Genomic DNA, 144,179 nt, shown 5'->3' with positions numbered 1-144,179 from the left:
TTCTGTCCCAGTTGCTCCTCTTCCAGTCCTGCTCTCTGCTGTGGCCCGGGAAGGCAGTGGAGGATGGCCTAAGTCCTTGGGCCCTGCACCCGCATGGGAGACCAGGAGGAAGCACCTGGCTCCTGGCTTCTGATCAGCGCAGCGTGCCGGCCATAGCAGCCATTTGGGGGATGAACCAATGGAAGGAAGACCTTTCTCTCTGTCTCTCTCTTTCACTGTCTAACCCTGCCTGTCAAAAAAATAATAATAAAATTAAAAAAAAAAAAGAAACACAAGCTGAAGTTTACTGTGCCAAAAGTATTTTTAAATTTTTTTTTCATATTTTACTTAGAGTTGTATCTCTATTTATAGAGGGAAGGAGAGTCTGGTTTAACTTCATACCATGTTAAAATAAGTGGACTGCATATGGGTTAAATACATCTACTGAAAATTACATGTATGGGCCTTATCAGCTCCATGGTTGTTTTGTGAAAACTGCCCTCCTGAGAGATGAGGCCCCCAGCTATTCTCAGTGTAAGCCTGACCATAATCTGTGTTGTGAGCACAAGACCACACTACATTTAGCCTATGTGTTGTTTGTTGTAAAAAGCTCTGGTCTGATTGAGATCAATACAACCATAAGTTTTGTCTCTGGAAATAAAACTGGGAAACACAGAAAAAGCTAAAAGAGTGAGCAGACAAGGAAGAAGAAGGACACAATAAGTTATAGAGTAAATTAGAATTAAGAGTAAACAAAAGCAGAAGGAGTAGATTGGGAAAAGATGTACTGAAAAGCAAATGATATAGTAAGCTAATAGGGGCAGAAGGGAGACTCGTCACAGTGATAAGCTGACTATCATTGGTGGAGTGCTACAGTGAAGTAGCACAATTGCTGACCATGGACATCTTATGAGTATTTTGGATCCACAATAGTTTTCAAACTGTCTTTCAGTTCTGTTTTTGTTCTTTAATATGCTTGTGGTTATAATAGGCCATTCATTACCTGAGTTAGCACATTTTAGTTTTTCTTCTTACAACCAAAGAAACTAATGAACACGGTAATTCTGGCAGGAATAAAGGTTCATGAAATAGTATATCACAAATAATGTGGAGATTTTGTAATTAGCTAATATATTATTTCTATAAAGCATTGAAAATGTTCTCCTTATTTCAAAATTAAGCTCTTTTTCTTGGAAGCCATAAGATATGGTCAAAGAAAAGGAAGTTGTAGGCAATTACTAATTAGAAATATTTTTAAGGGTGTAAAGAACAAATGAGCAATGTAGTCATATGATTCTTACTCAATATATTAGGAAATTTACAGTTAAATCCTGGAATAAAATGCTATTCAAAGCAGCTAAAGAAATCTGCCAGGAATATACTGGGAGGTTTCCGAGACGGTAGAGAAGAGAGAAAGCTTACTGCTCTAGTCTAGGAGAAGATAGTTTAAAAAAAGTGGAGAGGGTGCAGTCTCACAGAAGAGTTAGGGAGAAAACAGAAGAGGAAACTACACAAATTAGAGGAACACAATGGACCTACATGGAGGGTGTGGACACCCCACAACTCAGGACCCCAGCAGCCGAGAGATTCCATACCAGATTGGAATGTGAAATGAGACCAGACTGCAGCAGCCCAAGACACTGGTGATAAAGCTGCAGGAAGAGCCTAGAGGCAACTTGGCTTGGAGCCCTGTGGGGGATAGTGGACCTGCCAAACTAGAGGAGAAAAAAAAAAAAAAAAAAAAAAGGAAGAGCATTTTTCTCTCTCCCTGATAACCTTGCAACAATGTCCTATAAAAGCCAATAGAATGGGCGCCATTTTGGACATACATAACAGCTGTGCCAGCTGTGTCCACAACCAGCAAGCAGCTGAGTCAAGACTCCTGACTCTGGAGAGGAGAACTAACAGGGGTCTGGGTGCTCATGACTGTGGGAGGTTTGTGTGTCAGGATTGTGAAAAAACTGAGGCTGTGTGCCAGGGCTCAAAGTGTGGCTGGGACTTTAGGCAGTCAATGTGGGAGACTCCACAGGATCAGGGCTCCCTGGGAACCTGGTCAAGGACATTGCTGAGTAATCTGAGCTTATACTGAAGACTGCACAGATACTTTGCATAGCCCTTGTGGCAGAGAGGGAGAATGTACACATTAGGGGTAGTAATCAGGTACTGGTCTCCTTTGAGGAGAGAAGCTCAGCTGAATAGAATAAACCTCCTGTTTGATTAAAAAAAAGAGAGAGAGAGAGATTTAGCACGCCAAACCTGGGTGTGTCACCTTAGACATGTCATTCACCCTGGAGAACTGAACAGAGCTCCCTGGACACACCCACCACACACCTTTAAATACTCACTGAAAGCAGACACTCCACTAATCTACAGAAGCATAGTACAAAGATAAAAGCTGCCACAGCAGTCTGTTGAAATCTTAGTATATTCTAAGTTGATCTTCTGTATATAAAGATAATTGAAAATGAATTGTGATGAAGAATGTGATGAGAGAGGGAGTAGGAGATGGGATTGTTGCCAGTGGGAGGGAAGTTATGGGAGGAAAAGCTACTATAATTCAAAAGTTGTACTTTGGAAATTTATATTTATTAAATAAAAGTTGAAAAAAATTAAAAAATAAAAAGAATATATAGAGAGGAGCTGGCGCTGTGGCATAGTAGGTAAAGCTGCCACTTGGCAGTGCCGGCATCCCAGCAGTACCAGCTGCTCCACTTCTGATCCAGCTCTCTGCTATGGCCTGGGAAAGCAGTGGGAGATGGCCCAAGTCCTTGGGCCCCTGTGCCCACATGGGAAGGCTTGGAGGAGGCTCCTGGCTTTGGCACAGCTCCGGCTGTTGGGACTAATTGGGGAGTGAACCAGTGGTGGAAGGCCTCTTTTTCTCTCTTTCTCTGCCTCTTCTTCTCTCTCAGTGTAACTCTGACTTTCAAATAAATAAATCTTAAAAAAAAAAAAAAAGAATATATAGAGAATCTTGCAGTTAGCATCAGGGGCTGACACTAAAAGAATGCGGAGAGTGGCCATGATGTCAACTTTGTATGTGAGCAAATTCTATGAGTAAGGATATGGTCAGAGAACCATTATGTCAGCCATGGTAAGAAAGGCAGCAGAGCACAAAAGTGCACAGAAACAAGGAGAGAGCCAAAGAGGGGCAGCACGGTAGCTATCCAAGATCACCTACACCTCAGTTTTCAGAACTTCATTGCCACATAAAATCCTCAAGAGTAGATAATGGCTCAGTAAAGCATAAATTTATCTCTGTACTTAGATTCTTGTTTCTATCATGTGAATTCTTAATTTGAGTGCTCCATACTTGAGCTAGTCGGACTGGATGTCTACTTCTGGAAGCCAAAAAAACTAATGGTGGTTAGTGAATGGGAAATTCTTGATTGCCTAATGGCAAATTAAATAGTGCATCAGGGACCAGGAACATAATTATCCAGGTATTATTAGACAGTGACTGTCAATGTTTGTAGGCCTCCTACAGGCATGAGAGCAAATAGGACTTGTTCACAGACAGTAGGCTTCATGACCCCTTCACATTCAATTTCAGTCAGAGTAACTTCTGTTAACTTTGCCTCCTCTGAGAAGGAGGACCAGCTCCAAGACACAGTTCATCTGTCTTTGTCTAGGGATACGGCAAAGCTCAGAAACTTCACTATTTAGTTGGCACTTAATAAATGACCCAGGATAGAGAGGTGAACACATAAAAGTTCTTAAATTGGTCAGAAATCAAATAATGGTTTTCTTATAAAACCTAAAATATGGTAAACTCTCTCCTATCAAAGGCTGGCATTGTAGCACATCTACAAGCTGCTGCCTGCAATGCTGGCATCCCATACCAGAGTGCTCATTCAAGTCCCTGCTGCTCTGCTTCCAATACAGCTCCCTATAATGTACCTGGAAAGACCGCAGGAGATGGAGCAAGTATTTTGGTCCTAACTACCCACATGGGAAACCCAGATGGAATTCCTGGCTCCAGGCTTTGGCCCGGCCCAGGTCTGACCACTGTGGTCATTTGGGAAGTGAACCAGAGGATGGAAGACCTTTGTGTATCTTGTGTATCTCTCCGTCTCACTCTACCTTTCAAATAAATAAAAATAAATCTTTTAAAAAATCTTTGACCTCCAAATTTCCCCCCAAAATTATCCAAAACTGCTATGTAACACAATCCAATGAGCACTATGTGGTCCTTATTTTTTAGATTTCTCAAAAAATATTAAATGAAATTATACAATCCCTCCTTAAAATGACCTTCTTCTTGGTTTTCTTGTAGCTCTCTAACCTGTACTGTTTAATAAGGTAGGTACTAGCTAACTATAGTTTTTCAAATTGAAGATGGCTAAAATAAATAAACTTAAAATTCAATTCACTAGTTACACAGCAATATATGAGGTGTTCAGTAGCCACATGTAGGTAGTGGTTAACATTTTGGACAACATAGATGTAGGACATTTTTATCAGGAATTCTAAAAGTACTGTTCTAGACATTCTTTAGCACCTGTTGGTGTGATTGTCTTTGTAGTGGTAGTTTCCTCATAAAGAAGTTATATTTTCTTCCTCAATCCAAAATAAAACTGAGAGTTTCTGTGGTCCATGCCAGATCATTCCCCCTTTCTGTCTCCCTTGTTGAATTCATCCATTCTCCTAGTTTCATAGTGTTGCACATGGTAAAAATGCCCTATCTTGTTTATTATCAAACCAGATCCCAGTGACCTCTATCTTTTCTTCTGAGTCACAAGTCTACACGTATTCTGAAATCTCTACTTGGACATGTCATTACACATCAGCTGCAAGAGATTTCTTTACATCTTTTGCATGTATACAGTTCATTTTTGACTTACAGTCTGTATACAGGCTCATTCCTCAAAAGAATGTATCTTATCTCCACTCTGCAGCTGCCCAAACAGGATTCAGTCTTAAAGTACTACCTAAATGTCATTTCCTCATTTGTTTGTAACTTCATTTACTTAATATTCTCACCCTCAAAAGATTCTAAGCACCAAAAGAAGAACTTTGACTATCTTATTGGATACTTTATACATAGATTCTAGCACAAAGTGATTATTCAGCAAAGACAAAGTGTTCACATGGTTTAAGCTAAATTGACTTGTGACTGGTGAGTTATCATGGGTAAATTTAAAATAAACAGAGAGGGAATTAAATTATCTATAATCAAGTAATTTACAAGTCAGTCTCTAAGATTTATTTGCTTCTTTGAAAGACAGAGTTACAGAGAGGGAGAGAGAGACAGAAGTATCTCCCACCAGCTGGTTCACTTCAAGATGGCCACAACTGCCAGAGCTGGGCCAGGCTAAAGCTGGGAGCCAGGAGCTTCATCTGGGTCTCCCTTTGGGTGGTAGGGGCCCAGGAACTTGGGCCATCTTCTGCTGCTTCCCCAGGCCATTAGCAGGGAGCTGGATCAGAAATGGGGCAGCTGGAACTCAAACTGGCACCCATATGGGATTCCAGCATCACAGGTGGCCCCACATCAGTCTTTCTCAAACATGAGTCTGTTATTGATGCAATGTTATACAGTAGTCAGTAAAATGCTCCAAGTTATTACATTGTTTTTGCTACTTTTTATAAGAAAATAAATTGGTGGTTTATTGTGTCTTTTCCTTAATCTCTAAGCCATTTAACTTTTACACACATACATGCACAAACATACATACACACACACACCATCTACATTTTCTGAAGTCAAAAACACTCATTTAAAATAATTTTCAATTATGATCTGTTTTTATACATCATAGTGACCCTCAAACAACTTGTTCTTAGTGAGCAAGCCAGCTGAGACTTTCCTCATCAAGTCTGGACAAGCCAAAGACTAAATGAGGCTAATATTGGAAAACCCTTGTACTTGAACTCAAAGCCAAAAACGGCCTCTACTTTTTCTGCTAAGCAGACTGTAGAAAATGCTTCAAAATCTCTGCATGGGGAAGCTCTGCTTCAGTGGGTTCTTTAACGTTTATTTCCAGTATTCATCTATTATTTTCACCAAACTTCCTCTTCTGATGTTGACTGGAACCAATACACCCAGTCCTGGAAGAGAAAGAAGTGCTGAAATAACAAAAAATACTTGTTTCTTAATTCTTCCTCAATTCCAAAAGCAGAGTAAGATGTTTAGTCCTACATCAAGTAGCTTAAGAGCATCAGCTGATCACAGAAAAATAAAATTTGCTCTACAAGAACATAGTAGTCAGCGCTGGCTCTGAATAGGCACCCACCTTAGCTTTCCTGATACCATGTGATGGCCACATGGTCACTCATAGTCCAAGCCTTTGCCAAGTAATAGGCATGGCCATGAAGGTATACCCACTCCTTGTTTTTTTTTTTTAATTTAATAAATGCGAATTTACAAAGCACAACTTTTGTATTGTTGTGGCTTCCCCCCTCCAACATGCCTCCCTCCCGTGGCCCTCCCCTCTCCCACTCCCTCTCCTATCCCGCCCTTCATTGAGTTTCATTTTCAATTACCTTCATACACAGAAGATCAACTTAGTATATACTAAGCAAGGTTTTCAACAGACTGCACTCACACAACCACACAAGGTATAAGGTATGTTCGACTAGTAGTGTTATCTTTAACTCTCATAGTAAAACACATTAAGGACAGAGATCCTATGTGGGGAGCATGTACCCAGTGACTCCCGTTGTTGATTTAACAAGTGGCACTCTATTTATGACATCAGCAATCACTCAAGGCTCTTGCCATGAGCTGTCTAGGCTATGGAAGCCCCTTGAGTTCACCGACGCTGAACTTGTTTAGTTAAGGCCATATCACAGTGGAGGTTCCTTCCTCCCTTCAGAAAAAGGTGCCTCCCTCCTTGTGGCCTGTTCCTTCTGCTGGGGTCTTGTTCACCAGGATCTTTCATTTAGGTTGTTTTTGCCACCGTGTCGTGGCTTTCCATGCCTGTGAGACTCTCAGGGGCCTTTTAGCCCGATCCGAATGCCCCAAGGGTTGATTCTGAGGCTGGCCCACTCCTTGTTTTTAACTGTGGACTGAATTGACCACCTAAAAATAAGTAAAGAATTGCTTGCACTTAGAAAGCAATTTTGGATAGTAATTAAGTATGTAACACACATCAAGTTACAAAAGGCAATCTTTGATATGGAAATAATAAAAATTATTCTTCCTTACCTAATTATATTACTATATTAACTGGCTTCATAAAAAGAAAAGAGCATCAAGAAACAATGACTAAAATAATGTTTTTGAAAAAAACTGGAGTAAAATTAGTGAAACATCACACTTTCAGACTTTAGATAACTAAAAAGTAAAATAGAAGACAAAAGAGGAAAGAATAAAAGAAAATCCAGTCAAATATATATATAGACAGGCAGAGCGGACAGTGAGGGAGAGAGACAGAGAGAAAGGTCTTCCTTTGCCCTTGGTTCACCCCACAACGGCCACTGCAGCCGGTGCGCTGTGACTAGTGCACCGCGCTGATCCGAAGCCAGGAGCCAGGTGCTTCTCCTGGTCTCCCATGCAGGTGCAGGGCCCAAGGATTTAGGCCATCCTCCACTGCACTCCTGGGCCACCGCAGAGAGCTGGACTGGAAGAGGAGCAACCAGGACAGAATCCAGCGCCCCAACCGGGACTAGAACCTGGGGTGCCGATGCCGCAGGCAGAGGATTAGCTTATTGAGCTGCGGCGCTGGTCCAGTCAAATATATTTAAGATTCTATTTGTGTCTGACAAATTCTATTATTTTCTTCCTTGAGGAACTTTGAAGTTTTTTTTTTGGATTTCAATGAATTAAATAATAGAGCATGTGAGCATCAAAGGCTAAGGGGGGCAAAATGTAACAAAAACAATTCTAGATGTAGTCATTTGGCCTAGCAGTTGAAAATGTCACTTAGGACATGGCAACACACACTGAGTGCCTGGATTAGAGTCCTGGCTCTGTTCCCGATTCCAGCTTCCTGCTAATGTACAACCTAAGAGGTAGTGGTGATGGCTCAAAGTGTTTAGGTGCCATTCATCTGGGGAAACCCGGATTGAGTTCCTTATTCCCAGCCTTTGCTTGATCCAGTTCTGATCTGTCTCTGTTCCTGCCACTATCTACTTCTCAAATGCACAACAAACAAACAAACAAAAAACAGAAAAGCTGTAGACACTTACTATTGCCTCAGGCAACATTTACTCTCCTCACCACACTTGCTGCAGCCTTTCAGGATCCATCTCAGTTGGTCAACAGCTCATTCAGAGGCACCACTGACAGGTTCTCCAAGATGCTCAGCATGAAACACAGCTGGAAGAAAGGAGACAGACCATTTAGCACTAATCTAAAACAGTGTACAGAGTGACACTGAGCCTGACATATCTTGCTCTTTATTCCCTCTGACAAGGTCTTCACAGGAACCTTAAGCTGCTCATGGATTTGAGAGCTTCTACCAATCCAATCTGTCCAAAAAAATGTAATTATTTGTGAGGTGTATAGCAAAAAATACCTATCTAAAAAAGTAAGGAAAACTTTAAGTCTGATAAATCTGAAAAGACTTAATTTAAGGATCATTAACGCTGGCGCTGTGGCTCAATAGGCTAATCCTCCGCCTGCGGCGCCGGCATCCCAGGTTCTAGTCCCGGTCGGGGCGCCGGATTCTGTTCTGGTTGCCCGTCTTCCCGTCCTGCTCTCTGCTGTGGCCCGGGAGTGCAGAGGAGGATGGCCCAAGTGCTTGGACCCTGCACCTGCATGGGAGACCAGGAGAAGCACCTGGCTCCTGGCTTCGGATCAGCGCGGTGAGTGGTGAGTGCGCTGGCTGCGGCGGCCATTAGAGGGTGAACCAACGGCAAAAAGGAAGACTTTTCTCTCTGTCTCTCTCTCTCACTATCCACTCTGCCTGTCACAAAAAAAAAAAAAAAAAAAGGATCATTAACATTTTCACAAATACCAAATTATAAGCTTTTGTTCTTTTTTTTTTTTTTTTTTTTGAAAGGCAGAATGGACAGTGAGAGAGAGACAGAAAGAAAGGTCTTCCTTTACTGTTGGTTCACCCTCCGATGGCTGTTGCAGCTGGCGCGCTGCTGCCGGCACACCACGCTGATCCAAAGCCAGGAGCCAGGTGCTTCTCCTGGTCTCCCACGCAGGTGCAGGGCCCAAGCCCTTGGGCCATCCTCCACTGCACTCCCGAGCCACAGCAGAGAGCTGGACTGGAAGAGGAACAACTGGGACAGAATCCGGCGCCTTGATCAGGACTAGAAACTGGGGTGCTGGAGCCTATTGAGCCGCGGCGCCAGCCTGTTTTTGTTCTTATTCAGACTTTCAGTCATTTCATTTGTATGAAAATTCTAAGAATTATTTTGTGATCCTCTTTCCATATTAATGAAGAAATTACATATTCCTCTCCTCATTCAGCCACATTTATGTGAGACTTGTATATGCACCAAGAATACTAAGATCAGCATTCTCTTTGTTTTTTCCATTCACAGTTGCAAACAACTCCAGATGTTATTTCATCATAAGTTTGGTCAAATCACAGTGAGTTCTCTTAGGACAGCAACTTGTGCACTTGAGGATGTTGTCTTCCTGTGGCCACACTAGTGCTCTGCTGCCTTGTAATATCATCCACATAGGACAATAGATGTCAGATCCACTTTCAGCTTTTCTTCCAACTACATTCCCACTAAAGGATATACAAGTAAATTTATAGCTGCAATATTTTGAGCATGGAAGATAAATTTTATAATTTATAATTTCCAGGAGTGGGATAGCTAGGTCATATGGTAGATCCATATTCAGATTCCTGAGGTATCTCCATACTGTCTTCCACAATGGCTGCACCAGTTTACATTCCCGCAATCAGTAGATTAGGGTATCTTTTTCCCCACATCCCCACCAGTATTTATTGTTTGTTGATTTCTGTATGAGAGCCATTCTAACTGGGGTGAGGTGAAACCTTACTGTGGTTTTGATTTGCATTTCCCTGATGGCTAGGGATCCTGAGCTTTTCATCATGTCTGTTAGCCATTTGAATTTCCTCTTGTTGAAATCCTTTGCTCATTTATTAACTGGATTATTTATTTCATTGTTGTTCAGTTTCTTAAGCTCTTTATAGATTCTGGATTTTAATTCTTTATCAGTTTCACAGTTTGCAATTATTTACTCCCATTCTGTCAGTTGCCTCTTCACTTTGCTGAGTCTTTCTTCTGCAGTGCAGAAACCTCTCAGCTGGCTGTAATCCCATTTGTCAATTTTGGCTTTGACTGCCTGTGCTTCTAGGGTCTAATCCAAGTCTTTGCCTTTGCCAATGTCTTGCAGAATATTCTCAATGTTCTACAGTAATTTAATCATATCAAGCAGGCCATAGATTAGGTCCTTGATCCATTTTGAGTGGATTTTTGTGTAAAGTATAAGGAAGCGATCTTGTTTCATACCTTCGTACACGGAGATCCAATTTTCCTAGCACCACTTGCTGAAGATTCTGTCCTTGCTCCAGGGATAACTTTTAGTTCCTTAGTCAAAGATTAGTTAGTTGTAGATGCTTCATTGATTTCTGTATTTTCTATTCTGTTCCATTGGTCCACATATATAATTTCTTGCCAGTACCTGGTTGTTTTGATTATAACTGCCCCGTAGTATGTCTTGAAATCTGGCATTTTGATGTCTTTGGCTTTGTTTTTGTTGTACAAGATTGCTTTAGCCTTTTGGAGTGTCTTGTGTTTCCATAGGAATTTTAGCATCATTTTTTCTAGATCTGTGAAGAATGTCATTGGTATTTTGATTGGAATTGCATTGAATCTGTAAATTGCTTTAGGTAGTATGGATATTTTGATGATATTAATTATTCCAATCCATGAATGTGGAAGAATTTTCCATTTTTTTGTGTCTTCTATTTCTTTATTTAATTTTTGGGGATTTTCATCACAGAGATCTTTGACATCCTTGGTTAAATTTATTCCAAGGTATTTAATTTTTGTAGCTATTTTGAATGTGATTGATTTTTTTTTTTTTTTTGACAGGCGAAGTGGACAGTGAGAGAGACAGAGAGAAAGGTCTTCCTTTGCCGTTGGTTCACCCCCCAATGGCCGCCATGGCTGGCACACTGCAGCCAGCACACCGCACTAATCTGAAGGCAGGAGCCAGGCGCTTCTCCTGGTCTCCCTTGCGGGTGCAGGGCCCAAGCACTTGGGCCATCCTCCACTGCACGCCCAGGCCACAGCAGAGAGCTGGCCTGGAAGAGGAGCAACTGGGACAGAATCCGGTACCCTGACCGGGGCTAGAACCCGGTGTGCCGGCGCCGCTAAGCAGAGGATTAACCTGTTGAGCCACGGCACCAGCCTGAATGTGATTGATCTTAAAGTTCTTTCTCAGCCATGGCATTGTCCGTGTATACAAAGGTTATTGATTTTTGTGTGTTAATTTTATATTCTACTTTATTGAGCTCTCTCATGAGATGCAATATTCTCTTAGTGGAGTCTTCTGGATCCCCTATATATAGAATCATGTCATCTGCAAACAGGGATATTTTGACTTCCTCCTTTCAAATTTGTATTCCTTTGATTTCTTTTTCCTGCTTACTGTCTCTGGCTAATAATTCCAATACTACATTGAAAACCAGTTATAACAATGGCATCCTGTCTGGGTCCAGAGCTTAGTGGGAAGCCTCCCAAATTTTTGCTAAAATTAAATAAAATGCTGACTGTGGGTTTGTCATAAATTATCTTGACTGTCTTGAGGAATATTCCTTCTATACCCAGTTTGCTTAAGGTTTTCATCATGAATGGATGTTGTTTTTACCAAATTATTTTTCTACAGCTATTGAGATAATATATTGTTTTACTTCTTCAGTTAGTTATTGTGATATATCACATTGATTGATTTGCAAATGTTGAACCATCTCTGTATACCAGGGATAAATCTCACTTGGTCTGGGTGGATGATCTTTCAGATGTGTGGTGGATAAGATTAGCTCGTATTTTGTTGAGGATTTTTGCATCTATGTTCATCTGGGATATTGATCTATAGTTCTCTTTATCTGTTGTATCTTTTTCTGGTTTAGGAAGTAGGGAGATGCTGGATTCATAGAAGGAGTTTGGGAGTAATCCCTCCCTTTCAATTGTTTTGACTAGCTTGAGAAGAATTGGAATTAGTTCTTCTTTAAATATCTGGTATAATTCAGCAGTGAAGCTATCTAGTCCTGGGCTTTTCTTTGTTGGGAATTTCTTTATTACTGATTCAATTGCCATCTTGCTCACTGATCTGTTTAGGTTTCCTATGTCTTCATGACTCAATTTTGGTAGATTTATGTGTCCAGGAATATATCAATTTCTTCTAGATTTTCCAATTTGTTGGCATACAGCTATTTGTAGTAATATTTGATGGTTGTTTTTATTTCTGTTGTATCTATTTGTATTTCCTTTTTCACCTCTGATTTTATTGATCTGAGTCATCTCCCCCTTTTTTTGGGGGGGGGGGTTAGTAGGACCTGTGTTGTATCAACTATGCTTAGTTTTTCAAAAATCAGCTCTGGGTTCCTCTGATCTTTTGTATTTCTTTTTGTTTCAATTTTGCTTACTTCTTCTCTAATTTTAATTACTTCTTTCCTCCTACTTTCAGTTTGGAAGTTTGACTACAATGTGTCATGGTTCAGATCTTTTCTGATCATGTCTGTAGGGAGTTCTAGGTGCCTCGTGTACTTGGATGTCCCTTTCTTTCTCCAAATTAAGGACATTTTCTTTAATTATTTAACTGAATAGGCCTTGTAGTCCATTCTCTCTTTCCACATCTTCAGGAACTCCTAGACATGTATGTTGGGTTGTTTAATAGTACCCTTAAATCTCCAACTCTGTTTTTAATATCTTCTTCTTCTTCTTTTTTTTTTTTTTTTTTTTTTGCCTGGTTGAAAAATTTCCCAAGATTTGTCTTCTAGCTCAAATAATGTGTCTTTTGCCTCACCAAGTCTGTTGTTAAGGCTTTCCACTGTATTTTTATTTAGCATTTAAATTCTATATTTCTAATATTTCATTTTGATTTATCTTCAAAATCTCAATTTCATGGGAAAGTTTTCATTTCTGTCATGTATGGATTTCTTTAACTTGTGAACTCGCTTTTCATTGCTTCTGAATAATCCTATGAGTAGACTTTTTAATTCTCTTTCAGGCATTTCTTTTTTTTTTATTATTTATTTATTTATTTATTTATTTTTGACAGGCAGAGTGGATAGTGAGAGAGAGAGAGACAGAGAGAAAGGTCTTCCTTTTTGCCGTTGGTTCACCCTCCAATGGCCACTGCGGACGGCGCATCTCGCTGATCCGAAGCCAGGAGCCAGGTGCTTCTCCTGGTCTCCCTTGCGGGTGCAGGGCCCAAGGACTTGGGCCATCCTCCACTGCACTCCCGGGCCATAGCAGAGAGCTGGCCTGGAAGAGGGGCAACCGGGATAGAGTCTGGCGCCCCAACCGGGACTAGAACCCGGTGTGCTGGCACCGCAAGGCGGAGGATTAGCCTGTTAAGCCACAGCGCCGGCCTCTTTCAGGCATTTCAACAATTTCTTCTTCTTCACATTCTAATACTGAAGTGTTTTTGTGTTCCTTTGGGTGGGAGGTCAGGTTGTCTCCTTTATTATTTTTTTTTTTTTTTGAATATCTGCATTTATTTTTAGGTACTTGTGGAGATACTTGTTGGCCTTCTCCTGTGATGGCTTTATTTTTGAACTATGCCTCTTTGGCTTAATGGAGTGTATACTCTTTCAGTGAATATCCAAAGGCATGTGCTGGGTGTTGCCAGCTGGCTCTGGCCCATGCTTTATGTTGGGTGATTATCCCTGGTGACACCCAAGTTGAAGCGGATCTCCTCTTGTTATGATCACCTCTGTTGGGATAATCACACCCCCACCTCCTCTCTTCCAAGGTGATCAGTGCCCAGGTGTTAGCCCTTAGCGAGTGCAATATTCATCTATGTTGCTGCATGAAGTGCATAAGATCCAGCTGCCCTTAGTGAGTGCAATATTCATCTACATTGCTGCATGAAGTGCATAAGATCCCGCTGCAATGGCCTACCCCAGAGAGCTCTAAGCATGTGGAGCCACACACAATTGCCCAGAGAGACCTGGCTATATCCTGCACCCTCTCACACAGTCACAGAATTCCCAGTCTCAGAATACAGGGCTTCCCCTGCCACACTGCTAGCCTGTTCCATCCATGGAGAGCCTGAGACGTTCCAAGAGCAAGCTGCCTATGGGTGCTCTGCCTAAGCAGTTTGAGCCCTGGAACCTATGTTATGTTGAGAGGCTGGGGCATCTCACAGTCCTTCATATATGCCCAAATCCTTATCAATCCTCCCAGCTAGACTCAAAGTCGGAAATGCAGATTTTCCTTCTGGTAAAATTCCTGGATTATATGTGTGCACAAGAGCTGACAGCTGCAGCCCCTACTCATTTCACAATGGTGCTTTCTCCCCTCTGGTTGCAGGGCACTCACAAAGTCTGCAGCTGGTACTGAAGTCAGAATGGCTCTTTATCCCTGTCCATTGCTGTGTGTGGGCACCCTAGCTGCTGCCGCTGCTACCACTGTCAAGATGGCATGTTGTCTCTGCCAGTCGCTGGGCATGTACACAAGAGCTGCTGCAGCTGCTCCTTATGTCCAAAACGGCACCTGCTTTCTCACAGCCAGTTGCCAGGTGCCACTGAGGAAGGGGAAAATGGAGAAAGAGAAGCATGCACCTTTTATTTGCTGGGTTAGCAGCCAACCTGTTCTAAGGGCTCCAGGCCAGGCTCAAAGACAATGTAGTCTGCCAGGCTCTCCCTCCAGCTATAATACCTGTGATGTGAGTCACTGCAGGCTGATCTCACCCTGCTCTCCAAAGCTGGTGCTTTCCATGGCTCTCAGCTGCTGGGGTCATGTGTTGTGTTCGTACTTGTCACTGTGCATCTGGACCTTCCACACAAATCCACAGAAACCCTCTTATTTCTATAGAATCTCCACTGCAGTTCTCTAACTCTCCTCTGAGAATGTACTTCCTCCACTTTTTAAAAACTATTTTCCTCTCACCTAGAGCAATACGATCTTTCCATATCCTGCAAGCTTAGAATTGTTGAAGACTATTGAATTGTACATTTCAGATGCATCAATTGTATGGTACTCAATTTTTTTAATAAAGGTGGTCCACCCAGTGAGTCTGAGACTTCTCTTTTTTCCCCTCCCTTTCTCTGCTAGGTTTTCTTTTGTACTGGAAAAAGATGGCACTTCTTAAAAAAATGCAAACACCTGTTTAGTTTTGCTTTTTTAATGTGCTTTTTGGGTCTTGTCCAAGAAGTTATCCCTTACACCAATGTCCTGCAGTGTTACCCCTATATTTTCTTCCAGCAACTTTATAGTCTCAGTTCTTAAATTTAGGTCTCTGGTCCATCTTGAGTTGATATGGACCTAATTTCATTCTTCTACATATATACACCCAGTTTTGCCAGCAGCATTTGTTAAAGAGATTATCCTTATTGCACTGCATAGCCTGAGCACTTTTGTCAAAAATCAGTTGGCTGTCTGTATGTGGATTAATTTATGGTCTCTCTATTCAGTTCATTTGATCTATGCATTTTTATGCAAACTATTCTTTTTTTATTAAACTTTTATTTAATGAATATAAATTTCCAAAGTACAGCTTATGGGTTACAATGGCTTCCCCCTCCCAAAACTTCCCTCCCACCCACAACCCTCCCCTTTCCCACTCCCTCTCCCCTTCCAATCACATCATGATTCATTTTCAATTCTCTTTATATACAGAAGATCAGTTTAGTATATATTAGGTAACGATTTCAACAGTTTGCCCCCATATAGCAACACAAAGTGAAAAAAAATACTGTTGGAGTACTAGTTATAGCATTAAATAAGAGTGTACAGTACATTAAAGACAGAGATCCTACATATTTTTTAATTAATTTTCTATGCCATTTCCAATTAACACCAGGTTTTTTTTCATTTCCAAATATCTTTATATACAGAAGATCGATTCAGTATATAATTAGTAAAGATCTCATCAGTTTGTACCCACGCAGAAACACAAAGTATAAAAAATACTGTTTCAGTACTAGTTATAGCATCACTTCACATTGGACAACACATTAAGGACAGATCCCACATGGGATGTAAGTACACAGTGACTCCTGTTGCTGACTTAACAATTTGACACTCCTGTTCATGGCGTCAGTAATCTCCCTAGGCTCTAGTCATGAGTTGCCAGGGCTATGGAAGCCTTTAGAGTTTGCTGACTTTGATCTTATTCCGATAGGGTCATGGTCAAAGTGGAAGTTCTCTCCTCCCTTCAGAGAAAGGTACCTCCTTCTTTGATGGCCCCGTTCTTTCCACTGTTGAAGTGAAATGGACACTATAAGAAACAATGACCTGATCAGCTCTTGTCCTGACTCTAGATGTACAATGTAATACTTTATCCTTTTTAGTATTTTTTTTTGTTGTTGTTGTTCTAGTACTAGTGGTTGAACTCTGTAATTAACACACAATTATTCTTAGGTGTTTAAATTGTAACTGAAAAGTGATCTCTGTTAAATTTAAGAGTGGAAAAAGAGAGGGAGAAGATGTACAATTTGGGACATGCACAATCAGACTTGCCCCAAATGATGGAGTTAGAAATGTGCCAGGGGATTACAATACAATCCCATCAAGGTGGCATGTACCAATGCCATCTCACTAGTCCAAGTGATCAATTTCAGTTCACAATCGATGGCTCTGATAGGTCAAAGAGTCATAGGGATCACACAAACAAGACAAGTGTCTGCTAATACTAACTGATAGAATCAAAAAGGGAGAGAAAGATCCAACATGGGAAGTGGGTTACACAGCAGACTCATAGAATGGCAGACGTCCTAAACAACACTCTGGCCTCAGAATCAGCCCTTAAGTACCAAACTATTCTAACTACTATAGCTTTGTAGTATTTTTTTAAAGATTTATTTATTTACTTGAAAGTCAGAGGCACACAGAGAAGGAAAGGTAGAGAGAGACAGAGAGAGGTCTTCCTTTCACTGGTTAACTCCCCAGATGGCCACAATGGCCAGAGCTGTGCTGATCTGAAGCCAGGAGCCAGGAGCTTTCTCTGGGTCTCCTACATGGGTTCTGGGCCCCAAGGACCTTGGCCAACTTCTACTGGTTTCCCAGGCCATAGCAGAGAGCTGAATCAGAAGTGGAGCAGCCAGGATACAAACCGGCACCCATATGGTATGCCAGTACTGCAGGCAACAGCCTTACCCACTATGCCACAGCACCGGCCCCTGTAGTATGTTTTGATATCAGGTATTATGATTCTTCCAGCTTGGTTTTTCTGGCTCAGAAACACTTAGGCTATTTGGGGTCTTTTGTGGGTCCATATGAATTTTAGGATTCTTTTTTCTAACTCTGTAAAGAATGCCACTGGTATTTTGATAGCAACTGCATTGAATCTGTAAATTGCTTTAGGTGGTACAGAAATTTTAATGCTACTGATTATTCTGATCCATTAGCAAGGGATATTTCTTTCTATTTTTCGCGTGTCCTTAGTTATCTTTTTCATCAATGTTTGGTAATTTCATTGTAGAGATCTGTCACTTCTTTTGTTAAATTTATTCCTAAATAATTGATCTTTTGTAGCTATTGTGAATGAGATCTCCTTGTTGGTTTCTCTTCCTGTGAGTTCATCCTTAGCATGCAAAAAAGCTACTGTTTTTGTACTTTTATTTACTCCAACTTTACTGAGTTGGTTAATCAATTCCAATAATTTTTTGGTGGAGTGTTTAGGTTTTTCCACACTTTCATTGCCTTCACCTAATTGCTCTTGCTAAAACTTCCAGTGATATATTAAATAAGAGTGGTGAAAATGGACATCCTTCTCTTGTTCCAGCTCTGAGGGGAAATGCTTTGAGTATTTCTCCATTCAGTATGACATTACCTGCTGGTTTGTGATAGACAGCCTTTATAGTTTTCAGGAATGTTCCTTCTATACCTAATTTGTGGTATAATGTAGAGGTGTTCAGTCTTATCAAATGCTTTCTCTGCATCTATAGAGATGATCATAGGGTTTTTGTTCCTCATTCCACTGAGCTGATCTATGACATTAATTGATTTTCAAATGTTGAACCAACCTTGCATTTCTGGGATAAGTCCCACTGATCATGATGTATGCTATTTTTGACATGTTTTGGGTTTTGATTTGCTAGTATTTTGTTGAGAATCTTCACATCTATGTTCATTAAGGATATAATTCTGTAGTTTGCTTTTTGTGTCATGTGTTTGGTTTTGGTATCAAAGCAATGCTTGTTCAGTATTTTGGAATACTTTGAAGAGTGTTGGAGTTACTTCTCTTTGAATTTTTTTTGTAGAATTCAGTAGTAAAGCCATCAGGTTTCAGACTTTTCCCTGATGGAAGATGGAAGACTTTTTATTACTCCATCAATCCCACTGCTTGTTATGTGCCTTTTTATATTATATGTAACTTCTTGGATTTAATCTCAGTAGGTTAAATGAATCTAGGAATTTATCTATTTCTTTGAGGTTTTCCAGTTTATATAGTAGTTTCTTATGATCCTTTGTATTTGAGTGGTGTCAGTTGTAATGTCTCCTTTTCATCTCTAATTTTATTAATTTTTTTCTCTTCTACTGGGTCTATTCTTGATAGTATGTTTCAACTCATGTATCTTTATTGTTTGGATGAGCTGTCCATTGATGACAGTGGGTGTTGAAGTCCACTATTATTGTATTGGAGTCATCTATTCCTTTAGGTCTAATAGTATTTTCTGTATGTATGTGTGGTTTGTGTTGGGTGCATACATATTTATGATTGTTTTATCACCCTGCTGAATTGAACATTTTATCAAAGTATAGTGCCCTTTACCTGTTTGTACTGTTTTTTATTTAAATGCTGTTTCATTTGATATAAGGATAGCTATGCTGATTCACTTTTGGTTTCCATTTGCCTGGTACATCTTTTCTAAACCTTCCCTTTCAGTCTGTATCTTTGTGGATTTCTTATAGGCAGCATATAGTGGGGTCATGATTTTTTAACCCATTCAGCCAACCTAGTCTTTTGGTTGGTGAATTTAATCCATTTACATTCAAAGTTATTATTCATAGATAAGAATTAAGAACTCTAATTTTGTTGATTGGATAATGATTCTACTTGCTCTGTGAGTGGGTTTGGTGTTGTCACATGTTTCCATGACGTTTATCTCTAATGTAGGATGCCCTTTAAAATTTCTTCTAAGGCTGGTCTGGTAGTGGTGAATTCTCTTGTTTTTGCTTATCTGGAAAATACTCTATTTCTCCTTCACTTTAAAAAAATAGCTTTGCTAAATATAATATTCTTGGATGGAAGTTTTTTCTTCTTCTAATACTTTGAATACATCATCCTACTCTTTTCTGGCCTGTAGGATTTCCATTGAGAAGTCTGTCAATCTAACTAGTTTCCTTTATATGCAACTTGATGATTTTCTCTGTCTTTAGGTTTCTCTCCTTGTCTTTAAATTTTGACAAGTTTTACAACAACATGCCTTAGAGAAGACCTTTATTAGTTGAGTCTGCTTGGGGTTCTTTGAGCTTCTGGATGTCCATGTCTCTTTCAAGACCATGGAGATTTTCAACTATTATTTCATTTAGCAGGTTCTCATAAATTTTCTTTATTTAAGTATCTAATTCTGGAGGATTATTGTGTTCCTTTGAAGGCATCATGCTACCTTCTTCATGTCCTCTTGACCCTGCATGGACATCTGACCATCTGGTGTAATCATCTCTTTATGGAGTAGGTTTATTGTGAATGAGTTCACAGTGTATCTGGTATGCAGGGTATCACTTGGCTAGTAGCTTTGACTTTCGTTCTAGGTAAGCCCAGGAGTGTAGTCTCTGAGTGATTTCTTTTGTCTTAATCAATATCAGCTGTCTCTAACTGACAAGTTAATTAATCTGCAATGTATAGTGACAGAAGCATGGCTTTGAGATGAATAAAGGTTTCCTTGGGTATGTATCTTTGGTCCACAGAGAGTTGTCAGTCTTCCTGGCAAATGTGATAGCTAGGGCCTTCTTCTTGGTACTGAGAGAGGAGAGGAGGCTCAATTGTCCTACTGGCAATCTTGATGCCAAGGCTTATGACACCAACTGCTATGGTTCTAGGACTGTGTGGTATGAATGGACCCTTCCTCAGGTCCTGCTAGGAGAATCCAACTGGTGCTGTGGTTTATAATAACAACATCCCTAATCCTAGGACTAGGGGATATGAACTGAACTCTGTTCTAGTCATACAGAGTGACTATAAGGTATACAAGAGACTTTACTCTGAAGAATGAGTCCAGAGAGGTGGAATGCAGGAAGGTTCTTCCATATTTCCAACAGGTAATTCCAGAGGCACCTAGAAATTTATAATGAATTATTACAGTCCTGGTATTGTAGGGTATCATGCGGTCATTATCCAGATTTCCCAGGGTTGGGGATTTTTGTATGGGCTGCTCCTGGTATTAGTCCCCAAAAGCTAAATTGAATCCCCCTTGCTCACATAGATTGCCTGAGCATAGCTCTGGAGCTAAGGTCCTAAAACTCCCACAGCTGCAGGATGCAGGGGATTTGTTTTTTGCTCCACCCATTGCCCTGACATTATGATGCTGGTAAGAGAACACAGGTGCACTGTGTGACTTTTCACTGCTAAGTATAGCATTCTGCAGGAGTAGAGGAGGGAAAGGAACTAAAGCAGCTTCCCTACTCCTAGCCCAGCAGCTGCTCAGACCACAGTCAGCTCTCCAGGCTCAAGTAAAACTAAGTGGGTGACTGTGGGATTCCTTCTCAGATAAAAATGTGAGCAGCAGGGCACATGGTGATTTCTTCCTACTTTAATGTGGCAAGATGGCTCACAGCCTGAAGCTGGTTGCACCACAAGGTGGCTATAACAGTGTCTGTCTTCTTTCCTCTTGTCCCACAAAGTCTTCATGTTTTTGTTTTTCCCTCACTTCACAGAAAATTTCCATCAGTCACACCCCTGAAAACATACTCCTTCATTTGTTCTTTCCATATCCCAGAGCAGCTTGGATCTCTCCAATTTAGTTACATTTTTAAAAATTAGGACAAATGCTTAAGCGCCTTCTTAATAATTTTCTATATTGTAACATTAATAGAAAAACTTTGTATTTTAAAAAAATACTGTTTTCTTCCTGATCTAGCATCAGGCTTCTTGTATTTTTTTTTCTTCTTTTCTTTCTTTCTAAAGATTTATTTATTTGAAAGAGTTACAGAGGAGGAAAGACAAAAGGGGAGAGGGAGAAAGAAGGATATCCTTCATCTGCTGGTTCACTCCCCAGATGGCCACAACGGTCAGGTCTGGGCCAGGTCAAAGCCAGGAGCCAGGAGCTTCATCTGGTTCTCCCATATGAATGCAAGTGCCCAAGCACTTGGGCCATCCTCCACTGCCTTCCCAAGTGCATTAGTAGGCAGCTGGATTGGAAGTGGAGCAGAAGGAACTTGAACTGGTGCTCATATGGGATACTAACACTGAAAGTGATGGCTTTATGTGTTACACCACAGTGCCAGTCCCATTCCTTGTCATTTGACATTGGACATGATTTTGAAGGAAAAATGACTTTTCTGCTGACATGTGAAGAACTTTTTATTATTATATGTTAACCAAGATATATAAAAGATTTGTAAGAATGGTAATTTATCCCCTTCATAGTCTTACGTTTAGAGAATAAGGAAAATTGTAACAAAAAGAACACTCATCTAAAACTGTGACATAGAAGGCAGCATTTTTACTTGTTACCTTTTTCTTTCTTGTTGGAGAGCAACTTTTCTCTATGTTCCTTGCATAAACAGCTTGCCATTATGACTTGTTTCTTAAAAATAGGACAAAGCATGATTTTCCTCTTAAATTTTCAATAATATATAAAGTCATGTTTCATATTTCATTTCCTAGGCTGTGAATTTAAAAAGATTTTGTTCTAAAGAGAATAACCCTCTTCTTTAAAAAGTAAAATCTCTAAATATATTTTCATGAATAAAGGCTTAACAACTATTTATGAACTTTAGTCCTAATCAAATACATTTCCTTCACATTATTAGCATCTACCCTTTTCTTTCAACTAATTTCAACCTAATTCACTCCTTATTGATTTTCATGCAATATTAGTGAATTTTCTCTTCACATGTACTACTTACTGTTAATAATATTACAGTTCCAACATAATGCAACATAAAATTTTGATTCTTGAAAAACATAAATTTTATTAAACTTGATAAAATATTAGAGAATTTCTTTAGTTACACTGATGAGTTAGAATCTGGTAAGCTGAGACTGTCACAAGATAGAAGAAGAGAAAATTAGAAGAATGAGAACACTTTAAAAGACAGTAATTTGACTATGATATAGAAAGGGAAGTATTACAGAAACAAAAACAAGCATTTCATCAACTCTACAAGACAGTTACTTCAGTGTTTCATTAGGGTCTATGAACTTTTTTTCAACTCTTGTAACATTGGAGTAGTGAGTACATTTGCTGTTTTCATGTCAATTTTAGCATCCTCATCTTATGGCTTTTCTGAATTGGGATAAATTTTTCTTCTTGGAGAGATTCAACAGATAAAATAAAACACTGATATTCAGTTCTAGCTTAAAACAACTATCAAGAAAATATATATCAGTATAAGTGAATTATTATCCTCTGCTTTAAAATAATATAAAATTATTTTTTTACATACAAGATTCTCTAGGTGGTAATAATACCCTGAGTAGCCAAGTCCTTTGAAATCTTCCTTGATTATTTCTTCTCTTCAAAACCTTTTATGTCATTCACCAACTTGGACTGTTGCTTTACTGTTTCAAATATATTAAAGCCTGTCACCATTCAGACAACTATCACTTTACATCATAAAACGAACATTAATTTCCTTTTCTTGCCTTTTCAAAACTTTCTATATACTTACATTCAACACAAATTTGTTATCCTGTCTTCTACTCAGGGAACTGTACTCACTATACACAACAGAAAAACAATCTTTAGTGCTTAATTGCTGCTTATATGACAAAAACTTAACCTGCCTCAAATCAGAAAGACCAATGATTTAGGAGCAACATAAAGAATCTTCTAAAAACTCATGAAAAACACATATAAAGAAAAGCTATGCAAGAATTTCTGCATTTTGTACCAAAGCAAACTTAGCATTAAATCTATATTCCATGAAATTTTTTGAGGTACACTATGTCCTAGAATTCAATCTAATTTATTTTTTTCCAAATATTACTGTCTGATCAACCAGACAAAAAATCAACAAAACAGATTTAATTGACACTATAGACCAATTGGATCTAACAGATATCTACAGAACTTTTCATAGTAGCAGAATACACATTCTTCTCAGCAATGCATGGAACTTCCTCTAGGATTCACCACATACTAGGCCATAAAGCAAGTCTCAGCAAATTCAAAAGAATCAAAATCATACCATGCATCTTCTCAGATCACAATGGAATGAAGCTGGAAATCAGCAACTCAGGAATCTCAAGAGCTTACACAAACACATGGAGACTAAACAACATGCTCCTGAATGAGCAGTGGGTCATAGAAGAAATCAAGAAAAATCAAAAACTTTATGGAAGCAAATGAAGATGACAACACAACATATCAAAACTTATGGGATACAGAAAAAGCAGTGTTAAGAGGAGATGTTAATAGCAACAGGTGCCTACATCAAGAAATTGGAGAGGTACCAAATAAATGAGCTATCAAATCATCTCAAGGATCTAGAAGAGCTGCAGCAAACAGGACCCAAAACTAGTAGGAGAAGAGAAATAATTAAAATCAGAGAAGAAATTAACAGGATTGAATAAAAAAAAATACAAAAGATCAGCAAAATGAAGAGCTAATTTTTTGAAAAAATAAACAAAATTGACACACCATTGACCCAACTAACTAAAAAAAGGAGAGAAAAGAACCAAATCAATAAAATCAGAAATGAAAAAGGAAACGTAACAACAGACACCACAGAAACAAAGTGATCAGAAATTACTACAAAGAGTTGTATGGCAGCAAACAGGGAAATCTATCAGAAATGAATAGATTCCTGGACACAACCTTCCTAAATTGAACCATGAGAAAATAGAAAACCTAAACAGACCCATAACAGAGTCAGAAATTGAATCAGTAATATAGGCCCTCCCAACAAAGAAAAGCCCAGGACCGGATGGATTCACTGCTGAATTCTACCAGACATTTAAAGAAAAACTAACTCCAATTCTTCTCAAACTATTCAGAACAATCGAAAGAGGGGAATCCTCCCAAATTCTTTCTACAAAGCCAGGAACACCTTAATTCCTAAACCTGAAAAAAGATGTAGCACCCACACAGACACACAAAGTATAGAGTACTGTTTGAGAAGTAGTTTTACCATTAATTCGCATAGTACAACACATTAAGGATAGAGATCCTACATGGGGAGTAGGTGCACAGTGACTCCCGTTGTTGATTTAATAATTGATACTCTTATTTATGATGTCAGTAATCACCCAAGGCTCTTGTCATGAGCTCCCAAGACTATGGAAGCCTCTTGAGGTTAAAAAACTCCAATCTTAGTTAAACAAGACCACAGTCAAAGTGGAAATTCTCTCCTCCCTTCAGAGAAAGGTACCTCCTTCTTTGATGGCCCGTTCTTTCCGCTAGAGTCTCACTCACAGAAATCTTTCATTTAAGTCATCTTTTTTGCTACAGTGTCTTGGCTTTCCATGCCTGAGAAACTCTCATGGGCTTTTTAGCCAGATCAAATGCCTTAAGGGCTGATTCTGAGGCCAGAGTGCTGTTTAGGACATCTTCCATTCTATGAGTCTGCTGTGTAACCCACTTGCCAAGTTGGATTGTTCTCTGCTTTTTAATTCTATCAGTTATTATTAGCAGACACTGGTCTTTTTTATGTGATCCCTTTTACTCTTAATCCTATCATTAAGATCAATTATGAACTTAGGCTGATTACTCTGACTACTAAGATAGCATTGGTACATGCTACCTTAATGGGATTTGGAATCCCATGGCACGTTTCTAGCTCGACCATTAGGGGTAAGTCTGAGTGAGCATGTGCCGAACTGTACATCTCCTCCCTTATTCCCACTCTGTTTTACAGGGATTTTTCAGTATAATTTAAACACCTAAGAATAATTGTATTTTTTATAGAAGTATGTGCATATGTTTTATTTTTTAATTTAATAAATGTGAATTTACAAAGTGCAACTTTTGTATTATTGTGACTCCCCCCCCAACCTCCCTCCCTCCCATGGCCCTCCCCCCCCACTCCCTCTCCCATCCCGCCCTTCATTGAGTTTCATTTTCAATTACCTTCATACACAGAAGATCAACTTAGTATATACTAAACAAAGATTTCAACAGACTGCACTCACACAACCACACAAGGTATAAGGTATGTTCGACTAGTAGGGTTATCTTTAACTCTCATAATAAAACACATTAAGGACAGAGATCCTACGTGGGGAGCATGTACGCAGTGACTCCCGTTGTTGATTTAACAAGTGGCACTCTATTTATGACATCAGCAATCACTCAAGGCTCTTGCCATGAGCTGTCTAGGCTATGGAAGCCCCTTGAGTTTACCGACTCTGAACTTGTTTAGTTAAGGCCATTTCACAGTGGAGGTTCCTTCCTCCCTTCAGAGAAAGGTGCCTTCCTCCTTGATGGCCCATTCCTTTCGCTGGGGTCTTGTTCACCAGGATCTTTCATTTAGGTTGTTTTTGCCACCGTGTCATGGCTTTCCATGCCTGTGAGACTCTCATGGGCCTTTTAGCCAGATCCGAATGTCCCAAGAGTTGATTCTGAGGCCGGAGTGCTGTTTGGGGCATTTGCCATTCTGAGTCTGCTGTGTGTCCTGCTTCCCCCGCAGGATCATTCTCTCCCTTTTAATTCTATTCTTCATTGAATAATTGTATATTAATTAAAGAGTTCAACCAATGGTATTAAGTAGAATGAGAAAATACTAAAAAGAATAAAATAATAAGCTGTTCATCAACAGTCAGGACAAGGACTAATCAAGTCATTGCTTCTCATGGTGTCAGTTTCAGTTCTCCAGGTTTTCTTTTAGGTGCTCAGTTGTAACAGATCAGGGAGAACATATAATGTTTGTCTCTTTGGGACTGGCTTAATTCATTCAGTATGATATTTTTCCAGATTCCTCCATTTTGTTGCAAATGGCCGGATTTCATTTTTTTAACTGCTGTGTAGTATTCCATAGAGTACATATTCCATAATTTCTTTATCCAGTCTTCCACTGATGGGCATTTAGGTTGATGCCATGTCTGAGCTATTGTGAATTGAAATGCAATAAACACTGAGGTGCAGACAGCTCTTTTATTTGTCGATTTAATTTCCCTTGGTTAAATTCTGAGGAGGGGATGGCTGGGTTGTATTGTAGAACTAAATTCAGGTTTCTGAGGAATCACTAAACTGTGTTCCATAGTGGCTTTACCAGTTTGCATTCCCCCCAACAGTGGATGGAGGTATATTTGTCCCCACATCCTTGCCGGAATTTGGTATTTGTTGATTTCTTTATGTAAGCCATTTTAACCTGGGTGAGGTGAAACCTCATTGTGGTCTTGATTTGCATTTCTCTGATGGCTAGTGACCTTGAACATTTTTTCATGTGTCTGTTGGCCATTTGAATTTCTTCCTTTGAAAAATGTCTGTTTAAGTCTTTGGCCCATCTCTTAAGTGGGTTGTTTTGTTGTGGAGTTTCTTTATCTCTTTGTAGATTCTGGTTATTAATCCTTTACCAGTTGCACAGTTTACAAATAATTTCTCCCATTCTGTCGGTTGCCTCTTCACTTTCCTGTTTCTTTTGCAGTACAGAAACTTCTCAATTTGATGTAATCTCAATTGTTAATTCTGGCTTTGGCTACCTGTGCCTCTGGGGTCTTTTCCAAGAATTCTTTGCCTGTGCCAATATTTTGCAGGGTTTCTCCGAAGTTCTCTAATAATTTGATGGTGTCAGGTTGTAGATTTAGATCTTTAATCCATGTTGAGTGGATTTTTGTGTAAGGTGTAAGGTAGGGGTCTTGGTTCATACTTCTGCATGTGGAAATCCAGTTTTCCCATCATCATTTGTTGCATATTAACTTTTAGTAATTAAAATTATATCCAAGCCCAAAAAGAGATTATAAAGTTAAACAAAGAGGAGGAAAAGATCACACATCTTAAGAATCTGAATAATTTCTATCAGAAAGCTTCATCTAAAACTTAACTGTGTAAGTTAAATGGTTCCTTATGCTGACTTGCTCCTATGTGCTAGCAAGTATACTTAAGGTTTAAAACAAATTCTCCCATTTGATACTCAAAGAAAACCTAGAAGATTAGTAGTGTATTTACTCCCACTTCACAGATTTGAAAGGTAGATATTAAAAGTGAAGTTATTTTGCCTGTGTCATGGTTCACTTGGCTAATCCTCTGCCTGCAGCACCGGCACCCCAGGGTTCTAGTCCCGGCTGGGGTGCTGGATTCTGTCCCGGTTGCTCCTCTTCCAGTCCAACTCTCTGCTGTGGCCCAGGAAGGAATGGAGGATAGCCCAAGTGCCTGGGCCCTGCACCCACATAAGAGACCAGGAGAAAGCACCTGGCTCCTGGCTTTGGATTGGCACAGTGTGATGGCCACAGCGCCCTGGCCATAGTGGCCATTTGGGGGGTGAACCAACGGAAAGGAAGACCTTTCTCTCTGTCTCTAACTCTGCCTGTCCAAAAAAAAAAAAAAAAAAGTGAAGTTATTTGAAGATACTTAAATGAGGATACAACCAATAGGTGAATCCAGAATAGTACTGTGACTCCAAGATCCTCCACTTTTAACTACCACTATGAAAAAAAAAAAAACATGCTAATTAAAACAATATCTAATATTCATTTTAATAGCTTAGGTTATGTGGGCATAACTTTAATGACTGTTACATTTTTTTCAACTACCAACTAAATTGGGTAGTCTCATCATTGTAAATAACCATCTTCTATTAACCCTGAAAATCATATTACTCTATCTTACTTATTTGTTAAGGAACCTTCCTTATTCCATTCTTCCCTCTTCTCTCTCTGAATGAGATCTCATTTACTAGTTCACTTTTCAAATAGCCGCAATGACCAGGACTGGGCCAGGGCAAAGGTAAGGGCCAGGAATTCAACCTAGTTCTCCTACATGAGTGGCAGGAACCCAACTACTTGAGCCATCAACTTCTGCTTCCTATGATGTGCATTAGCAGGAAGCTGGATTTGGAATCAGAGCTAGGACTTGAATCCAGATACTCCAGTATGAAATGTAAGAGTCTCATTATGGCTTAACCATTAGGCCAAATGCTTGCTTGTATATTATTTTAAATATAATCAATAAATTTCTTGGGATGCATAGAAAAGTTAATAACCAGTAAAGTAAAGGAGAAAAGTACTTACATTAGCATTTTCAGTAAGAATATGAAAATATTATATGCTGAGAATATTATTGGTCTTTGGTAAAGAATAACTTCAAAAATTTGTTAAGGGGTCGGCGCCATGGCTCACTTGGCTAGTCCTCTGCCTGCAGTGCCGGCATTCCATGTGGGCATCGGGTTCTAGTCCTGGTTGCTCCTCTTCCAGTCCAGCTCTCTGCTGTGGCCCGGGAAGGCAGTGGTGGATGGCCCAAGTGCTTGGGCCCTGCACCCGCATGGGAGACCAGGAGAAAGCACCTGGCTCCTGGCTTTGAATCAGCGCAGTGCGCCTGCCATAGTGGCCATTTGGAGGGTGAGCCAACGGAAGGAAGACCTTACTCTCTCTCTGTCTAGCTCTGTCAAATAAAAAAACTTTTTAAATTAGTTTTTAACAGATTCAATATAGTTCTTAGATACAATTCTAAAAATATGGTATTCCCTTCCTCCCTCTAGTTTTAAAAAGATTAAACATATCACCTTTATTTTCATTCAATGATTTTTACTTCTATCATTATTTTTCTTCTCTCTTGCTTTTTATTATGAAATATTTCAAACAGAAAATCACAGAGAAATCTAACACAATACTAGGTAGAAACTCCTCAAATTTTAAATGCTAACATTTTATAAACATTGCTTTGGTTACTTTAAGTTAAAATAAAAGAGAGATAAGAAATACACATACATTTAAAGTGTCATCTAAAATCTCTACCCAGGGGCTGGCACTGTTGCACAGCAGGTTAAAGCCCTGGCCTGAAGCTCCAGCATCTCCTATGGACAACAGTTCTAGTCCTGGCTACTCCTCTTCTGATCCAGCTCTCTGCTATGGCCTGGAAAAGCAGTAGAAGACAGCCCAAGTCCTTGGGCCCTTGCACCCACGTGGGAGACCCTGAAGAAGCTCCTGGCTCCTGGCTTCGGATCGGTGCAGCTCCGGCCACTCCGGCCATTGTGGCCATCTGGGGAGTGAATCAGCGGATGGAAGATCTCTCTGTCTCTACCTCTCTCTGTAACTCTTTCAAATAAATAAAAATAAATCTTTAAAAATAAATAAATAAAATCTCTACCCAATCTTGTACTTGTTCGTCCATTCAAAGGCATCTTGTCCTATCATATTTGCTTCATCAATTACATATGAACTCCTATTCAAAATGTAGCATTATGTCATTGTTACAAAATGGCATATATTCAATATATCATTCTTCAACCTGTTTTCACTTATTGTTTGGTTTTTGACATATATCCATGTTATATGTAGAGATCTATTTAACTTCACAAAATATGAATGAAATACAATTTACTGAAAATTTTCCTATTATTGGCCATTAAGGCTACATATAACACTTACAAACAAGTTTCTGTGGACCACCTCACACCCGTTTAATTTTTGTGTGAATTTCTTTGTGGTGCTAACAGGATGCACAGAGTATACCCTAAAGAGTGCATTAGGTGAAGCAAAAAATTTAGAATGATTGTTTGAATTTTTTTTAACCAAAATTATTAAGATTTACTAATACCCAATACAGTGAATGAGAACCCTCTTGTTCAGGACATGTGAAAAACTGGAAATGCCTCATGGAGACAATATAAATTATTTGGAAAATTAGTAGGACTCCTAGAATGCTAAGGAATTGCTGGTTGCACATTTATCTACTCATTTATTAGCCTTTAAAAAAGTTGTTAGAGGTTAGATAGATCTTTACATTGTCTCAATTTGCCCTCAATGTAACTTTACAAGATTTTGGAAAGGAAATGTGTAGCAAAAACAGTTCTAATAATGTATGTACATTGAAAAATAAGAAAATGACAAGTATAAGCTTCTTTTCAGTCTGTTTACAAGATGAAAAAAATATTACCACAGCTTTACCTTATCTGTTATGGTTTGTGAATGCTTTAAAATATATTAATACAGTAATAAATGTACATAAACTGTCTAAAAGTTAATTTACACACATATTTGGAATTCTCAAATTATCAAATTAGTATAAAATTTTGAAATATGGGGTCACTGCCCTGTAAGATTTGTCTTGAGATATGTATTGCTTAAGTTTTATCACAAATAATTAATCAGAGAGAGACACAACTTCCATGCTCTGGTTCCCTCTCAAAATGCCTGCAATTGCTCAAGCCCAGGAGCCAGAAACTCAATCCAGGTCTTCTACATGGACAGCAGGAACCCAATTACTTGAGCCATCACTCCTGCCCCCTGGGGTTCAGCAGAAGACTGGAGTCAGGAGATGGGTATCAAATCCAGGTACTATATTAAATGCAGGCATCTTAACAACTTCATGGAAAATGCACATTTATTTTTTAATATTATTTATCTGAAAGGCAGAGAGGCAAAGAGAAAGAGATAAAGAGCTCTTATTTCCTTGATTCACTCCCAATGAATGCAACATCCTGGGCTGGACCAGGCCAAAGCCAAGAACCAAGAACTCAATCCGAGGGGATAACAGAGACCCAAGTATCTGAGCCACCATCTGCTACGCCTCAAGCTGTGAATTAGCTGGCAGCTGTATAGGAGGGACATCTGGGACTCAAACCAGCACTCAATATGGAATGTGAGTGTCCCCAAGATTAAGAGAGGGAGTAGAGAGAATGGAGGAGGAAAGGTGAGAACATGGGCAGGAGGAATGGTAGGGAGGGAAGCATCACTATGTTCTTAAATCTGTATATATGAAATACATGAAATCAAAGAAGATTTAAAAATAATTTTAAAAATAAGAGCTGCACCAAATGTCTGCCTCCCTCTCCCACAAACACACATTATCTTTAATTCAATTTCCACACTTTTTGAATGCCAGGGCATGTGACTGAATACAGTTCAGTCTGGGGGTTTCTCTCTATATACCAGATTCACTTTTCCAGTATATGCTCACATACCTTCTCAGAACTTAAAGTTATTACCACAAAAAATAAGCTTCTAATTATTGATTCTTCATAAATTTGTGTTTTCTAACATAAATGTTCAATTCCAGAAAAACTTCAAGAAAAGGTGTGAAGTATTCCAAAGTCTTCCTCAAGACCTATTCCATTCCTTAGGCCATTTACCATTTTTGTCCAAATCTCCTAGCCCTCACTGCCTTCTCAAACTAGGCAATTCTGATATCCAGTTCTCTTTGAAAATCACTCCTTGAGTTAATGTCAATTTTCATTTTTCTACACATTGTGCAACAGATCCCTTCAGATGACTTGGCAGATGACTTGGCAGAATGACAAGACAAATAGTGCTCATTCAACCGCCTCTGCCAACACATACCCTTACATGTGCATGCAGGTGAATGCACACTGAGAAAGACCTGTGTATTAAATATGCTACACATGCCATATAACAGGAGTCAGATAATACAACAGACTAAGTAGCACTCTCTCTGAGATATAGCAGTCAAGAATATGGACTATGAAGTCATATTATTTGGATTCAAATTCTAGCTCTGCCACTTAGGAACCTGATATCACTGAGTAAGTCATTTAACCTAATTGGTCTCAGATTCTCCAGGTACAAAGTAAAGGGTGCAAAAATATCATCATTTCTTAGTGTTGCTGTGAAGACTGAATGTGATATTTACACCAGTGGTTCTCAAACTTCAGTATGCACCACAGTCACCTGGAGAATATGCTAAAAACACAGATGGCTTGACCCCATTTTTGGAGTTCCTGGTTTGTTATATCTAGTGTGGTCTGAGGATTTTTACTTCTGACAGATCTCCAGCTGATTTTTAAAAAAGATTTATTTTACTTGAAAGTCAGAATTATAGAGAGAGAAGGAGAGGCAGAGAGAAAGAGAGGCTTTCCATCCGCTGGTTCACTCCCCAGATGGCCACAACAGCTGGAGCTGAGCAGATCCGAAGCCAGGAGCCAGGAGCCTCTTCCAGGTCTCCCATGAAGGTTCAGGGGCCCAAGGACTTGGGCTATCTTCTGCTTTCCCAGGCCATAGCAGAGAGCTGGATAGGAAGTGGTGCAGCCAGGACTTGAACTGGTGCCCATATGGGATGCCGGCACTGCAGGCAGCTTTACCAGCTACACAACAGCACTGGCCCCTCCAGCTGATTTTGATGTGCTGTTCAGTGGCCACTAAGTCTGGAAAATGCCCCACATGGAGTAAACCCTTGATGCTGGTGACTACTATTTTAAAAGCTTAGCTCTTAAAAACCAAGTCTCGGCCAGCGCTGTGGCGCCGTGGCTCAACAGGCTAATCCTCCACCTTGCGGCGCCAGCACACCGGGTTCTAGTCCCGGTCGGGGCGCCGGATTCTGTCCCGGTTGCCCCTCTTCCAGGCCAGCTCTCTGCTGTGGCCCAGGAGTGCAGTGGAGGATGGTCCAAGTGCTTGGGCCCTGCACCCGCATGGGAGACCAGGATAAGCACCTGGCCCCTGTCTTCAGATCAGCGTGGTGCACCGGCCGCAGCGCGCCGGACGCGGCAGCCATTGGAGGGTGAACCAACAGCAAAGGAAGACCTCTCTCTCTGTCTCTCTCACTGTCTACTCTGCCTGTCCAAAAAAAACAAAACAAAAACAAAAGCAAGTCTCTCCAAATAGTGAGGATTATTTTATTTTTAAAACATCCCACTGAAGTAACACTTTTGTTTTGACTCATCTTGACGTTTCGTTCCCAGTGGGATTTACCAAGGAAATTTTTAAGCAATAATTTATGTGGAAAAAAATAAATTTTCTCAAGTATTTGAGTTTTACTAGTTTTAATATTTGAAACAAAGGAAATCAGAGAGGTGAAAAATCAGATTGGAGGTAGTGTATACATTTTATTCACAAAAATAATAGCCCAACACCTTTTACGATCTACCTATTCTCCCAGTTATCCCAGACATCACTGACATTTACTTTAGAAAGAAACATGAAACTTTCATGAATAAGACATGAAAACATTCTCTGTTATTTGGACAGTGCCTAATAAGCTTCAGAGTTTGTGGCTCTTTAAAGGAATCAAAGGAGGTATTTAAAAACTAGTAATTTAGAATTCCAACTTGGGCTCTTGCCCATTACACCACTCCTGTCCTTTCTAACCTCTGGATGTCGTCTTGTTCAGCTTGATATACGGCTGGGACTGTCTTCTGGCTACCTCTCATTTCTTGTACTTTGACAACTTAAACCCTGCTACCTCTTACGTGTTTGCCAAATGAACTAGCACTTGGGTAACTTTAAGCCTCTAGCTTCACAGACTGCTTTGCTGGCTCTGCCACTGCTCAAGCAATCTGATCTCACTCCCTTACCAGGACTCAGAAGGTGCCTCTTCACTGTAGCCCTCTGCTGCTATCTGGTGGTCAACAGGTTTTGCCCATTGGTCTGCCCAGTCTACTAGGCATACTAGACACCTGCAGTTTATATTGTGTTGCTTCCACATGACAGAATTAGAAACTGTATCTCATGGTTACTAACGTAAAACCAACTTGGAAGCAGGTGTTTAGAAGTTAAGACATCTGCATCTCACACTACACTACCTGGGTTTAATGCCTAGCTCCAGCTCCTGATTCCAGCTTCCTGCCAGTGCAACCCCTGGAAGACAACGGTGGCAGCTCAAGTAACTGGCTCCTATGGGAGACCTGGATGCCTTTCTCAGCTTCCACCTTGATTTAGCCCCAGCTGTTGAGCTGTTGAGAGCCCTAGGAATTTAACCAGAGGATGGTTTACCCTCTCTTTCTACCTGTCAAATGTATAAATACAACTTTTTAAAAGATTGACTTTAGTTGTAAAGTTACAGACAAAATGTATTTGACTAAATAACCTTGCCACTGAACATCGCCAGTGTGAGATTCTTTGTCCCCTAGAACAGTTAGAGCTCTAAATTTAAATAATAAATTGTTATTGTAAATTCTATTGACTTTCAACTAGACAAAAAGATCAAAAATTTCTAGTGGCTTTATATAGAATCACTTCGAAATGTTTTCTAGTAGTCTGTTATATCCTCAACTGTGTGGGAATATCCATGAGGGTCAAAGTAAGATTCTGCAATAATAATATATATATTATCATTTTAATGGTCATAAATAAAAACACTACCAGTAGCATTTTTAGAAGGCTCTATTATAGAATTTTTTAAAAGATTTATTTACTTATTTGAAAGTCAGAGTTACACAGAGAGAGAAAGAGAGGCAGAGAGGCAGAGAGAGAGAGAGAGAGAGAGAGAGAAGTGTTTCATCTGCTGGTTTACCCCCTAATTGGTTGCAACGGCGGAGCTGTGCCAATCCCAAGCCAGGAGCCAGGAGCGTCTTCTGGGTCTCCCATATGAGTGTAGGGCCCAAGGAGCTGCACCATCTTCTATGGCTTTCCATAGCAGAGCACTGGATTGGAAGTGGAGCTGCCAGGACTCAAACCGGTGCCCATATAGGATGCTGGCACTGGAGGTGGTGGCTTTATCCGCTATGCCACAGTGCCGGTCCCAAGGATTTTAAAATATAACTAAAGCTACAGACTTGGATCTGCCATATTGTCTTTATGGACAGTTGTGTTCATCTTGGGTACCTACTTCTAATTTCTATAACATAGGTCTAAACGTAGTGACCCTTTCCAAAGTGAATACTTCCAAATTGGGAACCTCATTAAGTAATGACTTACAAATAACAGATGAATAACTTTATATGTAATAAGACCACCAAATATTCAAAAGATAATACAAGATTAATTCAAAACTGTGCTGAATGAAAAGTATTTCAAATATCTCACACAGATCTTCAAAATAGGCTTAAAGATAGTCTACTAAATTCTGATAGAGTACACTTATTAAAAATTAGAATAAAGGGGCCGGTGCTGTGGTGTAGCGGGTAAGCTGCCGCCTGCAGTGCTGGTATCCCATATGGCCGCTGGTTTGAGTCCCAGCTGCTCCATCCACTTCCAATCCAGCTCTCTGCTATGGCCAGGGAAAGCAGTTAAGGGATGGCTCAGGTCCTTGGGCTCCTATGCCCACTTGGGGGACCCAGAAGAGGCTCCTGGCTCCTGACTTCTGATCACAGCTCTGGCTGTTGCAGCCTACTAAGGAGTGAACCAGCGAATGGAAGACCTCTCCTTTTCTCTCTCTTTGCCTCTTCTTCTCTCTCAGTGTAACTCTTTCAAATAAATAAATAAAACTAGAATAAAAAAATTTATATTAGCTCAAGCTGAGTGAACCAAAACTAAGAACTGTACTCTCTTTGAGGAGAGTATGAAACACTACTGTATATGGAAAAACTACAGATAACTGTGAAAGATAACTTTTCCACTGACACCTTTGGGTAAGTGAATTGAATAATTTAAATGCAAATCTTTGCATTGAAATGTTTTTAAAATGTTGGTTTACTTTGACCTTCTCCCCTAGGATATACTTGACAAAGTCTAAAAACATTTTTTGGGGTTGTCACTTGGTAGGAGGTACTACTTGCACCTAGTGGGAAAAGGCTAGGAATTCTATAATTGTTGTATTTATGGACAGTCGTCTTCCCCCGACCAAGAAAGGTATATCCAGTTCAAAGTGTTTATCAAGGTTACTCTTAATCAATCATAAGTTTGGTACAAAATAATTTTCTTAGGATAAATTTAGCATATGTTCAACGATTAAGGATAGATGATTAAAGTGTTATTCTCTAGTAGAACATTATTTGCACTGGATATTTATATAATCCATCTACAGCATGATGTCTTATCAAGGTCATCCAATCCATGATGTCATCAACAGAGTGCACTGGAGTCATGTTCTGTGAAATGTACAGCTGATCCAAGACTCTTGGGAACATACTCAAAGAAAAATCTTAAATTTAACCACAGGGTAAGACTAAAGTGTATACTTTTGTCTATTCCAGATCAATGGAAAATGTTTCTATTTCTGACGAAAATGAAAATAAGTCATTGGGCAAATCAGTGGTTTAATACCATCTCAAAGAAGCTGTTCTTAATCTGCTCTTTTAAAGATAGGACATCTGGGCCGGTGACGCGGCTCAACAGGCTAATCCTCTGCCTGCAGTGCCGGTCGGGGCGCTGGATTCTGTCCCGGTTGCCCCTCTTCCAGTCCAGCTCTCTGCTGTGGCCCAGGAGTGCAGTGGAGGATGGCCCAAGTGCTTGGGCCCTGCACCCGCATGGGAGACCAGGAGAAGCTCCTGGCTTCGGTTCAGATCAGTGCAGTGCGCCGGCTGCAGCGGCCATTGGAGGGTGAACCAACGGTAAAAGGAAGACCTTCTCCCTGTCTCTCTCTCACTGAAGACAGGACATCTGGTTAACCTCAAGTAGAGGTGCTAGTTGGTAGGTTCTGCAGTAGAGTAATGCCCTCCTCCAGAATCTGCTTTTTGCAGGGGCAAGATTAGTATATTAAAATGGAATATAGGAAATATCCCCTGCCATTGCATATTTAGATCTTTAAGGGTTGCACTTATTACTTTATTCCCTCTTCATCCTCTATCCTAGAATGAAACTTTATTTTCTATCTTGGCTGGGAGGAGGGCCATTTTTCTTAGTAAATGGAGTTGAATAGTGTCTCTACCAAATTCATATCTTTCCTCAAACTTCAGAATCTGATCTCAGTTGGAAATAGGATCTTTGAAGATGTTAACTAGTTAAGATATTGGACTAGGTTGGGCCCCAAATCCAAGATAACTGGCAATTTTAGAAAAAAAGAAACATCGAGACAAACTCACCGGGATGATGACAGTGTGACAAGACTGGAGTTCCTGGATTTCTAGCAAATTCCAGAATCTAGGAAAGAAGCATGGAACTGTTTCTCCCTCTAAGCCCCCAAAAAGGAACCAACCCTAGCAACATCTTGATATTGGACTTCCAGCCCCTAATGCCCTGCCAGCTTTGTTATTTTGTAACATCAGCCCTAAGAAACAAATGCAGCCACTATGATAACTCTTACCCCACAGACTTCAATATTAATAGGAAAATATCTGAGGGGTTGTACAAATTCCAAGTTATTGTTATTCAATCATAAATTCAAAGACTATAGACAACTATACCAGACAGGTCTAGAGATTACTGGACTCACTGTGAACTGGATCTAGTCTTGTGTGTTGGGTAATACTTGGGTCTCAAATGTTTCCATTCTGATGGTGGAGAAATCATGACACTTTGGTCTGTGTCAACTTTGGTCATGTATCCAATAGACTTTGAAATGTTGCAACATTCCCCTTTCTCCAGTATACCTGATAATGGCCACAGATCACTTTGAAGGAAGTCTGGGAGAACAGATACCAGATATACAAAGGGACTTCAAAAAGTTCATGGAAAATATATATTATGAAATAAAAATTATTTCAAACTATTTGTACCAAAATAAATTTACATTTAAATCCCATTCTTCCATAAGCTGTCTGAAGTATCTTCATTCTTGCCAAAATATTACAGGAGAGGCCAGTGCTGTGGTGTAGCAGGTAAAGCTGCTGCCTGTGGTATCAGCAGTCCATATGGGCACTGGTTTGAGTCCTGGCTGCTCCACTTCCAATCCAGTTCCCTGCTAATGGCCTGGGAAAGCAAATGAAGATTTCCCAAGTGTTTGGGCCCCTGTTGCTCACATAGGAGACCTGGAAAAAGCTCCTGACTCCTGGCTTCAGACCAGCCCAGCTCTGGCTATTGCAGCCACTTGGGGAATGAACAAATAGATGGAAATCAATCAATCTCTGTCGGTCTGTCTCTCTGTAACTCTGCTTTTTTTTTTTTTTTTTTTTTGGACAGGCAGAGTTAGACAGTGAGAGAGAGAGAGAGACAAAGAGAAAGGTCTTCCTTTTTTCCGTTGGTTCTTCCCACAAGTGGCCGCTACGGCCGGCATGTTGCAGCTGGCACGCTGCGCCGATCCAAAGCCAGGAGCCAGGTGCTTCCTCCTGTTCTCCCATGCAGGTGCAGGGCCCAAGGACTTGGGCCATCCTCCACTGCACTCCCAGGCCACAGCAGAGAGCTGGACTGAAAGAGGAGCAACGGGGACAGAACTGGCGCCCCAACCGGGACTAGAACCCCGGGTGCCAGCGCCACAGGTGGAGGATTAGCCAAGTGAGCCATGGTGCCGGCCAACTCTACCTTTCTAATAAATAAACATATCTTTTTACAAAATTATAGGATACTTCCTGCTAGGGACCAGTAACTTATCTTTGAACACTTGTGGTTATAAAAAACTGGCTAACATCTAAATCTGGACAAGGGATTAACACCTTTTATGGGGGCAATTCCTTTCAGCTTCCTGAACCCCCTTTGCTGATTTGTTTGTAAAGACTGAGTACTAGCCCTGTAGATGACCCAGTAACTTGGATCCAAGGGATTCAGTATTCTGTTAACTATCTTTATAACTTTATTAGGTGACCTGGCTCCTGTCATGATACATATGGCCTGATATTAAAGCAAGACCTTACTGGTAACTACTGACAGTAGAGGAGAAAACTCTGTTCACTCCTGACTATGTATGTGTATAGGTGATTTGGGAGTTTCAAAGAGAGTATGAGGGAAGGGGGGCTGTAGGGAATCAGTAGAATAAGAGAAGTGAAAAAGTACAAAGGTTGTCAGTGTAATTGTGGTTAGGCCATCTGTGTTTGTCAGCTGGCACTATTGAAGTTAGGATTTTGCCCTTCCACAGAGAATGGCAGACAGTCCTTATTCTTGAAAATTGCATTTAAAAGGAAAGGCTCTCAGGTCTTTGAGAGAGAAGTTTCTGAACTGCAAGAGATAAGGCTCACAATTGTAAGCACCTTCTACTAAATGCTCTTAGAAAAGAAGGTCAGACCTATCAACAGGTCTTGGCTAGGATAGTAAAATTTCCTGGCAGCACTGATTTTTTTTCTTAATCAAGCTATTTAACGTAATGGGAAGGGAGAGGGTGGCTGGGGTTATCTTAAAAGTGGCCTTAGGCTGATAGAAGCCATGTCAGGGTTTGTGCAGGTCTCTCAGAGCAGGGATTTGTAGTTATTGCAAACCTATAGTTCTCAGTGTTTATTAAAATAACTGTGACCATGTGGTTTTTGATTGTTAAGTTCTGCCACCTAGCTTATATTATTCAGGATTAACGACCTTCATTGCTGTCAAGTCCAGATAATGGCATAACTTACCATTTGCTCACAGAATAGTAACCAGTAACTTTAGAATGATGTTGATGTGCCCCTATCTAGCACATTACTTGTTTTGAATTTAGTCATCTCCTATCTTTTCCAGTCTTGGAGAGCACAACACATAGTAATTGTCAACATTCCTTCTATACTTGAAAACTCTCCCCAAATACTTAAAAAATTGCTAGCCATTTTAGTGCTAGGTTTTTGCTCCAATATTAATACAAGCCATTCTTTATTCCATTACCAACACTAAATAACAAAGAATCCATTTCAGTATACAAAGTTGTCTTAAATTTTCAGCTCTTAAAGATTATTATTAACAATCACATTTATTTTTCCTAAAGGGCATCATTGTGAAGTACTTACACATAACATTGTGAATAAAAAATAAATTTTACCTTATATAAGAATAGCAGATATAAAAATTATTCACCTGAGAATAAATTCTTTCATTTTAGGTAATATGCTATTTCAGGAAAGAAAATTAAAAACCAATATTAGCAATATTAAAAATATAATACAGATAAACATACTTATTTAAGACAATTAATGCCTATTTATATGTTACATGAAAATATAGTACTGCATTTTAACAAATTCAGAGCAAAATCAGATGAATGTTGTGTGAATAGAACAGCAATAAAACAATAACAATATTTATCCAAAGAAGAATTAATTGCACTATAAAACAGTTAGGAAAGCATTTGTCACATCATAGCTAGTGACATAATTACCAATCTTCCACTCATTAGATTGCAAGATATTTATAGGGCTAAAATTGACAGTCCTCTTTCTAGCCAAATAATTTTTTTTTTTTTTTTTTTTACAGGCAAAGTGGATAGTGAGAGAGAGAGAGACAGACAGAAAGGTCTTCCTTTTTGCCGTTGGTTCACCCTCCAATGGCCACTGCGGCCAGCGCATCACGCTGATCCGAAGGCAGGAACCAGGTGCCTCTCCTGGTCTCCCATGCGGGTGCAGGGCCCAAGGACTTGGGCCATCCTCCACTGCCTTCCCGGGCCATAGCAGAGAGCTGGCCTGGAAGAGGGGCAACCGGGATAGAATTCGGTGCCCCGACCAGGACTAGAACCCGGTGTGCCAGCGCCGCAAGGCGGAGGATTAGCCTGTTAAGCCACGGCGCCAGCCAATCTAGCCAAATAATTTATCACTGGAAACATGGTCACTAAATTGTCTATTGAATTAAATTATTCTAAAAATATTTAGTGAAAAGCAAAATATTAACTTATGGTAATTTTACTAATTTAAAAGAAAAAAGTATTCTTAAAGGAAACACGCAGACCTTCACTGAGAAAAAAAACTAAAAAAAAAAAAAAAAAACAAAAAAAAAAAACTAAGATCCCACAAAGTTGAATTCAAAGAAAACATTATTTTTTCCATTGTTACCAGCTTCCTAGTTCATAACCTCTACAGACAAAGGTCAGTAACAACAGTCACTCAGTAACACTCATTCTTTTCTCTACTATTAAAATTTGGTCACAGGTAGAAAACAGAAACAGCCGGCGCCGTGGCTCAACAGGCTAATCCTCCGCCTGTGGCGCCGGCACACCGGGTTCTAGTCCCGGTTGGGCCGCTAGATTCTGTCCCGGTTGCCCCTCTTCCAGGCCAGCTCTCTGCTATAGCCCGGGAAGGCAGTGGAGGATGGCCCAAGTGCTTGGGCCCTGCACCCGCATGGGAGACCAGGAGAAGCACCTGGCTCCTGCCTTCTGATCAGCGCAGTGCACCAGCCACAGCGGCCATCGGAGGGTGAACCAACAGCAAAGGAAGACCTTTCTCTCTGTCTCTCTCTCTCTCTCACTGTCCACTCTGCCTGTCAAAAAATAAAAAAAATAAATAAATAAAAACAAACAAAAAAAAGAAAACAGAAACAGATAATGCTTTTTCCAACACTTGCCTAGTATATATATTTATCTGTATTGGTATAAAACAAAGTTTTGAGATATTTTAAAATACATTCAAAAAGATTAAAGATTAACTGTTCATTATAAATAAAGCTCACATTTGACTTTGTCTCCTTTTCTTCCCAGCTCAGATTTGTTTTCCTAAGTATTAAATTACATCTTGCTTCAATCACACAGATTTTGTTACTGAGAAAAAGGAAATAGCATTTCTATTTATAATTTAATTCATGACCAAGATATGTTTATTTTGTATATTTAAAAACTAAAAAAATTCACATATTTTTAAATTATTTATAAAAGCCATGTATTCATATATGATAATAATATTGTGACTAAATGAACATAATAAACATGATTATGCCTGGTCAACATAATCTCAATTTCTACTTTGAAGGAAAAAAACTTGTATTTTTCACATGTTCACAAGTATGAATGGAAAGTGACCAAATCTATCTGCAAAAGCAGGTAGTGTCCTATGCTAGTAATGCTTTATTTTAAAGTAATCTTTCTTAAGATGGTTAGATTCTTAAAAAAAAAAAAAAAAAAAGTCATTTTTTCCATGACTGCCCCAGTAAACTACAGATACAGTTTTATTTCTCATATAGAGCTTAAGTAATCCAGGTCATACACAGTTATAAAAACATACCAAAAGAAATGCCCTGGGTGTTCATATGAATATTAGATATTAAAAGATAGCTCTTTAAATCTGTGGCACCATTTAGCAATGAATTGATTAGAAAATACAATATGCTATTTATTAACTTCTTTACAAAGTCAAAGATTTTCTTCCAAATATGTCTTGATTGTGTTCACTATGCAGTTATCATTAGCTAGACATGCAACTGAAATTCTCAGGTAAAGAATTCAAAATTATAGTTTGATTTCATAAGCCAAGTGACGGCCAATTAAATCATACAAAGAGAAATAACTTCACTGTGGGTTTTAAAATTCAAACATAAACTTGTAAGGTGTATAATTTAGATTTGCTAGAAGATGTTTAAAGAGAGCTGATCATATAGATATCTTTAGAAATGTGCATAGTAGTTGCCAAAGCAATGGAGAGAAATGTCAGCTATGTTCCTTGTACTGAGAAAGGAACTATTTTAAGTAAGCCTCTAGAGCATAAAAACACAGATGTCTTATTACTTAAAAAAGCTAAAAGTTCATTAAGTGCTACATACACTAACCAATTTATAATTTCATTAAAGGGTCTGGCTATTCCAAGTAACTCATTACCAGATCAAACTGTTTTTTTGTCTCTGTAATGCAGTAAGCAAACTTTCAATATATTTTTTCATGTCAACTGGTAGTAATGATATCACATATTATAGCTATCGTCCATACAAGGGCTCTACAAGGAAGTATTTCTAAGATTACATTAACAGTGCCTTATTTTGACTCTATTCATAGAGTGAAATTTTGGTCGTCATTAAAGAGAATAACATATACTCCATTTCTAAACCTTAATTTAACCCTTAGGAAACAGTTTATATAAATTCCACCATTTACCACAGTTAATATGAGAAGAGTTATGAAATAAATCTATATACTGATCTAATTAAAACTCTAGAGGAGACAGAGGTCAAAAAGTAAAGTTTGCCAACAAATTGATTACCCAAATGATTATTTTATCTAAGAATACAATTAAATGTATTCTTTTAAAAAAAGATAAGAAAAAACTTCTATTTTTCATGAAAGGCAAGGCTAAAGGTATGGCTTAATTCTTCCATCTTTATAGATGTCTTCTGTTCTAGCCACAGAGAGTCGAATAATCAGAATATTACGTGACAATACTCTAGGAAGAGTCTTCCTATAATCTGAATCATTAAACAACTCAATTTTTCCAAAAGCAAAAGAAATTTAACTTCAAATATCTAATTATCTACATCTAAAATCATCTACTAGAAGTCTCATTTACTATGACTGATGACTGCCACCTAGTGGATGCCACTTCTCTCAAACCTCTGCATTGAGACTAATGTTTATACTTCAGTTTTTAAGATGCCAATCTCCATTAAGTATCTTTTAGACACTGAAAAGGAGAAGCAAGAATCTTTCTTACTGCTTTATCGCTATTAAATATATTGTTTATCTATCAATTTTTATTTAGTTTAAGATATATACTTAAGTCAGACACCATAAACTTTTAAAAATAATTACTCAAAATTATTCAACCACTAATCCTTCAGATGCATTGTTTCTGAAAGGTAAAAAAGATGACATACAGACTACAGTTCAATATACTACAGATATAAACATGCAGGTTCAATTAATTATATGTAAGTTTTATTTAAAGAAAACAAAAACACACAATCACAAAAGATTAATTAAAATAGCTTAGCAAAGTCCCAAGTGCTTTCATGGTTCGCTAGTTAGCAAATAACAAACTTTTTAAACAAAAGTTGAAATAAAGCAAAGATTAAATAAATAAGTTTGGTAAGCAGACTGAAGAATATAAATTCAAAATACTACTCTGTCTTCCTGTGTTCTTTCCCACCAAAGTGTGCTATTTAAAGTTCCACAACTATTATCTTCTTCCTCTTGTTCTTTAGTAAGTTCTACAAAAACCTAGATGAAAAGAAATAAATTATTAAAGTTATCTCTATCTCTATTATCTCTTAAGAACTTTTAATCACAGCCTGAGTCTATGTTTGATTAAATTAGTAAGTATCCTAAAAGGTCTATAAGCATTAACATTACACAAACAGAATGAGTTATCTTCATTTATTACATGCAAAGATGAATGTTATTATAAAGGCTTAGTAAATTAATACATTAAGTAGCACTGTCATAAAATAATTTATGTTTACATAATGTAATTTCAGATCTTCTAATAAATACTTTAATGACTTACTTTCTTTACCAAATTGGAAATATTAAGCTGTGAAAACTAAGCAAATGGAAATTTGCTTGACTTAATTAATCCACATTGTATTATCTATAAATAGATGTATAGATGTAATATACTTATGTATATTATATATAGATGTATTATATATAAATAGATGTATAGATGTATAGATGTAATATACTTATGTATATTATATATAAATAGATGTATAGATACAAAAACATATTGTACCACATAAACATATATAAAACAACTTGTCAATTAAACGTAACATTGGTAAAAGACTAATGTCAAGCTTGTGGTTATAAAATAAACTGAAAGTATGCCATTGTAAAAATTAAAAGAAAAAATAAGAAAGAAAGAGGGAGGAAGGGTGAGAGCGTGAGGGGAGGCGGAGAGGAGTGCGTAGTATCATGCTCTTAAATCTGTATATATGAAATAAATGATTTTGTTCACCTTTTATAAATAAAAATATTTTAAAGTTTTTTAAAAACTTAAAAGAAATAAGCAATGGAGAACATAAAAAAATTTTAAAATAACACAAAGTTTAAGGTTATTCTATGTTTTGTCTCTGGTTCAAAATCTGTGTCCAATATAGCCTAAATAATTTTACAAAATAATTTTTAAAAATTAAACTTTACAGTACCTGTTCCAGTGTTGCTTGAGAAAAGCTATATTCCTCAACAGCAAAAGTATGTTTAGCTATTAAAATACAAAAATAAAATTTTACTTATTAATATTTTTAGAGAATAAAATGGCAACAACTATTAATATGGCTAACAATCTCTGTACAAAAAAATCTCAAGTTAACTCATTTAATTTGAAGCTACCTCTGTTACTTTCCTGTTGCTTCCTTTCTCTTCACCATGCTGACAATTATTTGACAGCCCTAAGACCTTATTTTATTTCACCTTTTTCTCCTGTATCTTCTTTCTTGTTATTTTTTCATGTTTTCATTTTCTCCCTTTTTAATTTATTTTTTAATTTATTTGACAGGGAGAGTTACAGATAGTGAGACAGAGAGAGACACAAAGGTCTTCCTTCCAGTTGGTTCACCCCCCTTGGCCACTATGGCTGGTGCTGCGCCAATCCAAAGCCAGAAGCCAGCTTCTTCCTCGTCTCCCATGCAGGTGCAGGGCCCAAGCACTTGGGCCACCCTCCACTGCCCTCCCAGGCCACAGCAGAGAGCGGGACTGGAAGAGGAGCAACCAGGACTAGAATCCGGAGCCCACATGGTATGCAGGCACTGCAGGCAGAGGATTTACCAAGTGAGCCATGGCGTCAGCCCTATTTTTATTTTTTTGATATCTGCTCTCTGTCTCCCATTCCTCCACAACTCCATGGAAGCTTGCTCTTAATTACTGACTTGGAATGTGAATTCTGATTATAATTCTATAAAATTTTTTTACAATTCTGTCAGACCTTGCAGTACAACCTAATAACTAATTTCTGGTTCTCCATTCATTCCTTTAATTTAATTCTGTTTAAATAATTCAGATGTTTTTCAATTATAAAGAAGTCATTAAGAAAGCAGAAACTCTGCCAATATATACATTACTGACACAAAAATAACATTTAAAAAAAGAACAAGAGCAATACATAAATTCATAGCTATGACACAAATATGTGCTGTATCAGGTAATTTTTTATATTTAGTATTCACACAATAAAAACAAAAATCCTACAATTATTTTGAAAGGTATAAATCTTACATATAAACACAGGTTGTTCGTAGTTTATATATGTCATAAAATAACTGTACATGAATACTTGCCCCATCAAGGAATTTATCTTTCTCCACTGCCATCACAGGCATGTATTTTTCTTACCCATGACTTATTCTTAAAATGCTAACATTCAATAGGCTTCTTTGAAAACATTGGGGAGTAACCCATTCTACTGCAGTATGAATTCTTTGTTTCTTTCCTGCTATAAGCACAGTTTTGATATTGCTGCTGCTTCTATGGCCTAGTACAAAGTAAGGATTCAAGGAAATCAATGTTCCTGTTGCATGAATGACTGCTAATATAATTAAGCTTTTTCACAGATGCAACAATAATAAACTCTGATGATGTGAACTGAAGAATATAAAAGGCTTACACCTTATACCATAATATAGCTGATTTGCAAAATCCATTCAGAATTAGCATTTATCTATATTTTAAATAAAATGAATAAAATTCTATTTGCCATAGTTTACATTTCAAACTGAGATGACAATTCTGAACTTTTAAAATATAATTATTTTTTAATTTGAGAACTATCTTATAATGTTTTCCAAATACAATGTACCTTCTTCCAGCTTAGAAAAAGATTGTGAAAGAGACTGAACATCTTCCTTAGGAATTTTATAAGCCAAAATAGAAGAAAAACTGAAAAATAAAACATAAGAAAATTTAAACATTACTACTACTCTACTCTTAAGCTAAAATTCAAAAATTCTAGAGTTCAAAATTAAAGTCTAACAATATATATGTATTTGGATAAAAATGTAAAAATTGTAAAATACAAAATAATAAAGTGACTTCTATCATTGTCACTGAATGAGAACTTTAAAAAGTTTAAATACAACCAAATATTTAAAATTCTAATACCAAGTTGATTTAAATTCCACTCATCAGACTTCACTAGTACAGTATTAATACAGTATTTTAATTTAAGATGTGCATATAGATACAAATACAGCCAATGAATGATAAAAGGATTTTTCTTAATCCTGTAACCTATTATTTATATTGTTCTACAGAAAATATAAATAATCCAAATTTTTCTTTACCTTTCCTGACGGCTTGCATTTGGGAAAATATACAGAATTTCTCTTTGAAGGCGGTCTACTTCTAGATTTTCTATCCAGTCCTTTAATTTAATTTCCAAAAAGTAGCCTTTTCCAAATTTACTCTTTAGATGTTGTACTGTCCCAATACATCTGAATTAATTTTTAAAGGAAAGATCACACACAAAATGGCATAACAATTTCAAAAAATGATTTCTCACTTCAATGTCTACCAACTTTTAGAAAAACTTAGGTTGGAATTTATAATACTTTTATACAAAAGTTGCAAAGATAACACAGCATCCTCATAGGCTCCTCATCCAATTTCAGTTTACATAATATTAAGATATTACTATGGCATTTTTCAACACTGAGTAAACCTCCCTGGTGTATCACCATAAACTACAGAATTACTTGGATTTCAATAGTTTCCACTAGTGCCCTTTTTCTGCTCTACTTTGCACTTGGCTGTCATGCCTCCTCCTTAGTCTCCACTGGTAAGGAGCAATTTCTTACTCTTTCCTTCTTTTTTGTGATTTTCACAGTTCTGGAAGTACTTGTCAAGTGTTTTGGTAGAATGCTGTTCAATCACGGTCTGATGTTTTTCACATGATTATTCAAGGGTTAGAGTCTTGAAGGGAATATCACATGGCTGAAGTATCCTTCTTATCACTGCATATCCAGGGGCAATGACAACCACACAACAGTATTTAATTAAGATATTATTTTGGCAGGTTTCTCAACTGTAAAGTTAGTGTTTTCTCTTCTACTACTATATGCTTTAGAACTGGCAAAGTCCAAGCTAAAGCTAGGGGGTTGGAGATTATGTTTCCCCTCTTGGAGGGGATAGTATCTACAAATTTTTACTTAGAATCATTGTGTAAGGAGTATTAGCCTCTTTTCCCAGATTCATTTATTTATTCATTTATTTATGTAAATATGAAAGTGTACATTACATTGTGCTATAACCTAATACAGTACCTAACAATTTTCTAAAATATCAGCTCTGAAATTAACATTCCAAATTTCCAAATAATTAAGCTGATTTCAAATGCAAAGTAACTATATTTTGGAATAAAATCAATACTTCCAAGTAATTCTGTAGAAAGCTGTCACAAAAGTTCAAATACGGAAACACTTTTTTTTTTAATTTTTATTTTTTGACAGGCAGAGTTAGTGAGAGAGAGAGACAGAGAGAAAGGTCTTTCTTTTTCCATTGCTTCACCCCCCAAGTGGCCGCCATGGCCAGAGTGCGCTGCACCGATCCAAAGCCAGGAGCCAGGCGCTTCCTCCTGGTCTCCCATGCGGGTGCAGGGCCCAAGCACTTGCGCCATCCTCCACTGCACTCCTCGGCCACAGCAGAGAGCTGGACTGGAAGAGGAGCAACCAGGACTAGAACCAGGGGTGCCGGCACCGCAGGTGGGGGATTAGCCTAGTGAGCTGCGGCACCAGCCCAGGGAACACTTTTTAACATTTATATTAACATATAGTAAGTTTTGGAAAAGACAACATTCAAAATATACTTCCTACTCTCATTCCCTAAACGCAAATTGTTTAGACAGTACCTTAACTGCCCAGAAACCATGATAGCCACTCGGTCACAGACAGCCTCTGCCTCCTCCATATAATGAGTGGTCAGAATAGCAGCTCGCTTTTTGTTTTTAAATGCAGTTCGAATTGCTCGCCTGAAAAATATAAATAAAATTTTAAAAGAATATATGTTTGTTAATGATATTAGGTTTTTAAATATTCTATTATTTAATTTGGTTAATTAAAACTTACCAAATATAAATTGTTATATCCTGTCCAAATATGATTTTTCTATTCAAATTCACTTTCCTTTAGTTTTAAAAGCTTGTAAAATGTCAAGTAATTTCATGATTTCAAATGTTTATAAGGAATAAAATTATAATTAATGAACTGTAAAAACTGATATCTTTTTATGTTATAAGAAATACAGAATGCAAAAGAAAGCAGGAGTAGCCACACTTAGATAAAATACTTTAATTAAAGACAGTAAAAAAAGACAAGGTTATTATATAATGATAGAGTTCCAAATCCAAGAGGAAATAGCCAATCTGAGTACCCAGATATATAAAGCAAATCTTTTTTAAAGATTTATTTATTTATTTAAAAGTTAGAATTACAAAGAGATAAGGCAAGAAAGAGAGATCTTTCACCTGGTCCATTCCCCAAATGGCCGGTACAAAGGCTAGGGTTGGGCCAGGCCAAAGCCAGGAGCCAGGCTTCATCTGGGTGTCCCATGTGGGTGCAGGGGCCCAAGCATGGCTGCCCTGCCAGGCACATTAGCAGAGAGCTGGATCAGAGGTGCAACAGCTGGGATCCGAACTGGTGCCCATGGGATGCACCACAGTACCAGTTCCATAAAGCAAATCTTAACAATCCTAGATGAAGAGATGGACTCCAATATAATAAAAGTGGAGAACTTCAATATTTCTCTCAGAAATGGATTTATTAACCAGAGAGAAAATCAACAAAGTGGGCTGGAGTTGTAGCACAGCACGTTAAGCTGCCACCTACAATGGCATCTCATCTCATATGAATACCAGTTTAGGTCCCTGCTGCTCCAACTCCAATCCAGTTCCTTGCTAATGTGCCTGAGAAAGCAGAAGATGATCCAAGTACTTGGACCCCTGCCACCCATGTGGGAAACGTAGATGGTACTCCAGGCTCCTGGTGTTGACCTGGCCAAGCCCTGACGATTGTGTCATTTGAGTAGTTAAACCAGCAGACGGAAGATGTGATTCTCCCTCTCTCTCTAATTCTACCTTTCAAATAAATAAATAAATCTTTAAGAAAAGAAAATCAACAACAAAAAAAGCCAAATTAAGTTGCAACCCAGATCAATTGGAACTAACAGACATCTACACAACTTTCTATTCAAAAGCTACAGAATATATATTATTCTTAATAGCACATGAAACATTCTCCAGGACAGATAATATGGTAGCTTATAAAACAAGACTTGGGGCCAGCACCGTGGCACAGTAGGTTAATCCTCCACCTGCGGCACTGGCATCCCACATGGGCGCCGGTTCTAGTCCTGGCTGCTCCTCTTCCAATCCTGCTCTCTGCTATGGCCTGGGAGAACGGTGGTGGATGGCCCAAGTGCTTGAGCCCCTACACCCACATGGGAGACCAGGAGGAGGCTCCTGGCTCCTGGCTTCGGATCAGCATAGCTCCAGCTGCTGCGGCCATTTGGGAAGTGAACCAACAGAGGAAGGGCCTTTCTCTCTGTCTCTCCCTCTCACTGTCTGTAACTCTACCTTTCAAATAAATAAATAAAATCTTTAAAAAAAAATCTCCACAAATTTTAAAAACCAGAAATCATATTAAGTATATTTTATCATAATGCAATAAAATTAGAAATCAACAAGAGTTTTAGACACTACATAAATACATGCAAATTAAACAACTTAGTCTTGCAAAACCAGTAGATCAAAGAAGAAATTAAGGAGGAAATTTTAAAATTTCTTGAAGCTAATGAAAATAAATAAATTCTTTACAACAGATTTGATAATCTAGAAGAAACAGACAAATTCTTTTACACATACACCTTAAGAGAACTGAATTGTGACAAAAGAGAATACCTAAACAAACCAATAACGAGTAGCAATATTCAATCACTTCATTCTATGCAGCTATCATCACCATCATACTCAAACCAGAAAACAACATAACAAAATAAGAAACGTTCAGGCAAATATCCCTGATGAATATGAATGTATGAATCTTTAACAAAATACTAGAAAGTAAAATCAATAAATAGCACATTAAAATATTTATTCACCATGGTCAAATGGGATTCATCCTAGTGATGCAAGGGAGCTTCAAATGCAAATCAATAAACATGATACAGGACATCAACAGAATAATGGACAAAAATCAAAAAATCATCTTAATAGATGCAGATAAGGCAACTGATAAAATTCAACATCCCTTCATAATAAAAATTCTGAACCAAGTAGGTATAGAAGTAATGTACTTCAACATAATAAAGGCTCTATCTATCAAGCAAACAGCTAACATCATATTGAATAGGGAAATGTTATTAAGGCTTTCTAAGATCTGGAATAAGAAAAGGAAACCAGCTTTCACCACCTGCAGTCAACACAGTATTCTAAGTTGTAGCCAGGCAATTAGGCCAGAAAAAGAAATAAAAGGCATCCAAATAAGAAAGAAGTAAATCAAAGTGTCATTATTTTTTTGTTTGTTTTTAAAAGATTTTTCATTTGAAAGGCAGAGAGGTACAAAGAGGCAGAGAGAGAGAGAGGTCTTCTGGTTCAGTCCCTAAATGGCCTCAATGGCCAGAGCTGGGCAGATCTGAAGCCAGGAACCAGAAGCTTCCTCTGGGTCTCCTACATGGGCACAGGGGCCCAAGCACTTCAGCCATCTGCTGCTGCTTTCCCAGGCACATTAGCAGATAGCTGGATTGGAAGTGGAGCAGCCAGGACTCAAACCAGCACCCATATGGGATGACAGCACTGCAGGTGGGCTTTATCCACCATGCCACAGTGCAGGCCCCAAAGTGTCACTATTTGAAAATGACATGATATATATAAATCCCCAAAGACTCAACCAAAAAGCTGTTAGAATAAAGAAATTCAGCCAAGTTGTAGGATACAAAGTCAACATGCAAAAATAAGTAGCACTGTTATACAAAATAGCAAATTATCTGGGAAAAAAAAAAAAACAAGGAAGCAATTTCCAGTAACTACAATAAAATAAAATACCTAAGAGTAAACTTAATTAGCAAGGTGAAAGAGCTCTACAATGAAAGCCATAAACCAATGGTGAAAGGTATTAAAGAGGACAAAAACAAATGAAAAGACATCTCATAGTCACTGAAGAAACTATACAAAGTGATTTACAGATTCAATGCAAACCCTATTAAAATACCAGTATCATTTTAAACAGAATTAGGAAAAAACACTACTAAAATTTGTATAAGATCGCAAAAAGACCCCGGATGGCCAAAGAAATCTTGAGCAAAAAGAACAAAGCAGGAGGTAGACTTTAATAGACTTTACAAGGCTACAGTAATTAAAACAACATTGTATTGGCATAAAACAGATGCATAAGCCAATGGAATAAAAATAGAGATCCTAGAAGTAAACACACATCTACTGCCAATTAATCTTTTACAAAGGTGCAAACAACATGCATTGCCAAAAGGATAGTTTTTTTTCAATCCATGATGCTAGGAAAATAGAATATCTACTTAAAGAGAATGAGGCTAGATTCCTATCCCTCATCATGTACAAAAGCCAACTCAAATCGAATTCAGGAGCTAAGTATAAAAGTATAAGAGCTGAAACTTTTAAATTACTAGAAGAAAACACAGAAGAAATGCTTCAGGACATTGGAATAGGCAATAGTTTTTTTATCAGACCTCAAAACCACAGGAAACAAATGCAAAAACAGATAGATGGGATCTCATCAAACTGAAGAGCTTCTGCACAGTAAAAGTGTGAAAAAAACAGTGAAGAGACAACCTACAGAGGGAAAATAATTTGACAACGGGTTAATACCCAGAATATATATATATATATATATATATATATATATGAACCCAAAAAACTCAACAGCAAAACAAAACAAAACAAAAAACCAAACAATACAATTAAAAATGGGCAATGTTTTTAAACAGCTATTTCTCAGAGGAAGACATACATGTAGCCAACAGGCACACGGAAAATGTTCAACATCACTAATGGTCAGAGAAATACAAATCAAAATCACAAGGTAACATCACTTCAGTACAGACTGACTATCATCAAAAAGACAAAAAATAACAAGTGCTGACAATGATGTTGAGAAAAAGAAATCCTTACAAGTGGCTTACAAATTAGTATAGCAATTGTGGAAAACTATGGAGGTGTCTCAAAAAAAAAAAAAAAAAAGAGAGAGAGAGAGAATTACCAAATGATCCAGCAAGTGCACTAAGGCAAGCCCACTAAGTATATAATCAGAATGTCAAAGAGACAGTTGCATTCCCACGTTTATTATAGCACTATTCATAACAGTCAGAAATGGAAACAACCTAAGCATCCATCCACAATGAATGAATGATGAATACTACTTAGCCATAAAGAAGATTGAAATCTTGTCATCTGTAACAATACAGAAGAAACTGGAGATCATTAAGTGAAATAAGCCAAACACAGAAAGACAAGTACCACATAATCTCAGAATCGGAAAAGGGGATCTCATAGAAATTAAAGGTATAATGGTAGTTTCCAGACACTAGGGAGAGAAGAAAGCAGGGAGGGACTGGGAAAAACTGATTAATGAGTACTAAGTTACAGATGGTAAAAGTAAGAAGTTCTGGGGATTGATTACACAGTAGGATGACTACTGTTAATATACTGTATACTACTGTTAATGTACTGTATATTTCTCTCTAAAGCTGGGGGGGGTAAACATTTTTTTCTACCAAGGGCATTTTGGATATTTATACATCATTTGAGGCCATACAAAATCACCAACTTAAAAATTAGCCTGTTAATTCTATTTATTTATTTATTTATTAATTTATTTTTTTTTTTGACAGGCAGAGTCGACAGTGAGAGAGAGAGACAGAGAGAAAGGTCTTCCTTTTTGCCGTTGGTTCACCCTCCAATGGCCGCCGCGGTAGCGCGCTGCGGCCGGCGCACCGCGCTGATCCGATGGCAGGAGCCAGGTGCTTCTCCTGGTCTCCCATGGGGTGCAGGGCCCAAGCACTTGGGCCATCCTCCACTGCACTCCCTGGCCACACCAGAGAGCTGGCCTGGAAGAGGGGCAACCGGGACAGGATCGGTGCCCTGACCGGGACTAGAACCCGGTGTGCCGGCGCCGCAAGGCGGAGGATTAGCCTAGTGAGCCGCAGCGCCGGCCTATTTATTTATTTTTAATGAGTCTAAAATTTTATTATTTTTATTTTTTTTCTTTAGTTTGCTTTACTTTTTAACAGATTCAATATAGTTCATAGACACAATTTTTTTTTTTTTATTTGACAGGCATAGAGAACAGTGAGAGAGAGAGACAGAGAGAAAGGTCTTCCTTTTCCGTTGGTTCACCCTCCAATGGCCGCTGCGGCCGGCGCACCGCACTGATCCGAAGCCAGGAGCCAGGTGCTTCTCCTGGTCTCCCATGTGGGTGCAGGGCCCAAGGACTTGGGCCATCCTCCACTGCACTCCCAGGCCATAGCAGAGAGCTGGACAGGAAGAGGAGCGACTGGGACAGAATCCGGTCCCCCGACCGGGTCTAGAACCCAGTGTGCTGGCACCACAGGCAGAGGATTAGCCTATTGAGCCGCGGCACCGGCCCAAATTTTTTTTTAAGATTTATTTTTATTCATTTGAAAGCAGAGTTACAGAGAGGTAGAGACAGAGAGAGAGCTCTTCCATCTACTGGTTCACTCCCCAAATGGTTGCAAGAGCAGGAGCTGAGCCAAACCAAAGCCAGGAGCTTCTTCCGGGTCTCCCATGTGGGTTCAGGGGCCCAAGGACTTGGGCCATCCTCTGCTGCTTTCCTCAGGTGTATTAGTAGGGAGCTGGATTAGAAGTGAAGCAGCAGGGACTCGAACTGGTACCCACAGAGGATGCTAGTGCTGCAGGCTGAGGTTTTAACCTGCTGTGCACAGTACCAGCCTTGACACACGGGCCACACAACAGACTAATATAATGATATTCTTTGTCTCCCTCCTTTCCTCTCTCCATTTCGTTTTTGTATTTTTGAGATGACATAGTTTTCATTTACATTACATTCAAGGGCTTAATGCTCCACCAAATAAAAACTTCAACCAATAAAAAGCAAAAATACTCTGGTTTACAATTCCTGGAGCAAGGACAGTCTCTTCAACAAATGGTGCTGGGAAAACTGGATTTCCACATGCAGAAGTATGAACCAAGACCCCTACCTTACACCTTACACCTTACACCTTACACAAAAATCCACTCAACATGGATTAAAGATCTAAATCTACAACCCAACACCATCAAATTATTAGAGAACATCAGAGAAACCCTGCAAGATATTGGCACAGGCAAAGAATTCTTGGAAAAGACCCCAGAGGCACAGGCAGCCAAAGCCAGAATTAACAAATGGGATTACATCAAATTGAGAAGTTTCTGTTCTGCAAAAGAAACAGGAAAGTGAAGAGGCAACCAACAGGAGAAATTCTTTGCAAACTCCACAACTGATAAAAAGATTAATAACCAGAATCTACAAAGAAATCAAGAATCTCCACAAAAACAAAAAAAAAAGCCAGTTAAGTGATGGGCCAAGGACTTAGACATTTTTCAAAAGACGAAATTCAAATGGCCAACAGACATATGAAAAAATGTTCAGGATCACTAGCTGTCAGGGAAACACAAATCAAAACCACAATGAGGTTTCACCTCACCCCAGTCAGAATGGCTTTCATACAGAAATCAACAAACAACAAATGCTGGCGAGGATGTGGGGAAAAGGGCACACTAATCCACTGTTGGTGGGAATGCAAATTGATAAAGTCAATATAGAAGACAGTTTGGAGATACCTCAGAAATCTGAATATAGCCATATCATTGACCCAGCCATCCCACTCCTTGGAATTTACCCAAAGGTAATTAAATCAACAAATAAAAGAGCTATTTGCACCTCCATGTTTATTTTGCCTCAATTCACAATAGCTAAGACATGGAATCAGCCTAAATGCCCATCAACAGAAGACTGGATAAAGAAATTATGGGATATGTACTCTATGGAATACTACACAGCGGTTAAAAAAAAATGAAATCCGGCCATTTGCAACAAAATGGAGGAATCTGGAAAACATCATCGTGAGTGAAATAAGCCAGTTCCAAAGGGACAAACATCATATGTTCTCCCTGATCTGTGACAACTAACTGAGCACCTAAAAGGAAACCTGCTGAAGTGAAATGGACACTATGAGAAGCAATGACTTGATCAGCCCTTGTCCTGACATGTCAAGGAACAGCTTACTATTTTATTCTTTTTAATATTTTCTTTTTCTACTTAATACCATTGGTTGAACTCTTTACTTAACACAGAATTATTCATAGGTATTTAAATCCAATTGAAAATTGATCCCTATTAAATATAAGAGTAGGAATAAGAGAGGGAGGAGATGTACAGTTTGGCATCCGTTCCCACAGACTTACCCCTAAGGGTAAAGCTAAAAATTTGCCATAAGACTCCAAATTCCATTAGGTTGGCAGGTACTAACGCCATCTTACATGTTAAAGTGATCATATGCATATTAAGTGTGTAACTGATCATATAGATAGGATTAATTGCCAAAGGGATCACATAAATAAGTGTCTGGTAATAACAATAGATAGAATTAAAAAGGAGAGAATGATCCAACATGGGAAGCAGGCCACACAACAGACTCATAGAATGACAAATGCCCTAAATAGCACTCTGACCTCAGAATCAGCTCTTAAGGCATTTGGATCTGGCTGAAAAACCCATGAGAGCATTTCAGGCATGGAAAGTCAAGACACTGGGGCAACATATGATCTACACAAAGGATCTCCGTGAGTGAGACCCCAGTGGAAAGAACGGGCCATCAAAGGAGGAGGCACTTTTCTCTGAAGCTAGGAGAGAACTTCCACTTTGCTTATGGCCCTGTATAAATACTGACGGAGTTTGTGGACTCAAAAGGCTTCCATAGCATTGGCAGCTCATGACAAGAGCCTCAGGTGATCACTGACGTCATAAATAAGAGGGTCAATTGTTCAATCAACAACAGGAATCACTGTGCACTTATCCACATGTAGGACCTCTGTCCTTAATGAGTTGTACTTTGAGAATTAACGGTAAAACTTGTCTTTAAACAGTACTTTATACTTTGTGTGTCTATGTGGGTGTAAACTGTTAAAATCTTTACTTAGTAAAGAGTTGATCTTATGTATATAAAGATAATTAAAAATGAATTTTAATGAAGGATGGGATAGTAGAGGGGATAAAAGGTAGGACAGGAGTTGGGGTAGGAAGGTGGGTATGGGAGGAAGAACTGATATATTCCAAAAGTTGTACCTATGAAATTTATATTTATTAAATAAGCTTTCTTAAAAAAAAAGATTGACAAAACTATATTTACAGTAATACTTATACAAATAAGCATTGCTTTCTTTTTACTTTTTTTCTGTTTTTTAATTTTAGCTCCCACATATAAGGGAGAACATGTGATATTTGTCTTTCTGTGTCCAGCTTATTTCACTCTGTCTTGCCTGTGGTTGCCTTGGCAGGAACAGATCAAAGGATTTCACTGGACTTATATGACCTGAAGGATGGATGTCCCCACCCCTCAGAGAAAACCTAGAAGACAGGATTTCAGATGTTTTTACCATATAGAAATATTACAAGTTTGAAGATACAGAGATATTTTCCCTGTTTGGACACTACATGATATATATATGTACTGAAACATCACATGATACTCTGTAAATAATTATAATATTTACATGCCCATCAAATTAATTTAATTAAAATATTTTTAAATTAAAAATAACCATAGAATCATAAGGAAAGCTTAATATTCATATAAAGCAAACCTTATATTTGACAGACCTAGAAATTGAAGTTCAAAGAATTGTTTAATTATTTCATACCTTGAATTATTAGAAAGAGTTCCAAGATAAATTCAAAGCAATATTGTTATGGGAAACATAAAACATATGTTAAATGACTACAAAGAAAACTTTTAAAAACTATTCAGGAAGCAGAATTCTTTATTTTAGTAATAGCCATACATTTACTTCCATTCTGAAATATACTCATAGAAAATATTATAAACATTTCATGAAAATATAAATTTTAAAGAAATATCTAGAAATTAAATATCTAATATTTAATTATTGTATCATTTACTAGGATTCTAAATCAAGATGTGCATATAACTAATATAAAACTATAAATAAAAGAAATATTCCTTTATTCTATGCTTTAAATATTAATATTTAATTAATAATATTTAATAATAGTAATGTTTAATAATAAATAATGCTTTTTTCTACATTATGATATATGTCACAAATTTATTCAGTATCACACTTACCACATGTGCTGTTTGGCTTTAGGATCCATACCTGTAGATGGTTCATCTAGCAAAGTAATCTGAGGATTTCCCAGCATACTTAGAGCAAAGCACAACTAGATGGAAAAAAAAAGAATGGCGGTGGACTAAAATAATTCAGTATATAGAATCCTATCAAGTTAGTAAAAAGTATTAAATTATCAGTAATATATAGATGTACTTGTTGCATAACAAAAAGTACCTTTCGCTTAATTCCTGCGGGTAGTTTCTTAATAGTTTTCTGAAGATGTTCTTTTAAATCAAGTGCATTTGTTATTCTGCAAAATTGACAGCACAAAATTAGTGTACCATTCTAAATATATATATATACTACGTATAATCACTGACATCTTTTTCTCTAGAACAGTTACTAAGTTAACTTACTATAATTAGACAAGAAAAATCACCAATTTAAATTATTTTAAACAAATTAAGCTCTTCATAAAATGATTTACTTCAAGTTTCATACATTTAATGGTATATCCTTAACAATTATAAATGGAAAAATGCCTTTCAGTTGCATAGCTGTTACAATTTTGTAAAGAATATTTGTAAAAGTAATGGCTGTTTTCTATGGAAATCATGAGCTACAGAAATGCTTGTTATGAAAATTTTAATATATGAGCTATAAAACTTCCTCCAGGTAATAAAATAGATCTGAAGAAAATTATATTACCGGCTTATGACTTCTTTCATGTCACTTGAACTCATTCCTTTCACAGCTCCATAAATTTCAAAATGTTCTTGCAATGTAATATCTGGCCACAGTGGGTTTATCTGAGGACAGTAACCCATACACTTAATGGAATCATCATCTTCAGTTGCATCTGAAGAATACTCTCCTAGAAATACCTATAAAGATACAAGCCAATTTTCAGTTAAGTATTTTCACTTGATTTACATTATGAAGAGGCAAGTGGATTAATTCAAATCCCTTCCTATCGCCTGTGTAGTGTCATGTCAGGTTTTAATCCTTTGTGATGATGGAAGGACATAGCTAAGTCACAGTTCAGTGACACAGCTAGAAAGGTTGATTTTAATGTAGCATTGGATAGGAAAGAAAAATACAACTTTCACTAAAAAATTTCACTAGAAAATTGCCTCACTGTACAATGATCTTTGAAACTAGGAATAAGTGAATTTAGTGACTTGAATTTCTAGGACATAAGATACAGCCAATATAGGAAATGGCTCAGGCGAAAAAACAAAGAATGCCTGGCATATTCCAGAAAAGCAGTAAGTCAGTGTGCCTGGTTTTGAAGTTAGTAAGGCAAAAGAAACAGGAAATGCAGACAGGTAAGTATTGTGAAGTTTCTTCAAAGCAGGGAGTGATACACATATAATCAAAGATAAGCTGATAGCAGGATCAAGACTAGCTCCCATATCTCCTGAAGTTAACACAACTGTTTTCCATTAAGTTGGTACACAAATTACCTATGCACGTAATAATTACAAAAGCAGAAATATCATACACATACATATCTGCATGTGTGCATGAAAATCTCACCATGAATATTATTATAATACAGAAAATCTGAGCATCAAAATCCTAATTTAGCATTAATTTATCTAAATTAAAAATGTAAATCTGGAGACATTGCTGTGGCGTAGCAGGTAAAGCCATAGCCTGCAGTGCCGGCATCCCATATGGGCGCTGGTTCAAGTCCTGGCTGCTCCACTTCTGATCCAGCTCTCTGCTAAGGCCTGGGAAAGCAGTGGAAGATGGTCCAAGTGCTTGGGCCCCTGCACTCACAAGGGAGACCAGAAGAAGCTCCTGGCTCCTGGATTTAGATCGCCACAGCTCTGGCTGTTGAATTGGGAAGTGAACCAGCGAATGGAGGACCTCTCTCTCTCTGCCTCTCCTTTTCTCTCTGTGTAACTCTGACTTTCAAGTAAAAATAAATAAATCTTTTTTAAAAAAAAATGTGAATCATATTCAATAAATCCCATACCCTTGTATGACATACCTGGCCTGAAGTTGCTTCAATATCACCAACCAGAATATTAATAACTGTACTTTTGCCTGCACCATTTGGACCCAGCAGTCCCAAAATCTCTCCTAAAGGAATTGAAAGAAATAATTATAATAAAAATAAATACAAAAACTATTCTTCTGGAAAACTATTTAAGAAAAAAATAATTAAACGACAACACCTTTTTTCACAGAGAAAGAGATGTATTTAGTTGCCACTTTCTTAATCTTTCTTGAATGAAGAAAATCTTTCTTGTCTTCATACTCTTTATGTAAACTGCTGACCATAATGGCTGGTTTCTAATTAGGGAAAAAAGATACCTGTCATTTCATGACAAGCTGTTCTTCATATTCACATCACCAGAATACATTTATTAATAACATGATAATTATACAAATGCATTTTCATTGTGACTGAAATGATGGAATATCCCAAGGTAGACAAAATATTTTTGCAAGAGAGATTTTTTCAGATTTATCTGTGCAAAGGAAAATATTTTAAATTTTTAATTACCTCCTCACAACACTGACAACTCATCAGTTCTTTGACTTTTAATCTTTCAGCTTTGACATCTTCATCTTCATCCTCATTGTTTGGTGGTTCTGGAAACTTCTTGGTTTTTGACTTTGTTGAAAGGTTTCTAAACATATGAGGACAGATTTTCAAATAATTAAAATTATAAGAAATGTAGACATTACAAAGAGGAAAATTAGAGAAATATACTAACATCAGATCTAGGGTTATCTCTGAAAAGCAGAATTACAATTGATATTCTTCACTGAAAAATAGCATTTAAATGATATCATCTAACTTCATTTATTCAACAATATCATTTATGACTAGTATGTGTCAGATATAATTCCACAGAAAGATAAAAGGAAGAAAAATATGGACTCTAAAAGAATTTACAGCTTTGGGTATTAATGGAACTGCTTGGAAGCAGTAGATATAGGGGGCAGAAGTCAGAATACATAGGAATACAATTTTTAAGGATAGGCAGAGGAAGAAGGAAATTTTGAATAGGAAGAAAAGTAAAGAGGCAAATAGGAGATGACATTATAGAAAACAAAGGTACAAAAAGACAAGTATAAGGAGAGTAAGTCAATCATGTTAAAGATTACAATTAGTTAAAGGGTCTAGTAGACAAAGACAAAATGAAAGACAAACAACAATATTTAAAACGTGTGAAGGCTTTTAATAGACATTTCTCAAAAGTAGATCTAAAAACAGCTAATGAGGGGACTGGTGCTGTGGTGTAGTAGTTTAGGTCTCCACCTGCAGCACTGGCATCCCATATGGGTACTGGTTTTAGTCCCGGCTGCTCCTCTTCTGATCAGCTCTTTGCTAATGGCCTGGGAAAGCAGAGGATGATGGCCCAAGTGCTTGGGCCCTTGCACCCACATGGGCGACCTGGAAGAAGCTCCTGGCTCCTGGCTTCGGATCGGCCCAGGTCTGGCCCTTGCGGCCATTTGGGGAGCGAACCAGCAGATGGAAGATCTGTCTGAAACTCTGCTCTCGAAAAACAAAACCAAAAAAACAAAAAAAAAAAATGTACAACGAGCACATGAAAAGGTGCTCAACATCATGAATCATCGGGGAAATACAAATTAAAATCACAATAGTATACGACTACACATATACTACAATGGCTAAAATAAAATGACAAGCAATGACGAGGTTGTGGAGAAAACAGAATTCTCAGACATTCCTAAGTGGAAGTAAAATGGTTCTACCATTTTAGAAAGTAGATTGGCAGTTCCACAAAAGGTTAAACACAGAGCTCTGATCTATAAATCCTATTCTAGGAATCCACTGATGAGAAATGAAAAACACATGTCCACAGAAAGACATCTACACAATGTTCTCAGAAACAGTATTCATAAAAGCCAAAAAAACCAAACTCACTGACAAAAACATAAGCGTGGTACAGATATTTAACAATGCAATATTAACACTAAAACACCCTCACAGGTAATGAAGCACTGCTACATGATGCAACATAATGAGCCTTTCAAACATTATAATAAGTGTAAAACTGTATACTAGATACTAATTATATTGGCCAAATTCTAATAATTGTATAGTGTTTTCTAATGAATATGATTTTCTGACATTAAAATAATGTTCCAATAATGATGAAAAGTAAGTATTTCTGAAGTATGTAAGAAAGCCATTGGTCTTTTTTGGCTTAATTTTTTCAGAACATGTTTCTTTTCTTTAAACTATTTTTAAAATGTAGCATATGAATATTTAAAGCACTTAATGTGCAGTAAGCACAATGGGAAGTATCTAAATCTATATATAGTATATATATTCATTGAATACATTAACTTTGCGAAAATACATTTTAAGACAAAAAAAAGTACACTGAGTAAAAGAATTCAGACAAAAAAAGGCAACATATTGTATAATTCCAATTATAATAACTGTTCAGAATAGACATATCTGACAAATACAGAAGGTAGGTTAGAGGTTACCTAGTGCTTGAAGCATGGAAAGTGAGATAGGAGAATCTGACTATTAACAGAAGAAAATTCTATTTCTGGAGTACTGGAAATGTTCTAAAACTGTCATGGGGGGGCTGGCACTGTGACATAGCGCGTAAAGCCGCTGCCTGCAGTGCTGGCATCCCATATGGCCTCCGGTTCAAATCCCGGCTGCTCTACTTCCCATCCAGCTCTCTGCTAAGGTCTGGGAAAGCAGTAAAAGATGGCCCAAGTTCTTGAGCCCCTGCATCGCATGGGAGACCCAGAAGAAGCTCCTGGCTCCTGGCTGCAGATTAGCTCAGCTCCGGCCGCTGTGGTCATTTGGGGAATGAACTAGCAGATGGAAGACTTCTCTCTCTCTCTCTCTCTCTCTCTCTCTCTCTCTCTCTCTCTGCCTCTCTCCTTCTCTCTCAGTGTAACTCTTTTAAATAAATAAATCTTTAAAAAAAAAAAAAACTGTTCTTTCTTTCTCTCTCTCTCTGCCTCTCCTTCTCTCTCCATGTAACTCTTTCAAATAAGTAAATAAATCTTTAAAAAAAAAAAAACTGTTACAGTGATCGTTATATAATTCTGTAAATATGCTAAAACATTAAAATTTTTAAAAGAGCTTACCTGAAAAATGGGTCCTTTCTTATTGTTCTGCCTCCATATTTTTTCTCATAGTATTGTAAGAGGAAAATCCATAGAACACACTGCAGGTAAGGCTAAAAGAACAGATTACAGCTCAACACTGAATCATCATTTTTTACCTTTGCCAGCAGAATCAAGACCACATACATTAGCCTCCTTACCCTCTCCAAAAGCATAATCACAATGCTTTTATGCTTGTGTAGTAAAGATAATTTAAAAAAATTTTAATATAAAGCTAGCTAGAATTATTTTTAGTAAAATAACTTTTAACATATTTTTCTTCCTCTGAAAACTTCGCATGTTGCTTATGCAGCCACCCAGCATTAATACACTTGACTTTTTATGCAGCTTCTTTTTATGCAGCAGGATAAAAACTAAAGAGTTAAAACCATACAACTAAATATTCTAAAAGTAACATGCTAACACAAAAAAGAACTTTTTGTCATTTCTTACCAATATAACAGCCACCAAAAGCCTATCCCATGGATTGTAGGCATCCTCATTTTTTGGTACATTCTTCCAAGAAACCTGAGACAAAAATCCATTTCAGTGTATATGCTGTGATATGTTGAAATATTTGGATTAAAATGGAAAAATACATGTTTTGTTCAGCAAACATCTATATAAGTAAGTTAGCGATTCACATTAATTAAACTATGTTTTATATCTGAATTAAAATCTCCCCTGCCTCCAAATATTTCTGTAAGAATTGCTGTAGATTATTAAACAAAAGCAAAAACTTAACAAAGGTAAGGGTGGGGTAGTTAGAGAATAGAATTAATCAATATTTAGTAATTCCAAATCAATAATTCAAAATTTATTTTTCCCTAATAACACAGAAATTTATTTCAAGTATCCAGTCTTAGTAAAACTACTATGTTTTTCTTTGTTTTTCCTTGTAAAAAGTTCTTACACTTTTAGGCCGGCACCGCGGCTCACTAGGCTAATCCTCTGCCTTGCGGCGCCGACACACCGGGTTCTAGTCCCGGTCGGGGCACCGGTCCTGTCCCGGTTGCCCCTCTTCCAGGCCAGCTCTCTGCTATGGCCAGGGAGTGCAGTGGAGGATGGCCCAAGTGCTTGGGCCCTGCACCCCATGGGAGACCAGGAGAAGCACCTGGCTCCTGCCATCGGATCAGCACGGTGCGCCAGCCGCAGCGCGCCAACCGCGGCAGCCATTGGAGGGTGAACCAACGGCAAAAGGAAGACCTTTCTCTCTGTCTCTCTCTCTCTCTCACTGTCCACTCTGCCTGTCAAAAATAAATAAATAAATAAATAAAATAAAAATAAAAAAATAAAATTCTTACACTTCATTTTGTCTCATCTCTTTATAGTGTAATACATTTCTTAATACCTGAAAAACTCTTAGAAACAAATGACTGAAACCAAATTCTAATTATACTCATTTTGAGCATCAAAAGCATGTAATATACATAGGCTTTTTACCAAGAACATAGTAATACACATAGAATTTAAAGTTTAAACATATGCTAGAAAAGTACCAAGGTAATTTAAATTGCTGGATTAATAAGACTTACCCAAGTAGTAGCAATTAACTTGATGCATTTTTTTTTTCAGCTCCAGAACTAAGACATCAAAGGTTAGGCAGTATTTGTTTATACTTTTAAAACATTAAAATACCAAACAGACCTACCTTTATGAAAGAAATCAGGCAACCTAGCAGTGGATAGATTGGAATGGCTATGCAAAAGGCATAATGAAAAATAGCTGTAACTGTGTATCCCATAAAGAAAGTTATTTCAGTGATTGCAATACAAGCCAATGCTGTCTAAAGAAAAAAAATGAGAAAACAAGTGACAAAGTTTGTACAAATTTCATACAATCTTATTTGTAAATTGGTGCTTCAGAATTAACTACATTTTTAATCCTTTAAACAAAACATGGGAACAGAGACAATACTTAGCTGGGAACTGTAAGTATGCTGATACCAGTTGTTTGTAGCTGGTATCCTTATGAATGCCAGTTGTTAAATGCTTCTAATATCATTCCTTCAAGGAAGAGATGACACAAGAAAAGCATGTCTGCAAAAACATACTACCAGTTTTCTATCTAAATTCTATATTGACAAAAGACATGTAATATTTTTGAGTATTATTATGAAAGAGTTCATGAATTAAATAAACTTATGAAAAACTGAAATATATGACTTACCACAGAATAGATAAATGACCAAAATTCTTTAGTATTTATAATTTTCTTAAAGGTGAAAGAAGCAGTGTAAGTGAACAGAATAACTGATGGAACATAACCAATCAGGCAAAAAACCTGTAAATCAGAAATGTTTATTATTATGCAAAAGTGAGTAGACAGCAATATATATGATATAAAATCCCAGTTATCTTAAAATGTTAAGGAATTTGATTTGATTCTGCAAAATTGTTCTAAAAACTGAAACTGTGATTACTCAAGGGAATATTATCCATATGTCTAATAATCAATAAAAACCACACTTTTAATTTATTGTTAATACAGTCTTGAATAAGTCATTTAAACTTAATACTATTTATATTATAAAATGTTTTATTTTGTTGTAAAAACAAGTATATCTGATTAATAATATCTGGTTAATATCAATTTATTAGCTACTATTTTAATACATAGCATTGAATATATTTTTACAAAGTTTAAAGACATTTGCTATTTCTACAATGTTTATTTATTTTCAAGTATGCAAAAGGAAGAGTGACAGAGATCGGGGTGGGGGGGGGGAGACATAGAGACACAAAAGGAGCAATCTTTCATCCACTGGGTTATTCCCCAAATGCTTGCAACACCTAGGGCAAGACCAGCAAGAAGTTAAGAGCTAGGAACTCAGCCTGGGTCTCCCATGTGGGTGGCTAGGACCCTAGCACATGAGCCATCACCCGGTTCCAGGGTGCATTAGCAGAAAGCCAGATCAAAGAAAGCACAGTGGGGACCCAAATCAGCACTCCAACATGGGATGCAGGCATTCCAAGTGGTAGTTTAACACACTGTGCAACGAGGCTATCCAAACATTTGTTATTTTATATAGAAGAAATTAATGCATAAGGTCAGTAGAACCTTGGAAAAACTAATATTTAATTTTAACACTAACAACATCTATCTCTGTTTTTTACTCATAAAAATTATTCAATGAAAGGGTCTATTATAAGTAATTTATATGTGTAAAAGAATATGAACCAGATGCTTCCTTAATATTTTAAGCCATATTTTAGGTTATGGAATAAAAGAACTACCTCCTCGTGAAAATATGTCCAGGCATAGAAATAGTCATGACTTTTAAGAAAGGAAAATATTTATTTATTCCAGAGTACACAATAGGTCATCTACATGAAAGATAACCTCAATATCATTCTTAAATGCTGTTAGTTATTGCTTTGTAATAAATTGCTCATAATCACATAAACTGAATTGATTAAATGTATTCTACACAATAATTAAATCGACTTTGGTTCTATATTCTTTAAAAAACAAAATAGCCAAATTATCCAACTAGCCAACTGATATGTTTATAAACATTTTACCTATAAATAGGCAAGTAAACTGTTGTTAACTTACCACAGCAAGGAACTTTACAGCATAAAAATATAATCCATAATGAAATGCAAATAAGCTTCCTAACGTCAAAGTAAGAACAACAAAAAATAAGGGTATATCAATAATAGCTTGTCCAATCCAATATGCAGATGGCAAAAGACCTGAAAGTTTAAGTTGAGTATAAGCTTTGATCTAAAAAAAAGAAGGAAAAATATTTAGATTATAATTTTAGATACTTTATGAAACAAAAAATGAGTAAATCAATGTAGAACTCTTAATTGTATGTCGACTAGGCAAAAAAGGTTATATTTTAGGCCTATAGTTAATAAAAGTCATCCTCACACTAAATATAGATTCTCTTAGCCCTTAATTTTTTTTTTTTTTTAATTTTTGACAGGCAGAGTGGACAGTGAGAGAGAGAGAGAGACAGAGAGAAAGGTCTTCCTTTTGCCGTTGGTTCACCCTCCAATGGCCGCCGCGGTAGCGCGCTGCGACTGGCACACCACGCTGATCTGATGGCAGGAGCCAGGTGCTTCTCCTGGTCTCCCATGGGGTGCAGGGCCCAAGGACTTGAGCCATCCTCCACTGCACTCCCTGGCCATAGCAGAGAGCTGGCCTGGAAGAGGGGCAACCGGGACAGGACCGGTGCCCCAACAGGGACTAGAACCTGGTGTGTCGGCGCCGCAAGGCGGAGGATTAGCCTATTGAGCCGCGGCGCCGGCATTGATTATTTCTAAAATATAACATTTTCAACGAAATTTTTAAGAATCAAAATACAGTAGTACTGCTAATAAGCATAAAACTAGAATAAAGTCATGGGGTTATTGATGCACAAAGTAGTCAAAACACAGCAGCTTTTGAAAGTATGTGGAAATGTTTGTAGGTAAAAAGATGTAAGCAGAAAATTCTCATTTTTTTAAAATTAACCTTTCACAATAACATGAATAAACTTCCAGGATCCTTCTAATTTACACAGGGCATTCAGCTTAATTGTGAAACTATATATACAAACAATGCATGTGAAAGCCTTTTAGGTATGCTGACACAGTACATAAATAAAGGTGCTATTTCTTTTTTTTTTTTTTTAAGATAAGGTGCTATTTCTACCACAAGTAAATAGTATTGCCATGTATCTCAGCATCAAACTTAAATGATCATGGCTTCCTTGTCTTGTGCTCTCATTATTTAATTTAAAACTTTACACACCCTTCACAAATCTCAATACCTAACAATGTTATTCAGTTGATTTTTGTCATACTTTAATAATTACAGGTATAATACAAAAAAACTGGCGATAGGGTAAGATAAAGGAGGCATGAAATATAAAGATTAGCTAAGAATAGAAATGAAAGAAAATGGACAAGTTTTGTGGTCAATGAATTATAAGAATATCAGAAATGTAAATTCTAAAAGAAATATAAAAACACAAACCAGGTCAAATACAATTATTTAAAATAATCCAAGCTTTTGTCATGATACATTGCTGGTGGAAATGTCAATATTCTATTTATTCTGGGAATAACTGTCAACTTCTCGTAACACTAAACACGCAACCACCTTAAGACCCAGAAACTGCGTCCTTGGGCATTTAGCCCAAGATAAATGAAAACTTATTTTCATTCAAAAACTTAAATATAAATGTTCATTGAAACTTTATTCATAATAGAGCTGGAAACAATACAGATGTTCTTCAACAGGCAAATGGTTACTGTGGTACAGCCATACCAAGGAATACTACTCAGCAATAAAAGAGAATGGACTACTAATACATACAAATTGGATGAATTTCCAGGGAGTTATTCTGAGTAAAAATGGTCAAGACCCAGAAAAAACATACTGTGATTCCACTTGTACATTCTTGAAATATCAAAATCACAGGAATCAGAATTTATTAGTTACTACCAGAAGCCAGGATGAGCATAGGGGAGAGTGGGGTGTCTAGCAAAGGGCTACAAGAGGGATTTTTGTGGTGGTGGAATTGTTCAGTATCTTGATTGTATCAACGTTAATATCTTTACGACACTGTAATATTTTGCAGGAAGTTATCACTGGGATAAAATAGTAAAGAGTACACAGGATCTCTGTGTCATTTCTTAAAACTGAACATCAATCCCCAATTATCTCAAAATAAAAGGTTAATTTTAAAATATTTAAGGGGCAGGCACTGTGGCCTAGAGGATAATCTGTACCAGTTCATGTCCTGGCTGCTCCACTTCCAATCCAGCTCCTTGCTAATGGCCTGGGCAAAGCAGCAGAAGATGGTCCAAATGTTTGGGCCCCCCTGGCACACACATGGGAGATCTGGAAGAAGCTCCTGGCTCCTGGCTCCTGGTTTTGGCCTGGCCTACCCCTGGCTGTTGCAGCCATCTGGGGAGTGAACTAGCAGATAGAGGATTCCTGTCTCTCTCCCTCTCCCTCTCTCTGTAACTGTAACTTTCAAAATAAATAAATAAATCTTTTCAAAAAATTTTAAATTTGAGTTTAAAAAAAGAATTAAACTCTCCTATAAGTCTTTAGCTTTGGGTGGGTGATAGGGATATAGATTTTTATTTTCTTTAAACTTATCTATAATGATGTATATTTTCCTTATATTTTTCTACTATTTATAAACTACTATAATAAATATGTATAAAGGTACTTCAAAAATGAAATGAAAAGATAATGTGCTGTTTTCATGAACTTTCTGAAGACGATTCACGTATTCATAACAAAGGTTAAACATTATTTTAAGTGTTTTGTGAGACTCATGCTAAGCAAGTTTAACAAAAAATATTTATAAAAATTGGAATTTGTTTTTATTAGTACTTAATACAGTTAAAAAATATGAGCCTAGAGTCATTATTCACCATGCTTATAAATTAATTTAGAGAAATGTGATTCTACTGAATAAAGATAACAGATGAAGAGGATAAGATTTTTTGATTAGAGGGTTAAGATAAAACTTTAGCAGGGTGGAAGAGTGGAAGGAGTTCAACAGCCAAAAGACTCCAAGGTCACTGTTCCTAGAGCACAGCAAAAGAGAAATGTACAAAAAAGTGAAGCAATAGCAAAGACTCAGTATACTTAGCAAGTTTTTCTAGGACCTAGTGATGATAATCATTTTCACCCCAATTTTTAAATTTAACAAAAATGAAGCTCTTTATATATTCAACATTCTCTATAAAAGATTAAAAGAGAGAGGCAAGTTAGTGTGTCAAATTAGCACATAAAGAGGGTAGTCAGCCAGATCCTGGATCTGCCATTCAAAGAAACTGAGTCTACCATGGCAAATTTATATGAAAACTCTCATCTTCAGTTTTCTGATCCATAAAACAGGTAACATAAAACTTAAATCACAATGCTGTAAGAACTAGAGTATGTAATTTTTAAAGCACAAAAGAACTAAGTATTAAATGTTAATTATCACTATTATTACAATTATAATAAATAAATGTATTTCTATTCCATTTACTTACTCCTGAAATAAAAATCATATTTTAAGATTTGGAATCATGCAAATAGGTTATTTTTAAATATTTCCTAATAGCAAACCACACTGCACTTTTTAAACTGAATGATTCATTACCTTATGATTCTCTGCATTGTCCATTGCAAAATAAGGTGGCATTGCAGTAACAATGACTCCAAGCAAAGCTGCTTGAAAATACAGCTCAACTTTAAAAACTATATCAGTAATTTCCTGAAAGACAACCACAGAACAAGAAATGAAACTTGGAATCACTTTATATAACCTTGGTAAATCCTAAAATAATATTACAATTTTCTGAAGGAATACATTAGGAAAACTATCCTAGGCATTGTATATATATGAAAGAATGGGTGGTAGGTAACAGGCAGTGGTGAACTACAGTACCAACTCTGTACCTAATTACAGTTAAATGATTCTGAGCAAATAACTGTAGTTTCATTTTCTTATCTATAACAGAATAATCTGGCATGTAAACTAAACTTCAACATTTAAAAAAATATGGGTGCAAAGAAATTAGCATGATCGCCATTATCTCACACAGTGATAATGAGTATCAGATAATGATTTGGGGGGGTCCAGCATTGTGGCATTGCAGGTAAAACTGTCGCCTGCAATGCCCACATCCCATTGGGTGCTAGTTTGTTAACCCCTGCCCCACTTCCCATCCAGCTCCCTGCTAATGGCCTGGGATAAGCAGCAGAAGATGGCCCAAGTGTTTGGGCCCCTGCCACCCATGTGGAAGATCCCGATAATTTTTGACTTTGGCCTAGCCCAGCACTGGCTGTTGGGGCAACCTGAGGAGTGAACCAGTGGATGGAAGATCTCTCCTCTGTCTCTCCCTCTCTCTCTCTGTAATTAATTCAAATAAATCAATAAATCTTAAAAAAAATATTTTTGTTACTCCTCATTGGCTATGTGGAATCCAGCTAGAATCTTGGGCCTTCCTTTTTTCCACTGAGAAAAGCTATATTACAAGCTTAGTTTACAATGGAAACAAAAATAACTTCTCCCAAACTAATACTTAACAATATTAAGTCCTATAGGCCTCAATGCCCATAGCCAATCTAGAATCCATGTGCAGTCAACTAACTTTCTAAGACAATCTGCTGAACAGTAGGCACCCCAAATGGAGATTATCTAGGACTTAAGGACACAATCTTATCAGCCATCACAACAAGGCCATTATCCTACCCTTGTTCTGTAAAAAGTTATACCCATGAGGCAGTGAAGTTAGTCTGCACTGGGATAGAACTTTCATTGTGTTTAGCAGAAACTCTAGCTCTAACACACCCCTCCATTAGATGAAGTGGAAGCAGAATGCATCACTGTCACGGTACTCTGGACTTCTAAGTTTTCTTGCTTAGCAATAAAGTCAATTCCCTAATTCATTCCATATGGAATTATGCAGTTTGTTCCAATATCTTTGGTATATGTCTCACTGTCTATGGTACATAATAGAAGGTCCAGATATAGTCTATAAATATATAAAAGAAGTTGTAGAAGAAGTAAAGATTAAGGAAGCTATAGTTGCATTCAATCCACAGAATCTGATGAAGGAAACATTTAGAATATTAATAAGACTATACTCATATCTATGAATAGTAAGCTTTAAAAGTCATATTTCTTTCCCTCTGCAAAATAAATGCTATCGTTTTAACAGAAAATGTAAGTTATAAGATCTCTCATAATAGTTACAGATACACACATGTATAGTAACATCATAAAAATATGTGAAAATTATATTTCCACTGTATCTTTAAAATTTTATTAAAGAAAAACAATTATGACAAGATAACATTTGAAACATTTTAGTATATGCATTATTATTTTCTATAGGTTTTAAATATTTCACAATAAAAAAATCATATAGGATGACTTACAACTTCAAAGACCTTAGCATCACATATTTGGTAGTATCTCACAAATATTCCTAACCAGAAATCACTACAGATTCCTATATCCAAAACGTTTACTAAATATCAAGCAAATGCTATACGAAAAATCAATTCAGTAAGTTCAAAATTAAAATAAATATTTCTATTCCACAAAAAAAACAAAAATCTCTTCTCTGTATCATCAAATCTGGTGAACCATATTATTGTACATCACAGTACCTAAACTGCAAGAGATACATGACCCTTTCCTTCTCCTCACTTCACAAATGCAACAGTAATCAAGCTATTTTACTTAATTTTTAACATCCTTTTCTAATTGTTACTGTTGCTGTATTAACTCAGACATGTCATCTCTTCTCATTTGGACTATTAAAATAATCTCCAAAACAGAGAAAAATGGAATCTCCGATCTGATTTCTTGCTGTCCTCTCCTACACCCCAGCTCTCCCACAGAAATCCCTCTAAACTTGGTGAGAGCCATTTTTCAAGGTACAATCTTGATATTTTGTACCCATCTCCAAGTATAAGTGTAACAAGAATTTATCTTCAGTATGATTTCCATTTAAAGTAGGAGAAAGAATACAGCAAACTGAAAACATTTTGGTATAGATCACAAAGCCATGATCTTCTATGAAACTTTTTAATCTTTTGGGTGAGGAATCCTCTACCTCACTGAGTAGAGAAGCTATTACACATATGGCCATTTTTTTTCTTCCCTCATGTAACAGTAAAAGGTGTTTTGCTTCTATCCTCTCCAAAATTCATAGATCTAACTCTTTTGAACCTCCCTTTCTAGGTCGCATGAGCATGCAATTGAACAAAGGGAGAAATGGAAGAAACAAGAGAGAAGAAGCAAGAGTTTATAAATCTCTCCTTTAATGCTCTCTCACCTCTCTCAACCTTCATAGCCAAAATTGTTGAAGTTGAATATCTTTTCTCATCTTACAATTGTATCTCAACCACTATAATCTGGATACCATGCTAATCTCCCCACTGCTACAGCCAAGGACACTAACTATTTCCTTGTTGAGATAACTAATGGATATTTATCTGTCTTTATCTTACACCCACCTCATTTGAAACACACCATTTCATCTTTCCATACTAAGAATCTTGGTGAATAGTACTGGTAGTACAAACTACCCAGCTTCCAAGCCAAAATTATAGCTATCGTTCTCACCTGCCACACCTTAATAACCATCAAGTCTACCTTACAGTATTTCAACTTTATTTGTATCTGACCATAACCACTACGAACTAGTACCTTAATTAAAACAATCACTATCTCAAGTTACTTCAAAAGCCTGCTAAAAATCCTCCTCTTGTCTCTAGTCCTGCCCTCCACTATATTCTAAATGGTCAGGCCATCTTTTAAAGCATTAATCTACTGACCTCGCTTAGTAATTCCCATGATCTGTTCCAGAACAGAATGCAAACTCCAAACTCCTTCAGACAAAATTTTCTTAACCTGGGTCCTGCTGAGATTTTATGTTTCACGTCTGATCATTCTTTCTCTCTTGTATACTTCTTTCATTTCTGGGCTTTTATACTTGCTATTTCCTCTCTCTAGAAAAGCATTCCCACTTGAGCTTTCAGATATCATTTGCTCTTCAAATCGTCCCTAATTGCTTCCCAATCTGATCTGAGCTAATAACATTTACTTTGTACTGGATATTCTTCTAATTTGTTATCGTAATACCCACTACTTGTGATACTGTGAAGTTTATATTTAGCTCTGCCACTGGTTCTTGAGACAGAGTATCTAAACTGTTTGTAGACAGGGGTACTATGAGAATCTTTGCTTTTACAATTTAGTCTTAGCTAGTAGTTCCTGACACAGAGCTGGTAAGACCTTAATCATTTCCTGAGTGATAAGAGGATCTAAGATAGAGCTTCTAATTCCCCTGGAATCTTCTGGGTGACTAATGAGTCTTTTGTTCCAATAGGTGACTCTTTGCATGCTTCTGAATGAGCCTAAAAATGGGGGCTGACTGCCAGGGAACCAATCATTTTATTTGAATGCTGGAACTTGTGACAAAACTGCCATCACTGGGGAGAAGAGAAATGCTGAAGGATTAGTCAATCAACAATGGCCAGTGAGTTAATCAATCATGCCTAAATAATAATGTCTCCATAAAAACACAAAAGTATAGAGTTCAGAGAACTACTGGGTTGACAAACACATATCCAAGACAGGAGGGTAGAGCAATCCAACTCCATAAGGACATCAGCTCATATGTTCAGGGTCCTTCCAGACTTTGCTCTGTGTAGTAATTTCATCTGTATCCATTATTAGGTCTTCTATTAATAAGTCAGTAAACATAAGTAAAGTGTTTCCCCAAGTTCTTTTGAGTCATCCTAGCAAATTAATCAAAACTAAGGAGGTGGTCATGGCAACCTCAGACTTATAGCCAGTTGGTGAGTCACATAAATCAGAGTTTGGGGCTTAAAGGTCACAAACTGGGGTTTGAGATTGACATCTGAAGCAGGGTGCCATCTTGTGGAACTAAGCCCTTAAGACACTGGATCTGGGCCGGCGCTGCGGCTCACTTGGCTAATCCTTCGCCTGCGGCACTGGCACACTGGGTTCTAGTCCCGGTTGGGGCGTCGGATTCTGTCCCGGTTGCTCCTCTTCCAGTCCAGCTCTCTGTTGTGGCCCGGGAGTACAGTGGAGGATGGCCCAAGTGCTTGGGCCCTGCACCCGCATGGGAGACCAGGAGAAGCCAGCTGCAGCGGCCATTGGAGGGTGAACCAACGGCAAAAGGAAGACCTTTCTCTCTGTCTCTCTCTCTCTCTCACTGTCTAACTCTGCCTGTCAAAAAAAAAGACATTGGATCTGACATTATCTCCAGTATAGTATAAGAATTTAACTGAATTACAGGTCTCTTTTCTCCTTCATGCAGTAAGCTTCTTAGTATCTTGCTCATTGATATATCACAAATATTAATAAGTGCCAAGCTATTTTATGCACTAAGTATAATATAAATGAATGAATAAATTAATATTATTGGTAAGGGATTATTGAAGATGATCTGATATATAGTTTTTGAACATATATTAGTAAAGTAGATTGTAAAACAATTGATTATAGCATGGAAAGTATGGTGAACAATGATACAGTATGAATCTGTGATTTTGTAAAAGGTAAAGAGAAGAAAGGGACTACTATTTTAAATATCTTGGGTGCTAGTGATGTGATGTAGGGGGTAAAGCCTCTGCCTGTAGTGCCAGCATCCTATATGGCGCCAGTTCGAGTCCCGGCCACTCTACTTCCAATCCAGCTCTCTGCTATGGCCTGGGAAAGCAGCAGAAGATGGCTCAAGGCCTTGGGCTCCTGTACCCACGTTAGAGACCCAGAAGAAGCCAATCTTGGCTTTGGATGGCGCGGCTCTGGCCGTTGCGGCCAACTGGGAGTGAATTAGCAGATGGAAGGAAGACACACACCCCCCCGCCGCCGCCTCTCCTTCTCTGTGTAACTCTGACTTTCAAATAAATAAATAAATCTTTAAAAAATATTTTGAGAAAAGCAAAAATGGCTTGGGAGAATAAGTTAGGGATCCAACATAACAGAAAAAAGAGTAAGTACATACAATAAAAATACAAGTTTAAATAGAATTCATAAGAATTGATATGTAATTTTTTAAAAAGCAGCATTTTAGTTTGAAGAAAATAACAGACTAAATACACGGAGAAATACTTTTAGTAAATATATTTTTATCAGAATGTATATATTTTTATCAGAAGGATATCCAAATGCTAAAGAATGAAGTTAGACTCTCTTTACACTGTATAAAAAATTAACTGCAAATGGATCACAGGCCTGAATGTAAGTGCTAAAACTAAAAAATTATGAAACAAAAATACTGGAATAGAACTTTGTACATTGAGTTAGGAAAAAACTTCTTATCTATAACACCAAAATTACAAGTAATTAAAAGGTAGATAAATTGTACTTCATCAAGACTGAAAACCTGTGCTTCAAAGAATACCATCAAACAGGGAAATGACATCTCCAGACTGGGACAAAATATCTGCAAATCATTAATCTGAAAAAGAGCTTATATCTAAACTATTACAAATTTCTATAACCTGATGATAAAAAACAAATGGTCTAATTAAAAATGAACAAAATATCTGAACAGACATCTCTTAAAGAAATAAAAAAACATGAAAGATTCTCAACATCGTAAGCCATTAGCCGAAAGGAATGGAAAATGGTATAACCACTTTGAAAACAGTCTGGGAGTTCCTTAAAATGTTGAACATGGAGTTATCATATCACCCAGAAATTCCACTCATAGATATACACACCATCCAAGAAGAATAAAAACATATGCTTCCATAAAAACTTGTACTTTAAAATTCATAGCAGAATTCATAGGAGTCCCATAGTGAAAACAATCCAAATGTCCATTAACAGATAATGGATAAACAGAACTCAGTGTTCTAAGTACACATTCCACACAAGGGAATGCTCTTCATTAGTAAAGGAAATGACGAAATCATACATGTTATTACAAAGATAAGTTTTTAAAACAGCATGCCACATTCAAAAAGGCAGACAAGGAAGATCACATATTATATTATTCCATTTATAAGTAGATTAGTGGTTATCTAGGACTATGGGTAGGAATGGGGAGTGGCTATTAACGGGTGCTCAAGGTTTTTAGAGGGTGATGGAATATCTTAAACTGTGGTGATGGTTGCACAAATCTTTGAACATAAAAAAAATCTTAAGTGTACATATTAAATGGGTCAACTTAATGATGTGTAAATTATATCTCAGTAAAGCTGTAAAAAATATAATAGAAAACCCTATTACAGATATTCATCCTATTTTTAAGTAAATGAAAAACAAAGGATTGAGAGAAAAAATACTGAAGATTCTTCTCGAGACATAAATTATTTTGATTTTACAATCCCAACAGCCCTACCTCAAGAAAAAAATGTTAGTCTAGATGGCTTTTCAAGGTTTTCTCAATACCACAGTAACAGATTTTGCAAAAATAATATTCATTTTTGAAATTAATTTTTCACTGAATTATACAAAAATATTCATGCTTTACAAAAATATCAGTAACAAAACAGGATCACCTTGATCCTGACAGAAATTTATACTGGGATCTCCTAAACTTTTACATAAAACATCTCTCAATTAAATTTTAAGATGACTAGGCAATCTCACAAGATTAATTTCTACACATCTTGTTACCATTGCTTGAATTTTAACTAGGTATGTGTATATGTATATGATATGTATAAGAAATTTTATCTTTGCTTACTTGAAAGAAGGGGGTATTCCATATCTGGATGGTTTCATTCACATTTAAATGATAAAGATAGTAGTTACTAATGATATTCATCAATACAGGTAAAGAATAAACCATAGTACTATTGAAAACAGCTGTAAAAATATGGTCCTACAATAAAAAAGAGAGACTTATTATGCACTGTATGTATGTGGACATATTACTATATACCAAGCTTTTCACACCAACTAACATAATTTTCATTAATTATACAGAAAATCTCCCTCAACAAATCATAAAAATTATTCTCACTACAGATAAAGACAATCTGGTTTGGAATGTGTAGACCTGATTCTTTAAAAAAAATATATATATATAATATAAAAATAAAATAAAGTTCCTTATACCCTTATATACTAGTCATTCATCAGGGCATAAAACATATTATAAATATATGCAGCTAGCTATTTCCAAAAGTAGACAGTAGTGTTCAACTAAAGAGATCAAAACAGCAAATGATTAATTCTGGAGGAAATAGATTAATCTTTTGTAACTTTCAAATTGATATTCATTCAAATGTATTACTCTTACCTTTTCTGAATGTACCACATTTAAAGCCGCACTGTGGGGAGCAGCAGATACATAGTCACTGTCATTAAACATCGTCACCATTATGTTCTGGTATGTGAAAAAACTAATAAGATCACTGATATCTGAGTCTAGTATTAGAAAATAAGCAAATAAAAAAATCAGTTTAAGTTAGAAACATATGCAGGGTTTTAATCATATTGTAAACCATCCTATTTTTATTTATTTATTTACTTATTTATTTTTGGCCTAACAACGTTTTTTTAAACTTTTATTTAGTAAATATAAATTTCCAAAGTACAGCTTATGGATTACAATGGCTCCCCCCCCCCATAATTTCTATCCTATTTTTAAAGAACATTTTATTTTCATTGCTAAAACAGGATTAGGAATACTAGATCTGGAATTAGTTGGCTTGAATTTAAATCTGAGTTGCACCATTCACACTAAACATTCTTCAAGCCAATCACATGTTTTGGGCCTTAGTTTCTTCTTCTGAAAGTCAAGCTAATAAATACATCTAAATAAATCACTAAATATGTAAATATACAAAATATATAAAACATTCAAATAAATAATCAGATCTCTATCTATATTCTCTAAATTGCTTCAAGTCAAGAGAAAGACTTTTGACTCCTTCTGGGATTTAAATCTGTACCCATATGTCTGATGAATAGAGGCAGTTCACGCTATATCATCACAAAATCAGGATTCAAACAAGGACAAATGTGATTTTGACAGGAATACAAATCAAACAAAGCAGAACTATCAGTCACTGAGTAGTATGGCAAGGCAGAACAGATCACACCAACTCAAGTGTTTCAGAGAATGGTGGGTTTAGGTTTATAGTGACATTACATTTACTCCCAATCCATTCAATGCCTTAACTGTTGTTTTATCTTGGGCATGCCAGAGTGACTATGCTCTGTGACTGAAGGATATATGAAGCTCTGCAAGAAGGAAAAGATACCACCACATACTTGTGCGTGTTCATGTACATTCACACCTATATTTGTACACATAGAGCTGTTATCCCTAAAGTAAAAGTAGTTTTATTTTGGTCTGGTAATAGAGATTAGGAAAATATGGGATATACTCATAGCAAGTAACACTAATTAAAAATAATGAACAGGACAAGTTGGAAGTACTTAATTTCCACATATCAGTGAGAATGAACTCAAAGCAAAAAGATCTGAGATGGATTCTCTAGATATACATAAAAATGTCAAATTTATCACAATGGAAGTTTCCATGGAGTAGTATATTCTAGCAGCTTAAAATGTATATTGAAACAAAAAACAAGGATTCTAAATGAAAGAAAAAAATGTAAAGCATAACATTTTCTAGTTAAGGGTAATTTTCTATCACCCAGTACATTTTCCTCAAAAAGAACAGAGGCTAAGTAATAAAGCACTATATTTACAATCATCCCTTACCATGCTTATTATTTTAACACTGGGAAAAATTATTCAGTTTATAGTTACTCAAAAAGGAATTCACAGTGTAGGGAACTGTTAAACCCCCAAAGATTTTCTGATTATAAAAAAGATTATATTAAATTGTACTTTCAAGTGTAGACATATTTCAGCAAGATTAAACAAATGAAGCTTTGAAGTAAACCAATTTTTTTTTTGCTGTAAATGTACTAGGCAGTCATCCCTCATTTCTTCTTCTTAGAGAACCTTGGGACTTAGAGTTACCTACATAGATGGGAGATATTTTAGGAATAATTCATCATGTATGAATAAAGTTGTGTAATAGGTTTTAATATTTTGAAGATCAGAATCCTGTGCTAGTTTCTGTTCATAGTTTTGCTCAAATCTGTATGCTTAAAAACTTATTTTTGTATTTAACAATTTTGTAGTAAGAATACCAGCTACAAATCCAAAAATATTTACTATAAATTTAATATGTTCATTAATATATACTAATATCTAAGGCTAATTTTTCCTTAGTTTTAACTAATTCTTCAGAGAATCCTTGGAGGATTACTTAAAAATATCCACATAGATATTCAACTGCATGAACATTACATATTGCAACTCTTTCTAAGTGGGATGTTTAAGTTCTTAAATTTATTTTGCTCATCATAAACTCTGATATAAAATATTTAGCTAACAATGTTTTTAATTCTACTAAAAACAAAAAAGATAATTTTACAATTATAAATAGTATATAGTACTTTTAAAACTTCTATTTATATTTTTTAGATTTGTTTATTTTATTTGAAAGTCGGAGTCACACAGAGAGAGAAGGAGAGGCAGAGAGAGAGAGAGAGAGGTCTTCCATCCACTGGTTCGTTCCCCAACTGGCCACCACAGCCAGAGCTGCGCCAATCCGAAGCCAGGAGCCACAAGCTTCCTCCTGGTCTTCCCATGCAAGTGCAGGGGCCCAAAGACTCGGGCCATCTTCTACTGCTTTCCCAGGCCATAGAAGAGAGCTGGATTGGAAGAGGAGCAGCTGGGACTTGAACTAGCACCCATATGGGATTCTGGCACTGTAGGCGGTGGCTTTACCTGCTATGCCACAGCGCCAGCCCCTTCTATTTACATTTACACCAAAATTTTACTTCTGTAATATATTGTTCAGCATTAATAAGGTAAATATTTCATTTCATTTCATTTACATTTCATGCAGACAAGTCATACCTTATCTTAAATATATTTCTAAACTCCGTATCTCTGATCTCTAGCTACCCTTCAACCCATACCGTGACCAACACACATTCACAGACCTTCACACAGTCTCACCAGTAGAATTTTGAAGAAGCAGACTTGTTTTGTATTTATGAGGTTTATCTCCAGGTTTTAGGAAATATAAGTCTGGAACAAGTTTGACGGGAACCACAGCATTTTTAAAAGAGTGATGCACCAAAAACATAAAAATCTGAACAGCAAAAAAAATTAAAAGCAGAAGCAACCTGAAATGAAAAAAAAAAAAAAACTTTAAGTCAAGGGACATTAATATATAAACCTATTAAAAGCCTTCCTTTACACCGGTATAGGTTTAAGTCCCAGACAGTTAAAAAGTAATCACTGAAACAACAACCAACAAAATAAAAACCTTAAAAAACAAAAAAATTATAGGAAATTATATCTCTAAAAATGATCTCATGATAGTATTTGAGAAAACGCCAATACTTAACGACAAAATCAAATTCTAATTTTTAGATCACAGCCACCCTTAAATTTTTATAGGATATGTAAATATGTTATAATTGTTAAGCAATCAGACATCATGTCCCACATACTTTTATCTCTGAACTACTGCAGGAACTATTTCCTGCTCTATCTCTATTCCAATCATTTATTTTCTATAAACTAACAAAAATATTTTAGATACAGGGTAGAGAACAAAACTTCAGTGAAACTTTGAATGACTGATACTTTGACATTTCATCTGAAGCACAATTTAATCATGTTCATTGCTATTGCTCTTTTTGGAAGGAAAATAATGTACTTCATACTGCAATGACCTTCTAGCAAGACAGTACTTATTCCACAAAATACATCTATATTGTATGTGATGATGAATGTCATGACAAATTGCTGGAGAGATTAGATCTTCATACTTCACTTTGCAATTTATAATCTTCAGATACCCCACTCTTAAAGACAAATCATTCTTTGGTAAGATTCATCAGGTGGTGATGAATTCTTTCTGTTTTTAATTGTCTTACAAAGCCTTTATTTCACTTTCATTTATGAATGATAACATGGCTGGGTAAAATATTCTGGGTTGGCAGTTTTTTCTTTTTCTTTTTTTTAAAGGTTTATTTGAAAGGTAGAGTTAGAGAGCCAGAGAGAGCAAGAGGAAGATCGAGAAAGAGAGATAAAGAGATCTTCCACCTGCTAGTTCATTCCCCAAATGGTTGCAATAGCTGGAGCTGAGCTCCTCCAAAGCCAGGATGCAGGAGCTTCTTCCAGGTCTCCCATGTGGATGTAGGGACCCAAGCACTTGGCCCATCCACCACTGTTTTCCCAGGAACATCTCAGCAGGGAGCTGGATCAGTAGTGGTGCAGCTGCAAATTGGTGCCCATATGGAATGCTGGCACCATAGGCAAAGGCTTAACCTGCTACACATAACGCCAATCCTAGCAGTTTTTTTCTTTTGGGACTTAGACTCTCTCTCTTTATTCTCTCCTGGTCCATTAAGATTTCTGCTGAGACATCTGCTGTCAATCCATTGGAGTTCCTTTCAAAGTGACCTGGTGCTATTCTCTTGAAAATTTTAGACTTCTCTCTTGTGTTGGACTTTTCTAAGTTTGACTATAATGTATTGTGTTGAGGTTCTTTTCTGAACATGTCTCTTTGAGGTCTCATAAGTTTCCTGTATTTTTATATGCACCTTTTTCAAATTGGGGAAGTTTTCTGCTATTATTTCATTGAATAGGTTTTTATGCTATTCTTTTTTCTTCCATTCCTTCAGAAATTCCCAAAACTTGAATATTGGTTTGCTTGAGTATCCCATGAATCCTCAACACTGTTTTCATTTTTTTTTCTTTTTTCTGTTTGACTGAGGTATTTCTAAAGACTTGTCTTCAAGGTCAGAAGTTTTTCTTCTAATTGATTAGTCTGTTGGCAAGGCTGTCAACTATATTTTTTATTTGACATGTTTGATTTCTTCATTCTAATATTTGTTTGGTTATTTTTCAATATCTTTTATCTCTTGCTGAATTTCCCATTCATGTCACGCAGTGATTTCCTAATTATCTGTGTTCTCTTGTACCTCTGAGTAACCTTAAAATCACTCTTCTGAATTCTTTTTCTAGCATTTCACCAATCTTTCTTTCTTCATGCTCTGAAATTAATGTATATAGCATTTCTCTGGGGGCATAATAGTACCTTGTTTATTCATATTTCTTGGTTCCTATGTTAATTCTTGCAATTATTTGTTTCTATCATTTTTAAAGAATAGATTTTGTTGATTTAAGGCTTTTTCCTTAAGATGTGCCTTTGAGTATTCATTTGGTTGACTATTTTGGCTTCTGTTCTTGTTGGTTCTGTCACATAGTCTTCCTATACCTTTTCTTTCCTTTTTTTCTTTTTTTTTTGGGGGGGGGGCAATAATATATAGTTGATGGTAGCGGTAATGGAGATCTGGGGTATTCATGCGGCTCACTGCAGTCATTGGGATCCCTGCCACCTAAGTCCCCATTCATATCTCAAGGAAGGGACAGGAAGTCAGAAGCTTCTTAGTTGTTGCGAGCAGGCCCAGCACACACCCTCCCAGGCAATATGATTAAATTGTGATAAGCATACCTAAGTTAACAATTACAAAAGCATATTGCATTAAAAATCAAGTTCTATAATAACTTAATAAGTGTTTTAGAAGAATCATGATTTAATAATAATTGGAAACTCTGTGTTAAACAAAGTTGAAGAAATTATTTTTCATTAAACATCAAACATCTAACTTGTTTTATGGCCAATCTGTAAATCTGAAAGACAGAATATGTAATGTAATAGTCCCTCAATATATTTGAATATTGAAGACTTTTTGTTTTGAATTAAATGTTTTTAACCTGTCCCAATTTTATACTTTTAAGTCCTAAACTCCAATCTGTGGTATTTCAAGCCTGGATCTCTGAAAGGAAATTTGACTTAGATAAGGTTAAGTGGTGAAGCCCTTGTGATAGGATCAGAGCTTCTCTCTTCCCCTGCCCCTGACAAAGATGTCATACAAGCATGTAGCAAGATGGCAACCTTCTACAAGCCAACAAGAAAGCTTTCACTATGCTGGCTTTCTGATTCCAGACTTCCAACATCTAGAGCTGTGAGAAAATAAACTTCTGTTATTTAAGCCAACCAGTCTATTGTACTTTGTTATGAAAAGATTAGCTAAAACACATTTATTGTTTTTCAGGGAGTATTTTTTGAGAATATGTTCAACTAAACAAACAGAAACATGCTGACTTAAACATTTTTCTTTCAGTAATGTTCACAGGAATAAATCAGATACTTTACTGTCATTTGACATTAATAAATCTGACCAGAAAAACAAATAAATAGAGAACATTTCAAATCTTTAACAATATTTATTCTTGATTATTAAGTTCTATTGCTTCAACTATTTTGGAGTCAACAAGATAGATGTTCAATATGAAGGTAGTTAACATTTCTGAATAATTAAATGCCCAGCATCCTAAGGGAACCTGAGAGAGGCAAACATAAACTTCAGAAAATGCTACATTTATCCTCCTTTTTAGTCCCATTTCTTCATCTGATAAATAGGAGTAAAAAGTGGTAACACAAGTTAAGAGAGACAAAAATTTTTTCAAAATGTAAATGAAAAATTCAATCGAAGATTCAAAGACAGCAATTCAAAAATCACACAACTGGAGAATTTTAATTGTTACTTTTCCATTTTATAGGTGAGATAATAAATGTTAGTTTAAAAAAAAAAGTAAGGCTCTGAGTATATTTAATGATAGTTCTATATAATTATGATTATATTTTCTGATGAAATTAAAATTTAATATTTCAAAGCTATATATATTATTTACATATCTCTTCATTTAAATAATTAAGATAAAAATCCATCTTTATCCTTAATAGAAAAGTTCTCAGGCAGTAGAGTTATAGTTATACTTACACTGATCTCACTGATTTACTTTCACGTTTCAAAGTAAGTAAATGAAACTTTGCTATTGTATACACCTGCTGTTTCCAAAGGCTCATGGTGCTCACTAGAGAAGCCTTGGTCTCAGAAAGAATAAGTAAGCTCTCTTCCATCTCATCCAAAGATTTTGAATCCATTTCTTCTTCTGGTTGCTGCTGTGTAAATACACTATAATCTATTTGCAAAACAACACAAAATATATTTTGGTATATTCCCTTAAAAAGATGAAGGTCTTTCTAAAGCATACAGAGGTTTAAAAATTTTATTTTACTTATTGAAAGGCAGAGAGACAGAGACAGAGAGACAAACAGAGACTGATCTATTTTCCATCCACTGGTTCATTCCCCAAACGGCTATAACTGCCAGGGCTGAGTAGGCTGAAGCCAGGAGCCTGGAACTCCATCTGGGTCTCCTGTATGGGTGGCAGAGGCCCAAGCACTTAGGCTATTCTCCATGTTTTCCACAGTGCAATATAGGGAGTTGGATCAAAAGTAGAGCAGCTGGGGCTTGAACTGATGCCCATATGGGATGCCAGTGTCATACGGCAGCCACTTAACCTGCTGCACCATGGCAATTTTAAAAGCAGCAAATTGATGAGGTGCAAAAAACAGGACTCTCATATATTTTGGTTGTATCTACTAAAGCTCCACATATGCATACCCTTTGACCCACAAATCCCGTATCAAGTATAAGCCAAATAAACACACACACACACATACATATACTTCATCAAAACACATGTACAAGAATGTTTTTGGTACAGTCCAATATAATAATATATATAATAAAAGTCCAAATACTTATAAACCAACAGAATTCAAATATCTATCAATAAATGCACAGTTGTAAAATATACAAATATTAAAATATATAATAAAATATATACAGATATTTAACAGTATAAGACAATGAAAGTGACCAAAATACTATACAGCTGCAAGTTAACAACACAGTTGGAGCGGGTTCCAAGATGGAGGAGGAGGGAGGGAGCTTACTGCTCTAGTCCAGAAGAGTTTAAAAAAGAGTGGAGATAGTGTGGTCTCAGGGAACAGTTAGGGAAAAAACAGCAGAGGAAACTCTAGCGAAATTAGAGGGACACGGTAGACCTATGTGGAGGGCAAGGGAGCCCACGGCTTGGGACTCCAGCAGCCAAGAGCCTACTTACCAGAGCTGGAAAGTGAGGTGAGACGAGACCACAGTAGACAGAGACACTGGCAAAAAAGTGATAGGAAGAGCCTAGAGGGAACAAGGCTTGAAGCCTCATGAGGGAAAGTGCACCAGCCAAACTAGAGAAGAAAAAAGGAAAAAAGAACAGGACGGACACATTTCTCTCTCTGATCTCTTTAGAAAGGTATACTGTGACAAGCCCATAGAGTGGGCACATTTTGGACATATGTAACAGCTACACCAGATCGTGTCTGCCCAGCAATCTGCAGAGCTGAGACTCCTGACTCTGGTGGGGAGAAATAACAGGGGGCTAGGACCTTGTGACTGTGTGAAGCTTCTGAACCAGGACTGTGAAAAAAACTTGAGGGTGTGTGGGAGAATTCACGGTATGGCTGGGACTTTGAGCAGTCTCAATGGGAGACACCACAAGCTTGGGGGTTTGTGGTTCTGGTCAGAGACATTGCTGGGGAATCTGAACTTACACCGAGGACTGCACAGATCCTTTGTGTGGTCCTTGGGACAGACAAATATTATACCCACTGGGGCTAGCACTCAGGCTCTGGTCTCCATTAAGGAACAGAGCTCAGCTGAGCAGAATATACTTCCCTTCTGATTAAAAAAAAAAAAAAATGAGAGAGAGAGAGATTTACCACGCCAAACCTGGGAGTGTCACCTTAGGTATGCCCTTAACCCTGGAGAATTTACAGAGAGCTCTCTGGCCACACCCAGTACAAGCCTCTAGAGATTCACTGAAAGCAGACAGTCCACTTATCTACCGAGTCATAATACAATGATAAAAGCCGCCACAGTGGAAAAAAAAAGAAGAAAACAATGGGTATCTCCAAAAATGCCGAACAGACACAACAATCAAAAAACAGTAAGAAAGACAACATGATGATGATCCCAAAAGAACATAACACTTCAATACTAGATTATGAAGACAATGAGATAGAATAAATCCAAGAAAAGGAACTCAAAAAATCAATCATAAGATTACATAGAAGTAATCAAAAGCAAACCCACAAACCACTGAAATCCACGTAGGACATGAAAGAAAATCTCTCCCATGAAATTGAGATCTTAAGGAAGAATCAAAATGAAATGAAGAATTCAATAGAACAAATAAAAAATGCAGTGTAGTGCCTTAAAAATAGAATCAGTGAGGCAGAAGAGATGATATTGGCTTAGAAGACAAAGCACAGGAAACTATATAGTCAAACCAAAGATGAGAAGAAATTAGAAATCTAAAAAAATACTATTAGGAATCTACAGGATGGTATAAGAAGAAAAAAAAAAAGAAAAAAAAAAAACAAAACAACATTCGGGTTCTAGGAGTTCCTGAAGGCATGGAGAGAAAGAAAGGATTAGAAATCCTTAGTGAAATACCAGCAGATAATTTCCTGGGTTTGGAGAGAGAAAGAGACATCCAAGTACAGAAAGCACACAACTCCCAATAGACACGATCAGAAAAGATCCTCGCCACAACACATTGTAATCAAACTCACCACAGCGAAACATAAAGAAAAGATTACAAAATGTGCAAGAAAGAAATGTCAGATTACTTTCAGAGGATCTCCAATTAGATACAGAGCAGACTTCTCATCAGAATCCAGGCAGGCTAGGAGTGAATAGTGATATAGCCCAACTTTTAAGAGAAAAAAAAAAAAAAACTATCACCCTGCAAAGCTCTCATTTGTGCATGAAAGTTAAATAAAGACCTTTCATAACAAACATAAATTGAAAGAATTTATCACAACCCGTCCAGCCCTGCAAAAGATGATTAAGGATGTGTTAAACACACAGAAACATGGTCATCAATATGAAAGAAGGTAAAGGATGAAAATAACTCAGTAAAAGATCGAATGAAGTTCAAAGTATAAATTAGGAATATCTTTGGATAAATGGCAGGGCAAAGTCATTACCTATCAATAGTCCACATTGAATGTAAATGGCCACAACTCCCCAGTTTAAAGGCACAGATTGGCTGAAGGATTTAAAAAAACAAAATCCATCTATTTGCATCTTACAGGAAACACATCTTACCAACAAAGATGCACACAGAATGAAAGTGAAAGGTTGGAAAAAGATATTCCATGTCAACAGAAACCAAAAAAGAGCTAGTATAGCCATCTTAATATCAGACAACATAGACTTTAACACAAAAACTGTTAAAAGGAACAAAGAGGGGCACTATATAAAGATTAAGGGGTCAATTCATCAGGAAGATGTAACTATTATAAATGTATATGCACCTAATTACAGGGCACCGGGCTATTTAAAAGATATGTTAAGGGACTTAGACTCCAATACAATAGTATTGGGGGACTTCAATACTTCACTTTCAGCAATGGAATGATCAACCAGACAAAAAATCAACAAAGAAACAGCAGATTTAATTGACACTACAGACCAAATGGATCTAACAGCTATCTACAGAACATTTCATCCTACACTTGAAGAATACACATTCTTCTCAGTAGTACTTGGAACCTACACTAAGATTGACCACATACTAAGCCATAAAGCAAGTCTCAGCAAATTCAAAAGAATTAGAATCATACCATGCACCTTCTCAGATAACAATGGAATGAAGCTGGAAACTAGCAACTCAGGAATCCCTAGAGCAAACACATGGAGACTAAACAACATGCTCCTGAATGAACAGTGGGTCATAGAAGAAATCAAAAGAGAAATCAAAAACTTTCTGGAAGCAAATGAAGATAACAACACAACATATCAAAGCTTATGGGACACAACAAAAGCAGTGTTAAGAGGAAAGTTTATAGTAATAGGTGCCTACATCAAGAGATTGGAAAGGCACCAAATAAATGAACCATAAATGCATCTGAAGAATTTAGTAAAACAGCAGCAAACCAAACTCTAAACTAGTAGGAGAAAAGAAATAATTAAAATTAGAGAAGAAATCAACAAAATTGAATAAAAAAAAAGAAGGTCAGCAAAATAAAGAGCTGATTTTTTGAAAAAATAATATTAATTTTATATATTTGTATTTATGTATTTTGTATTTGTTTATGTATTTTATGTATTTGTTTATGTATTTTATGTATTAAATTATACACATTTATTAGCACAATATTAAACAAATTTTTGAAGGCTTTATTTCATTTTCAGTTAATAGTTCCATTAAGAACTAACACTTTCAAAAAAGTTTTAATTTCTCTACAAATTTTGAGAATGCCAACTTCATCATTTTAAAAATTCAAAAGAAAAAAAACCCATAAAATATATAACATTTCTGATTAATCTTCTTTGATATAAAAGACAAAGAAAAATGGAGTACCCAAAAACGCATTGCTTCTCTAGTAAACACATCTGAAAGGGAGCATCTGGTGTCATATATGTATGTATAATTACAAAAATAATTTTCCAACTGCCAATGCTTCAAATTATCACACCCACACAGTAATGCCAATCTTTTATCTGACAATCAAAACTGTTAGAAAATTCCCATGATAACTTATTTATAAAGTTTCAGATTTAGTTTAGCATGATGATATATTCAGCTTTATTCTTTACTCTTATCTCACAATAATTCTAATCATCAGCCACCCAGCAATCACACAAATTGTGTATTTAAAACACTAAACTTTTTTTTTTTTTTACAGGCAGAGTGGATAGTGAGAGAGAGAGACAGAGAGAAAAGTCTTCCTTTTTGCCGTTGGTTCACCCTCCAATGGCCGCTGCGGCCGGCTCATCGCGCTGATCCGAAGCCAGGAGCCAGGTGCTTCTCCTGGTCTCCCATGTGGGTGCAGGGCCCAAGCACTTGGGCCATCCTTCACTGCCTTCCCGGGCCATAGCAGAGAGCTGGCCTGGAAGAGGGGCAATCGGGATAGAATCCGGTGCCCCAACCGGGACTAGAACCCCATGTGCCAGCGCCGCAAGGCGGAGGATTAGCCTGTTAAGCCATGGCACCGGCCACTAAGCTCTTTTTAACTAACCATTAATATCTCAGTTTTCTTCACTCTCCTGACCCAACACTGCAACCACCTTGTTTCAGTCATTAGAACAGTTTCCTCAGCTTACATCCTCTCCTGAAAATATACAGATCCAGCTTTCTCTTTACCTCACTACTGAAATTGTACTTGTTGAGGTCACCATTATCATCCACACTATCAAATTCCTCACTGTTTTCAATATTATCAAAACAACCAGCCGGCGCCGCGGCTCAATAGGCTAATCCTCCGCCTTGCGGCGCCGGCACACCAGGTTCTAGTCCCAGTCGGGGCACCGATCCTGTCCCGGTTGCCCCTCTTCCAGGCCAGCTCTCTGCTGTGGCCAGGGAGTGCAGTGGAGGATGGCCCAAGTGCTTGGGCCCTGCACCCCATGGGAGACCAGGATAAGTACCTGGCTCCTGCCATCTGATCAGCGCGGCGGCCATTGGAGGGTGAACCAACGGCAAAAAGGAAGACCTTTCTCTCTGTCTCTCTCTCTCTCACTGTCCACTCTGCCTGTCAAAATTTAAAAAAATAAATTAATTAATTAAAAAAAAGAAAATTTACAAAAAAAAAAAAACAATCTTTTCTGTTCTCATCTCATTCATCACAATAATACACAAGTAATTGTTCACTTATTCTTTCTTGGAAACCATTTTGTTTTTCTATACTTTTGCATCTCCATTCTTTCATTCATTCTCTAATAACTGTGCTTTCTCAGTCAATCTTTTTTGGACCCTTCTCCTTTTTTTTTTTTTTTTTTTTTTGGCAAGCAGAGTGGACAGTAAGAGAGAGAGACAGAGAGAAAGGTCTTCCTTTGCCCTTGGTTCACCCTCCAATGGCTGCTGCAGCCGGCGCGCTGTGCCCAGCGCACTGCGCTGATCCAAAGGCAGGAGCCAGGTGCTTCTCCTGGTCTCCCTTGGGGTGCAGGGCCAAAGGACTTGGGCCATCCTCCACTGCACTCCCGGGCCACAGCAGAGAGCTGGACTGGAAGAGGGGCAACCGGGACAGAATCTGGCACCCCAACCAGGACTAGAACCCGGTGTGCCGGCGCTGCAGGCAGAGGATTAGCCTATTGAGCCGTGGTGCCGGCCGGATCCTTCTCCATTTTTAACCTTCAAGACTTGCCCCTCTACTATTATCTATACTCTCGACTTAAGCGATTTCATCCAACATCTTCACTTAGCTCCAGATGCACCTCATAAAATACAGATGTGTCTCAGATAATATAGCCTAAGTTCATGCCTTAATTCCTTCTTTCCACAAACCTATTCCTCTGCTATTCTCAGGAAATGGCAATTCTATTCCTAATTCTTAATCCAAAAGTATTGATTTCTGCCCTTTCCCAAACCCTTAACACTCGATCAATCAGCAAAGCATCACCACTACAACCAATATAACACAAAACTTTTTTTCACCCATATTCACTATCATCTCAGTTCAAGCCGGGATTAATTGTAGTAGTTTCATAAATGATCTTCTTGCTACCATTATTTCTTTATAATACACTCATCATTCAACAGCCATAATGCCTTTTTAAAAATGCCCATCAGATTGCATTAACTCTTTTGCTTTAAATCTCATAGTTTATCATATCACACTAAGACAAAAAACAAAATCCACATGTTCAAAAGTAAAATGTGATCTGGCCTTTGCCCACCCTCTGACAAAACTGTGTATAGTCCTCACCATGGTTCCAGCCATGGTGGCCTTTCTTAATCCCTTAAAAACATCAAATTCAGTTCTCATTTTATGTCATTTCAGTAGAAGTTCTCTTTACCTGGAAATTTCGGTCTTAAAATCTTCCTACCTGGGTTTTTCTTTCATACAGTTCTCAGTTCAAATATATGCTAATTTTAAAAATAATTTTAAAGATTTATTTATTTATTTATTTGAAAGGCAGACTTACGGGGAGAGAGAAAAGAAGAGAGAGAGAGAAATCTTCCATCTGCTGGTTCAGTTCCCAAATGGCTACAACAACCAGGACTGGGCCAGGCTGAAGCCAAGAGCCAGGAGCTTCTTTCGGGTTTCCCATAGGTAGAGTGCCCAAGCATGCCACTACTTTCCTGGGCACATTAGGAGGGAACTGGATCAGAAGTGGAGCAGCCAGGACTCGAACCAGTGCCCATATGGGATCTTGGCACTACATGCAGCAGCTTTAATCCACTGAGCCACAGCACCAGTACCTTAAAGATATTCTCAACAAAGTCCTCCTTAACAATACAATACAATGTAACTTCACTGCATACCAAGACAAACTCATCAATTTCCTTCATAACTCCTATCACTATCAGTAAATATCTCAATTACTTATTTACTTACCTGTTTATTTCTGCCCTCCCGTCATAAAATAATAAAAGTTTCACATGCTTATACAGTTATTTGTCTTATTCACCATCTGTCTGGCTCATTGTCTAAAACATTTTTAGTTGCATTTTTACCTGCTTGGTCAATTTCTGCTTCAACTTCTAGCTTTAAGAATACATCTTCCAAAGTAGTCATGGAAACACCATAAGAAATGACACCCAAATTTGAATGAGTGTCTAGTGCAGAAAACAAACCTAAAATAAAAAATGGAAGAATGATGTATAGTAAGGCATATTATCATGAATTACTCTAAAATATCCTTTAAAAATAGGGTAAGACTAGATTTATTCTGCTAAGGGGTGGGTGTTATGGTACAATAGGTTAAGCTACTACCTGCAATGCCAGCATCCCAAATGGATCTGGTTCAAGTTCCAGCTGTTCCACTTCTAATCCACTTCACTGCTAATGCACCTAGAAAATCAGCAGATGATGGCCTTGGGTCCCTGCCACCCACGTGTGAAACCAGGAAGAAGCTCCTGACTGCTGGCTTTGGCCTGGCCAAGTCCTGGCTGTTGCAGCCATCTGGGGAGTGAACCAGCAGGTAGAAGATCTTTTCCTCTCTCTCCATCTCTTTCTCTCTCTAACTCTTTCACAAAAACAAATAATTCTTTAAGAAGTAAATAAATGTACTCTGCTGAGACAGAGGTTCTAAAGCTTTTGGTAACAAGAGAATTTTAAGGTTTTTTTAAAATTATTATTAAAAGTTTTATTTATTTGCAACACAGAATTACAGAGAGAGAGGGAGAGAAGAATAGAGGGAGGGAGAGAGAGAGAGAAAAGAGATCTTCCATTCTCTGGTTCACTCCCAAAATGGTGGCCATGGCCAGGACTGGGCCAAGCAGAAGCCAGGAGCCAGGGGCTTCCTCATGGTCTTCCACTTGGGTGGCAGGGGCCCAAGTACTTGGGCCATCTTCTACTGCTTTCTCAAGCACATTAGCAGGGAGCTGGAAGAGAAGTGGAGCAGTAGGGACTCAAATCAGTGCCTATATAGTGTCACAGTTGGTGGCTTAACCCACTGCACTACAACTGGTGCCTTAAAATTCTTATCAATGCTCTAGAAACCAAGGAAATTTTGTTTATGGGGCTATATCTAATAGGTATTTATATTATAAATTAAAATTAAGAAATATTTTAAAGTATTTACAACTGAGAATGTTAAAACTGAAACATACTTAAAAACAGAGAAATCAGTTGTTTTTTTAAAAATAATGAGGAAAACCATGTTGAAATAATGTTATTTTAAAAATTATATTTTTCCAGACAAAAAAGTCACTAAGAAGGGGATATCTTTGCAAATTTCCTTAATAGAGGACAAATTGATTCTCCAGTAATTGTTTCTGTTGTAATGGCACATGTCATGTAGTTTCTGAAAGAAACTATATGTGAGAAGCTGAGAATCAAAAAAAGGTAAATAATGTCTGGGTATATTCGAAAAAAGTACTGACCTCATGAATTCCTTAAAGAGGTCTCTTAGGGCCCACCCCTAGGAGTTTCCAAAAACACACTTTAAAATCCAGTGAAATAGGGGCCAGCACTCTGGTGCCGCAGTGGGTTAACAGCTGCTCCACTTCCAATCCAGCTCTCTGCTGTAGCCTGGGAAAGCAGTGGAAGATGGCCCAGGTCCTTGGGCCCCTGCACCCACGTGGGAGACCCGGCTCCTAGCTTTGGATTGGCGCAGCTCCAGCCATTGCGGCCAATTGGGGAGTGGGCCAGCGGATAGGAGATACCTCTCTCTCTCTTTCTCTCTCTGCCTCTCTTCTCTCTGTGTAACTCTTTCAAATAAATAAATTTTTAAAAAATCCAGTGAAATAGTGTGACAATTTATCAAAGAAACATGAGGAGCAATGAAGTATGGTAGTGAAAACATGAGTTCTGGAACCAGCCTTCCTGTGTTCAAAAACCAGCACCACTATTTTCTATCTGTATGACCTCTGGGCAATTTCCCTAAACCTTTTTATAACTGTTTTCTCACTTAAAAACTGGAAACTATAATAGTACTTATCTCACATATTTATTTGTTAAAAAATTGAGATAACTAAGAATACTAATACTTGTAAAGGCATAGACCAGCAGCTGGCACAAGACAAGCATTACATAAATGCTATTAAAGAGTAAGATATAAATTGGATGAGTAATAGGTAAGATGCAATAAACTGGTACATGTCTGTTAATACAATTAATTCATGAGGTTTTTTGAAAATAAACTAATTAATTAATCTACTACAGAAAATATTTTTCTGGTTATGAGATCAATACTATTGGAATTTTGTACAACACAGCCACATCAGTAATACCCTTTTGGCTATTAAACAGACTGAGTTTAAGTTCCCCATTATAAAGTTGAAAAACAGTGCCTCGATAAAAAGAAATAAAAGATTTATCATATAGTTCATTATGAAATTAAAAAAGAACTTGAGAACATACATAAGCAACAATGTATGTATATATACACAAGGGGTCTTCAAAAAGTTCATGAAAACGTGTATTATAAAAATTGTGTATAAATTTCAAATTTTGTCTTCAAAAAACTACCTATATTTTAATTACATTTTTTTTACAAACTTTTTGAAGCATCCTCATATCAATGCATTACTCTCATGAAGCCAACAAGCAAATCTGGAGCAATTTCTTTTTTTCTTTACAGCATATTAAACAAATTCTTTTTATGATTTTCTTACATTTTCTTAAAATATTTAACATATTAGTTTCTTGCATACTGTTTGTAAAGAAAAACAAAAGTTAACATTCAGTATTTCTAGCTTTCAAAAACAAAATAAAGCAAAAATAAAATATTAATCCTGACTACCTGGGAGCATAGGAATAGAAGAAAGAGAAATAAGCAAAAAGGACATCAAAAAAGCCCATTCCCAATAAAAGATCCTTGTTTGACAACCAACATGCCAAGAATAATACCTGAAAATTTGTCCATGTCCTTGAAAGGTAAGCTATACACAACTTGTTGGTCATTCTGTTGTAATAACGTAGCTCCAGGTATGTGCTGTTTAACCAGTGAGGAAAGGGATTCTGTGGCACAGTATCTATCTATGTACATACTAGAGAAGATCAAAGAATTGGAATTTTTTAATATCACTCAACAAGCAATTCAAAATGAATTCTGAATTCTTTAAATTTAGTGTCATAAAATATGGTCAAGAAATACTATGACAAACCATAAAAGCAATAACAGTACATACAGACTATAATAAAAAAAATAAACTCGATAAAGAATGAACAATACCTCAGTCGGTAGCCAATCCCCCATTTGCTTTTGAGAAAAATTGAAGAACCAACACATTTTAATATTCCTTGTGATATGACAGCTTTCCTATCTGCAAGTAGAGATTTATATATCAATCTCTAAGCTAATTACTGTATTAATAATTAGCATTTATGTTTTTTGCATTATTATGAGGTAATCAAGTATTATCTCAATAATCATTCATAATTACGTTATGAGGAAGGTAACAGATTACCTATTTTTCAAATGAGAATAGTGAAGCAATAATAAATTAATTACACATTTCATATACTATTAAATAACAAATCCAGAAACTGGACCCAAACAATATGAATTTATGACCCATTTTCTTCATTTTACTTCAAATATTTCTTCACAAAAAGCTTGTTAAATACAATGGCTTTTACATTTTTTAATAACCAAATGTATAAACAATAGAAATAACAAAATGTTTGTTGTTTTTTAAAATAAAGATACTTTATTGAAGAGATGAATAATTTATCCATTAGGTTGTAACCTTTTGAAAGAAGTTACTCTAGAATTTCTAACTTCTCTATTTTGTCAAGATTATTAAAAATTATTTGTCAGCATAAACTTGTGTTCTTTGTATGTTTATGGGTATAAAAGAGCATAGCAGGTCTGGAAAAATTACCCTGAGAAAGGCCTGCTGCAAGGTTGGCCCATGGCTGGCAACTGGAAACTTGGATTTTGGGAGGGTTCCTAATATTTTCAAAAAAGTTAAGTGTGGCCCATTAGGCCTGTAAAAAACTATAAAGCAGTGTGTTTTATACAAAACATTTGCTTTCTCTCTGGGAGTTTGGACAGTGGGTATGTGCAAGGCAGAAGATACCTATGTAACTAGCATCCAATAAGAACACTGGGCTTCTAATGAGCTTCCATGGTAGACAAGTCACACACGTTACAACCAGTGCTGGAGAAACTAGGTACATGTTTTTCTATTCCTCAAGATGGAGCATTTTCATTCCCATAACCCTTTTAGCCCATGGCAATGTTCCTAAAAAATAAAGCACAAAAAAAAAAATAAATAAAGCAAAAATCTCACCAGCAAGAATGTCAGCTTCATCCATGAAATGAGTACTAAAAACTGTCACCCGATTGGCTTTTCTATATTTTAAAAGATTCCAAACAATATGACGAGAACAGGGGTCCATTCCAGCTGTTGGTTCATCTAGCAGTAATACCTGTGTGAAAATGGTGAGGAAGGGCAAGAAATCCTTAGGAAAACTGCAACATTTAAAATGTATGTGGACACTGAAAAGTTTCTCCATTTCAAGTAAATATTATCAGTCAGAAATATATTAGCTCTGAGTTTTTCACTTTATTTGAACTCACATAAATTGTAAAACTTTTAAGTTTTGCATATAAATATTTTTCTTGGTTTAATGTTAAAAGAATAATGTCTGTAACATATAACACATAACAGTAAGATAAACTACAAAAAACATTAAGTATGCTGCCATTATATTAACAATTAAATTTGTAGATACAATAACTTTTTTAGTGAAACATGTCCTATATTAGTTCAAAGGAAGCAATAAGTTTCAAAACTATTTTTAAATAAAAAATCATGATGGTGAGGATTGGGAGGAAGATTAATTAACGTGAAGCTAGAATAGGAAATCATCCCACGCTATAGCAGCACTGGAGTGTGGCAGGTTCCACACTGCAGTCACACACTGCTTCTGCTTCTGCAGCACAGACAGCAGCACAAAACAGCACACATAAAATCAAAGCAACAGGACAGGACAAACTAAACTATTCCTTTTTTATTTTTTAGATTTTATTATGAGTTATTATAAATATAGTCAAAACTATAGAGAAAAGAACACTGTTTTATTCAAATATTTGGGGCCATATTTTCTTCATTTTTATAATTTTTAAAACTGATTTATTTTCATTTTATTTGAGATAGACAAAGGAGATCTTCTAACAGTTGGTTCACTCTCCAAATTCACACAACAGCCAGGGCTGGGCCAGGCTGAATCCAAGAGCCCAGAATTTGATCAGGGTCTCCCATGTGGGCAACAGGAACACAAGGTCTTCAGTCATCATCAGCTGTCTCCCTGGATGCATATTAGCAAGCATGTAGCCAGATCGAAAGCAGAGGAACTCCAGCTATTAACCTCACACTCAGATATGGAATGTAGGAATCCGAAGCAGTGACTTTAGTGCTGCAATAAATGCCTGCCTCAGATCTTTTTTTAAAGAAATAAAACACTAGACATAACTAAAATCTATACATTCTAGCACCCAATATTATAAAGACGTTATATATTTTTCTGATCTATGATAACACAGAATATCTGTTTAAACTTTCTATAATATGCTATGTGTGTGTATATATATATATATATATATATATCTTTCTATAACCTTTTGTATTCAACATAATTTAAATGATCCCATCAGTGAATTAATATTTATTTACCTTTGGATTCCCAAGAACAGCAATTCCTAAAGACAGCTTTCTTTTTTGACCACCACTTAATTTTTTAGCTTGGTTATCTTTTATAGCCTGCATGTCTAAATCTAGTAAAACTTTCTGCACCTGTAAAAGCAAAATTTGAACACTGTAATTTTAAAAATCACACCAGTTATGTATTTGTTTTTAACTATTTTAAGTTTTAAAGTATTATTTTAAAATACGTGGTTTTAAGTTGAAGATAATTTTTAAAGTGCCTTCAAAATGAAACTTTGACATTTATTCATACATAGCTTTGGAAACAGCACATAACAAGCTTTTTGAAGAAAGGCTCCATTTTACTCTAGTACCTTCCTGGGTACACTTGGAATAAGAAGTGATCAGTGAAGTTTCTTGTCGTATGGGAAAGTAGGGTATGGAAGCAGTACATAGGAGGCAACAAGGGAGATGAGGGAAAGAAGGGAGAGAGGGGGTGAGAATCCTGCAGATGAAACAAGGACTACTTTATATGTAGTAACACATTTGCTCTAAATTGTATTTCTTTGTAATAACTTCCTGTTTACTGGATCAGTAAAAGTCTTATATTTAGAGCACATCTGTATTATAATGAAGTTATTAACTCACAGGGAGAAAAAGTAAAGGTATCAACATACTTCTTGTATTATATTGTTGGCTGGTATTCCTTTGATTGAAGCTAAAATGGATAAATTTTCTTCTACAGTCAAAACATCAAAATGTATATCTAACTGTGGACAAATGCCTATCATTTTTCTTGCTTCAAACATTTCATCTATTTCTGAAACTCTGTGTCCATATATGGATGCAATTCCTAAAAGAAAAATGCATTTTTAAATTTAAACACAGTAAGTATTACAACATATATGCTTTAATGTATTCTAGTAATTTAGTTATTTGATTCTAATAGATATATAAAACAAGAATTAATTTAAATTTGGAAAATAGAAAACATTCTCATTTACATATTATTGGTAATATGCTTCCACTTATATTTCAACTTCATTTTCCTTCATTTCTAGGCCATATTACATAGCAAAATGAGGAATGAACTAGAAATTTAACATTAAACATAAATATCTAATGTTACAATTAACAGTAACAATTTCCCATTGTTTCTAGATATTATGTTTTAGTGGAGAGTTCAAATAAACAGTTGTACTGTCTCGGGCAAATTAGAGAATCTCTAAATTTCAGTTTTTCTATAAACTGAATACTACTACAACTCACTTAACAATGTTAAAATGATAATGGAGAATCATATACAAAATCATGAATTTATATAAATGTCAAGTTACTATGACTACCATCAATGAGTGATACAACATAAGCAACAAAATCAAACTAGTTTTAACAGTAAAACTACATTTAAAATGTTGAAAAATGCAGATTCAATGCAATTTGGCCCTTTTGTAAATTGAAATATGTACTACACTGTCACTCTATTTAGCTAATGTGAACACAGGAGCTGTTGCACTGAATTTTTATCTATGAAATAATTACAGGTCAAAAGTATGTTTTGAGGCACTGCTCTTAAAATTCTATTTAGACAATGGTGTTCACGTTTATCATTGTTTCCTTTTAAAATACTGCTCTAAATTTAGAAATCTGGATTTATTATTTCAACTAGAAATATTCTATCAATGTGATTTAATTTCCAGATAGTAACTGATTTGTTGTTCACTGAAAATGAATAAGCAAACATACACACACATATACCATATACGTATGTATATACATATACACATGCACACACATAAATATGTAACGAAAATAGGCTCAAAAAATGGAATCACTTTTATTTTCTGTGGAAAAATACCCTAATATGTGTAGGCAAAAAAAAAAAAAAAAAGAAAACACTTTCACAAGTACAGAAATGGATCCCAAATCACTGATAAAAATCATTAACTACACATTAAAGGAAAAATAATTATTATATATTATGGTTAATAGCATTAATAAGACAAGTCAGAAATTTCATTTAAGTCAGCAAATTCTCACCATCAGAAGGTGGGCACAGTCCACAAAGTATATTCATCAGTGTACTCTTTCCTGTTCCACTATGGCCAAGTAATGCAGTAATCTGTCCCTCATATATGTCAAATGACAAATCTAGTTCAGGAAAAAAAGAAGCTTCAAATGTAATTTTTATTTCTCTTCAGCTATGAAAGATAATTCATAACACCTGGGTAATTTTAAAGTAAAGCAATACATTTACAGTTATAAAGTTATCAGCATTTTTTAGGGCAGGTTCAGGAGCTTCTTTATCATAGCCAATTGTATAAACAAGGGGCCAGTGCTGTGGCAGGTAAAGCCACCACTTGCAGTGCCGGCATCCCATATGGGTGCCAGTTTGAGTCTCGGCTACTCCACTTCCAATCCAGCTCTCTGCTGTGGTCTGGGAAAGCAGTAGAAGATGGTTCAAGTCCTTGGGCCCCTGTACTGATGTGGGAGCTCTGGAAGAAGCTCCTGGCTCCTGGCTTTAATTGGTGCAGCTCCAGCCATTGGGGCCAACTGAGGAGTAAACCAGCGATGGAAGACCTTTCTCTTTCTCTCTGTATCTCCTTCTCTCTCTGTGTAACTCTTTCAAGTAAATAAATAAATCTTATTTAAAAATAATATAAACAGTATGAAAGGCAAATGAAAATAATTTGTATTTGTTAATATAGTAAGATTTAGAGGGTATACTAAATATTTGAGGATTGGAATTTTCTATCTACTGACTTTTTGTGACTTTCAAGGGAATTAAAACACTGGCAAAAAATAGAAATTAACCAATAGTGCAAGAATGTTTAAGTAAATGCTTAAAACATTTAAATCAATGAAGAAATATCGCTGGATGGATATGTAAATGAATGAAGACAGTAGATGATCTGAAATTATGAAGTAGAAATGAATTAGCCAAGAAACTAGGCAAATGGTGAAATATAAAATAAGAAGTAGTATCATATGCCAGAGCCAATCAGGGAAGTAGCAAGCAAAAATACATAACTAGTAAAAGATACAGTATAGGAACTCAGGACATACCAAGAAACCCAAACCAAGACCACAAACACACTTGTAATTATCTCAGGGGAGCAAAAGTTGACATACTGATAAATCATGTGTGAGTAGGAATATGCATGTGCACACACACACACACTACACACACATACATGCACATGTATATGTTTGTGGAAACTACGTAGTAAAGTATCTTTCTGAGGTATAATAGTTAACTTCACGGAAAATTAAAAAGCAAAGTCACACTGATAACCATGCACATACAAAGTTCTATAATCCAGGCAAACACAAGATTCATTGTCTGACATGTTCACTGTGTAAGAAAAAGGAAAAGTAATTAATCAACAAAAGTATCATGATTTATATATGGTGTCTTCAAAAAGTTCATGAATATATGTGTTATGAAAAAGTATGCATGTATTTCAAAACTGTTTTACATTAAAATAAATTTACCTTTCCATTCTATTTTTCCATGAACTTTCTGAAGTACCCACATATTACAAATCTCTGGATATTATAAACATACTGAGTTAGGGAGAAAGGTATCTATGAACTACTCAAGAGAAATAACTACGATGTATAAAAAGTTAAATATTTTCTTTTGAGAAGGATCCTGTCCTTTCACTCTCTTGTTCACTGTAGTTTTAATCATTTTAAGTAGCACTCTGACCTCAGAATCAGCTCTTTTTTTTAAAAAACTTTTATTTAATGAATATAAATTTCCAAAGCACAGCTTATGGGTTACAATGGCTTTCCACCCCATAACTCCCCTCCCACCCGCAACCCTCCCCTTTCTCACTCCTTCTCCCCTTCCATTCACATCAAGATTCATTTTCATTTCTCTTATTATAGAAGATCAGTTTAGTATATATTAAGTAAAGATTTCAACAGTTTGCACCTACATAGAAACACAAAATGAAAAATACTGTTTGAGTAAGTTATAGCATTAAATCACAATGTACAGCACATTAAGGACCGAGATCCTACATGAGGAGGAAGTGCACAGTGACTCCTGTTGTTGACCCAACAAATTGACACTCTAGTTTATGGGCTCAGTAATCTCCCTAGGCTCCAGTCATGAGTTGCCAAGGCTATGGAAGCCTTTCGAGTTCACTGACTCTTATCATATTTAGACAAGGTCATAGTCAAAGTGGAAGTTCTCTCCTCCCTTCAGAGAAAGGTACCTCCTTCTTTGATGACTGTTCTTTCCACTGGATCTCACTAGCAGAGATCTTTCATTTAGGTTTGTTTGTTTTTTTGGTTTTTTGTTTTTTTTTTTTCAAGAGTGTCTTGACTTTCCATGCCTGAAATACTCTCATGGGCTTTTCAGCCGGATCCGAATGCCCTAAGTGCTGAGAATCAGCTCTTAAGGTATTTGGATCCGGCTGAAAAGCCCATGACAGCATTTCAGGCATGGAAATCCAAGACACTGTGGCAAAAAATGTTCTACATGAAGGATCTCTGTGAGACCCCAGCAGAAAGAAGTCGTCATCAAAGTAGGATGTACTTTTCTCTGAAGGGAGGAGAGAACTTCCACCTTGCTTATGGCCTTTCTAAATACTGATGGAGTTTGTAAATTCAAAAGGCTTCCATAGCTTAAGCAGTTCATGTCAAGAGCCTCAGGTGGTCACTGATCTCTTACATGAGAGTGTTAACTGTTAAATTAACAACAGGAGTCACTGTGCATTAAATTTCCCATGCAGGACCTCTTTCCTCATTGAGTTGTATTATGAGAGTTAACTGTAAAACTAGTTCTCAGTTTTTTGTGTGTGTTTGTATGTGCAAACTGTTGAAATCTTCACTTAGTATGGAGTTGGTCTTCTGTGTATAAAGTTAATTGAAAATGAATCTTAATGGAGAATAGGACTGGTAATGGGAGAGGGAGGAGGAAGAGTGTTGGGAGTATGGGTGGGAGGGTGGGTATGGTGGGCAGAATCATTATATTCCTAAAGTTGTACTTATGAAATTTGTATTTCTGAAATAAAAGTTTTCTTTGGGGGAAAAACGTTTCTTCTGCAGCTCCACGACTTCCACGCACACAAGCTTAGAATCTGTCATTCTGAATACAGAAAATAGCATACCCACTGTATTCTTTTCCCAGGAACTGTAACTCTGCAACTCAGGAAAGAAACTTGACACTCCTTTTAAAGAGACTGGAATGAGGTATCCCAGTTAAGGGTAATGATGAGGAATGTTTTCCCCTTGACATTCTTCAGCTTTGAATAACATATACTGTGAACTCTTACTTAGCTCCAATTCTAGTCTACAAAGATTATTCACCAAGAATGGCAGCAGCCATTCTAGAAACTCTTTGTTTCTCTAAATCTAGCCCTTAGATTAGTCAATACTCTCTTTGTTGTCAACTGAAAAAAGCAATCATATCATATGCTGGGTATCACTGTCAAGTAAATGCCCAGAGGATGATTTGTGAGACAGTATTTCACTTATATGCTGATACACACAGAAAAGTTGTTTGCAATCACTGAAGCCAGCAACTAAAAACTCAGCTCAAAAGCTAAGCATAATCCTATGGCCTTACTTTTCTTAGGGACAGTGACGGAGCTCTGATACAAAGAAGACAAATTAGTGGGGTCCAAATAGTCTACAATTCAAATGCTGTCTGTGACCTATCTTTAGTTAATATATATAATATTATAATCCTCTGGATTACAAGAAATGTAATTCATCATCAAGACAGATAAATTTACTTTCTTTTTTTTAATGATTTATTTGAAAGGCAGAGTTAGAGAGAGAGAGAGAATGAGAATGAATCTTCCTTCTGCTGGTTCACTCCCCAAATGGCTGCAATGGCCCAGGTTGGGCCAAGCCGAAGCCAGGAGCTGCATCTGGGTCTCCCAAGGCGGTGCAAGGGCCCAAGGACTTGGGCTATCTTCCAGTGCTTTCCCACGTACATTAGCAGGGAGCTGGATGGGAAGTGGAGCAACCAGGACTCAGACTGGTACTCAAATGGGATGGCAGCATCTTAGGCAGCAGCTTAACCCATTATATCACAATGCCAGCCCAAGAAATTTATTTTCAAGAAATCTAGAAAGACATCAACTCACATGCTGTGGAGTACCACCTTATCCTACCAGAATAAAGTTAAGTAGACTAATAACATCATAGTGTATTTGTGTATTCTGGTTCTGGAGATCAATGACTAACACACTGATACAATGCTAAACATCCTACAAATGTCAGGACAGCTCCCCACAACAAAGGATCATCAAGCCAAAATGTCAGTAGTGCTGAAGTTGAGAAATCCAATGTTGGTAAAAACGACTTTTTAAAAAAATAACTAAAATGCATACACATGCATAATAGTGAAAACAGACATAGACTTGTTCAAATAGTTGAATATTTTTCATCTTAGTTAAAAGTTACTTTTGCAACTTTGATGTTATTACTTCTACCATAAACGTTAATCACATAATTACATCTATAAACAAGACAGAAAATTAAGGTAGAGAAGTCTGTACTTCCCACTAGCTACACAAATTAATTTTCCATATGTACTTTAATATTATGGACCAAATATGAGGAAAGCTACTTACTTCTCAAAGCTTCTACATTTTCACCTTTCTTTTTGTATGTCTTCTGAATACCACTGATTCTGAAAAACAGTTTTCCATTTTAAGTGTTTAAAGCAACTTATTACAAGTGTATATGTTTGCTTCTATCAAGGGTGCCACTTCTAATATGAATAATAACAAATCTCCATCCTACTAAAATAATTCCAAAGAAAGTTGACATTAATTATAAAATTATTTTAAAGCTACAAAAGTGTGACAGTCATTTCCATTTTAAGTGTTGCTCATTCATTTTTTATGCCAAGCCAATTTCTAAAAAGAATCATTTAATTCAATAATTTATGAATTTTTTCAAAACTGATTAATCAGATACTTATTACATCAGTTAAAAAAGCTAAATACCAGATGCCATTTCATGCCAGCACAAATTTAAAGCTGCAAACTCTCTATAAATGTGAAGATTGTTCTCATTCCATTAAAGATTTTTATACAATTTTTTTAAAAGATTTATTGATTTATCTGAAAGGCAGAGTTACATTGAAAGGAGGCAGAGAAAGAGAGAGAGAGAGAGAGAGAGGTCTTCCATCCACTGGTTCATTCCCCAGATGGCCACAACGGCTGGAGCTGTGCCGATCCAAAGCCAGGATCTTCCAGGTCTCCTATGCAGGTGCAGGTGCCCAAGAATTTGGGCCATCTTCGAGGAGAGCGGCAAGATGGCGGAATAGGAAGGGAGCACATTGAGAGTTCGGCAAGACAGAGGTTAGTAAAAGTAGAGATACTGCAGGGTCAAGGAAGAGTAGGGGAAGAAACAGCAGAGGAAACTCTTCCGGAACTAGTGATTCACAGTGGACCTGCATGGAGAGCGTGGGAGCCCAAGTTCGGGACACCAGCGGCAGACTCAACGCACCAGCGCTGGAACACGAGGTGAGTCGAACCGAACCTCCATAGCCCGAGACACCAGCGGGCAAGTGGAAAGAGGAGAATAGAGAGAACGAGGCTTGAAACTCGGTGGGGAAAAGTTCACCAGGCTGACTAGAAGAGAGAGAGGAAAAATAAAAAAAAAAAGTGACCGATACGGACACGAGTTTCTCTCTCTCCGCTCACCTCTCAAAGGCGAGCAAGACAGAGCAGGCGCCATTTTCGACATACGTCATAAGCAGGGCGACCTCAGGTCTGCACTGGCCCTGAGCCTAGCAGAAAAACCTGACTCTGGGGGGAGGGGTGAAATAACAGGAGATTAGCATCTAACTTGGCAACCCACTGGGAGACTGCAGGAGAATTGGAGCCCACACTGAGGGCAGCAGAGATTCCCTGTGTGGTCCTTGGGAAAGAGCTTCCGATCTCTGGCTCCTGTGGGTATATCATTCGCCTGCTAACTACCTCCAATTACGTTCAGCTGTGCGGAATTACTTCCCTTTTGAATCAAAAAAAAAAAAAAAAAAGAAAGAGATTTACCACGCCTAACCTGGGAGTGTCATCTTTGACACACCCTCAACCCTGAGGAACCAAACACAGCTCTCAGTCCACACTCATCTCAAGCCTCTAAGGTTCCACTGAAAGCACACAGTCCACTTACTATAGAGCCATAGTGTAACAAGAAAAAACACCACAGTGAAGAAACCAAATATCTCCAACATGCCAAACAACAAACGCAAAAACCGAGGTAACAAGAACAAGGAAGACACTATGATGCCTCCAAATGAAAAAGACACCCCAATTCAAGAATATGAAGATGATGACATAGAAGAAATGCAAGAAGCGGATCTCAAAAAAATTGATAAGAACATTAAGAAGTTCTCAAAAACAAATTCTTGAACTACAGAAATCCTTAATGGACAAGATAGAAAATCTCTCTCATGAAAGTGAAATATTAAGGAGGAATCAAAATGAAATGAAACAACTAGTAGAACAAGAAACCGTGGTAGTGACCAGAAATCATAATGAAATGAAGAACTCAATAGATCAAATGACAAACACATTAGAGAGCCTTAAAAACAGAATGGGCAAAGCAGAAGAGAGAATATCAGACTTAGAAGACAGAGAACAGGAAAGGAAACAGGCAAACCAAAGAAAAGAAGAAATTAGAAATCTAAAAAATATTGTCGGGAATCTACAGGATACTATTAAAAAACCCAACATTCAGGTTCTAGGAGTTCCTGAAGGCATGGAGAGGGAGAAAGGATTAGAAAGCATTTTCAGTGAGATACTAGCAGAAAATTTCCCAGGTTTGGAGAAGGACAGAGGCATCTTAGTACAGGAAGCTTATAGAACCCCGAATAAACATGACCAAAAGAGATCCTCACCACGACACATTGTAATCAAACTCACCACAGTGAAACATAAAGAAAAGATCCTAAAAGGTGCAAGAGAGAAACGTCAGATCACTCTTAGAGGATCTCCAATTAGACTCACAGCAGACTTCTCATCAGAAACCCTACAAGCTAGAAGGGAATGGCGAGACATAGCCCAGGTACTAAGAGAGAAAAACTGCCAGCCCAGAATACTATATCCTGCAAAGCTCTCATTTGTGAATGAAGGTGAAAAAAGACTTTTCATAGCAAACAGAAATTGAAAGAATTTGTTGCCACTCATCCTGCCCTGCAAAAGATGCTTAAAGATGTGTTACACACAGAAACACAGAAACATGGTCACCAATATGAAAGAAGGTAAAGGAAGGAAACCTCACAGTGAAAGATCACAGGAAGCTCAATTTCTCTTTGACATAGAATTAAACTCTGATGCTCTGTTAAAGCAATGTGTTAAAGTAATCTATTATGTTCTCTTGATGTCTGTTAAATTCTAATTGTTCAAAAACAGCTGAATTTTTATTAAGAGCTATGGTACTTAAATATGTGCTTATTTTCAAAGATTTGAAGAATCACCTTGTAACAATGATCAAATTTGGTCTATGTTATGTCATGATATTAAGGAATCTTATTTCAAGCAGATATTTTGGATTTTGAGCCTTCTTGGCATTCTTGACAGGCATTCAAAAAATCAAAGTTTCAAACAATCTGGACTCTAAAATTTCCAGTGTGTGACCTGAATCTGTGTATCATATGTTTTAAACTTGTTGGTAGAAAGAAACTAAAAACATTTTATATGGTTGTGCTTAAGTTTACTGGTTAAACAAACTACACCATGTTAGATATTTAAGAGGTGTTTTCAAATACATGATTCTTAAAATTTATAGAAGGCATTGGACCTTCTGGTAAATGTTTTCTTATGTTGTTATCTAATGGTTGAAACTGTTTGCTAAGTATTCATGTAATATTGCTATTGTCAGCAAGCGATCTAAGGTTGAAACTGTTTGCTAAGTATTCATGTAATGTTGCTATTGTTAGCAAGCGATCTAAGACCTGCTCCCTCATTTCTCTATTCTAAGCCCAACTTGTTCTTTCATTTCTCTATTCTCTTCAAGGTAGGAACTAATTCTATTATGAAGGAAACTGTAGGACACACAATTTAATCTTTAGACCTTATAAAAGAGATGGCTAACATTTTTCTGTAATAGCATAGCCAAAATAAGAACGTAAATAATAATCTCACAGCTAGATTCACTTCGCCATCAGCGAAGTATACAGTAAGTAGAAAAAACCTCCCTTTCAGACCAAAGGGAAAGAAAGTTTTAAAGTGAGAATATAATTTTCCTCATGGGCATTGTCTACCTTAGAAAAACTACTACAGAACATGCCTGTGACTATAGACTTGTAGTTCAGGCCACCGAAGATTAGAGATGGGACTTGGGCACTCCCTTGACTTGCATCCTCTGGTCTGCTTGAACACAAACCAGGAGGAAAAGAAAGCTAGGCATCAGAAGCAATGGGTGGCAGGCCTATTAATGGCTGATCTGTACAGTGATCTGCCCTCAAGAAGACCCAACAGGCCAGTCCACTGCAGTGGCTTTCAATGTGGTAAGCCTGGGCTTCAGCAGAAGTCAGCTTGTGAAGAGCCCTGGCAGCTCTGCCAAGAGTTGGATCACTGGAAATGGACCTGCCCTGGAGTCGAAGGATGTCCAGGTCAGAGCCACAGATCTTATTGGCTCTAAGCTGAAAAGCCCTTCACTCAGCCCAACTTCCAAAGTGACCACTGCAGCTGAGGGTATGGCCAAGTAGGGTCAGCAACATTGCAGGCAGAACTGTAAATTTCTTGTTAGAGATGCCCCCTGCCTTTACCTGGCCAGCTCTCCTCCCAGCCCAGCCAAGTAATGAAAGTCAACAGAGTGCCTTCCCCTAGGAGGTTCACACCTCCCTTAGGATGTACCCCATGTGAAGAGATGGATAGGTCTGGGCCTCTTAACTTACAAGGCCTAAAGCCCACCAGATTATTATCAAGCCCCTTCTGTCAGGTTCTATTTGCCTCTCAATCAGAAAACTTAATTGTAGCTTAGACAGCACCTTTCTTAGCTCCTCTAATAATGACTCTGTCCTTTGTTCTAGACCCTGTCTAGCGCACTTGGGCCTCATTCCTTTGTAATCATAACCTCTACTCTACCACCAATGGCTCTACTCCCAACCTGTGTGTACTGATGGTCCTCTTCCCCACTTAATGCTGTATAATTGTTCAAATCTGGTAAAGGCCACTCTTAGGATCATTGGTTACTATCCTCACCCTGTCTTTTATGACCTTGTCTAAATATGATCAGAGTCGGCAAACTTGGAAGGCTTCCATAGCCTTGGCAACTCATGACGAGAGCCTAGGGTGGTTACTGGCAGCATAAACTAGAGTGTCAATTTGTTGGGTCAACAACAGGAGCCACTGTGCACTTGCTCCTCATGTGGGATCTCTGTCCTTAATGTGCTGTACATTTTGATTTAATACTATAACTAGTACTCAAACAGTATGTTTCACTTTGTGTTTCTATGTGGGTGCAAACTGTTGAAATCTTTATACTAAATTGATCTTCTGTATATAAAGAGAATTGAAAATGAATCTTGATGTGAATGGAAGGGGAGAGGGATCGGGAGAGGGGACGGTTGTGGGTGGGAGGGAAGTTGTGGGAGGGGGAAGCCATTGTAATCCATGAGCCGTACACTGGAAATTTATATTCATTAAATAAAAGTTAAAAAAAAAAAGAATTTGGGCCCTCTTCTACTGCTTTCCCAGGCCATAGAAGAGAGCTGGATTGGAAGTGGAGCAGCCAGGACTGGAACCAGCACCCATGTGGGATGTTGGCACCACAGGTGGTGGCTTTATCCACTACCCTACAGTGTTGGCTCCTTTTATACAATTTTGTATAGAATTAATAATTTTTATAAAGAATTTAAATTTTACCCTTGAGTAGGCACAACATATTGGTCTACTGCTTACATATGAAATATTTGAATCTCCCTTGCTGAAATGTTTTTCTTAAATTTATAAAATACAATATAGTTCATTTTTTAACTGTCTTATTTCTTTTCTTTCTCATTTAAAAAAAAAAAACAAAACTCTAGTGTTGCCTGATCAAACCAAGAATAGTAATGAGTTACACTTTCTTAAAAATCAAAGTACTACGCTAGTTCGTGTCCCAGCTACTCCACTTCCAATCTAGCTCCAGGCACTGTTGCTTAGCAAATAAAGCTTGTGTTGCCCACATCCCATATGGGCACCAGTTCATGTCCCAGTTGCTCCACTTCTGTTCCAGTTCCCTGCTAATGTGCCTGGGAAAGCAGTAGAAGATATAGCTCAAGTGGTTGGGCCCCTGTGCCCATGAAGGGAACCTGGAAGAAGCTCTAGGCTTCTGGCTTCAGATCAGCCCCAGCTCCAGCTGCTGTAGCCATCTGGGGAGTGAATCAGCAGATGGAAAAACCTCTCTCTCTCGGCGTCTACCTCTGCCCCTCTCTCTGCCTTACAAAAGAATACATAAATCTTTAAAAAATTAAATAACAGTTTAATTTGTCATAAAGCCTATAAAATTAACAGAGGGCTATTTAATACATTGTATAGGGGCTGGCGCTGTGGTGAGGTGGGTTAACACTCTTGCCTGCAATGCTGGCATCCCATATGGGCACCTGTTAGAGACTCGGCTGCTCCACTTTTGATCCAGCTCTCTGCTATGGCCTGGGAAAGCAGCAGAAGATGGCCCAAGTACTTGGGCCCCTGCAACTGCATGGAAGACCTGAAAGAAGCTCCTGGCTTCGGATCAGCCAGCTCCAGCCATTGCAGCCAACTGGAGAGTGATCCATCAGATGGAAGACACCTCTCTCCTTCCGCCCCCCGCTTCCTCTGTCTCTCTGTTTCTCCTCTGTCTCTCCTCTCTCTGTGTAACTCTGACATTCAAATAAATAAATCTTAAAAAAAAAATACATTGTATAAAACAATGAAGTATGAATTGAATTACAGAATGTTTATTGTTTCATTCTAAAAACTGAGAAAAGCTTTAAACAGCTTAATTATATAAACAATGAATTGTATTCCTTTTACAAATTTCCATTGAAACATAAAATTTCAAACCTACCAGCAACCTTATTCTAAATGGTTGAAAAATAAGAACTTGAAAGAAAAGTAGTTCTTATTAATACTATATACTTTAAAATCATGAATTGTCTACCAGATCTTAGATATCATACTTATATACATATGAGGGTACTTAAAATGTTTGTGGCAAAATGGAATTAAAAGACAAGTTTAGTTTGATTCAAAGAACTTTTGGAAGATGGCAGAATAGCAACAGGGCAGTCCTGATCATGTTCATGGATTGGAAGAATATCATCAAAATATGCATTCTGCGAAAATCAAAATACCAAAGACAATCTTCTCAGACCTAGAAAAAATGTTGAAATTCATATGGAAACACAGGAGACCCGAATAGCTAAAGCAATCTTATATAATAAAAACAGAGCTGGCAACAGGCAACAGGCTAATCCTCCACCTTGCAGCGCCGGCACACCGGGTTCTAGTCCCGGTTGGGGCACCAGATTCTATCCCGGTTGCGGTTGCCCCTCTTCCAGGCCAGCTCTCTGCTATGGCCCGGGAAGGCAGTGGAGGATGGCCCAAGTCCTTGGGCCCTGCACCCACATGGGAGACCAGGAGAAGCACCTGGCTCCTGGCTTCGGAGGGTGAACCAACGGCAAAAGGAAGACCTTTCTCTCTGTCTCTCTCTCTCACTATCCACTCTGCCTGTCAAAAAATAAAAAATAAATAAATAAAAATAAAAACAGAGCTGGAGGCATCATAATACCAGATTTCAAGACATACTACAGGGTAGTTATAATCAAAACAGTCTGGTACTGGTACAAAACAAATGGTTAGACCAATGAAACAGATAGAAATGCCCAAAATCAATCCAAGCATATACAACCAGCTTATCTTTGAGAAAGGAAATAAAAATCAATCCCTGGAGCAAGGACAGTCTCTTCAACAAATGGTGCTGGGAAAACTGGATCTCCACGTGCAAAAGCATGAAGCAAGACCTCTGCCTGACACTTTTCACCAAAATCCTCTTAAAATGGACTAAATACCTAAATCTATGATCTGACATCATCAAATTATTAAAGAACACTGGGGAAACCCTACAACACACTGGCATACACAAAGAGTTCTTGTAAATACCCCAGGCACAGGCAATCAAAGCCAAAATCAACAAATGGGATTACATCAAATTGAGAAGCTTCTGCACTGCAAAATAAACAATCAGCAAGGTCATGAGACAACTGACAAAATGGGAGAAAATATTTGCAAACTATATAACTGATAAAGGATTAATAACCAGAATATATAAAGAAATCAAGAAACTAAACTAAACAAAAAATCTCGTTAAGAATGGGAAAAGGACTTAAACTGACATTTTTCAAAATAGGAAATCCAAATGGCCAACAGACACATGAAAAAATGCTCAAGATCACCATCAATCAGAGAAATGCAGATCAAAACCACATTAGACTGCTTTTCATACAGAAATCAACAAATAACAAAGGCTGGTGAGGATTTGAGGGAAAAGGTACCCTAATCCACTGTGGTGGGAATGTAAACTGGTAAAGCCACTATGGAAGTCAGTGTGGCGATACCTCAGAGGTTTGAATTCAGACTTATCATATGACCCAGTCATCCCACTCCTGGGAATCTATTCAAGGGAAATGAAATCAGCATATGAAAGAGCTATCTGTACCTCCGTGTTTATCATACCTCAATTCACAATAGAAAAGACATGGAATCAATCCAAATGCCCATCAACTGAAGATTGGATAATGAAATAATGGGATACGCACACCATGGAATACTACACAGCAGTAAAAAACAACAACAAAAAAAGTCCAGTCACTTGCAACAAAATGGATGCAACTGGAAAACATCATACTTAGTGAAATAAGCCAGTCCCAAAGGGACAAATTCTGTATGTTCTCCCTGACCTGTGATAACTACTACTGCACCTAAAAGGCAACATGTAGAAATGGACACTTTGAGAAGCAATGACTTTGAACAACCCTTCTCTTGACTGTTGAGGAATGGCTTTTTATTCTACATTTTTGTTTTTCTTTTCTTTTCCTTTAATATTTTCCTTATCTTTTTTCTTTCATACTAATCATTGAACTCTTTACTTAACATAGAGTTAACCATATATGTAGAAAGTTATTGAAAATAGATTTTAGTAAACAATAAAAGTGAGAATAAGAAAGGGAAGAGGAAGGGGGTTGAGAATATAGATGGGAAGGCAGGCACAGTGGGAACAATTACCAAGATAATGAAGTTGTAATTGTGAAAGCGTACGAAGTTTGTAACTGCAAAGCAGTATAGTCTTGCATAAATTCCTACAGACTTAACTTTTAAGGGTACAGCTTGACAACTTGACATGAGACCCCAAATTCCCATAAGCTGGCAGGTAAAAAGAGCAGCTTAAGTGTTACAGAGATCAAATGGATAGGATTAAATGGTAAAGTGATCATATAGACAGGATCAAGTGTTAAAGTGATCATATAAATAGGACATACTGTTTGAAAATAATAATAATAAACAGAATTAAAAAGGAGTTAAGGCTCCAACATGGAGCTGCTGCATGGGAAGCAGTCCATGCAGCAGACTCCTAGAATAATTGCTTTAAATAGCACTCTGACCTCAGAATCAGCCCTTAAGGCATTCTGGTCTAGCTGAAAAGCCCAGGGGAGCATTTCAGGGATGGAAAGCCAAGATACTCTGGCAAAAAATGTTCTACAAAAAGGACCTCTGTGGTGAGACACCGGTGGAAAGAAGTAGCCTCCCTTTCTCTGAAGGGAGGAGAGAACTTTCATTTTGCCTACAGCCTTGTTGAGCTAGTGGATCCAAAAGGCTTCCACAGCCGAGGCAGCTCATGTCAAGAACCTTGGGTGATCACTGATGTCATTCATAAGAATGTTATTTGTTAAAGAAACAAGAGTCACTGTGTACTAACTTCCCATGCAAGACTTCTGTTGCCAAGGAGTTCTATCATGAGACTTAATAGTAAAACTTGTTCTCAAGAATCACTTCCTTTGAGCGTATTAATGGAGGATATTATTATGTCTCATAAGTTATAGTTATGTCTAAGAGCTCACAAAAGATATATCATCCTTGGGTTCCTCTTTAAAGATAATTAAGTTTCTAAAAGGAACAAAGGGGAAGGAAGGAAAGAAGGGAAAAGAAGGAGGGGAGTGAAATCACCTTCGAGAAGCAATAACACACCTTGTCTAGACTGTTGAGGAAAAGTTTTCTTAGTTTTTTTTATTTTATTCTTTCTCTTCCTTCCTCCTTCCCTCCCTCCTTTCCTTCCGTTCTTTTTTCTTCTTGGACTAAACAGGAGAGGGAGGAGGAAAGGCAGTGGGAGAATGGGTGGAAGGGCAGGTACAGTGGGAAGAATTACTATGTCCCTAATGTTGTATTTATGAGATAAATACAAATAAAAAAAAAGAACTTTTGAATTTCATATATTGATTTTTTCATAATTCTCATTTTCAATGAACTTTCTAAAGAACTCTTATATTTAAAAGATAAAATTTAAAAGTGGAACGTTCCATTAGCAGTTATTTATTATACCTAAGCTGCCAAAGATTGAATCATACCTTATGGCTTCTTTTCCAATAAATTCTGAAGAAACAGGTTCAACAATTTCACTGAAACTAATGTTCCCATTAACATTGCCCTCTGATAACTCTTTATAATTTCTTTTGTTCTTTGACCAATACGATGGCTTCAGAAAATACAAAGATGATCTCCGTAAGCCAAATTCCCCTGAAAAATAAAAAAATTTAAAAATGAGTTATTACAAGTTATTTCTGACAACTGACCTTTAAATTATAAATGCAAGAAATTAACTGTTAGTTTTTTTAATTTTAATTAAAATTTTAAATCCACATGGTGCTACCAGTTACCATACAAACATAATACAGACATAATACAAACAAAAGTAATAAGGAACTCAAGGGGAAAGGGAAAGAAGGTAGTTGATATTCAATATTACTATTGGAGGTTACCTACAAATGAATGATAGCAAATGGTGCAGATGGCAAGAATTACAAAATTACATCACAGGTTTGTCTCCTAAAATAATAAAATACCTTAATTAAGAAAGAGTCACATAGGAAAGGACCAAGTTAAAAAGTTCAGCTGGGGACTTAAAGCTTTCAAAACAAACTACTCTTTTTTTTTTTTATACATTCTCCCAAGGTTCACTAGTAATTAAAGCTTAAGATACAAAATAAACTTATTTAATATCAAATTAAAGTTCTAACAGCAAACATGACTCAGGGTATTCTGGTGAGAAAAAAAAATAAGTTGACTAGTCCGGGAAAAACAGCCTTAAAATCTTTAAAGTAAAATCCAATAATTCTTGCATACCTGGAATGACCTGATCAAGATATACAGCCAAGAGGGCATAGAATATACTATTAAGTGATAGCATGATAATAGTAATAATTAGAGGATATGGGCCTTCAGTTAAATTAGAAAATGAAGCACCTTCATTGAAATCTTCTAAATGCATGACCTGGAAAATAAAAACACCAACATTATTATATAAAAATGATAAAATAAGCAAAAGCTAATACTACTTATTGCTACTCATAGATCCAGAATGTCAGTCACCAAACTGGGCCTTTAACAGATTAAATAGTGTACCAAATTAATAACATGAATTTATAAGGAAAACAATAAGGATTTTTCTTTTTTTTTTTATTTATTTTTTATTTTTTATTTTTTGACAGGCAGAGTGGATAGTGAGAGAGAGACAGACAGAAAGGTCTTCCCCTTTGCTGCTGGTTCACCCTCCAATGGCCGCTGCGGCCAGCGCATCGCGCTGATCCGAAGCCAGGAGCCAGGTGCTTATTCTGGTCTCCCATGCGGGTACAGGGCCCAAGGACTTGGGCCATCCTCCACTGCCTTCCCGGGCCACAGCAGAGAGCTGGCCTGGAAGAGGGGCAACCGGGACAGAATCCGGCGCCCCGACCGGGACTAGAACCCAGTGTGCCGGCGCCGCAAGGCGGAGGATTAGCCTGTTAAGTCACGGTGCCGGCCAGGAAAACAATAAGGATTTTACCAAAACCTAAGCTAACTACAATTCTTTTCAATCATGTTTTTAATGCTATGCTTCTGAAACTGGAGTACATCCACTCCTACATTATTTTATCCTAATGCATTGCCTATCAAATGAAACAAAGATAAAGTGTAATGTTAATAGTTGTAATGCAGGGGCCAGCGCTGTAGCGCCAGCATCCCATATGGCGCCAGTTCGAGTCCCAGCTGCTCCACTTCTCATCCAGCTCTCTGCTATGGCCTGAGAAAGCAGCAGAAGATGCCCGAGATGTTTCACTCCACAGATGGTCGTAATGGCCTGAGCTGTACCGATCCAAAGCCAGAAGCCAGGAGCTTCTTTCTGGTCTTCCATGCGGGTGCAGGAGCCCAAGTACTTGGGCCATCTTCTATTGCTTTCCCAGGCCACAGCAGAGAGCTGGATTTGAAGAGGAGCAGCCGAGACTAGAACTGGCACCCATATGGGATGCTGGCACTGCAGGCGGAGGATTAACCTACTATGCCACAGCGCCGGCCCCTCTACCTTTCTAAAAGAAGAAGGACTCACTGGACTCTCAACATGTACAATAATTCTTAGTTCTCAAGTAATTAAAATTTGCTGAACTCAATATTTATAAATTATCTTAAATGTCAAAAATGAGATTATCCTAAAAAGCATAATTATTTATTCATTACTTATATTAATTACGTTAATTTTACAGAAACTAAAATTATGTGCTATTAAATAAAGCAATTTCTTGAAAGATTTTTTTTTTTTTTTTTTTTTTTTGCTTAGAAACTTGTTTACCCTGTATGGACTAATAAAAATCAAATTTATAAATCTAAGTACTACATAGATGAATGATAATCCCATGAAACTTATACCAACAAAATCTACTTATTTCACAACTACACTCATAATAAAATTGTTCTACTTCATAATTTACTGAGATGAATTTAAAAGTGGCAGCAATGTAAATAAGCCATAGAGCAATCTGGATTGACACTTAAACCAGTGTCTTATACCAGAGTCATTGCAGTCGAATAAATTATTGAGATATACTAAAGCAAGAGGTGAAGAAACTATAAGCAGAATATTAAACTGGAAACTTACAATTGAACAAAGGAAATAGTTCTAAATTGTACTCCAGTACTCAAATACCATTTCTTTCTCACGCTGAAATTTAAAATTTTTTTTTCAAATCAAAAGAAATATTAATAGTAGTAAAAGATGCTGCACAGAATTTGAGAAAACATTTAGTAAACACAAGATTAATATATTACCTACCTGTGCAATACCAATCAAAAAAGTACACTGACAGAAGGGACTTAAAAGCCAAACTAATGATTTGGGAAAACTTTCCATGAGGACAATCAAAAGCCCAACAAATCCAAAAGCCACAGTGACAAAAAATTCAACTATTCCCACATGTTTTGATTTTTTAAAGAGCGGTGTCAGCATTAAAGCAAAAAATACCTATAAAATAAAAACATTAATGTTAATGCATTGTTCACATGTACTTGTATAAAAACAAATTTTCTTTGTGAAAGAATAAGTTATTTCATTGGTAAATACATTAAATAAAATACAATTATAATTTCTCATTGTGCTATTTTCATATAAATGGTGATACATATTTTAAAAACTTAAGGTGACAGGATTTTGTCTGTATCACAGATACACATGACCTCCCCAACTATGTGGAAACCATAAACTCTCATGTGTTTCTACAGTTAGATGTACAAGACGTGTGAACAAAAGAATGTTATCAACAAACTTTTAAACATAATGTGTTAATAAAATACAAAACTAGTTTAAAAACAAACCAGGTAATTATATTTGGAAGTATTTGAGCTATTTTTAAATTATCATTTTCAAGAACATCCAACCCACTGCTAATACACCTGGGAAAGCAGTGAAAGATGGCCTGAATATCTGGGCCCCTGCCACTCAGGCAGGAGACATAGATAGCGTTCCAGGCTCCTTGCTTTTGTTGGCCAATTGGGGCCATTTAAGGAATAAACTAGCATAAAAGATCTCTTTCTTTGTCTCTCTCTGTAACTTTGCCTTTCAAATAAATAAAATAAATATTTCTAAAAACCAGCATTCACCCAACATACCAAATACCAAGATCGCCCAAAAGCTGTATTTGCAAAGAAATATCATTAAAAATCATTATTATCCTTTAGGATAAATTAACTTGAAAAACTCGGGATTTCATGAAGATAAAGAAAAAAGTCTGGCAGTGAGTAATCTACATTACACACAATTATATAAAGATAAAAACAGATAGACTCAAAGCAATCTAATGTAAAATATTCATGTACCATATTAAAATAAACTGAATTTGAACATGAGACGGTTTTATAATTTTCCTTAAAAATATGGGAGTACAATGATGCATTTAAAGTAACTTAGCAACCATCTGTCTTTCATGGGAAACTGACTATAACTAAACCAAAGAAAAATACTTTGCTACATTACCAAATATTTTTACATTTCCTTATTCCTATTTCAACTTAAAATACTTACAGATGATAATCCATACAGGAAAAAAAGGAGAAATATCACAATGCTGCTACTTTGAGGAAACAATGAGGAAGCTGTTGCAATGACTGCCATAAGAAGGGACATAAGAAAAATCAAAGTTGTATACAGAAGAACCCAGGAAAGCCTAAAATGCAAATGCAAATATATTTATGGTCAAATACATAGGTTTTAACAGTTAGAAAATAATTATAAACAAAATTTCAGAAACTGGCATGGCTCATGTAACTGTGTTCTTGCTACCCACATGGAAAAACCAAATTGAGTTCTTATCTCCTAGCTTCAGCTGGCCCAGCCCCAGCATTACAGGCATTTAGGGAGCAAACTAGCACAAAGGGAGCTCTCTCTCTCTCAGTCTCCCTGTCGTTCTCAAATTATGCTCCTATAAAATTATCATTTTGTAAAAATAAGCTGATATATTAAAGTTAACTTGTGCAAATATGTTTTTCTCATGTTTCTTCAAAAATTATTTGTGTATTATTAGTCTTACTTGACCCAAATAATAAACATTCCAGGGGGAAAAAATTCCAATATTACATATGCAGATATTAATCACTATAACTGAATTTGGAATAACATGTATAAATCTGTGCTAGGACATCATGGGAGGACTTTATAGGCAATTAATTCCCAAATCTTTCATCTTCTGTGTACTGCAATGTACAGTGCAATATGTGGATCATGCCTCATGAATACAAACACAGCATGAAATAAAATTTAAGCATGCTTTGTCAACATAAACTTCCATATTCCTCTTTCCTTATGCTATGACAAGGCAAATACTGTTGAAGTTTGTTGACTAGCCTCAAATTCCAAGAAAAGGCAATTATTCTAAGAGAGCAGGAACAGCACCTCATTAAGTAGATAAATAAAATTACAATTCTGAATGGTCATATAATTAATATAATTGTTAATTATGCCAAATAATTAACTTTTAATAACATACCAAAAGGCAGTGTCATGAAGTCCCATTATCTTTAAAAATTCTTTTAGCTTTTTTTCTTTTTCTGCTACAATATGAATTGCCAAAAAGTATCCAAAAGGTGAAAATGCTATAACTAGATATATTAAAATTACTCCTCGAGGAAACGTATCTATTTCTACAACAGAAGTTTCTCCCATAATTACAGCTTTCGTTGACTCCAGCTCCCTCCAAAGAGAAACATTGGTTTTCAACTATAATTAGAAAATATAAATACACTGAATTATTATAGTTCATAATACATATGACAATTATAACCCAAATTTGTTCAATAATCCAGTAAAAACACAATCTTCAAAAAGCTACACATGTAAAATAAAATCAATATCCTCAATGTTACAATACAGAGTAGAATACAGCTTTTAATTCATTCTGAAAGCATACCACAAAGTTTAAAGTTTGAAGTTGATGAGTATATACATTTTGATTACATAATTTGTCAAAGAAAATAACAGTGCATACTTATCTTAAGCAATTATATTCATCTTAATAAAAATGTAAAACTTCAAAGTTGAGGGACTAGGAATAATTATTTGTACCACTATTGACTGTTTTTAAAATGTTCTTTTAAATAGTATGTCATTCTACTTTGCTTTGAAATCTATATATGCATCACATATAGATAGAATAATAAAACTATCTATGCCATATGATGCTTCCAACATTCAACTGAATATCGAACAAGTTCTTTCTTGTCCATTCATCCAGTGTGCTCTAGACTATGAGAGAGAGAGAGACAGACAGACAGACAGACTACTCCATCTTCCTCTACTTATTCACTCCCCAAATAGCCGCAATGGCTAGGGCTGGGCCAGGCCAAAGCCAGGAGCCTGGAACTCCAACCAGGTTCCCAAGTTGGTGACGGGGCCCAAGTACATGGGCCATCTTCTGCTGCTTTCCTAGGAACATTAGCAGGGAGCTGGATTGGGAGTGAAGCAGCTGGGGCTTGAATTGGTGTTCACATGAGATGTTGGCAGCACAGGCAGCAACTTAATCTGCTACAACACATTAGCCCCCAAATTTAAGATTTTTTAAAAATAAATTTCATGGGGTTGGCGCTGTGGTGTAGCAGGTAAAGCCACTGCCTGCAGTGCCAGCATCCTATATGGGCACCAGTTCAAGTCCTAGCTGCTCCACTTCCAATCCAGCTCTCTGCTATGGGCTAGGAAAACAGAAGATGGCCCAAGTCCTTTGGGCCCCTGCACCTGTGTGGGAGACCCAGAAGCTTCTGGTTTCAGATCGGTGCAGCCCCAGCCGCGGATGCCATCTGGGGAGTGAAATAGTGGATGAAAGACCACTCTCTCTGTCTCTTCTTCTCTTTCTGTGTAACTCTTTCAAATAAATAAATAAATCTTTAAATAAATAAATAAATTTCATAGCTAGTTTTCCTGCCAAAATGCGAGACACTAGATCAGGCCATGTCTTCAGAACCTAATATAATGTTAATTCATAATACCAGCGTCAGCAAAATGTATTAAAGCACAGAGTTAAAGGTCAAAAAAACACAGCCTGAATCCCTACTTTGCCACTAATTAGCTGGGTTTAGAAAAGCTTCTTAATATCCCTACATTTCAGTTTCAAATATAAAATGGAGATAACAGTTCTAATCTCATATAGCTGTTAATTATTAAAAGGGTTAACACTGGAACATAGAAAAAATGTTTGGCAAATAAGTAATGAATGTTAAATAAAAAGTAATATGGCCAATATAATAAACATATTTGCCTTCTTTAAACTTACTTTAATTAAAGGGAGAAAGACTATAAATAATTTTTCATAAACATTTTGTCAATAAAGATATAATACAAAAACACAAAAATGCTGAATCCTATGCTTATAACCATCAAATGAGCTTCAAAAAGTATTAATAGTTTATGAAGTGACTTTCAAAATGTATTAAATCCAAAGTAAAATAAAAAAGTATTTAACCTAGTGGTTAATATGCCTGCATTTCACATTGGAGTGCTTGGGTTCAATTCCCAGCCCCTGACTCCAGTTTTCCACTAGTGCAGACCCTGGGAAGCAGTGATAATAATAACAGCTCATATACTTGGGTTCCTGCCATCCATGTGGGAGACATGAATTGCATTCCCAGTTCCTAGTTCCAACCCTGGGGTCAGATCCTGCCATTGTAGGCATTTGGGGAGTGAACCAAAGGATGGGAATGCTCTGTCTCTGCCTATCAAATAAAAAATATATATTAAATCAGAAAATATGACTTCTCATCTTTTTTTCCTCAAAGGTGTTGCAATAAGTTACATATTTTACATATCTGACAGCCATAAAACCAAATTCAACTATAAAGAATTAGGAAATAATTATTCAAATATGATTCTTCCTTTATCATATGTACCTGTATAATAGCAGCATCTATGGATGCCTGTAAAACTGTGAACCCCGAGGACCAGTACTGAGCTGCCTCACATGATTTGGAACAGCCAGCTATGGGGAAAAAAATGTGAGGCATAAAATTTTGCAAAACATGCAAGTGCTTTCTTCTAAAGATAATATTTGAAGGATTATCAAACCAATATAATGTCTCTATAGGACCAAATAAAATATACTACTGCTATATAAAAGCAAAATATAAAAAATTGTTGATTATTTATTTAAAATGTTGAAATAAAGCAATTATTTGTTAGGATACTGAATGGTAACTGAACAAAAGTGTAAAGAGAGAATTGTAAAGATCGTTACTTAAAATAAGTCACTTTTTGGTAAGGTGAATCATTCTATAATGATTTGGCTTCAGAGCACCACAGATGCAAGGATGAGGCCAGGTTAAGAAAACAGAAAAAAAATTTTCCATAAGATTTTTTGGAATTGAGCTACAAATTCAGTATGTACCATTGTGATTTTAACATTGCTCAATAAATATTTGTGGTTGATAATACCTCTTCATAGCTTAAAACAACTGAAGATTATTTTCCATTTTTCAAATACAAAACTAATGAAGTCCACTGGTAGAAGACCTTCAGATTCTAAACATTTTTATCATACTGTAATTGAAAACAATGATAGGGAATAAAAGATACAGATTTATGAAGTCATAAGATTCAAAATACAATTTTGCATATGCTATTGTAATTGATATGCATGCAAATGTGTTAAAATTAAAACAGGTGTTATATATTTTATTATTATGTATATGTGTAAATGTAGATATATAAACATTTCTATATACATATTTTATGCTACACTTGACAGTTTTCCTATCTGAACAAATAAGTATAATTGAAACTGCCAACATTGAATCTGAACAGATTTTTCATATGAACTGTGGAACAGCAAAGACATGCATGGAAGCTGATTTTCAAATGGCTATTGAGGGCTATTTACCTCTTGAATCCATATAAGCAGAAGATACTGGAATCATATCAGGGAAAAACCGGAGCTCATAGGACATGAGGTCTTTGAAAACCACACCGACGAAGTTGCTGGACTTAGAAAGACTGGAGTCTACCATTTCTTTTTCATTTGTATATTCTTCAATAATTATAACTATAAGATATTACAATACAGTTAACTCAAAAAGTAAAACAGTTTAACACAGCAAATCAATTTTACAATTATATTTGATAAATGGAATATTTTATAAGCACTTCTGTTTTACTAACTAAAATGAAGACATTTCTAAGAAAATAAAACTAAAGAACAAATGAAATAGTACAATTATACAGATCCTACTTGGCTGTCACTGAATTACATAAATTATGTGCCATAATACATAAGTTATAAATATCATAAAGGATGGTAAAGCAATATGCAGAATCTTATTTCATTACGAGATTATTTCTCAAAACCTTAATTAACTGTACAGAACTTTAACGAAGAATACTTCTGATGTCATCTTTACTCTTTATAGTCCACTGATGACCAGCTTTGCTTTCAGACAGATTCTTAATTTTAATTAAAATTTCAGCCAGCAATGAAAGTATAAAAATACTTAACAGCTAATTTATTTTAAAATAAAGCTAATAACTCCTTAATAAATGGATATTCTATTCATAAATGTTTCTTATGAAGAGAATTCCTTAATCTGTCTCAGAAACTAAGTTATGTTTTTAGTAACTATGATGCAATTCTTTGAATTTGCTTATTCCTTTTCAGCACATATATGGAGAAAATGCCACAATCATTCTTGGAAAGAGGAAGGGGAGTGTGAGCAAGGGAAGGATAAGAGTAGGATGAAAAGTATCATGTTTTTAAAACTGAAACTGCATATATGAAATACATGAAATTTATTCCCTTTATATAAATACAAAGGTTTTAAATTTTTTTTCTGCAGATTTGTTTACAAGCAATTTGCTCCTTACTATAGAACATGTGGTAAAAAGGAAGAACATGGGCTTGGTACTTAATTTTATCATTTATTAGCTGTGTGAACATAGATAATCAATTTAAATTTGCAAACTTTAATGTCCTCATCTACAATGCTTAGTTGATTACAATGGGTTGTTGTGAAGACTAAGAGAAGTAAAATACATGAAATTGATTAGTAAATTATTATTACTTAAATATTAATTAACATGATTTTTCCAGGCATTTATGGGGAACATAAGACTCCAGAACGAACCTGAATAAAGGATATTAATTCGACATCTTACCAATCATATTATTGTGCATGTATGTATGACTCATTTTTGGATAGTTCTGTTGTTAAAAATAATATTTTAAAAAAAATCTGTATACAATACTACTATTTTGGCATCTAAGACATTGATTAGTCTTTGCTTGGCTTATACTCTTTCCTCCTTCTCAGATTTAACAATGAATTTCATTCTCAACATTTCTGATCAGTTTTTTGAGTTTACATGTTAAATTCTAATGCCTATGCATACTGTGTTCATATGATAGAACAAGAAACTATAATATGTTTTGACAAACATATTAAGTAGCAAAAAGCTAAAAAAGAAACCAATGGGGAACAAGTCATCTGGCTCCTTACTATGTAGCTAAAATATACTATATGATTATATATCCTGGAAGTTAATTATAACTATCCTACGCTAATCTGCTATTTTCAAAAATTCAGCACTACATTGTTTAATCATTAGAGTAAAAATACTTTTGTCATTTTTTCCATTTCTTGCTTTAGGTTCTCTCACAGTAACTTAAGGTAAGTAACTCATGGTTTACTCAATTTTCTAATACATTTCTTTGAGAGAAAAATAAACTAGGAAAACAGACATAGGTACTTCGGCACAGTCACAGCCTCCAAAATTAAATACTTCTTCAGTTGTGCCATATACCTCCATCAACAGGTACAGCAATCTCAAAAGGCTACGACTTTATAATTTTTATCAAATTATAGCCTCAGTAATTTTGAGAGATTCAAAATGAAACACTCCTTCAAACTTTTATCCTGTACAAATATATTTAACCTGTTTCATAAATGGTCTAAGAAATACATAATATGCAAATGCATAAAATATGTATCACCCAGAATATAAATTAACATTTTACAAGAAATATAAACCAGCATTCAATTATTTGAATATTATAAAATCATGCTTTGGTGGAGGACACATTTGTAAGATCTAAGAATGCTATTTACTAGGTAAAGCAAGCTGATAAATACTGAAGAGGTTTCATATTATACAAAGAATATACATTTAAGCTCACAATACCATCTGGAAGATGATCAGCAGACACTTTCTGCATGATGTTGCTTGTAATATTAGTCACTGGAGTATATCCAAGAATTAGGTTAGAGAGAATAGATTTGTCCATAGGATTAAGTTCTATATCAGGCACTTCTTCATATTTCTTATTTGGATGCATCATGCTAATTAATATTAACCAAAATAAAAAAAATAGTGGAAAAAGAATTTCCTATAATAAAAAAAAGAAATTGATTACAAAGCATAACAATGGCACCAAAAATCACCCGAGATTTCTATGAAAATAATGTAACTAATACTAAGAAAAATTATGAAGCAATTCTATCACAATTATAGTGTTGAACTTCTCATTAAACACAATGGGCTAATATGAAATGATTTTTCCTTTAAATTCAGTTTTATTGAAATAGTTTAAACCCAAGTCACATAATAAAGTGACATAAAATGTAGTATTTAAATATCTTAGGTTACATAAAATGAATTTACTTATGATTTTATTTGAAGTAACTAAATATCCCTATAAGGGATCATAACAAAAATGTCTTTATTAGATTCTGAATTATAAATCACACTGTAGGCTGGTGCTACGGCTCACGTGGCTAATCCTCCGCCTGCAGCACCAGCACCCCCCGGGTTCTAGTCCCAGTCGGGATGCCGGATTCTGTCCCGGTTGCTCCTCTTTCAGTCCAGCTCTCTGCTGTGGCCGGGAAGGCAGTGGAGGATGGCCCAAGTGCTTGGGCCCTGCACCCCATGGGAGACCAGGAGGAAGCACCTGGCTCCTGGCTTCAGATCGGCGCAGCACACCGGCCCCACAGCACACGGGCTGCAGCGGCCATTTGGGGAATGAAGCAACAGAAGGAAGACCTGTCTCTCTCTCTCTCTCTGTCTAAACTCTGCCTGTCAAAATAAATAAATAAATAAATAAATCACACTTTAATAAGATCTGAATTTATACTAATCTATACCAAATTCTATGTTCAGCTTTAGCAGGGATGAACTATTATTTCTTCCAGATATTTAATTATTCTGCCAGTCTGAGATGATGATGTCATCCTTTGACAATATTACTAGCTGTTGGCTAGAATTCTTGGTTTTGCTTACCTTTAAAAGTAAGGTCTGGGGGCCAGCACTGTGGCATAGCAGGTAAAGCCACCACCTGCAGTGCTGGCATCCCATATGGGCACCAGTTCCAGACCCGACTGCTCCACTTCCTATACAGCACTCTGCTATGGGCTGGGAAAGCAGTAAAAGATGGCCCAAGTCTTTTGGCCCCTGCACCCACGTGGGAAACTCAGAGGAAGATCCTGGCTCCTGGCTTCAGATAAGCGCAGCTCCTGCCATTGTGGCCAACTGGGGAGTGAACCAGCAGATGGAAGACCTCTCTTTCTCTACCTCTTCTCTCTCTGTGTAACTCTGACTTTCAAATAAATAAATTTTTTTTAAAAAAAGATAAGGTCTGATATTCTGACATAATTATATAATTATCTGTGATATAATTCTAGCATTCTTGGACAACTTAATTCATAGTCTGTAAAATGAGAGTTGGGGGAACAAAGTTATCTGTGGAATGTTATTTCATGAAATTTGGGAAATGCATACCTAAAGGTTCAAAATTAAGCACTAGTGTTAGAAATTAACTAAATTCTAGTAATCATTATCAAAATGTTTCACATTTAGAAGGTACTAGGTAATTCAGTTATTTTTCTAAGCTCTTTACAGGTGAATTAAAGGGAACAAAGGAAACAAAATTATAATAAAAATACACTTAGAAAAACTAATTATCTCTTAAAGACAGAACACATCAAAGCGAAAGAGATTGAAATAAGATATAAGAAAAAGTCAATTTACCTGAACACTACTTTTTTTAGTCCTACATTTAACTAGATAATTCTTCAGCAGGAGTGTTCTGGTCTGCCTCCAAACTCCCACCTCCCTAATTGCAGTAGCCATTTTTTCTGGATCAGCCTAAAAAAAGGTGAAGAAAAAGAGAAATAAACCTGGAGCCACACAATTAACGAGATAATTCTTCAGCAGGAGTGTTCTGGTCTGCCTCCAAACTCCCACCTCACTAATTGCAGTAGCCATTTTTTCTGGATCAGCCTAAAAAAAGGTGAAGAAAAAGAGAAATAAACCTGAAGCCATATGATAAAACGCATGTTATCAGCACAGAGATGTTTCAGTCCTAAGTAAGTTAATGAAGTTAAAAGCATCTTCCAAGCTGTCTCTCTTAACTAGATAGAATGGATGGAGCAACAATTTAAGCATTATGAAAAAGAAAAAAATAGCATGAAAACACAAGGGAAAGACCAGAATTTGAAATACCACCAAACCTGCAGTAAGCTTATTACTTTTTCTCTGGTATCTCCCAAACTGAACTCATGAGAAGTGGGCACTAGGCCACAGAGAGACCTCTAGAGGATAACCTCTAGTTTTGGCTTCAGGAATAGCAAGAGAAAGTCTTAATGCTCAAGGAGAATGTGGAAATACCAAAACTGTTATCTGTAATTTTCAATGTACCCATCCACAAGCAATCCCATGGTGGCAGCACCGGACTAATGAAAAGTCTAATGTGGGCAGAACTCTGAGCAGAGGAACCTTCTTCTCCACTCCATGGAACTATAGTTCCAAGACGTGAAGTCAACCCCTATTGCTTTTCTTCTCTACTCCTCTCACCCGGCCCTGCATCTGTAGAAGTATGTTGCACCATAGGGCAACTAAGCCCTAGATTTCTGGCCAGAGGATGGAAAAAACAGCCACCAGGAAAGCAAATGCGGCAAGGACAGCAAATAAAAAGAGAAAGTCAGGAAGAACCTCAAAAGTTGGTTATTAACTCCTACACTAACCACTACATGGGTTTAATACCATTCTTATTAACAAGTCTTAAGGAAGTACCACTGCCCAGATGCAAACTAATCACTGTATATAAGATATATATATATAAGATGTATATAAGATATCGAAATTACAAGTCATAGTTCAAAGACTATGGAAACTTAGGACCTGAACCTGTAACTGGACCAAATACATCTATTATATTCTGATGAACAAAAGCAAACTACTGAACATATGACCAAAGTGTCTGTTCAAATAGTGCTTGCTCATAAATTCCAGAAACTGGCCTTGAAGAAGTCAACTGAAGTTGCAAAGTAGTCTGGCCCTCCCTGATCATCTCGATCAGAGGTTTAAATTTGTTGAAACAAAATGCAAAGGGATACAAATAACTAAGGGCAAGATAAGCATGGGCTCCAAACTAAGTGGGCTTCATCTTGATTAATGAAACACCAAGCTCTCTTAACCCAAAACTTTGACTCTGTTTTTTGTTTTTGTTTTTGTTTGTGTGTGTTTTTTGTTTTTCGTTTTTGTTGTTGTTGTTGTTTTGACAGGCAGAGTGGACAGTGAGAGAGAGAGAGACAGAAAGGTCTTCCTTTTTGCCATTGGTTCACCCTCCATTGGCCGCTGCAGCCGGCGCGCTGTGGCCAGCGCACCGCACTGATCCGAAGGCAGGAGCCAGGTGCTTCTCCTGGTCTCCCATGGGGTGCAGGGCCCAAGCACTTGGGCCATCCTCCTCTGCACTCCCGGGCCACAGCAGAGAGCTGGCCTGGAAGAGGGGCAACCGGGACAGAATCCAGCGCCCTGACAGGGACTAAAACCCGGTGTGCCGGTGCCTCAAGGCAGAGGATTAGCCTATTGAGCCGCGGCACTGGCCTACTTTGACTCTTTCAGCTTCAGTCAAATGTTCCGTAGCTTTACTGAGTATCCTATTATTCTCTTCTTGTAATAAAGTCAAGCCATCAAACAAGTTTCCCAAAGAGCACTGACATCCACGATACTAAGTTACCTGACCTGCAATGGGCTTCAGTACCTGGCTTAAGTAGCCTAGCCTCCTTAAACATACTCACTAAGCAGCATGATAGTTCCTGAGACGCTGATCTGCTACCTCCTCATCTATTGCGAGATTAAACTTCCTTTTTTCTTTGCCCTCAAACCTTGTCCTTATCATTTGATTTGACACTAGGGACAGGGACTGGGCTTTCAATAACAAAGGTAACAGTATATTATTTACAGAAGAGTAACAAGCTGAAGAACAGATTTCTCACAAGAAACTGGAAAAACAGAAACAAACTGGTGGTACAAAAACAAACTGGTTCAGCCGGCGCCGCGGCTCACTAGGCTAATCCTCCTCCTAGCGGCGCCGGCACACCGGGTTCTAGTCCCAGTCGGGGCGCCGGTTCTGTCCCGGTTGCCCCTCTTCCAGGCCAGCTCTCTGCTGTGGCCAGGGAGTGCAGTGGAGGATGGCCCAAGTCCTTGGGCCCTGCACCCCATGGGAGACCAGGAGAAGCACCTGGCTCCTGCCATCGGATCAGTGCGGTGCGCCGGCCGCAGCGCGCCGGCCGCGGCAGCCATTGGAGGGTGAACCAACGGCAAAAGGAAGACCTTTCTCTCTGTCTCTCTCTCTCTCACTGTCCACTCTGCCTGTTAAAAAAAAAAAAAAAAAAAAAAAAAAAAAAAAAAAAAAAAAAAAAAAAAAAAAAAAAAACTGGTTCAGATACTAAGCAAAACAGCTTGGCAGTTCCTCACAAATTAAACATAGAATTATTGTAATACCACACAATTCCATGCCTAGGTATATAGCAAAATAACTGAAAACAGAGACTCTAACAATTACAAGTTCAAACATATTCATAACAAAGCTACTCATAATAGCCAAAAGGTAACAACAGATCAAATACCCACCAACAGATGGATGACAAACAAACTGTACTACAGAAGGCTACCTCAAAAAGGTCACCGGGGCCGGCGCCGTGGCTCAACAGGCTAATCCTCCGCCTTGCGGTGCCAGCACACCAGGTTCTAGTCCTGGTCGGGGCGCCAGATTCTATCCCAGTTGCCCCTCTTCCAGGCCAGCTCTCTGCTATGGCCCAGGAAAGCAGTGGAGGATGGCCCAAGTGCTTGGGCCCTGCACCCGCATGGGAGACCAGAAGAAGCAGCTGGCTCCTGGCTTTGGATCAGCGCAGTGCACCAGCTGCAGCGGCCATTGGAGGGTGAACCAACGGCAAAAAGGAAGACCTTTCTCTCTGTCTTTCTCTCTCTCACTATCCACTCTGCCTGTCAAAAAAAAAAAAAAAGGTCACCGGAAAAATGAAATTAATGATAGTGAATTTTCAATACAATTTCAGAACAGTCCTTATATATACACAATTAATTATTAATTATTATTATATATGCACAATTAATTATAGATAATTATTAATTAAAAATTATTCAGCCATAAAAAGGAAGTACTGATATGCATTACAATGTATATGAAGCTCCAAAACATTATACTAAGTGTAAGAATTTAGACACAAAGACCAATAATGTCTGATTTATTTACATAATTCCCAGGATAAATAAACCCATAGAGACAGAATGCAGATTAGGTGGCTGCCAAAGGCTAAGGGGAAAAGAGAGTGAGGAGAAACTAACTACTTAATGAATAAGATTTTCAGGTTGGAATAATGAAAATACATTTTCCCTCAATAAATATATATTTTTTTTTTGACAGGCAGAGTGGACAGTGAGAGAGAGAGACAGAGAGAAAGGCCTTCCTTTTCTGTTGGTTCACCCCTCAATGGCCGGCGTGCTGTGGCCGGCGCACTGCGCTGATCCGAAGGCAGGAGCCTTGTGCTTCCTCCTGGTCTCCCATGTGGGTGCAGGGCCCAAGCACTTGGGCCATCCTCCACTGCACTCCTGGGCCACAGCAGAGAGCTGGACTGGAAGAGAAGCAACTGGGACAGAATCCGGTGCCCCAACTGGGACTAGAACCCGGGGTGCCAGCGCCGCAGGTGGAGGATTAGCCTATTGAGCCTTGGCGCCGGCCAATAAATATTTTTAAAAGTACAATTGTATGATCTCATTCATTGTGCTTGTCACAGGTTTAATTACCCTCTTCCAGAGTATGTTTACCCTTTGAAGACCCTGAGAACTCTTTCTGCTTGTGGACCTCTGTTAGAGCTATAAGTTTTATCAATTTATCAATTCTTCAAAGAAGTTCCATTATAGCTGAACTCAGAAAGAGAATGTAGGAGGAGGCATTGTGGCTTAACTGGCAAAGCTGCCACTTGTAACGTGGGCATCCTATATGGGCGATGGTCCAATTCCTGGCTGCTCCACTTCCCAACCAGAGCCCTGCTAATGCGCATAGGAAAGCAGTGGAAGACAGCATCCATATGGAAGACTCAGAAGAAGCTCCTGGTTCCTAGCTCCTGGCTTTTGTCTAGCCCACCTCCAGCCATTGCAGCCATTTGGAAGTGAACTAGCAGGCCAGGAGCCAAGAGCTTCTTTTGGGTCTTCCACATGGGTGCAGGGGCCCAAGCACAGGGGCCCTCTGCTGCTTTCCCACATGGGAAACCTGGATGAAGCTCTTGTCTTGACCTGGCCCAGCCTCTGCCACTGTGGCCATTTGGGGAGTGAACTAGCAGATAGAAGACATTTTCCACGCACCCCTCAACTTCCCCATGTAACTCTTTCAAATAAATAAACAAACCTTAAAAAAAAAAAAAAAAATCACACCGAATAGGCCAGAGTCTCAACTGCAATTTCTGTGGTCCCCATTCAGATGTTTATCCTGGTAGCCTAGAATCTCTGCATACCAAGAAGTATTGAGAGGCATCTTGAGAGAGATCTTCCAGAACAATTGATACTGCCTTATTTTATAAAAACCTACCTAATGGGGAGGGGGGGCATTGCTATGATTTCCCTCCAAATCAAAGAATCTTCCAAACTGGCTAACCATCTCCACACAGATTAAAAAAGCAGGCAACCTATTAGAGCCATTTTGTCTTCTTCAAAAAAAGCAAACACAAGGACAGGTGTTTGGCATAGCAGTTAACACCTCCATCTCATCTGGAAGTGTCTGGGTTCAAGTTCAGCTTCCCTTCAATTTCTGGCTTCCTGCTAATCCACATCCTGGAAGGTAGCTGGTAACAGTTCAGGTAGCATGCACCTGGGAGACCCCAACTGAGCTCCCAGATCCTGGCTTCCACCTGGCCTAGCCCCAGCCATTGAGGGTATTTGGAGAGTGATCAGTGCATAGGAGATCCCTCTGTCTTTCTTGCTCTCTTGCTTTCTCTCTTCTTGCTTTTAAATAAATGAAAGAATTATTTTCAATAAATACATGGAATTAAAATTTCACTTAATTGAGCATCCTTTTTATATGCACTAGAGACTAAAAGACTAGACAATTTAAAAATTAGCAATATTTTACCATTAATACATACCACATAGTAAGAAAATTAGACAATTAGACATCCTGCAAAAATATTAAATAAATTAAAAACACAAAACAAAAGGAGTCAACAAAAGAAGATACATTAAAAAAATATTAAAACAGTAAAGAATTGATAATCATCTATCTAGGCAGGCAGATGAGAAGTAGGAATGGAGGAGAGAGGGAGGGTGGGAGACAGAATGAGAGAGAAAAGAAAAAAGGAAAGCCAGATCATTTCAGGATTTGCTATAAAACAAACATAGAACAGCAACCAACATAGCATAAACATTCTCAAGTTAACTGCCAAAGCACATTGATGTAATGAACACCACTAAATTATTAATTCAAATTGAATACTAAATGCTTAACTCTTCACTTTTAGATAAAAGACTCCCCATAAAGTAGCAGATAGATTCCCAATATTTTTCCTTCTGGGATAACTTTTCCCTGAAGGGTGAGTCTCTAATGGCCCTATCTGAAATATATGAATCTGCTCACTCACTCCACTCCTAGTCAGAGCCTTTTAAAGTAATAAACCAATAAAGCAACAAACATACAAATCATCATCAACAGCACCACTCTTCCTCCACCACTAATCTTGAGCTGTAAGAGTTAAATTTTCTCCTGGCAGTAATTTATAATTAAAAGAAGTCATGGGAACTGAGTGAGTTATTTATAAAGGAAGTTCATACAGTCTTGCTATCTAATTAATACACCATAAACCCTCCCCAAAACCTTATCTTTCTTCCTTGGAGTATGCTAAATTCCCTACTATCTTCTCAATATATTTTCATTTTTACTGAAGCTAGCCAGAATCAGATTCATTTCATTATACAGCATGTAAAACCCTGATAGATTTAAATATATTTTACATGAATAGATTTAATTTTTAAAATCCATGTTTATTTCTGTGAAGGATGAATTAAGATTAACATCTTACAAAAATAGACTGAGTCATCCTCAGGATCATCCTAGTAAAAGATGCAGTTAGCATGTCAGTTAGATGACTGAGGTCACACTGGCCTACCAAACCAGAGTTGATTACCACTCTTTTGTTCTACCTCTACACCTAATAAAACTGTAATTACTATTTTTATGTCTTAATCTTGAACTTGACCATGATATCCTTAATTAAAAAATATTATTTATATTTGCTTCTCTACCTACCAATGATGACATTATAACTGATATCATCCTATAAAATCTGTTATTATGGCTTCATGAGAGTTTTTACACATCAAAGGCTATAAGAACCCTAAGACAGACGCAGTAAGCACTAAATCCAAGCTACTGCCTATTTAACGCAGTTATTTCTACGTTTGAAAATGGCCAGAAAAATTTAAAAACAACATCTAGTGGCATGTATAAACTACATGCAAGCTAAATTTTGGTGATTATAAGTAAAATGTTACTGAAATACTGCCAGGCTCAATTAGTTATGTACTGTGACTACTTTTGTGCTATAATGACAAAGTTACTGAAATAGAGGTCATACACTTTGAAAAACCTAAAATATTTTAAAATTTTAGAATTCTCATCTGCTAGTTCACTCCTTAAATGCCCTTGATGGCTGTGGAGGGGCTAGGGCTGAGGCCAAGAGTTAGGAATATAATCCAGGACTTCCATATGGGCGTCAGAAACAATCACAGGGACTATCACTGCTGCCTCCCAGGATCTGCTATGGCAGGAAGCTCGAGTCAAGAGTCAGAAGTGAAAGCCTAGGTATTCAGATGGGGGATGTGGGTATCTTAGCTGCTAAGTAAATGCTCACCCCAATACCTAGATTATTTACTATCTTGATCTTTACATAAAAATTTCGTCAACTCCTTTTACAGGTTAAAGGAGAAAGAAGAAAAGGAAGTGAAAAAAAAGTGGCAGATTCATTTAACATTTACCAAAGGATTTATACCAAACATATGAAGCCAAAAAAGATTAGACACTATCAGTAACTTTGCAGATAGATATTTAATATAATCTGCTAACTACAAGTGGGGAAATAGTTTGAAAAGGAAAAGAATGGAATTTCCATACAAAGAAAAAAGAATGGAAATGCTAGACTCCCCAAAAAACTCGTGTACAAAGTAAGAATACCTGTAACACAGCAAATGCATAAGCTGGGCAGTTTTTGGTCTAAATGATTCTAAAGACAGGCACTTAAAGTGAACCTGAAACACCTTATTCACAAAATTAGACACCTTATTTTCTGCACTCAATATATAACACCCTACATTCACTCTACTGCACTTTTCACACCTAAGAGTAATTGCTTAATTCACTGGCAACCATGTATGTCACTAGTTAATTCACCTTCCCAATCTCCAAATTTGAGTTTCCATTTGTAGCCTTGATTCCTTCTTCATTGAAAAAACTGAAGCAAACAGTCAAAATTTCCAAAATCTCCCATTATTCTTTATATCTACCTACCTACATCTGCACCCAAAGCAGCACTATGCCAGCTCAGATTCTGTTTTTATTAGAACTCTGAACTAGAAAAGCTTAAATGGAATCTGGTGCTACCTGACTCATGACTGGAAATTCCTGTGCAGCTATACCACTGGCTTCTCAATTAATAAAAAAACCATTAAATAAGCCTTTTAATAGCAGATGCATTATATATGCTCTCTTCTCTAATGTTTTAAAATTTACCAAAGGTGGTGCAGTAACAAAAATTGTCAACGTAATTTAACCTAAATTTTACAGCAGTGTTATTTCTTGCTGAAAGAGAAAAATGAGGATGCAATAGTACCGTTTGAGATTATCCAATAACTTTCCCTACATATAATAGGTTCTTAGAAGCTTGTTCTTACAACTATTTTTAACTATTTTTGACCCAACCGATTCACAAACTAGTATAGATTATGATTTAGTAGGGTACTGGAAAACTCTTAGACAACCACCCTTTCAAACTGAAAGACAAGATTCTAAATTTTATTCATCTTAGTACTTTTGGCACTGAGTATCTGGAATACAAAAGATATGCAATAAACATGAAATGCATTAACAAATCTGCTACTACCCTGAACAGAAGATTTCCCTATACTAACCCCCTTTTGAAGGGGAAGGGAAATACACTTAAACAGCATGTCTTCAACAACTAATGCTTCTTTAGTTTGATTTCAATGCAAATACTCCAAGAAGCCTGAGAAGGTTCTCTCCTATGCAGTGTCCTCCAAACCCCATGCAACACTGTTCTCCGGCAGTCAACATACAGCGGATAAAGCACCAGACTAGAATCGGGCATGCCGGACTCGAAATCTCAGCTCCACGTCGGAGCAGAGGAGACCACAGAAATGACCTAACCTGTCTCAGCCCCACCTCAGAGACCACATCTGCCCAGCCTGGCCCAGCTGCCTTCAGGATCACAGGAGACTGACCCTGGCTCGCAGCTGGAGTCCAGCAAATACTCTTTTTCTCCCCTTGGACGCCTTCAGAACGTCCTCCAGAGAAAGCAATCCTGATTTCTTTCTTTTTTTTTTTTTTTTTTCCACACATATCCTAAAAGGTAAACCTAAGCCTCCGCAGCCCGGGAGAAACCTCTGGGCCATCAGGGTCTCTCACCCCGATTTCCGATCCGCTGAGGACCCCTGCGTGCCAGCAGCTTTTCCTAGCGTCTCGGGAACCGCAGCGATTTTCCTCGCCCCAAAACCGTGTCACGAGACCTGCGCATTTTCTTCGCACCCAAACTCCCTCGCACACACCCGATAATGATCAGCACGAACCTCCCCAAGGAAAGCGAGCGCTAACGAGCCAGTTGTCGGGAGAGAAATTTACTTCAATAACATTTCTCCTCCTCTCCCCAGCGATGCTCGGGCCACGGAGGGGCTCCGGTCCTCCCCGCCAGGACAACACCCCGAGCCGGGCACACCGCACCTCCCGGGCTTCCCTCAGGGCGCCGCCGGCCTCCTCCGGGGCCCGCTGCACCTCACGCCCCCAGACCCCCGCAGCCCCTGCGCCGACGCCTCCAGCCGCCGCTCCTCGACCCCTCACTCCCTCCGGGGCCACGTCCCCTAGGCGAGCCTCCAGCGCCGCCGCCCTCTGGGCCCTCCTCACCTCAGGGCCGCGGCCGCAGCGCCGTCAGGCCCCGACGCGCAGGTCTGTGCCGAGCCACGGAGCTCGGAAATTGGTGTGAGGGAGCGGCCGCGCGCGCGCCACCGCCGCACGGCCCTGCGCGCGCCCCGGAGCAGGCCGCGCCCTCCGCGCCGCCGCCGCGCCCCGCCTCCTGCCGAACGCACCTGAGGGCGGGGCTCCCGGAGGAAGGGGCTGGGTGCACGAGCGCACGCGCGCGCACGCCACTCGGCCCCGCCCGCCCCGGCGCACGCACGCGCCCGGGAGGGAAGCGCACCTGGGGGCGGGGCACCGAGGGGACCGCGTTCCCGCGCGAATCGGGCGTCCTGGTCCTGGCCCCGGGCCTAGGCGCCTGAGACTTTCCTCCTCTGTGGAGAGCTCTGTGGAGGCGCGGGCACAGCAAGCGGGTTGAGATCCCGGACACAGAGTTTGACTGGAAGCCCTGCCGCCTCCTAGTGGGTAGCCTTGGTCCTAAGCCCTCAAAATCGGCCTCCTTGGTCACTGATGGGTTCAAGAAATCTTTCTCCTTTGTCCGCTTGTCCGTGGCGTCCGCAGTGCCCAGTCCTCCTCGCCAGCTCCTCAGACAGCGACCTGGACGTCGGAGGTGAGGGCGCCTTTGGTTCCTGAGGTGTCCTCAGGAAAGGCTGACAGTTGTGGCAATCCAGAATTTTCCACACAGCCTGAAACCTGTACTATGAGTGAGAAATTGTGCGTCGCCTTGTTTCTGCTAAACGTAGTTGGCTGTCTTGAGTTTCAATGCCCGAAGTGAGCTAAATGGTGACCAAAAGTTACAGTAGTTGTAGGGGAAAGAAAAGGTCACAACGATAATATCACATACTTTCTAGATTTCTCTATGCCCACGTTTCCTTGCAGAGTCATATTTTTTAAAGGCTTGTTTTTAAAAATTCTGTGAATACCGCGAATACCGCGTATGTTTTTTTCTGTTCAATTTTTTTTTTTTTTTTTTGGACAGGCAGACAGGCAGAGTTAGACAGTGAGAGACAGAGGGACAGAGAGAAAGGTCTTCCTTCCATTGGTTCACCCCCCAAATGGCTGCTATGGCTAGCACGCTGCGCCAATCTGAAGCCAGGAGCCAGGTGCTTCCTCCTGGTCTCCCATGCAGGTGCAGGACCCAAGCACTTGGGCCATCCTCCACTGCCTTCCCGGGCCACAGCAGAGAGCTGGAGTGGAAGAGGAGCAACCGGGACTAGAACCTGGGGTGCCCGGGGTGCCGGTGCTGTAGGCAGAGGATTAGCCTAGTGAGCCGCGGCGCTGGCCTCTGTTCAAATTTAAACCAAATCTCCTCAACATTTGCTCTGCAAAGTTTTAAAGAGGAAAAAAAGGAAAAAGTGGCCTAGAACTTGGGGAGAAGTAAATAAATGTAGCTCAAAGATAAATAGGCAAAAAGGTTACTGAACTATACTTTCATCCCAGCTCTCTGTGTCCTGAGTGTCTTATTCTTGTCCTGTTGACATTCATTCTGTCTGCACCCACTTCTATTATTGTTTCAAAGTGAAATGACCAAAAACCTGATTCTCCTCTCAGAGCCTCATGACTCAGACAAAATGATCTCAGTCTTCTCTCCACCGCACGCGTGCTACCATCTTGTTCGTATCATTTAGGTACTGTCTCTTCAATTAGGCTGCATGTAGTCTGAGCTTAAGAGCTTTCTGTTATACCAATTGAATTTTCCAAGTCTTATATTGTAAGTATGCAGTAAATGTTACCGATAATGCTACATGTAAAAGAAAGAATATCCAAGTATTATTTTCCACCAATGTGTCAGCACTTCACAAATTTCATGATGGTAATATAATTGTGGGAACCATAGAAAATACTAAATAAGACCTATTAATTAAAAGATGATCTTAAAGAGATAATTACCCTGACTGGACATTATACAATGTAAACATGTATGGAAACATCACATAGGTGCCATAAACAGGTACAATGTTTTTGTCAGTTAAAAATTACTTAGATACAGGTCAACATTGTGGCACAGCAGGTAAAGCTGCCACCTGTGACACTGGCTTCTTATATGGGCACCAGTTCAAGTCCCCAGCTGTTCCACTTCCACTCTAGCTCCCTGCCAATGTGCCTGGAAAAGCAGTGAAAGACAGCATGTATGTGGAAGACCAGGAAAAAGCTCCTGGCTCCTGTCTTCTGCCTGTCTCATCCCTAGCCATTGTAGCCATTTGGGGAGTGAACTAGCTCTCTCTATGTAACTCTGCCTTTCAAATCAATTAATTAATTTTTTTAAAAAGTTATTTAAATAGATTGGTACAAATTAGCATATGAACACCGACATATTTAACTGTCTTTTGGACAGCAAGCTACTTATCAGACTGCCTGTGTCTTAAAAACAATTTAACCAAATAATCTCAATCTAAATTTCCACAATTCCCAAGTTCCATTACTAAATAAGCAGTAGGAGAGAAGATGTTCCTTCCTGAGCTTCCGTATCTAGGAAATAAAAACAAGCCATACTGCTTGGTTGTCATGGTGGCACCCCAAATCCCCACATCATCTAATTAATAGATTCTTTAGATAAATAGGTCACAAGGGAATACACAGATCATAGAAGTTGTAGATTGAAATTCATCAAGTTCCCTAGCTGAACAAAATTAACAGTGAGCCAGAATTTTGACAGCATTTATTGTAGAGAAAGAAAATAAGGCTTGCTAACCCAGAAACCAACCTACAACCTAACCTCCTGCTGGTGAGTAATGGATTCTAATTGTGCTATTTTTTTACTTGCTAGTCATCAAAGCCTTGTTTAATGGATTTTCAATGCTACTGTTGCTAAAATTCACAGCAAAATCACCATATTGTTCCAGTATGTTTTGCTAATGTCAAGTTAGTATATTGTTTTGCATGATTATCAATACATTGAAAATTACATGTAACATTTTAAATTATATTATTGAACACTAATTAGTATTTGTTTTAAACATTTGCCATGTATATGAGCTTTAAAAAGGTACTGATGCAGTTTCTAAATTCAGGCTTTAAATTAGGTGGAATTTCAAAGAATTTCATAATGGTATCTTTATCTAGAATGAAGCAAGACAAGAAATGTGGCACTGTTTGACAAAATAGAAGGGGACTTGATCATCTGTATCAATAGAATTCCTAACTACCATATCAAATGTAGCTGAATTTGTTATTAAATGGCTTAGGGAAATGATTAATTAATAAATAGTGGCGTGTTAGAGGGAAGAGAGTTGGAGAAAGGAATGACTTGAAGATAGTTTAATTTGTTTGACTTTTACTGTAAATATTATTTAAGAGAATTTCAAGTATTTTATTCTTTGTGTCTTTTCAAACAGAAAAATAGTCAAGGAGACTGCTGTTTGAAGAATGTATTATCAAATTTGATACTTTATACTCAACCAAATATTTATCAAGCATCTAGTATTCTTGCTTAGTAAGAACTCCAACTTTCTAGGTGAACTAAAAAAAAGTAAAGAAATCAATAATTATTCTAAAACAGAAAGATAATAAAACATCAAACTATGGAAAATAATGTTTGTTCCCCTATTAAGTCATGTGGTGCAAATGATTAAATGTTACAGAGAAATCATTGAGAAGTAGAGTTACCTGGTAATGTCAAGAAGGATAGATTAGAGATTGGTTTAGTTAGAATGGAGAATATAGAGGCCAGCATTGTGGCATAATGTGTAAAAGCCAGCACCTGGTACACTGGCATCCCATATGGGCACCAGTTCTTGCTCAGCTGCTTCACTTCTGATCCAGCTCCCAGCTGATGGACTGGAGAAACAATGGAAGATGGCCCGTCTTCCACCCATGTGAAGACCCCAGTGAAGTGCCTGGCTTCCACCTGGCCATTGCAGCCATCTGGGGAGCAAACTAGTGGATGAAATATCTTACCCCTTCTCTGTCTCCCCCCTCCCTCTCTGTAACTCTGACTTTCAAATCAATACATAAATATTAAAAAAAAAATGGAGAATATATCGGAGGGCATAGAAAAGAGAGAAATAAGTCTGCATGTGTTTTTGTTAACACAGGTAGTAATTTAACAACAAGAATAAGATAAAGGCTAAACAGAAACTTGATCCATCTTGTGTTCTTTTTCCCTCTTCGGAATAGAAAATGGACTTTAAATTGGTAAAGGTGAAACAACATAGAAAGAGAACTGAAAGTTGAGACAGGTGAGGAGTTAGTAAGAGAATACCTATCTGTTTCAAATAAGTTCATGTTTCCAGGCACAAATTCCATCCTGCAGCTGTTTACAGGTAACAGAAGACACATTTCTATTGAGTCCTTAGAAACTGTAAAGAATTTAAAAGGTGATGGTTCATCTGCTTTAAAAAAAAAAAAAGACAGAAAAGGTATAGACACTGAAAACTTTAGACCAGAAAATGCAATTCCAGAGTACATAATTAAATATGTTAAAGAGTTTGGTGGTCACTCTGAACTAACAGTAAATAAAATAAGTCATACCATGCATACTTACTTGATCTTTGAAATAAAATGAAATTTTATAGTCATGATAAAAATTCACCAAAGCATTTAATACAATTTTTCATTATATCTTAGTGGATAAGATATTAAAATATAAACAATGTTATAATTAGGTAAATTGAACATTTTTTGAATAAGTATATCCAGATTTCTGTTCATATTTTTCTTTTCTTTTCTTTTTTTTTCTTTTTTTTTTTTTTTTTTTTTGACAGGCAGAGTGGATAGTGAGAGAGAGAGACAGAGAGAAAGGTCTTCCTTTGCCGTTGGTTCACCCTCCAATGGCCGCCGCGGCTGGCGCACTGCGGCCAGCGCACCGCGCTGATCCAAAGGCAGGAGCCAGGTACTTCTCCTGGTCTCCCATGGGGTGCAGGGCCCAAGCACTTGGGCCATCCTCCACTGCCCTCCCAGGCCACAGCAGAGAGCTGGCCTGGAAGAGGGGCAACCGGGACAGAATCCGGTGCCCCAACTGGGACTAGAACCCGGTGTGCCGGCGCTGCGAGGTGGAGGATTAGCCTGTTAAGCTATGGCACCGGCCTCTGTTCATATTTTTCATAAATGACATAGATGAAGACATAGAAATCATTCTGGTCAAATCAATGGATGAAAATAAAATAACATAATATTGAAATCAAGATAGAAGAGAGGTCAAGAAGCCAAAATTATTTAAAGAATTTTGACCTCTGAGCTGAAACCTAAAAGATAAAATTCAACAGAAATATATGAAATTTCCTACATTCATATTGAACTATTAAACAGGATAGATTCTAGTTTAGCCAAGTAAAAGGCATACAGTAGTTTTAGAGTCTGCCAGAATCAAGGTGAGTTATTAATATATCACAAGTAGCATGCAGTTATATCTCTAAGGCTTATATTTGAAAATGGGGTCCTCATTTCTTTTCCCAATTTTCTTAGAATTTATGGTTCTGCAGTAGGCAGAATAATGACTCCAGAAAGATACCCACATGCTGATCCCTAGAACCTGTGAATATGTTGCCAAATTTGGATAAATAGGACTAAAATTATAGGTGGAATTAAAGTTGCTAAAGAGCTGGCCTTAAAATAGGGAGATTATCTGTGATTATCCTGGTGGGCTGGTATTATCACAAGGGCCCTTGATAGTGAAAGAGGAAGGCAGAAGAAGACACAGTGATGGGATACAGAAAGAACTCAAACCACCACTGCTCCCTCTGCAGATGGAGGGAGGAAAGAGATGGTCTCTAGAAGTTGAAAAAGACAAGAAAACAGATTCTCCCCCAGTAGCCTCCAGAAAGGAACAGAACCCTGCCTAGGGGGACCTATGTGTTGGGCTTGTAACCTACAAAACTGCAAGATAATACATTTGCGTTGTGCTAAATCACTAAGGTTGTAGCAATTTGGTACAGCAGCAAAAGAAAGCTAATACATCCCTTGTAAGTTATTTTGATTCTCTGTGTTGTAGCACTGAAAGTATTGAGGACCCAAGTGTCTTTTTTTGTTTGTTTGTTTTTCTCCCTCTAGGCAAAGGATAGGATATCATAGAACAGTGATTGATGTGATTGATAATTGAAGTGATTCCATAATCACCCATGTCTCTCAGTTGGCTTTTGTAATCACATTTGCTAATTCATGAAATAGTACTATAAAATAGCTGACTTCTGTGGCACAGTAGGTTAAGCCACAGCTTGCGATGCCAGCATACCATATCAGAGTGCTGGTGGGAGTCCCTATTGCTCTGCCTCTCATCCAGCCTCATGCTAATGTGCCTGGGTAGGCAGCAGACCCTGCCATCCATGTGAAAGACCAGGATGAAGTTCCTGGTTGCTGGCTGCTGGCTGCTGGCTTCTGCCTGGACCAGACTGCTGCTGTGAACAATCTGGGAGTGAACTAGTGGATAGAAGATCTCTCTCTCGCTGTCACTGTCTTTTCAAATAAAAAAATCTTTAAAAGATAGATGGCTCTCTGACTCTCTGGGTTGTTTCAAGGAGTTTATGAGATGAAGTGTGTGACATAAGAAAATCCAACTGTTCAGCATATAATTAGTGCTACATACTGTTCTTTATCTTTTATGTGTAGTTTTTTTATTCAACTCCTGTGACAAAGTGAGCCATGTACTATCATTTTACCTTCCCCCCAGGTAGATAGAAGCTAAGTACCATGAATACTTAAAGCACCAGATATTACATATAAATGGAAATCATATAGGGAATTGATATACAATGAAGAAAATTTGTCTTTTATATATATACATAAAGAAAATTTGTTTCTACTTCCTTGAAGTTTTATTTTCTTTTTTCATTTAAACTTTACTGAGATTCAGTTTCAGTATTTGTGTCTTCTATATTTCTGTCTCTTCACCAATCTGCCCACTGCTGTAAGAATTGTGAAATGCCTGTTAGTTGTAAGGCACTATCCTAAGCATTAAGCATAGAATAGCGGAGGATCACACGTGGTTTCAGCTGTAACAGACTACAGACTATAATGAGAGCTATAGAATGGGAAGTGACAATGAAGTGTGATCATTACCATCATGGAACTGGTTGATAGTGCTTCATCTAATACTGATCTGGAGGAACAAGGAATATTGTCCAGAGGAAGCCACATTTAAGTGAAGTTCTTAAGGCAAAGCAAGAGTTAGGCAAAGGGAGAGGAGAGAACATTCTAAAAGAATACTATTACCTTAAGTTGTTTCAGCCTAATACTCATTTACTATTGATATTCTTTACCCGACTCTCTACAAACTCAAATAGATCCTGCTTTAAAGGTTAACTCCCAAAATATAATTTGATGGAAAGTTCTTGATGTAAAATTCTCAAGTGTCTCATATTTAATGAAGCTTTTTTCCACAATCCATGTTTTATTTGAACCTGAGTTCTCTCAATTCAATAATCAGGCAATGTTCTTGCTGTAGACAACATTATTTTCCTACCCAGCTAGAACATAGCCCTCTGTTAATAGCTAGCAATAATATAAATATCAACTGAAAAACAATAGAAATCTTTTCTGTTGTTTCATTCTTGTGATTACATTCTTTTACCACTAGATGGTACTTGTATGCCTGAGAGACAAAAATGCTGAATCAGTTTACCCTCCTGTAAAAAAACAGAACCAACCAATGGAGAACCAAGACAATAAGAAACTGCCCAATCCAAATGTTAAGTGATCCTGATTTTTAAATTTATTCATATTTTTCATATATTTCATATATTCACATCATATTTTATCTGGATAAATATGACAGTAAAAAATATAAAATTAAATTACCTTCAAATTTCTGCCATCTTGTACCTACCCACCTCCACCAAGGCTTTATTTTCATTTCTGTTATTTTTACTTTCTGTTAATACTGTTTTTTCAATAATCTAACCTGGAAAAATCAGATGACCTGTTGTTCCTTATTGGAGACCACCCTCCCGCCTTCCCAATTCTTTGTCTAAACTAATGCCTTCTCTGTAATCAGAATAGTCACCCTCCGCCCTTCCCAACCATGCTCTTTCCCATATTAGTTTCAGAAATCCCAATTCTTCAAGGCCCTTTCCACTAGCAAGCTGCCATAAAGTATTTCCTATTATGACCTCCAGAAAACCCCTTCTTACAATTCGATTTTCATTCTTTTAACAAGCTTAGTCATTTGTCTACTAGTAAATGTAC

General features: G+C 37.4%; 1 protein-coding gene across 2 annotated transcripts; it reads right to left on the bottom strand.

Moving 5' to 3' along the window:
* Positions 1-43,557: 43,557 nt before the first annotated feature.
* Positions 43,558-136,119, bottom strand: ABCA5 (ATP binding cassette subfamily A member 5). 2 transcript variants are annotated; one of them, XM_062216105.1, is made up of 39 exons: positions 136,053-136,119; positions 126,602-126,718; positions 124,760-124,964; positions 122,469-122,630; positions 121,483-121,571; positions 119,094-119,323; positions 118,133-118,274; positions 116,888-117,076; positions 114,931-115,078; positions 114,156-114,324; positions 104,188-104,246; positions 99,632-99,742; positions 98,269-98,444; positions 97,622-97,741; positions 96,236-96,374; positions 95,173-95,263; positions 94,848-94,987; positions 92,009-92,128; positions 84,421-84,622; positions 80,576-80,745; positions 77,829-77,956; positions 77,271-77,408; positions 70,190-70,303; positions 66,646-66,816; positions 65,257-65,370; positions 64,739-64,873; positions 63,541-63,615; positions 63,070-63,161; positions 60,485-60,611; positions 60,153-60,270; positions 59,966-60,057; positions 58,675-58,850; positions 58,201-58,276; positions 57,981-58,075; positions 48,478-48,597; positions 46,916-47,065; positions 46,432-46,511; positions 44,786-44,841; positions 43,558-43,856 (listed from the first exon to the last, which is right to left on the bottom strand). In XM_062216105.1, the coding sequence occupies exons 2-39, from the start codon at positions 126,701-126,703 to the stop codon at positions 43,749-43,751; spliced, it is 4,929 nt and encodes a 1,642-aa protein (XP_062072089.1). In that variant the 5' UTR covers positions 126,704-126,718; positions 136,053-136,119; the 3' UTR covers positions 43,558-43,748. The 2 variants fall into 2 exon arrangements, with proteins under 2 accessions (XP_062072089.1, XP_062072090.1); XM_062216106.1 differs by lacking the exons at positions 121,483-121,571; positions 124,760-124,964; positions 126,602-126,718; positions 136,053-136,119 and having other exon boundaries at positions 122,469-122,549.
* Positions 136,120-144,179: the final 8,060 nt, after the last annotated feature.

This window comes from Lepus europaeus, chromosome 18 (assembly GCF_033115175.1).
Source record: "Lepus europaeus isolate LE1 chromosome 18, mLepTim1.pri, whole genome shotgun sequence".
Classification (NCBI taxonomy): domain Eukaryota; kingdom Metazoa; phylum Chordata; class Mammalia; order Lagomorpha; family Leporidae; genus Lepus; species Lepus europaeus.
The sequence above is the reverse complement of the archived record's forward strand: the minus strand, read 5'-3'. Positions and strand labels throughout refer to the sequence as shown.

Bases quoted from the DNA above. Each gene is read 5' to 3' on its own strand.
- ABCA5 (XM_062216105.1), bottom strand. From the start codon at position 126,703: ATGGCTACTGCAATTAGGGAGGTGGGAGTTTGGAGGCAGACCAGAACA. The intron at 92,129-94,847 runs GTATTATTCTTG...TTTTTATTTTAG, and splicing joins GGACATGGACAAATTTTCAG to GTTTGTTTTCTGCACTAGAC. The intron at 47,066-48,477 runs GTACTGTCTAAA...AAATTAATTCAG, and splicing joins ATGGTTTCTGGGCAGTTAAG to ATGTATTGGGACAGTACAAC.